General features: G+C 37.1%; 1 protein-coding gene and 2 pseudogenes across 2 annotated transcripts; 1 reads left to right on the plus strand and 2 right to left on the minus strand.

Moving 5' to 3' along the window:
• The first annotated feature begins 10,903 nt into the window (after nucleotides 1-10,903).
• Nucleotides 10,904-102,544, plus strand: HSD17B4 (hydroxysteroid 17-beta dehydrogenase 4). 2 transcript variants are annotated; one of them, XM_060143470.1, is made up of 24 exons: nucleotides 10,904-11,085; nucleotides 15,379-15,432; nucleotides 26,033-26,140; nucleotides 28,047-28,106; nucleotides 29,618-29,639; nucleotides 29,746-29,792; nucleotides 31,247-31,331; nucleotides 32,420-32,607; nucleotides 39,415-39,506; nucleotides 42,103-42,127; nucleotides 43,698-43,826; nucleotides 47,045-47,148; nucleotides 48,573-48,809; nucleotides 51,277-51,328; nucleotides 56,263-56,334; nucleotides 59,252-59,355; nucleotides 63,677-63,742; nucleotides 75,755-75,824; nucleotides 76,522-76,628; nucleotides 78,163-78,249; nucleotides 83,251-83,337; nucleotides 84,344-84,482; nucleotides 93,437-93,564; nucleotides 102,197-102,544. In XM_060143470.1, exons 1-24 carry the CDS (start codon nucleotides 11,028-11,030, stop codon nucleotides 102,284-102,286), a joined length of 2,211 nt encoding a protein of 736 aa, XP_059999453.1. In that variant the 5' UTR covers nucleotides 10,904-11,027; the 3' UTR covers nucleotides 102,287-102,544. The 2 variants fall into 2 exon arrangements, 1 of the variants encoding a protein (XP_059999453.1); XR_009539554.1 differs by lacking the exon at nucleotides 102,197-102,544 and having other exon boundaries at nucleotides 84,349-84,482.
• LOC132518190 (transcription and mRNA export factor ENY2-like) lies at nucleotides 16,480-16,851 on the minus strand (annotated as a pseudogene).
• Nucleotides 78,475-78,956, minus strand: LOC132518191 (large ribosomal subunit protein eL21-like; annotated as a pseudogene).
• Nucleotides 102,545-108,195: the final 5,651 nt, after the last annotated feature.

A 108,195-nucleotide genomic window follows, 5' to 3' on the forward strand; every position in this document is an offset into this window, starting at 1 on the left:
TGTGGGATCATAATTCCCTGACCAGGGATCGAACCTGCGTCCCCTGCATTGGAAGGCAGATTCTTAACCACTGGACCACCAGGGAAGTTCCCCCCCAACTATTATTGTGTTACTGTTGATTTCCGCTTTTATGGCTGTTAGCATTTGCCTTATGTATTGAGGTACTTATATGTTGGCTGCATAAATATTTACGATTATTATATCTTCTTCTTGGATTGATCCCTTGATCATTATGTAGTAATGTCTCTTTATCTCTTATAACAGTTTTTATTTTAAAGTCTATTTTAACTGATATGAGCATTGCTACTCCAGCTTTCTTTTGATTTCCATTCTCATGGAATATCTTTTTCCATCCCCTCACTTTCAGTCTGTATGTGTCTCTGGGTCTGAAGTGGGTCTCTTGTAGACAGCATATATACAGGTCTTGCTTTTGTATCCATTCAGCCAGTCTGTGTCTTTTGTTTGGAGCATTTAATCCATTTGCATTCAAGGTAATTATTGATATATGTGTTCCTATTACCATTTTCTTAATTGTTTTGGGTTTGTTTTTGTGGGGTTTCTTCTTCTCTTGTGTTTCCCACCTAGAGAAGTTCCTTTAGCATTTGTTGTAAAGCTAGTTTGGTTGTGTTGAATTCTCTTAGCTTTTGCTTGTCTGTAAAGCTTTGGATTTCTCCATCGAATCTGAATGAGATCCTTGCTGGGTAGAGTAATCTTGGCTGTAGGCTTTTCCTTTTCATCACTTTAAATGTATCATGCCACTGCCTTCTGGCCTGCAGAGTTTCTGCTGAAAAATCAGCTGATAACCTTATGGGGATTCCCTTGTAGGTTATTTGTTGCTTTCCCTTGCTGCATTTAATATTTTTTCTTTGAATTTAGTTTTTGTTAGTTTGATTAATATATGTCTTCGTGTGTTTCTCCTTGGGTTTCTCCTGTATGGGACTCTCTGTGCTTCCTGGACTTGGGTGGATATTTCCTTTCCCATGTTAGGGAAGTTTTCAACTATAATCTCTTCAAATATTTTCTCAGACCCTTTCTCTTTCTCTTCTTCTTCTGGGACCCCTATAATTTAAATGTTGGTTCATTTAATGTTGTCCCAGAGGTCTCTGAGACAGTCCTCATTTCTTTTCATTCTTTTTTCTTTATTTTGCTCCTCAGCAGTTATTTCCACCATTCTATCTTCCAGCTCACTTATTCGTTCTTCTGCTTCAGTTATTCTGCTATTGATTCCTTCTAGTGTATTTTTCATTTCAGTTATGTGTTGTTCATCACTGTTTGTTCTTTAGTTCTTCTAGGTCCTTGTTAAACATTTCTTGTATTTTCTCAATCCATGCCTCCATTCTATTTCTGAGATTTTGGATCATCTTTACTACCATTACTCTGAATTCTTTTTCAGGTAGGTTGCCTATTTCCTCTTCATTTATTTGATCTTTTAGGTTTTTACCTTGCTCCTTCTTCTGTAACATATTTTTATGTCATATCATTTTTTTTGATGGGTGGGGCTGTGTTCCTGTCTTACTGGTTGTTTGGCCTGAGGCATCCAACACTGGAGTTCGCAGTCCAACACTGACAGTTGTGTAGAGCCAGGTCTTGGTGCCAAAATGAGGACCTCTGGGAGTCCTCACACCAATTAATATTCCCTGGGGTCTGAAGTTCTTTGTTAGTCCAGCTGTTTGGACTCAGCACTCCCACCACAGGATCTCAGGCCTGACCCCTGTCCTGGGAACCAAGATCCTGCAAGCTGCAGGGTGCAGCAAAAAAAAAAAAAAAAAAAAGGGTACCAAACAAAAAGGAGGAGAACAATAACAAAGAATAAAAAATAAAATAAAGTTAGAAAAATAAAAAATATATTAGAAAAAATAATAATATAAATGAAACAACAACAAGAAGGCAAAACAGAACCACACAGCAAAAAAAAAAAAAAAAAAATACCGGAAAAGGCCTTGGGGGGTTAGATGGGGGGGCGGGGCTTAGGCAGGGGCAGCTGGGCCTAGGCTCAGTGCGGCTGGAGGGGGCCCCGGAGGGCGGAGGTTCAGGCCCGGGACCCCAGCAGGCTTGCTGGGGCCCAAGCAGGTCAAGAAAATGCTGGCTGCATTCCCCTCCGATTCCCTGATCCCCCGAAGTTCTCTCCCTGTCCTCACTGATCCCTTCACCATGAGTGGGCCCCTCCGAGCATGGGAACCCCTCCCCTCCCCCAGCTGCCCCTTGGGGTACTGGTTCTCTCTCGCCTCTACTTCTCCTCCCTCCCATGCCCACAGGACATGCGTGACTGGAGGGGGCCCCAGAGGGTGGAGGTTCAGGCCTGGGACCCCAGCAGGCTTGCCCAAGCAAGTGGGGGAAATGCTGGCCACATTCCCCTCTGATCCCCTGAAGGTATCTCCCTGTCCCTGCTGATCCCCTAGTGGTGAGTGGGCCCCTCTGGGTGTTAGAACCCCTCCTCTCCCCCAGCTGCCCCTCAGGAGCACCAGTCCTATCCTGCCTCCACTTTTGCTTCCCTCTTCCCAACCCCCCACGTCCTACCTGGTTGTGCAGGGGTTCCTCCTGTCCCCTTAGGTGTCCAAGGTCCCCCACCAGAGCCTGGTAGGTGCCCTAGTTGTGAGGAGATGTGAACTCTGCATCCCCCTATTCTGCCACCTTGACTTCACCTGCCCCCCATCCTGGGAATAAAGCTCCTTGACATGGGTCTTGGTAGTAATTTCTTGAATGTGATACTTAAAGCACAAGCAACAAAATCAAAAATAAACAAGTGGGACTACATCAAACTAAAAAGCTTCTGTACAGCAAAAGAAACCATCAACAAAGTGAAAAGACGGCCTATGGAATGGGAAAAATATATGAAACCCTATAACTGATTAGAGATTAATATCCAAAATATATATAGAACTTACACAAATCAGCAGCAAAAAAACCCAAACAGTGAAAAAATGGGCAAAGAACCTGCATAGACATTTCTTCAAAGAAGATATAAGAAAGACCAACAGGCACATGGAAAAAATGCTCAACATTACTAGTAACTAAGGAAATGCATTAAAACTGCAATGAGACATCACCTCGCACTTGTTAGAATGGCCATTATAAACAAGACAAGAGATAACAAATGCTGGTATGGATGAGGAGAAAGGGTTTGGTGGGATTGTAAATTGGTACAGCCACTGCAAAACAGTATGGAGGATCCTCAAAAAATTAAAAATAGATTACCATATTACCCAGCAATTCTAATACTTCTGGGAATATATACAAAGAAAATGAAAACTCTAATTCAAAAGATATCTGCCCTCCCATATTCATAGCAGCATTATTTACAATAGCCAAGAGATGGAAACAACCTAAGTGTACATTAGTAGATAAAATGAGTAAAGAAGTTGTGGTATCTATCACAAAATGGAATATTATTCAGTCAGAAAAATGAGGAAATTCTACTATTTCTGACAATGTATGGACCTTAAAGGCATTATGCTAAGTGAAATAAATCACACAGAGAGTGACAAATACTGTGTCATCTCACTTATATGTGGAATCTAAAAAAAAAATGTCAAACTCATAGAAAAAGAGATCAGACTTGTAGTTACCAGAGGCTGAGGGTGGGGGGAAGGGCAATTGGAGGAAGGTGGTTAAAAGGTACAAACTTCTAGTTATTAGATAAATAAATATTAGGGATGTAATGTACAACATGATGACTATAGCTAGCACTGCTGTGTGTTGTATAGGAAAGTTGTTAAGAGAGTAAACCCTGAGAGTTCTCGTAACAAGGAGAAACAGTTTTTTCCTTTTTGCTTATTTTTTCTTTTTATTGTATCTATATGTGAGCTGAGCCTATTGTGGTAGTTGCTTCACAGTATACGCAAATCAAAAAATCAAACCATCCTGCTGTAGACCATAAAGTTATATTATGATGTATGTCAATTATTTCTCAATAATTGGAAAACTGGAAAAAATAAAGAAATAAAAAACCAAACTAAATTAAACTTTTGTTCATTTGAATATTTTCTTTCTGGCTACCTAGAAGATTTCATCTTTTCTTCAATATTCTGTAATTTTACCATTATGTAGTCAGGTTTAGTTTTGTTTGTATTTATCTTGCTTGAATATTCTAAAATTAGATGGTTTATATATTTTTCATCAGTTTTGGTTAATTGTCAGTCATTATTTACTCAAATATTGCTTTTTCTTCATGTTCTCTGTTCTCTACTTTGGAATTCTTACATATCTCTTTGACCTTTAAGTTTTTTCCAGTATTTCATGATTTTATTTTTTCCATGTGCTTATTTCACATATTTTATTTGACCTATCTCAGATCACTAATTCTATCATGTGTAATTTGATAGTAAATACATTTTTGAAATTCTTAGTCATTATATTTTTATTATTTAAAAAAATCCATTAGATCATTTAAAATTTTCCATTCATGGCTTAAATTTTCAATCATTTTTTATTACCTTGAACCAAATAAGAATAATTATTTTGAAATCTATGGTCAGTAACTCTTATCTGGAAGCCCTTGGTGTCTGTTTTATAACCTTTGATTTCTCATGGATTTTGTTCACATTGTCTTGTTTCTTCAAATGCCTGGCCATTTAAAGCTATATGCTGGAATGTATATGTGTACATATATACACACGCACACACACACATGCACACATATGAATGTATATATATACATATTAATATGTATATATATAATATATTCTAGAGTATATTTAAATATGTATATTCCAGCATATGTTAAATATATATGTATATGTGAAAGATAATTTAAAGTTTTTAATATAGTATAATATGCATAATATTCATATTATCTAGCATAATATATAATATGCTAGACTTTATATAACACCAGCTGACATTTTTTAAACAATTTTTAAAAATTGAAGTATAGTTAATTTACAATGTTGTGTTAGTTTCAGATGTATAGCAAAGTGATTCAGTTATACATATGTAGATATATCTATTCTTTTTCAGATTCTTTTCCATTATAGGTTGTTACAAGATATTGAATATAGTTCCCTGTGCTATACAGTAGGTCCTCATTGTGTATCTATTTATATATAGTATTGTGTATATGTTAATCCCAACCTCCTAATTTATCTTCCCCCCACGCCCCCTGCTATCCCATTTGGTAACCGTAAGTTTGCTTTCTATGTCTGTGAGTCTATTTCTGTTTTGTAAATAAGTTCATTTGTATCATTTTTTTAGATTCCACATATAAGTCATATCATATGATAATTGTCTTTCTCTGACTGACTTACTTCACTTAATATGATATTCTCTAGGTCCATCCATGTTGCTGCAAATGGCATTATTTCATTCCTTTTTTGGTTGAGTAATATTCCATTGTGTATATATATATATATATATATATATATATACACACACACACCATACCTTCTTTATCCAGTCATCCGTTGATGGACATATGGGTTGTTTCCATGTCTTAGCTATTGTAAATAGTCCTGCTGTGAACATTGGGGTACATGTATATCTTTGAATTAGAGTTTTCTTCAGATATATGCCCAGAAGTAGGATTGCAGGATCATACGGTAACTCGACTTTTATTTTTTTAAGGAATCTCTATACTGTTTTCCACAGTGGCTGCACCAGTTTACATTCCCACCAACAGTGTAGGAGGGTTCCTTTTTCTCCACACCCACTCCAGTATTTATTATTTGTAGACTTTTTAATGATGGCCATTCTGACTGGTGTAAGGGGATACCTCATTGTAGTTTTGATTTGCATTTCCCTAATAATTATCAATATTGAGCATCTTTTCATGTGCCTGTTGGCCATCTGTATGTCATCTTTGGAGAAACATCTATTTGGGTCTTCTTCCCATTTTTTGTTTGGGTTGTTTGTTTTTTTGATAATGAGCTGTATGAGCTGCTTATATATTTTGGAAATGAATCCTGTGTCAGTAGCATCCTTTGCTACTGACAGTCTGTAGGCTGTCTTTTCATTTTGTTTATGGTTTCCTTTGTTGTGCAAAAACTTTTAAGTTTAATTTGTTTAGTTCTGTTTTTGTTTCCATTACTCTAGGAGACAGATCCAAAAAAGTATTGCTGCAATTTATGTCAAAGAGTGTTCTGCCTATGTTTTCCTCTTAAGAGTTTTATAGTATCCAGTTTTTCATTTAGGTCTTTGATCCATTTTGAGTTTACTTTTGTATATGGTGTCAGAGAATGTTCTAATTTCATTCTTTTACATGACCAGTTTTCCCAGTACCACTTACTGAAGAGACTGTCTTTTCTCCAATGTGTATTCTTGCCTCCTTTGTCATAGATTAATTGACCATAAATGCATGGGTTTATTTCTGGGCTTTCTATCCTATTCCACTGATCTGTTTGTCTGTTTTTGTGCCAGTACCTTATTGTTTTGATTACTGTAGTTTTGTAGTGTGGTCTGAGGTCAGGGAGGATGATTCCTTCAAGCTCCATTCTTTCTCAGGATTGTTTTGGCTATTAGGGGTCTTTTGTGTCTCCGTACAAATTGTGAAATCTTTTGTTCCAGTTCTGTGAAAAAATGCCATTGGTAATTTGATAGGGATTGCATTGAACCTATAGATTGTCTTGGGTAGTATGGTCATTTTAACAATATTGATTCTTCCAATCCAAGAACAGGGTATATCTTTCCATCTGTTTGTGGGGTCTTTAATTTCTTTCATCAGCATCTTATAGTTTTCAGAGTACAGGTCTTTTGTCTCCTTAGGTTTATTCCTCTGTATTTCTTTTTGATGTGATGGTAAATGGGATTGTTTCCTTAATTTCTTTTTCTGATATTTTGTTGTCAGTAGAAATGCAACAGATTTCAGTGTATTTGTTTTGTGTCCAGCAACTTTACCAGATTCATTGATGAGCTCTAGTAGTTTTCTGGCAGTGTCTTTAGGATGTTCTACGTATAGCAACATCCCATTTACAAACAGTGACAGTTTTACTTCTTCTTTTCCAATTTGGATTCCTTTTATTTCTTTTTCTTCTCTGATTGCTGTGGCTAGGACTTCCAAAACTATGCTCAGTAAAAGTGGTGAGAATGATCATACTTGTCTTCTTCCTGATCTTAGAGGAAATGCTTTAAGCTTTTCACCATTGAGTATGATGTTAGCTGTGGGTTTGTCATATATGACCTTTATTATGTTGAGGTATGTTCCCTTTTTCTCCCTTTCTGAAGTGTTTTTATCATGAATGGCTGTTGAATTTTATCACAAGATTTTTCTGCTTTTCTGAGATGATCATATGGTTTTTATTCTCCAATTTGTTAATGTGTTGTATCACATTGATTGATTTGAGGATATTGAAAAATCCTCGCATCCCTGGAATAAATCCTACTTGATCATAGTTTATGATTGACAGTTTCATATCCAACTGAATTATCATTTAATACTGAGGGTGAAATGAAGATATTTTCAAGTAAAATAGTAAGAGTTTATCAACAGTAATCCCTGTTGGTGCTGCATTGTGTTCCCTCAAAATTCTTCTGTTGAAACCCTGACCCCTAGGACCAGAAAATGTGAGTGTATTTAGAGACAGGGCCTTTAAAATGAAGATTAATTTAAAATGAGGCTGTTAGAGTGGGCCCTAATCCAATCTAACTGGTGTCATGTAAGAAGAGGAAATTTGGACATACAAAGGAACACCGGGGTATCTGCTGCAAGAAAAGACCATGTGAAGACACAGTGAAAGGCAGCCATCTGCAGCCATTAGGAGAGGCCTCAAAAGAAACCAAACAAATCGACACCTTGATCTTAAGCTTCCAACCTCTCCAACTGTGAGAAAATAAATTTCGGTTTTTTAAGCCACTAGTCTGTGGTATTTGTTATGGCAGCCCTAGCAAGCTAATGAAGATTCTTATAAGAAGTACTAATACTTTAACTCCTAAATATTTTCAAATTGCAGCACACATATAAAATATTCCTGCAGTATTCTGACAAAAGTACACAGGGGTTGGGGCGCTGAACAACACAGGGGTTGAACAACCCCTTGAACAGCACAGGGGTTGGGGCGCTGACCCTCTGTGCAGTTGAAAGTCCTCATATAATTTATAGTTGGTCCTTCATATCCATGGTGCCACACCATGGATTCAACTAACCTCAGATCTTGTAGTACTGTAGCATTTACTATTGAAAAAAAATTCACCCATAAGTGGTCCTGCACAATTCAAACTCATGTTGTTCAAGGGTCAACTCTAGATAAGAATGGTCACAGGTCAGAGATCAGCCAGGGCGTTCTAGCCATTCTGTTCTCCACAGCCGCACTAAGGGTTGAGGATATCAAAATTTCATGCACATCTGTAACCCATTCATGACACCTCATCTGGCAAGCTCTTTTCTAAAGGATAAAATTCAGGAAGAAGTAACATGATCTCATAAGGAATGTCCGACATTCACGGAGGAAGTTTCTTTCTATGTATCAACTGAACCCCAGGCAGAGTTTCAGGATGGCTATTAAAAAAAATTTTTTTTTAAACAGAAGGACACTAGCTGATGACTTCTCAGAGAGCTGAGCCCCAATCTCCTTTATCACCTTTACCTTCCAGGTATATTTTCCTGCTTCTGCACTTGGATTCCAGTAAGTTGTGAGGATAGATCTGTGAGTATAGCCCCATTCTCTGCTTTGGGTTTCTATCTGGAAATACAAAGATTTTTGTTTGATCCTAGCTTTATAATTCTCTTTTTGTATTTTATTTATCATCACTATGTCTTTTTTAAATTTTTTAAAATTTATTTTATTTTTGGCTGCGTTGGGTCTTCGTTGCTGCACGTGGGCTTTCTCTAGTTGCGGCGAGTGGGGGCTACTCTTTGTTGCAATGCATGGGCTTCTCATTGTGGTGGCTTCTCTTGTTGTGGAACACAGGCTCTAGGTGCCGGGGCTTCAGTAGTTGCAGCACGTGGGCTCAGTAGTTGTGGCTCGTGGGGTCTAGAGCACAGGACCAGTAGTTGTGGCGCACGGGCCTAGTTGCTCCACATCCTGTGGGATCTTCCCGGACCAGGGCTTGAACCCGTGTCCCCTGCATTGGCATGCAGATTCTTAACCACTGTGCCACTAGGGAAGCCCATATCATCACTATGTCTTTTGGACAGAGATAGTATATTGAGAGTGTGAACAAATGGAGACTTAATCAGAAACCAAACATAACCATTATTCAAAAAGTTTCAGATTCCTCTTTGCCTAAGATATTGATTTATGAGACACCACATGAGGATTCATATGTTCAATTCAGTTGTGTTAAAATGCATGACAATATCCAAAATGAAATTTCACGCTTGAAAATTGGACACCACTGAAACTATTTAGTAACTATTTAGAAAGCATTATTTTCACCTTGGAAAATAAACATTAAAGTTTATTTTTTCTAGTAAAATTATGTTTCCAAAAATGTTACTTCTGAGGCTTAGTTTATCTTAGTATAAACTAGTTGTTCTCATTCAGGGGTTATCCCCACCCCACCCCAACTGAGGACATTTGGCAATGTCTGGAGGCAATTTTGATTTTTGTGACTTGGGGGGGTGCTACTGGCATCTAGTGGGTAGAGGTCAGGGATGTTTCTAGACATCTTACAGTGCACTGAACAACCCCACATAACAAAAAAATTATTGACCCCAAATTTCAATAGTGTCAAAATTGAGAAAACCTACATCATTTGACTGTACTCACCATCCAAAAGCAAAAATCATTTAGGAGCACCTGTTGACATTTTTTTGTCCCCTGAGATTCTGTTACAAAGGCTGTTGCCCCAGAATCATATCCCTGCCCCTCCCTCGAATGGAAACCAATTGTTCTTATCTAAGTTCAGGAGGAAGCTGCAAAGAGAAAAGCAAGGACTGGTTAGAACAACTAGACCCAAGATGACAGAAGATTTGACTTCCAGTAGACCTTGATCCTCATTGTATGCTTATTGTAATACGTTAGCATGCTAAAGGGCCCATCCACCAGCACCATGACAGGTGACGATCGTCTTGACAACATCTGGAAAAGCCCATACAAGGACTGAAAAAGAGTGTTGCATCAGTTCTGTGTCCAAACCACAACGCTGTTCTCAGATAAGACGTGAGTATGCCTCCCACTCTTTCCAAATCCCTCCCTTTTACCTCGACCCTCCTAAACATATGGTGTCTCTGTCCCAATTGGGTTGTGAAGTTGATTTGCGAACTAAATTTGTGCTTCTCCATTCTTTGGCCATTAATTAAAGCTTCTGCTGTTCCAGTCTCAGCATAGGTTTCATGATTGGCTGTGCGAATCTGAGCGGAACCTCCCTGGGTGTCGGCGCCTGGCTAGGACTTTAGTGAGGGTCCATTGGTAACAGTTCCATTTGGGAGGTCAGCCTGGGGGCCCAGGACTCTGCGTCTTTCCAGATGGTTTCCAAGAGGTCCAAGGATTACGTTCTAAGAAATCCTTTTTACCCCTTGCTATATATATATATATATTTTTCCTGCGGTACGCGGGCCTCTCACTGTTGCGGCCTCTCGCGTTGTGGAGCACAGGCTCCGGACGCGCAGGCTCAGGGGCCATGGCTCACGGGCCCAGCCTTTCCGCAGCATGTGGGATCTTTCCGGACCGGGGCACGAACCCGTGTTCCCTGAATCGGCAGGCGGACTCTCAACCACCGCGCCACCAGGGAAGCCCACCCCTTGCTATTTCTGAAAGCTACTTAAGAATAGGGGCTGCATCCTCGCCTAAATCCAGAAAACTCTTGTTGAGTGAATGACAAAACGATGGATGAAAGTATGAATGAAGTTAGGGGAGTCAATCATTTTACTACACAGGTCCCAGCAGCTCCCATTACTTCCGGCCGCAGAACTGGCCCTTTCAAGCCAAGCCTCTTGGGCAGGCTCTCGCCGCGACTGGAGGCATGCTGGACTACATTTCCCAGAGTTCCAAGGGATCGCTGCGCAGGCGCACTTGTAAAACTACGGCGTTTCTCTCCTCCGCAGAAACTGGCAGGTCATTGCCGTCCTGACCCAGCCTTTCCTCCTGTCCTCCTTGTCCCGCAGTCTGAACTCCAGTAGTTCTGCTAGTGTATGTGTGTCGCTGCAGGCTGGACTTATGGCCGTGCCGTTGAGGTTCGACGGGCGGGTGGTACTGGTCACCGGCGCGGGGGGAGGTGAGTACGCGAAGGCTAGAGGGCCGGCGTCCTCCAGCTCGCTCTCGTGCTGGGAGTCCCCCTTTTTTGGTCTGGAATCCGCACGCAGCCGTAGTTGCGATCTCAGCATCTGGGCTGCGGGCAGCGGTGGCGGGGCGGCTTGGGGAGCGAGCGACTGGACTCGGTGGGGTTGAGGGTGGGAGGACGGACAACGATTGTTCTCCGGGCGCCTAATCGGCTGAGGATGGAGAGGAGGGGCTGGCCAGCCTTGAGTGGGGAGCCAGAAACTCCTGGTGCAGCCCACTTCTCCACCCCCCCCCAACCCTGTGGGAGCTTCTCAAGGCTTCAGGTCTTGAGAGGAGAGAGGCCGGGCTCGGCTGCGGGTTGCAAAACTAGGTAAAATTCATCCCGACGCCCGTCTGTGCGTATCGATTGCGACTCTTCCTGTTAATAGACTCCCTAGGCCTCTGTCAGGTGTTTTAAACGTGGCTGAAAAGCCGTCTGGGGGCTGGAATCACCCCCGCAGGAGTAGAAATGTCAGCCCCTTGCCTTTGAAAAGTCAGTCATCTTTCCCTCTGTCGGATGATTTTAAGTTCTTGAGAGGGCCTTCTTTAAAAAAAGGCATCTGATAAGAGTCCTCCGTTTTGGACTTCGTGTGTTTATCAAGCGGATTGCAAACTCCAATGCCTGCAGGACTCAGGCAGGTGATAGAGGAATAAAATAAGAGTGGGGTGGGGGCAGTAGGAACTGGAGAGCAGAGGCCTTTCTGAAGTGGACCAGATCTTCCTGTATTTCAGAAGCCAAGTGGAGATTGGTTATGTGAAATAACCCTATTTTTATTTCTATTTATTTATTTGTTTATGGCTGCATCAGGTCCTTGTTGCGGTGCGCGGACCTCTCTTTGCGGTGGCTTCTCTTGTCGCAGAGCCGGGCTCTAGGCGCTTAGGCTTAGTTGCTCCACGGCATGTGGGATCTTCCCGGACCAGGGCTTGAACCCGTGTCCCCTGCATTGGCAGGTGGATTCTTAACCACTGCACCACCAGGGAAGTCCCAAAGTAACCCTATTTTTAAAGGACAAAATTTAAGACAAACCACTCATACCCACACGGATGCTTTGCAGTGAGGTTTTACACTATTTCCCACCTGTCCATGATCTCTGTAATCTCCAAGTGCAGGGACCTTGACCTTATGGGCCTTTGATTACCCACTGGTAGTGCCTTATACCTAAAATGGACTTAATGCAGAATTAATTTGAATTATATATTAAAAGTCACAAACAGTGGAATTCTGACAGTTAATTCATACGTATTTTCATGTCTCCATTTATAAAATGGATTCGCATGCTTCCTTTCAGAAAATATCTTTAGTATTAATTGGTGGCCAAATGTTTTATATCCATAGCTATATTTATTCTAAAATGATTATGTTTTGGGGAAAACATTTTGTTTACACTTTGCTTTTGATGGAAATAATTAAGTAATGCACTCATGTTTTAAACCTCTTTTGACAGTGAGTGATTCACAGTATGAAATACATTTTATACCAAGACCTGGTATACACACACACACACACACACTATATTTGAAACAAGCTCATGACACGGTACATAGTAAATGCAGTGCACTTTGAACTTTTCTATTCTTTTTCATTAAGTAAATGCAGATTACAACCCACTAAGTTGATTTTGTGAAGTATTAATGGGTTGTGACTAGACAGTTCTGAATTTAGCACCTCCTGTTCACGAACTGATTCATATTTTAAAGAGCCTGGATTATGATACAATTACTAGCCATTAGATTTGAATACTGATCTGGGGCAGATATAATTTTGTGGTAAAGTTGAGACTGTCATTAGGTCTACAGTGGGCCATCATTATGAAAGAGAGATTGAGATCTAATTCCAGTCCTATCATGAAGACTGTTGTCCTTGAGGTCTTGGGGTTCTCATTTAAGGATACATATCTGTAGAATTGAGGCACTGCTAAACATCCCAGGAGGGTGTCCGTGAATGCCTGCCAGGCCTGTGTCTGGGAATTAGTCTGACTCCAACCCATGCATGTTCTAGAGATGAATAGAAATATCTTTGCACTATTCAGGTGCTGTTGTTTAGCTTGGAATATTGAATAGTTTAATGGGAGACCTGGAAGGAGAGGTTTAGAATTGTCTAGGATTAAGGTAAACAATTTTGCCATGATGGGTGGGATAATGGGAATTCGTATTTATTAGCTGATTGTAGTAGTTGCTGGGGATGTAGTTGTGAGAGTGGTGGAGGTGGGCCATGGAAGAAGGGAGTCTGGCCATTGTGAATTTGAGATGGTTATAAAATAGCAAGCTGTAGATCTGGAGATGGTGAAGTGAGAAGTGTGTGAGTAGTTGGAGATTCTGGAGTCAGGAGAGGTTTCGAAGTCATTTGACTTCCTTTGATTGGTAAAGCTAGAAGGTGAAATAGTCCAGGAAGCTAATCTCAGAGGCTCTGTCAACTTGAAGCAGAGAAAAGTCTAACCCACTGAAGAGAGCACTGAACAAGCACTGTGAGAAAAGAATCAACTGATATTAGACAATGCTAAAGAAGTTAAGGTCTGAAGAGAAATGGGGAAGAGAGGACAGTTGACAATGAACTTAGGTGTGGGAGAAAGTTAAGACAGGGTTTAAAAGAGGATTAAGAGAAAATAGAGGCTCTTGGCTTTAACTTTTTGTGCGTTTTGACTGTAAAGATGTGCTGGGCATTGTGGGACATGTAAAAGAATGACATAATCTCAACCTACAAGGACTTTCTAGTTTACTTGGGGAGACAGACTAAGACACATAAAGTATTTAAATAATGTTTATGTAAGCACAGATACAAAAACATGGGAGGACACTTAGCGAACCTGTTAATGGACGAGTGGTGTTACAGGGAAACAGGGAGGAGAATGTCACTTTTAACTTTATATACAGATTTGTGTACAGTTTGCATGGGCCTTTATGGTAAAAGTAGATTACTTACATATCTTTTCAGAGTATTGTATAGCTTGGTTTTGAGATAATTCTCTGATTAACTTAGATCAATCTGTACTAGAGACATACCCCATTTCTTTCATCTGATGATTTTCCACTTTGTTACCATTTTTTTTTTTTTTTGCGTTCTGGTTATGAGTATTTGATTTCTCTGAAAACCTCATGTTTAGAGCAAGTGCTTTAGCCTAGATCTGATAAAATATGAGGAGACTGGAGTTATTATATTGAGTGGGTTCTCTCTCATCCATTCAGAGTGGATTACATTTTAAAATAAATTATTTGGTGATCTTTTAGTTTTGGAAAACTTTATAGTTTGGGTTCTTTTTAGAAGAGCCTGATAATTTAGCCATCTCAATATTTGTTTACTTGTTTATCAATTCAAATTAAATTTACCAATTAAATTTATCAATTACATTTTAAAAAACGTGTGCATGTTAAAATGATTTAAACAATACAGAAGTAAGCTTTCCACCCCTTGTTGCTAGTTACACAATTCTGTTCCCCAGAGGTAACCACTAATTGCCAGTCTCTTATTATAGACTTCCTGAGATATTCTCTGCCTATAAAATTTATATAGGCATGTATCCATTTTTGGATGTATAAATTTACACCTCATACCTTTGAGTCTGAATTAAATATTTCCTGTGTTTGGTGATTATGTAGTCAAGGTTCAGAGCAGGATATAGAAACCACTAGATAATTTGAAACAGGAAAGGACTTAATTTAGGCAGTTGGGTTTTAGGCAATTCCTCTTGGAATTCCTTGTGGAACAGTATAAAACTGGTCCATTAGTGGAGCCACTACCTCTGAGGCTACCATTGGAACTGCCACAGCCCAAATAGCCACTGGCCCCAGGGATCTACAGAATGGAAGCTGCCATCCAGAAATTAGCGAGCTAGATCTAGAAGCTGCCACTATATCTGCTTAATACCTAGGAAGCCTCAAGAAATCAGCTTCTTAACCAACAGTAACATCCAAAAGTCACAGTAAGGTGGCTTCTGCCTCATTTCCTCCTCCCACATTTCATGCAAATGCGTTTAATGGTGGAACCCAATTCACATCTAGCATCCATCCTAGAAGCTAGGTAGAATGATAGGAAATGGTAGGTAGAATAGGTGGAAAATACAGTGTTAAGCTTTCCAACCCCTGAAAGTAGAAGTAGGTGAAGTAGAGGCTGAGAGTACCAATGAAGGCTCTACCCTTGTAATGTAATTAATTGTTCACCAGTTACTTTGCAATAGGGATTGAGTTGAGTGGACCAGAAAAATTATGCTAACATTTGCTCAACCTTCTGATTTTTTTCTTTTGTTTTCAATAGGATTGGGCCGAGCCTATGCCCTGGCTTTTGCAGAAAGAGGTGCATCAGTTGTTGGTAAGTTGATATATTTTTCTTTTCATTCAGTAGCTAGGAACTAAAATACACAGGTCACAGGTTCGAGCCCATGTCTTCACAAGCCAGAGGCCTTTGTATTCACATCAAATAATTTGTCAAGGTCAAATTTCATCACTAATATTTTCTTCTGCCAACAAAATTTTTTTCCCTGTTGCGGCTAACTTTGTAACTTAGTTTTTAAAGTAAACTAGTTTCATAGAATTTGCAACTTAATAGAACTGAGAGAGATGAGCCGACATTCATTATATAAAAGGAAATTCTTGAATTTGGTATATTGTGGGCTGTAATTTTTCGATGTAGAAGACTGGTGCAAGATGAATCCTTGTAAGTGTAAATATATTGATAAGGTAAGAAATAAGTGCATTTTCATAACTAAATGTTTGGAATCGGGGAATCCAAAGTATTTTTTTTTTAATCTCTTTCATAAAAATTTTTTAAATGGAAGCTTTTATAACAGTTAAAAATTTTTTTAATTAAAGGGGCACTTGCATGAGTTTTATTGTGGGGGGATCAGTTGGAAGATGGTGTATTGAGGAATACACCAAAAGTGGGAGGTTTTAGTAATCTCAGTGGTTTGCCTGATGTACTTGGCAGTTGGTATGGACATAGGAGTGGATTTGTGTACAGCCAAGTCTTAGTGAGGAATATCTAAATGAGTGCCGGGTAGGTACGTAGGGCAGATGTATGGCCCAATACTTATTAATATCTTTCCTGGGCTAAAATTGTTGGCCCACATTGACCTCCCAATCCCAGTTTTCCTACATCTTATCAGGGAATACAGAGAGACAAATTTCTCCCAATTTGTTTACAGAGATGTGTAATAAAATACTGAACAAGCAGCCAGGTTTTCTAAACAAAGAAGACCTAAGCAGGATATTGGATATACTTTTCTTCCTCAGCATGTATCTTTTTTTTTTTTTTCATTCATGAGATATTTATTAAAATAACACATTTAGGGAAAAAAATCAATACAATTGTATACATCATTACTGAAAACTGTATACCATCATACAAAAAAGGATTTTATTTTGGGAAATCAATTCCTAATTTATGGCAGATTTTACTTTCAGAAATAAAACCACAAAACAACACAATCTAATTCAGTCTTAAAGGCTGGCATGCTGAGCAAGGAATGTTCTTATTCTTTGTAGGAGCTCTTTCTTTACACCGTCAGGTACGAGGGCCCTGCCTTTTGGTGTGATTTCAGCCACCAAGTCATCAACAGCAACGTGTTTTAGTCCTTTTTCTTTAATTACCTTTACAGTGTGCCTTCAACTGATCCTTCCAGCCACGTTCAATTAATTTAGCTCTCAGCAACTCCTTGAGGCGTTCTCGTTCTCCAGTTTCTATCAACTTTTGGTTAGTTGCTGCTCTCTGCGCATCTTTGTTCATCTTGCTAACCACACTCTTCGGCTGTTCAGACCTAGCATATATCTTTATGGAAGGGACACAGAGACTTTGGATATTCCTTGTTTAAGGTCATAGCCATTCTCTGTTAATCCAATCTACTTCTTGGGGCAAGGACAAATTTTGATATTGTGGTATTTGGTCAGGGGGTGTATAGTTCAGGCCTTTTTTGCCAGATTTTCCCCAAAATATTTCATGTCAGGACCTAAAGGCACATGTTGTAACTTTTTTTTTCTTTAAAAAAATATATTGCTATTTATTTATTAATACTTACAACTTTTTATTTATTTACATCTTTTCCACTCAGTTCCGTAAGTGCAAGTATCTCATTTTATCTTTTGTATCTCCTAAGGGACCTAGAATATTGCCTTTTGTAAAGAAGGGACTTTGTTCATTCGTTCCTTTATTGTTTGATGTAGCCCTTTTTGGGGGGTGGGGTGGGCTGGGGAGTGGTTGGTGTGTCTTTGAGATTGGTTGAATAAATTCCTGCTGTTTTTGTTGTGACTAACTTATAATCTTAGTTTATAAACTTGTTTTGTAAAACCTTTTGCAGCAATATGTGTTTATGTGGATCAGTTTTCCTGTATTTATTTATTACCTTTGAATTTGTTGAACTCAGATTGGAGTTTTTCAGTTCTAAAAGGTAAACAGGGACAGTGTATCTGTTTATTTTGTCATTGCCTCAGGGATGGTATTGCAGCAAGTGCTTGTGAAAGTCCCAAAAGGCAGAAAATTAGTGTTTTGGGAAAAATATTTGCCAAACTTGGCTGGAGAGCCAGATTTAGTTTAGTTTAGTTTATGTGAAAATGTAGAACTTTTCACTGATATTTTCTACCACTTTTTAGCCTGTGACCTAGCTGTGAACTTTCTAGGCTACCAATGGGTTTTGTTCTTCCCTAACCACCACTACCCTCTGCTTTAACTTTTTTAAAACACAGATGCCCCGAGTCCAGGTTTTATCATGTGCACTAACATTTCTCCTGTGTTAATTTTGTTCTGCTCAGCATATTTTTACCTGAGTAAGCAAAAAATAGTAAAGAGGAGTAAGCAAACCTAGGATTTATAACATCGGAGTATCTTGTTTGTGGAAAAATTACTAATCAGTTAATCCTATGACTAGCTCAGAGGCCAGTAAGAAGCAAGACCTTAAGAAATGGAGTACCTTGTTTCTCATATAAGTCAACTTTTGCTAGGTTATGCTGAGTTAACAGACAAATCTCAATGGTTTATAATAATAAAGGATAATTTCAGGACTTTCCTGGTGGTGCAGAGGTTAAGAATCCACCTGCCAATGCAGGGGTCACAGGTTCGAGCCCTGGTCCGGGAAGATCCCACATGCCGCGGAGCAACTGAGCCTGTGTGCCACAACTACTGAGCCTACGCTCTAGAGCCCATGAGCCGCAACTACTGAGCCCGTGTGCCGCAACTACTGAAGCCCACATGCCTAGAGCCCATGCTCCGCAACAAGAGAAGCCACTGCAATGAGAAGCCCACGCACCGCAACGAAGAGTAGCCCCCGCTCGCCACAACTAGAGAAAGCCCACTCACAGGAGGGAAGACCCAACACAGCCAAAAATAAGAATAAATAAATAAAATAAATTTATTAAAAAAAAAAAGGGTAATTTCATACCTACCTGACCTTTCAGCTTCTGGGCAGCTGTGTCTCTGCTTTATGTGTCTTACTAATTTCAGGATCCCAGCTGAAGGAGCAACTTTCATCATGGCTGTTCTTCCGGCAGAGGGAAAATAAAAATGGATCCCCTTGGTGTCTCATAAAGCTTCTGTTTAGTAGTGGCATGTCACTTCTACTCACCTTTCATTGGCCAAAGGAAATCACCTGGCCAAGCGCAAAGTTAAGGGTATCACTTAAGATACTCTCTTCATGTAAATATGATTGCTGTGTTTTATATTTCATAATATAAAGCATTATGGGAGATTTAAATCTGGATATAAGAACTGCTAAGCCTTTGGCTGATAATTACAACAAGGGACATTTGGTTTCGTACACATTACATCTTTCAAGAAATGTTTGCACATATCTGAAGGAAATGTTGGGAATGGAATAGGTTTGAGGTTTCCTCAGTAGGTAAGCTGTATCGAGTTCTCTGAATATTAAGTTTTGTCTTGAGGGCGTGAACACAAAGAATATCGAAGTGTTCCAGCAAGGAGAACCTCTTTTTTGGACAGTAAGAAAGGCAGAATGCTTTCTATTCTTGAACTGGAGGAGTAGCACTTTTGGGTAATTGAAACTGCAATCTTTTGAAGTAAGATTGACATGATTTCTTTTCTGTACTGCAGTTGCATAATAACTGGTAAAGATGAGTTACAAGTTCCTGTGGTCTGATGCCAGAGCCTGTGTTTTTAACGGCTGTGTGATCCTGACAGCCAGAAGGTGAACTGTAGTGGGGAAAGTGAATTGTCTTTGAAGTTAGGTCAGGCTATAAATCCTGTTTCTGCTGTCTAATTACATGACCTCTCTGAATATTAGTAGCCACCTTACCTAATAACTTCCAGGATTATGATGGGGATTAAATGACATCAAGAATTAAAACCTTTTGTAAAGGGGGTAAAAAGCCAATAATAGTGACTGTGTGCTGGGCACTGTGCTCAAGATTATGTCAAAGTGAGCTTAGGGGGCATCCCAGGCTGGAGTGAAGTTATCTAGGGGAACAGAGTGAGAGATGAGAGATCACAGGAGGTCAGGTCATATAGGACCATTTAGTTCAGAGTAAGGACTGGCTTTTACCCTGATTGAGATGGGAAGCCTTTGGAGAGTGTGGAGGAGCAACATGACCTCATTTAAGGTTTAAATGGCTCATTCTGAGTGCTGTGTGAGGAGTAGGTTCTAGGGGAGCAAGAGTGGAAGTGGAGAAGTATGTTGGGCATATTAGAGTTTATTATCCTATTAAGTCTTCTTGTCCACACTTGTAATTTTTCATTAAAAAAAAGAAGTGGAAGCAGAGAGATCTGTCAAGTTATCGCAATAATCTGCATCAGAGATGGGGGTGATTCAGACAGGTGGTAGGGATGGAGGTGGTGCAAAGAAGTTAAATTCTGGAAATATTTTGAAGGTCGGTATGGCAGGATTTGCTTATTTGCCGATGTGGGTTGAAAGGGAGAGAGAAGGATAAAGCGGTGGTTTACTGAGATAGGAAAGACTGGAGGAGGGCCGGATTCGCAGAGAGGGGACATTCCCAGTAGACTTTCAGATGGGGATAGTAGGTAGGCAGTGGGACATAGGACTCTGTAGTAGGGGGGACAGGTTGAAGCTATATAGATGTATTTTCAGTTTCTAGGTGGTATTCAAAGCCAGGAGACTGGATTAGATTACCCGGGTGGTGAGTGCAGATAAACAGGAGATGGGGTCCCAGGACTGAACTCTGGAGGGGACTCAGTCTTTCATTTTCAGCTTCTTCTCCCTTTAAGGAGACCTTTGATGCCTTCTTGTTGTTGAGACAGATTAAGTCCCTTAAATTAAAGGGACCTAATTTAAGACGTTGCTTTCTAAACTATCACAACATTTTGGAGGCCTTCAAATATTTAGATACATTTATGGCCATTCTGGAAAAGACTCTGATGAACTAGGGTGATTGTGTCTTTCTACCAAACAGTGAAAATAGTATGGCAGCTCTGTGTTTTCCACCTTTTCTTTGGCTGTCAAGAAGCTTAAGGGTAAACCTGGCACTGTCCGCAAATAGAGTAACTACCATTAGCATATGCTTTGAGTAGGCTTCTCTTTCTCTGATGTAACGTTTTCTTAATTTTTCCATTTTTTAATAGTCCTTGCACATTTTTAAGGGCACCTTAAATACTTTTTGGTAGCAGTCAGGACATGAACAGAATACAGGAAGAAATCCCCATTGGGCCCACAGCTCTAAAATCAATGAAATGATTCTTAATGCTATTGTTTGCTCTTGGAAACTTTATCAAAATAAGAGGAAAGGCATCAAGCATAGAAAACAGAAATGTCTGGAAGAACATCCAAGAGATGGTTAATAGCAGTTACCTCTGGGATAAGACAAGGATTAAAAAGACTTTTTGAATCTGCGGGGTTTGAATTTCTTGAAAGCATTAAAAAAAAAAAGTAAATAACCTCTCCAAAAAATAAGTACACTTGTAGTACAATATTGCCCGTGTCATATATATATATATATATATATATTTTTTTTTTGCGGTATGTGGGCCTCTCACTGTTGTGGCCTCTCCCGTTGCGGAGCACAGGCTCCGGATGCGCAGGCTCAGCGGCCGTGGCTCACGGGTCCAGCCACTCCGCGGCATGTGGGATCTTCCTGGACCGGGGCACGAACCTGTGTCCCCTGCATGGGCAGGCGGACTTTCAACCACTGCGCCACCGGGGAAGTCCCCGTGTCATCTTTTTATATGTTTCTCAGATTACTCATTGTAAAGGATGTCACAGAATCAATACATATGAAAGCTATTTTGATTTTGTAGCTTTGGAAGCACGATTTTACTTTGGAAATAAAAGTCTTTTATAGATATGTCATTGGTAGTGGATATGACTCCGCTGGTGTCAAACCCTTGGATTGAATAAATATATGAATGTGAATATGTGTAAGCACAGTTATAAAGCACTCTTTAAATACAAAGCATTATAACATTATTACTCTTGATAATTAAGTGGCAAGTTAGAAACTGCTATATAAGCAATTTCCCTCACTGAGCTACAGCAAAAAGGACGAACTACTTGTAGTAAAGTGAAGCAGTAAAGTGAGGGCAGACTTTAAGGGATCTTGAAAGTTAGGCAGTGTTCCACTGCAGATTTTGAGCAAGGGGATGACTTAGTATAAAGGCTGCCTTTGGGCCATTACCCAGCAACAGTCTGCTGATTGCCTGGAAAGATTAAGATTGGAGGCAGAAGACCACCGGGAAGGCAACTGTAGTAATCTGGGCATGAAATTATAGAATAGGAAAGAAATGGCAGTAAACGATTCTTCGAAAAAACTGGTAACTCCTCAGTGCACAAACTACCTTGCGAGCTCAAAGCACCTAGCACAGTGCTGGATACAGAGTGGGAACAGAGTGAACATTTGAAGAATCATAATGAAATTGATGTCAAGCCTTGATGGCTAGTGACATGTGCTGTTCAGAAACGGGAGGAAGGAAAGAGTACCTGGGAAATATCTCACCCAGCAAAGTGATGTTGAGAAGGTGGGACAGTTTGAGGAAGATGATAATCAGTTTGATTTGCATTTTTTTTTTTTTCTGTCAAACTAAAAGTGACATTTATTCCCTCAGCTGGTTTAGCAGCCCTGATATCAGGAGACCCAAAGCATGTTTCTTGCTCTAGTTTTTGGAGCCAATAGTCAGGGCTGAAGGATAGCAAGAATGAACAAGAAAACCAACTTCTGAGAGCAAAGTCCTGTACACAAATAGGATTACTAAAGACAAATCCAGATTTCTCAATCTGGTTTATGTAACAAAACACTGAAAAACAATGTACGTAATGCTCATCAAATAATATCAGTGCTCCAGTGTTAACTCTGTTTCTCTTTCAACATTTCAATAAAGGAACTTATGATTTGCAACACATATGATATAGAATTAAAATCTTTTATAAGGGACACGTACACATCTGTAAGAAAGAAAAGCACCCCAAATGAAATGTGATTTAAGCAGGCAAAACAATAAGTATAAATGACCAATAAGCCCATGAAAATAATGTTACCTTACTAGTGCTCAAAGAAATGTAAATTAAAATAATGAGCTACAACTTGTAATCATTTAATTGTTATACTGAAAAGAATGATGTCCAGTGTTGGGAGGATATGGGGAAACAGGCATTGTCACAAACATGGTTCTGTTTTCAGGCTTCGATAGCTGATAACTTGGTACTTTGTATTTAGGTATCCATTTACCTATTAGTAGAGTACTTTTACAGGCTCCAAGTGTGTTTTAGAATTCTCTGGATTCTTATATCCCTGCTCTAGTGGTTAGCATATTGCAGGTATTTAGTAAAATCTTGGGGTGGATTTTTAGTAAAAAACCTTATGTAGTCTTTAATAGACTATCCAAGTCATTGATTTATTTAAAATGACAGAAATAGGAAAAAGATTTTACATCTTAAAAAAACCCAAAACTCTTCAGAGCTATAAACTGGATTTTATATGGAGGATTTACAAATATATCACTTTTGGGGATATTTTGATGGTTTTAGCTGAGAAGACTCTGTCCTTAACTATCATAATCTTAACCATTTTTACTCCCTATTTTAAAGCTATTTGTTTGACTGGGGTGCCTGATTTACTGTTCCTTCTGTATTCTCCCCAAGCACATGTGATTTATTTTATTTTATTTTTTTAGTGGAAATAATTGGGATAAAAGAAACTTGTTTACAGCATTAGAGGAGCAGAATGGTATTGTGGTAGGTCAAGGTTCTAGTCTGAATTTTGCCATTTCATACAGCCTTGGAGCCTGGACAAGCTTTGGAGCCTGGAACAAGTTACATAACCTTTCCTCAACTTTCCTGTTCTGTGAAAATAGGAACAACTGTTTCTGCCAAACTCCTAAAAAGATGTATGGAGATCAAATGAAGCAATGTATATAGATGGGTCTTTGAAAATGCAAAGTATATACGTACCAGTATAAGGCGGTAATGGTATTTTAAAATATTATTGTGATTAGAATTTTAGTGATATATTTAAGCGGAACAGTGTCACATAGTGTGGATACATTTCTCTTTGTATACAATCTGTTAACACTGTTGCTATCCAAGCCCTTCAGTGTGTAACCAGTGCTTTTCTACTTAAGCCTGTAATCCCTGTGATTTAGCTCTGGTGATAGCAGGATAACTGAGTGGGGTCAGTGTTAAGTTTGTACTCTCTAAGGTAGAGACTTGTCTTGAATAAATCTATTCTGAAACTGTTTCACTACACATCATTGATCTCAATAATTATTTATCCAGTCTTCAGTTCTTAACCTTTGACTGCACTTAGTTGCACTTTGAACAGTTTCCACTTGGGGGTAGTGTTTCATTTCACAATTGAACAATTCTTTCTTAAGTATGGCCTTTGCCAGTTTGCTCTTGAACTTTCCCTTGCTTAGTTAAAAAGGGTCTTAAAAGACTGTTAGCAGCATGTTTTAAAATCTTGATTTTTTAAAATTGTTTCCTGTCATTTGAGTAATTGTACAGAAATGAATAATTAAGAGGAATTTAGTCTTGAGAATCTTAACACTTTTTTTTTTAATGTCTGAGGGATAACGTAAGCCTTTTCCCCATTATTTTGTGTCTTTGCGGCATTTTTTATTTACAGTAAGGCTGTTAAGACTATATTGTTAGAAAAAATATATCCCAGTCCACATTTGGAAAAACTCATTTCCTTTAAGCGTAAAAGCACATTAGGCGAGCTTTGCTCGGTATCATCCCTGTATCTCCCTTTACCACGCAACCCCACTTGCAGCCCTCACCCCAGCCCCCCCAAAAGAGAACCATTCTTGAAAAGAAAAATAAAATCTTGTGGGCTTTCTTTTTTCCCCAGTTATGGTAATTATCAATTTGGTAATATTAAGAGACTTTAAAGTTTAGTATATACCTCTATGCCATTTATTAATTAGTAATTTTTAAATTCCGCACAGTATGTGCAATAACCCTACAAAAATGATCACTTTGCAATGCAAATTAATCCTTTGTCCCAGGTATTTGTTTTAAATTCTGTTTTTTCCAAGTTATTTGGCATTGATCTATATATCTTTTCATTTGTTTTTGCATGTTATTTTGTAAATAATTAAATTATTGTATAAATTACCTTTGTTATATTATTTAGTTATGTTGACTTTTATAAACTTTATGATGCAATTAGTGCATTAGTGTAGTTACCACATACTTAACTTTCAGATTATAAACTCTGAGGATAGGCACCATTCTTATACATCTGTAGATTTCCTTGCAAATAGTAAATGTGCAATTAATGTTTGTATCTATATAATTGGATATAGGGAGATGTTATGTGGTAAGCGTGGTCAGTTGTTAAACATATAAATTACATATATGGTATAAATTAGTGACTGAACACATATTAGTTGTATATGTAATTTTTGACCTCTTTTTTTGGTAGACCATGACACACTATGTTTTATAAAAATTCACGTGTGCTTCTCCAAGAGTTTAATACTGTGCTTGTTCTTTATCACCATTCCTGTAAACAAACTCTTTCTTGACATGGAGAAGATATTTCACATTGTGTATTTGACCTTTCTTTGTTTCTTTTTTTTTTTAATTATGGTAAGAACATTTAATATGAACATTTAACAAATTTTTAAGTGTACAATACAGTATTATGAACTACAAGCACTATGTTGTATGACAGATAAGATCTCTAGAACTTATTCATCTTGCATTATTGAAACTTTATGCCCACCGATTAGCAACTCCCCATTTTCTCCTCCCCCTAACCTCTGCAGCCACCATTCTATTCTCTGATTCTATGAGTTTGACTATTTTACGTACTTTGATGTAAGTGGAATCATGCAGCATTTGGCCTTCTGTGACTGGGTTACCATATTATCTGCAAGGCTCATCCATGTCGTTACATATTGCAAAATTTCCTTCTTTTTTTAAAGGCTGAATAATAGTACATTGTATTTATGTACCACATTTTCATTATCCATTTTTATCTGTCAGTTGATATTTAGATTATTTCTACATCTTGGCTGTTGTGAATAGTGCTGCATTGAACATTTGGAGTACTGTTATCTCTTTGGTTCCTGATTTCAATTCTTTTTGAATAAATACCTGGAAGTGGGATTGCTGGATCGTGTGGCAGTTCTATTTTTACTCTTTTGAAGAATGTCCATACTGTTTTCCTGTGTATTTAATCTTAAAAGTGATCTTTAGGTTTTTTTCTTTTCTTTCTTTTTGCTAAAAGTGGGTTGAATCATGGTCTTTTTCTTTCCAAAAAAGGAGAAGCATTGCACAGTTAAAAATTTCATGACATGAACCTGTGTTTAAATATTTTTGCTGCTTCATATCTGTATTTAAAAACAAAGAGGCATGTTTTGAAAGTACGTATCTCACGGTGTGTTCAGTAAGATGGGAATATGGTAATAGGGAATTAGGAAGATGACTGAAGAAATATACTAATAATATAATTTCAGTTCCAACTCATATTTTTAAGGTCTAGAACTGAATTCTTATTTGTTTATTTTTCCATTGCAGTGAATGATCTAGGAGGGGACTTCAAGGGAGTTGGTAAAGGCTCCTTAGCTGCTGATAAGGTTGTTGAAGAAATAAGAAGGAAAGGTGGAAAAGCAGTGGCCAACTATGGTACAGTATTTGAGAGAACTATACCGCTTCTTTTTTATTTCCTCAACTAATGCTGTTTCTCATGTTAATAATTATTGAGCAAATATCTTGGCATTCTAGTATAATTATGAGATTAGATTTTATCTAAGTCTGCCAAAGATGTTTAGTGATGTATTTTTTAAACTTTTGATGTAGATTATTTTATGAGTCTAACTTTTATTCAGTTGTTTATTTAATATTTTTAATAATGAGCACATGATATAATCAGTACATTACTGTAGATGTGAATATGAATATGCTCTCTTCTTAAAAGACCTGTCTTAGCTAAAAGGTCTTATGTATTTCTTCAGAGTTCTTCTTTTTAAAATTGCTTTAAAAAAAAATTTCTTTAAGTAATATAGTGTAAGAAGTGAAGTGGCCCCCTTCTGTACCCAGCCTTCATATTCCATTCTGCACAGGTAATCATTGCTGTATGTAACTTTCTTATCTTTATGAAAATGTAAGAGTCAAAGTTAGGCATTAAAAATAAAGAAAAAATAACAACAGCAAATACAACCTTTATGTTTGATGTATTGATTCTAATAGTATTTGTAAGGAATCTTCTTGAGTAGATTTACTTTAAAAAGATAGTGCTTACTGACTTTTCTGAAAATTAGATTGTTTTTATGGGCCAGGGAGAAAATTAGATTGCCAATGACTTTATTCTGAAATTTTAGAGGAAAGGAAATAGGATATGATTTGTTTTGAGAGTTCAAGGGAATAATGAGACAGACATTTAAGTTTTCAACTTAAAAAAAATTTCTGGGGTTTTAAAACCTATTTTGTAAAGATAAAGATTTCGGATTCTCTTCCCTGCCCCTCACTTTTGATATTCAACCTGTATCAATCAGGATTCAGTCAAGAAAACAGAAGCCCCTCTCGGTTTTCCAAGTGTGAAGGGTTTTATACAATGAATTAGAGACTTGCCATTGGAAGGTCTGGGCAGGTGCATGTCAGGGAAACTGTCGATGACCGTCTCAGCCTGTGGCAGGTGGCTTTCAAGAGTTCACCTAGATGTGCTGTCAGTCTCACATCTGCAGCCTGCTCACAAGATTGCCTGAATTTACAGTCTCCTCCTACTTTTTCTCCCTTTAAGCGAGTATCTCTTTTTGGCAGATCTAACTCAGGACATTATGGGTTCCAGGGAAGGGACTTGGCTCCCCCTGTGATTGCAGAGGAAGTAGAAAGAGGCAGTGGTGATGTTGAGTTGACAGCGGACCATTTGACACACAGCTCTGGGGATACGAGCCCTTCTCCTGGGCTGATTAGCAGAAAATAACAAATCCATAATATTTCATTGAGCTTTACTTTTTGTAGTTAGTATTACAAAAACAGTAGGTTTGTTTTCCAAATGTAGTGATGCAGAATTGAACATGCTTTTTCAAATTAAACACGCTCCTCCTTCCCTCTCTCTCAAAGTCTCATTTGCATCCTTAAGGGGAAGTGCTTATGTGGCTATTTAAAATTCAATAGAAATGAAATAAAATAGAATATTCCATTTGTCATACTAGCCACATTCCAGGCCACATTTCAGTAGCCACATGTGGTTCGTGGTTACCGTATTAGTGCAGAAATAGGGCATTTCCATCTTCACAGAAAGTTCTATTGGACCGTGGTATCTTGTATATTATTTGTCAAATACTTCTCATTTACCCTCTCTCCTTTTTTTTTTTTTGTAGGTTAAAGGATTGTCTTAGGGACTAAATTTCTTTTGTAACATGTATCATTTATATTTTAGTTTGTCACGTGCCTGCAATATGTATGTATTTTCCTTGGAAACAGGTTCTGTTGAATGAATAGTATCTGTCATGTGCTGTGAGCCACAGAATTTAGAAGTCATTTGTAAGGGATATTACTGAAGTTTTGTCCTAATTTCCCTTTCCCTCAGATTCAGTGGAAGCAGGAGAGAAGGTTGTGAAGACAGCACTGGATGCTTTTGGAAGAATAGGTAATGTTTCTTTGCATTTATGGTACTAACAGATCAGCTTCTACCTTTCTAATGAAATATTTTTTATTTCCCTTTTGTTTATTAAAAACCCGTTTATGGTAATCAAATTTTTAGATTTGTTTTAAATTTTAATTTTTTTTTTTTTTTTTTTTTTTGCGGTACGCGGGCCTCTCACTGTTGTGGCCTCTCCCATTGTGGAGCACAGGCTCCGGACGCGCAGGCTCAGCGGCCATGGCTCACGGGCCCAGCCGCTCCACGGCATGTGGGATCTTCCCAGACCGGGGCATGAACCTGTGTCCCCTGCATCGGCAGGCGGACTCTCAACCACTGTGCCACCAGGGAAGCCCCCAATTTTTTTTTTTTACATACCCTAATCTTATTCCACAAAGGGCTTGAGGTGACAGTTTTTATGCATGTATGTGTTGAGTTTGTTTTATATTTTTTTTGTACTTTAAGAACCTTTAAAAAAACTTGTAAAAAAAAAAACTTGTAAGTATTTTCTAAGTTTCCTTTTTATAATAATTTAATCATACCCCAAATATATTTAGAAAATAAAAAATAAATCAGTATTTTGGCAATAGAGGACCCAGTGGAATATTTTAGATAATTATAATGATTCAGATTAAAATGATTCAGTATCTTGCAAATTAATTAAGATGAATTATATAAAATAAAAATCTTCATCTTTAAGAAGCATTTCAAATATATTGTTTAATTTTCCTGACTTAGTCCCATACATTGTTAGTAAAAGTTTATTGAATTACTAGAGGGAAACTATTGCAGATAAGCCCAACATGTTTATAATCTGAAAAATGTTAATTTTTGTAGTTTGAATGTGTCCCCCCCCCTTTTTTTTGGTCTAGCGTATATATGTTTCTAGCTATATTTGGTTGAGCTTATGAGAGACGTGTTCACATAGTGTCTGACACAGGGATAGCGACCACAAAGTTTTGAAGTCATAAGGTGAAAATAGCCGCAAGATAGTGGTTGAACCTTAAGAAGTAATCCCTTTTTTTTTATAGTGAGAATGCAATTATGTATTAAGATAAGCCATCAGTTTCTAACTCTAATGGTTTCCTTTCTGGGCTTTTGACTTTTGAGTGGCAAGGAAAAATCTTTTAAACTTTTAATTTTCCCAGTGAATTTTGAAGTTAATTGAGGGATGCCTTACGATTACCACTGAGTTCTAAGAACCTAAGAGTTGTGTGACTGCTAATTCTGTAAATAAGCTCACAGAATTTTGGCAGAAGGTAGAGGTGGAAACATTTAGGTATGTAGACTTGAGAGGAAAGCACTGATATAATGGGGTATTTATTGTACTTTTGTGAACCAGATTTTGTTTTGCTATAGGTATAAAATTTTGTTCTGCTAGCACTTGTTACCTATTATATCTACTTTTCCATTAGCGGGGGGGAGGCAGGGAACACTTTTGAAAGAAATGTGAGTTGTAAGCAAAGGCAAATTAATATGCTTGCTTTTATATTTGTGACTTGAATATTTTTATATTGTAGATGTTGTGATCAACAATGCTGGGTGAGTATTTCTTTTTAAATTTCCAATAAAGTTATGTACATGCAAACTTTTTTTTTTTTTAAGTTTTGACTTTCTCTTCTCAACATATGTAATATCAATTTTTTAGAATTTTGAGGGACCGTTCCTTTGGTAGAATAAGTGATGAAGACTGGGGTAAGTTATTTTAAATATATGTTCTCTGGAACATACTTATCCATTTAGCCTTCTAATATTTGATACATTTATACACTTAAGGAAAAACTTGCTTCTACCTATTTTTGCTTCTGCTAATATAAGTGATGAATAAGCTTTAAAACTGAAAATGAACAGTTGGCAGAAAAGGCTTTTGTGACTTTCGTCCGTTTCCCTTTTTCTCTTTGAGAGATTGTCAGCATTTTCTTGCAGTATTAGCTGTTTCTAACAGCCTTTTGCATGCTTGTCTGGCTGTATGATTCTTATTTCAAGAGCAAGAGCAGGCTATGGAAGAGAGTCTGAGGCACTAAAAATGATGGAGATCGGAGAAGTGGGTGGGAAAAACCTAGACATAATTTTGAAACTTCTAATAAGTAGGAAAAATTTCCATTAGGAATGTCATGTTGGAAAGATTGAGTTTAGATGATGAACAATCACAGTTATAAAATTTTTTTATCCTGTTTGCTCTTTTTTGCCCTTACTTTCACTGGCTATCAGAACTAAAACAAGCATTGGTGGCTGAGATGGTGGCAGGCATGGTAACTGAGATGAATTACATCATTGTTTATAGAGTGTGTTTCTGGGAAATATTGCCAGAAGTTCTTTTGGAAGAAGCAAGATATCTTTCTGACTTAGAAGTAAGCAAAGACAGGCTTTTAGTTTCCAATTCCCTTATAATAACTGAAGAAAAAAAGGAGCTGAGAAAGATAGAATTTGTTGGCAGAGGAGACTTAAGCTGGTGCTTTGCTTTGAGCTCTCATGGGGCTGGGGTGTGTCCTCTTCTGGTTTCATCAGAGTAAGATTAAATCTAGAGTTGTTTGTTTATCTGAATCATCCTCCAAGTTGTCTGTTCATCAGATTGACATTTCAGAAAGCAGGCTTCTCTGTCTCTCTTTTTCCGTCTTCCTCTCCCCCTCTTTCCTACACCTCCACGCCCCGACCCCCAGCTCTCTCTAACTCATTTGCAAATCCTGTTAAAAATAGGGATTTAGAGATATACTGAACATTTTATAAACATTTCTTGATGAAGAACTGAGTGGTTTTGATTATGCTTTAACTAATGTTTGTGTTGAGTCCCAATTATATATGTAAAATTCTTGGTTATTTGTATTAATGAATTTTTATATAAAATAGGCAAAAATTAAAGATGGCATTGTACTTAGATGTGCATAGGCATCGTATTTAGGTGGCATTGTATTTATGATAAAGTTAGCTATATTAGATAATAATCTAATCATAAATTATAGGCAAAATGGGTATGAATTATTGATTGGTTATGTAACTGGAACTAAAGCTAAAATGATTACTCTGAGTGCAATGTGACAATAGTTGATTTTGAATGCTAGGTATAAAATGAACATCTTTGTATAAGTAAGTCATTGCTTATGTTGATGTCTAGATTTGACAATATTCATGATAAAAATTTCTTGTTTTAGATATCATCCAGAGAGTTCATTTGCGGGGCTCATTCCTGGTGACCCGGGCAGCGTGGGATCACATGAAGAAACAGAAATTTGGAAGGTAGAGTTGTATGTGGCTGTCAAGGGGGATTGGAGATGGCGTGTGTGGGTTCTTATGTACAGAGGAAAAGAATTGCTTTGACGTTGAAAAATACACCTTCAGATATGCACAGGCTTTTTAAATGTAGTTTTGGCAGATGCCTCCCCGTTACACTGGTGTCAGTCATAGATTAACGAGCTGGACAACTTAGTATTTCTTTTCACCTCCTACTTTTCATTATTAATGATTCTCCTGCTATTCTCTGATATTTTAGCAGTACAAACATTGAGGATTCAGCAGTACTTTATTCTCTAACCAAAATATCATTTTTTGTGTCCAGTGACCAACTGGGGAGAGATGAGTGGATGTTTTCTACTAGCTGGCACTGGTCAGACATGAGTTAGTCTTTGTAAACTAGGAACGGTAAGACTCTTATAGTTGCATCTGTGTGACTCAGATGTGGCAGACCTAGTAAGTGGACCCATGCGCTCTAATGTAAAAGTTATTCCTGTTAACTTAGTGTTCACACACATCTACTAGAAGTAAATTGCATGTGATATCTGTTCTTATTGGAGAGTTCTAGTATATCCTGATACTAGCAGTTTCTGAAAGTAAATGATAGGATTTACTTGTTCTACTAAGTAGAGTAAGTGCGATTAGGTCAGATTATGAGATGGTATTGTTTTAATATGAGGCATTTAATATTATCCAGAAAGGGAAAGGAGCAAAGTGATGAGGACTAAATTAGAACTTCATGATCTAATATTTCTTACTAAAATTTTAACTTGTAAATTGGCCATTTATTTTATGTTTATAAATACTTATTGTTTTCAGTAGATAATGAATATACATTCTTACACTTGAATTCGTTTGATACTGACCAGGGATTCTTTCTAAAACAATAAAATCTTGCAGTTGAATTTTGAGAGATTACTTTTATTATTTATATTAATTTAAATATATGAATCATGACTCTAAGGACCTAATGGCAGTATACAGAGTTGCTTTTGACAGATATAATAGTAATGAAAAAGAAAAAAAATTGCTTAGAGTTGCAACATTATCAAAATATAGAAAAGATGATGTTGAGAGATTGATTTTCCTTTTAGAATCATCATGACTTCATCGGCTTCAGGAATATATGGCAACTTTGGCCAGGCAAATTATTGTGCTGCAAAGCTGGGTCTTCTGGGCCTTTCAAATTGTCTTGCAATTGAAGGCGAGAAAAGCAACATTCATTGTAACACTATCGCCCCTACTGCTGGATCACGGTTGACCCAGAACATTTTGCCTGATGGTAAGTAGTTTAGATTTTTTTAATGCTGTTCCTCACATACCTGTGTGGTGTGAGCTTTGTAAAAGTATTTAATTTTTTGAGTAGCTAAAAAAATTTCCTTACAATTTAAAAAAACATTATATGTAGTTTATGTTCATTATAGAAAATTTAGGACAGCACAAACAAACAAAATCTGACCCATAATTCTACCGCACTGAGATAAACTTTCTCTTTGTGTAGGTAGACGTACATACATTTTTTCTTTACAGAATGAGGTAATAGCATTCTTACTGTTTTATAATAATAATTATTTTAAACAATTAATAGATTATGTTTTTTAGGGCAGTTTTAGGTTTATAGAAGAATTGAGCAGGTAGTAAAGAGAGTGCCCATATACTCCTCCTCCCACACAGTTTTACATCAGTGTGCTACATTTATTACAATTGATGAACCAGTATTGATCAATTTTTATTTATTTATTTACTTATTTGGCTGCATCGGGTCGTTGAGGCATGTGGCGTCTTTCGTTGTGGTGTGCGGGCTTTTCTCAAGTTGTGGCATGTGGATTTTCTCTCTCTAGTTGCGGCACATGGGCTCCAGGGTGTGTGGGCTCTATATTTTATGGCACACTGTCTCTCTTGTTGAGGCATGTGAGCTCGGTAGTTGTGGCACCCGGGCTTAGTTGACCCTCAGCATGTGGGATCGTAGTTCCCTGACCAGGGATCGAACCTGCATCCCTGCATTGGAAGGCAGATTCTTTACCACTGGACCACCAGAGAAGTCCCTGATTGATTATTATTAACTATAGTTAATAGTTTACTTTAGGGCTTGCTCTTTAGGTTGTATGATTATATGCGTTTTCACAAATGCATGATGTTATGTACCCATGATTATAGATCATACAGAATGGTTTCATTCTAAAAATCCCCTGTGTTCCATCTCTTCATCCTCTCCTCTTTTTCACAAATGTCTGGGAGGATTGAAGCTCATTTCTTTTTATCACTACATAATATTACATGGTATGTAGGTGCCACAATTTTTTTTTCATTCACCTATTGTGGGACATTTTGATTGTTTCCAGTTTTTGACAATTGTGAGTGAAGCTGCTATAAACATTCATGTGCAGGTTTTTGTGTGGACGTAAGTTTTCAACTCATTTGGGTAAATATTAAAGAGGATAATTGCTGGATTGTATGGTAAGGCTATCTTTAGCTTTGTAAAAATTTCCAAACTGTCTTCCAAAATGGCTGTATCGTTTTTCATTCCCACTAGCAGTGAGTGAGAGTTCTTGTTGCTCCACATCTTTGCCAGCATTTATTATTGTTAGTCTTTCGCATTTTAGTTCTTTTAATAGGTGTATAGGGTATTTCATTGTTTTAATTTGCAGTTCCCTAATGACTTATGATGTTGTGCATTTTTTTCCTGTGCTTATTTGCCATTTATTTGTCTTCCTTGATGTTTCTGTTCTTATTTTTTGCTCATTTTTAAATTGGATTCTTTGTTTTCTTCTTTTTTTGGAGGGGGTTCTTTGTTTTCTTGTTGTTGAGTTTTAAGAGTTCCATGAATATTTTGGAAACAAGTTCTTTATCAGATATGTGTTTTGCAAATATTTTTTCCCAGTCTTTAGCTTGTTTTTTTATTCTCTTTAGTCTCTTTCACTTTTTTTTTCACCCCCCCACCCAGGTTTATTGAGATATAATTTAATCTCTTTCACTTTTGAAGGATAATTTCACTGGGTACAGAATTCTGGGTTGGTAATTTTTTTCTTTCAGCACCTGAAATCTTTCACTCCACTCTTCTTTTGCTTACATGGTTTCTGAAGGAGAGTCTGATATAATTCTTCCCTTGTTTCTTTATGCATAAGATATTTTTCCCTCTGTGTTCCTCCAAGATTTTTTCCTTGTTTTTTCTGCAGTTTGAATATAGTATGCATAACAATAGGTGTAGATTTTTGGCAGTATTCTACTTGATGTCTTCTGAGCTTCCTGGATCTGTGATTAACTTTGGAAAATTCTCAGCCATCACTACTTAAAATATTTCTTCTGTTGTTTTCTTTTTTTCTTCTACTTCTGGTATTACCATTATGTGCCTGTTCTTTTTATTTTAATTAATTAATCGATTAATTTATTTGGTTGGGCCGGGTCTTAGTTGCAGCAGATGGGCTCCTTTGGTTGCAGCTCGCGGGCTCCTTACTTGTGGCATGCAGACTCTTAGTTGCGAGATCTAGTTCCCTGGCCAGGGATTGAACCTGGGCCCCCTGCGTTGGGAGTGTGGAGTCTTAACTGCTGTGCCACCAAGGAAGTCCCAGTATATCTTTTGTAATTATACCACAGTTCTTAGATATTCTATTCCCTTTTATTTTTTTGTCCTTTTTTCTCTTTGCATTTCATTTCAGTTTGGGAAGTTTCTATTGACATATATTCAAATCAAGCTTACTGATTTTTCTTTTTTCATTTCGAAGTTTTTTATATATATATATATATATATTTTTTTTTTTTTTTCCTGCGGTACGCGGGCCTCTCACTGTTGCGGCCTCTCCCGCTGCGGAGCACAGGCTCTGGACACACAGGCCCAGCAGCCATGGCTCACGGGCCCAGCCACTCCACGGCACGTGGGATCTTCCCGGACCGGGGCATGAACCTGTGTCCCCTGCATCGGCAGGCGGACTCCCCACCACTGCTCCACCAGGGAAGCCCTGTTTTTGTTTTTGAGCATTTCCTTTTGATTTTTTTTAGCATTTACTTCTGTCTGATTACAGTAGTCATCTGTTCTTATAAGTTGTCCACTTTTCTCCATTAGAGCCCTTAGCATGTTAATCACAGTTACTTTAAATTCCTAGTTTGATAATTCCAAAATCTCTGCTATATTTCAAGCTGATTCTGAGGCTTGCTTTGTCTCTTCAGCCTGTACTTTTCTTGCCTTTTAGCATGCCTTGAAATTTTTGTTGAAAACAGAACATGATGTATTGGGGTAGTAGAAAGTGTGGTATTCAGAGCTTTATTATGAGGTTTCATGTTTATCTAGCTAGGAGTTAGATTGCATTTATTGGTTGCTGTAGCTGTTGGTGTCAGAGGCTACATTTTCCTCTTTGTCATTGTTTTTGTGTCCCCTGTTGTCTTTGGGTTTCCCTAGGTACTCTGTGTTTGCAGCTCTCTCAGTTGTAATCCACTGTTGTTATACTGGAGCCCTGTTGAAGTGGCTGTAAATTATGGCGAGGGGAAGTGTTCTATAATCTTATGATTAAATCCCCATGTTTTTTAGCAGGTCAAAGTCTATGGACTCTCACCTTCAGTAGAGTTTTTTAGCCTTTTTTCTTTTTCTCCCCTTATTTGAGACAGGAAGGCTAGAGGGGTTCCACTAGTCTAATTATTCTTCCCTTAAGTCAGATAAGGCTCTGGTAGCTTCCCTTGAGGATAGGCCTTTGTTAAGGAGAACAGAATGCTCTGGGCATATTTCAAAATGATTTTGTTTTATTGATTTATTTATTTTATTACCCTCTCCCTTTTTCTCTGTAACATTTCAAAGCAAATCTTAGATGTTGCATCTCACCTAATAAATACTTGGAAATGTGTCTCTAACAGATATGGACATTGTAACCACAATGTCAATATCACACCAAATAAAATAATTCATTAACATTGTCTAATACCAAATTTATGTGAAAACTTCCTCATTATCTAAAACATATCTTTTTAGAGTTAGTTTATTCCACAGTGATCTAAACAAGGTTCACAGTCGTTTTGTTACTGTATCTCTTAAGTTTTATTTAACATATAATAGCTCATTCTCCTTTTTAAAAAAGTGCCAATTATTTGTGGAAGAAACTGCGAGTTCATTTGTCCTGAAGACTATTCCTCATTCTTGATTTGGATTGCCTTTGCACTTTTGTGGAAAATCAATTGACCATGTATGTATGTGTGGGTCTATTTCTGGATTGTCTGTTCTGTTGTATTGATCTATGGGCCTGTCCTTTTACCAATACCATGATGTTTTAATTACTATAGTTTTACAGTAAGTCTTGAAATCAGGTAATGTGAGTCTTCCAACTTTGTTCTTTGAAAACATGAAATACAAAGTTTTAACTTTAATTGAACTTTAATTTATTTAAATGTATGATTGAGAGCCAGTGCTTATTTATTTAGTTATATAATAAATAGAATACTTGACTGGTGAAAAACTGTGTATGGTTTTTGATACTCCTGGTTTTAACATATTTCTAAAAAGAAAATATCTATAATACTTTAAAAGTAGTTTCTGTGAAACAGTACAAAACAGTTGATGGGTGAAATTACTTTAGAATTAGCTGCTTCATGGCATACAAATGCTTTTTCACAGTACCATTTTACTTTCCACGTTTGAGCTAACGTTCATTTTAGAACTTGGAATTTGTAATACCAAACAAGTATGCACTTGTTAGCTTTTCCTAAGAGCTGTGCCTAACCAGTTTGCTTTAGTGTAGAAGAGCTATTTGTACCTGAGATCTAATTTTTTTTCCTTTTCTTTTGTCAACAGGGCCATTTAAAAAAGTCCCTTATTTTAAAAACTCTTTATACTCTCATATCTTATTGAAGGAATTCTTGTTAAAGAACTGGATTATTTAAGTATAATACTACATATATATGCACAACAGTGTAGGTTACTGGCAAGAAGTAAAGCATCAAAATGTAATGCATAGGGGCTTCCCTGGCGGCGCAGTGGTTGAGAGTCTGCCTGCTGATGCAGGGGACGCGGGTTTGTGCCCTGGTCCGGGAGGATCCCACATGCCGCGGAGCGGCTGGGCCCGTGAGCCATGGCCGCTGAGCCTGTGCATCCAGAGCCTGTGCTCCGCAACGGGAGAGGCCACAGCAGTGAGAGGCCCGTGTACCGCAAAAAAAAAAAAAAAAAAAAAAAAAGTAATGCATAGTCATGAACTCACTGTGCAACCCAAGAATTGGAACATTACTTGCATCTAACTTTATACCTTCTATTCTATTCCTCTGCTTCATGCCAAGAGACAACCACTATTTAGAACTTTATGCTTATCATTTCTGTGCTAGACTCCTACCTAAGTCACTTTTTGCCATGGGCTGTAGACTTTCTTGGGGAAGCAACAAGTTTTCAAGGAAATATTGAAAACTTTAGCTTTTAGGGCTTCCCTGGTGGCGCAGTGGTTGAGAGTCCGCCTGCTGATGCAGGGGACGTGGGTTCGTGCCCCGGTCTGGGAGGATCCCACATGCCGCGGAGCAGCTGGGCCCGTGAGCCATGGCCGCTGAGCCTGCGCGTCCGGAGCCTGTGCTCCGCAACGGGAGAGGCCACAACAGTGAGAGGCCCGCGTATTGCAAAACAAACAAACAAACAAACAAAACTTTAGCTTTTAAATTTGCTTTCCTTTGAGAATGTAGCTTCCATTAATTTTGACCTCTAGAGATGTTAAGTCACTGTTTAATGTAGTATCTTTTATGCCCACCAAACCCTAGTGAAAGATGTTTGGAGAATAAGATGTACTTTAGACAAATAATTTAATCTTTCTGGACCCGCTTTCTCTTCTGTAAAAGAAGAGAGTTGTTACAGATCATTTTTAAAAGCCCTTCAGATTCTGAATTTCTGTTATTTTAAATTTTGGTATTTATTACTTTTTTATAGTTTAGAAAAAGCTGAAAATTTATTTTGCCTCAGCATTTTTCCTCTTTTCCTCTGAAATATTAACTTACAGGCTGTCAAAGGAATTATTTGTTAAAGAACCAGGTGTTAAGAGTAATGTGTGGAGACATTTGCAATTTCTTTTCCCCCTTTGAAATATATTTGAAAAATGGAAAATCATATATGTGACTTACATGTTTCTTACATGAAATGAAACATAATCTTAGGATGAATACTCATGAACTAACTTCCCAAGCTGTATTAGTTATTTACTGTTGTGTAATAAATTACTTCAAATTTTGTGGATTAAAACAACAAGTATATATTATCTCACAGTTTCTGGGGTCAGGAATACTGTAAAGTGAAGGGTTTTTAGAGCTGCTCTTTAATTTACAGGGACTGTAAATGTCATCTTTGTCACTTTAAAATATAAAACTATATTTTGTCCCTTCACAGTTAGAATTTACATTTATTTGATTCTTTAAAGATTATAAGATGTATTTACAAATCTTGTCTCATTTGAGCCTTGCAGCAACTTAGTAGAATAGGCAGGTAACGCATTTTAATTACCATCTAACAGATACAGACACACGTCCAAGAGAGTTGAGTGCTGTGCTCAATGCCCTAAATTGCCTACATGGCAGGACCAGCAGTAAAATCTAGGTGTTCATGCTCCTTGTGTAGTACCTTTCTGCTCTGTTAAGTTGCTCACAGAAGGTATATAACAGGAAAATATTTCTTACACTTTGTGACTCATCAGTAATGGTTGCAAGGTCTATTTTACATCATCTTACTGTCATTACAGTTGTCAAGGCTGTTTTGCAGTGTTCTAGCTTCTGGGAGAGCAAAATAGTTTTGGGAATGAATGGTACCTAAGTTCATTATGCTATGTATGCCTTTGCTCACCAGTCTTTGCCAAGGCAGCTTTAACTTGTCTTCTAAACAGTATGTTACCCATCTTGGAAAGGTATATCTGATGGCTTCTATGTTAGAAGCCTGAATGTCTCCATTGGGATGAAAAGATTCTTCTAAAAGCCTTGGATGTTAATACTAATTAATTATGTATATCTAATTTTTTTCTTGTTTATTTAAAAAGTCTCTGAACCTATAATTTTATAAGTGAGGAATTTTCAGAAAGTAAAATGATTGATTGAATATGTATATATTCTTGTTGATAGTTTTTTTTTTTTTTTTGGCTATTTATTTCAGATCTTCTGGAAGCTCTGAAGCCAGATTACGTGGCACCCCTGGTCCTTTGGCTTTGCCATGAGAGTTGTGAGGAAAATGGTGGCTTGTTTGAGGTATTCTGCACCTTTGCACTTTCTCCCAAAGCAATATTTGTGTAATTAAATATAAAAAAATGATTCAAAAATTAGTATTTTCCAATTGTTCACATTTGTAAAAATCTGCCTCAGTTGGTATCACTTGTATATTTTTTAATATTATGTATATGTTATAATTAAGGAACAAGTATGACTAATGTCCTTTTTTGAGAAAGTAACAGCAACTTTGTAAATTGTTCTTCCCTAGTTCTTCATTTCTGATATTCTTGTCAAATGAAAATGTGACTGACTGGTTTGATGTGTTTAGTCAGATACAGAAAGTCTCATTTGGTTAGAGATGCTGAGTAGTAAGTTAAGTGAAAGGACAGAGGTGATGGTTTAAAGTCAGCCAGGCCAGGTTTTGATTTCTTGCTCTGGTAATTGCTGGCTCGCTGGAATATTGTACAAATTAACCTCCCTGAGTTTTCGTTTTCTTGGGGTTTTGTTGTGAGAACTGGAGATCATATTTTTAAACTCTTAGCGTACAGAGCAGTCACCCCTCAATTTTAACTATTATATCAGTATAGCAGGAATTCAGTCTGGGTATGATAGATCAGTAAACACAACTTATTATTTGTATTAACTTTAAAAATAAACTTTGCTATGTTTCCCTGTTGCAAAGCTTTGCATGTTTGCTATAAAAATAAAAACCACACATAATCCTACCATCCAATGAGGTTCAGTTTTCACTCTATAATCAAAGTCCCTTTAGATCTCCTTATGCTGATTTATATATTTTTTAGTCCTCATTTGAGTTTGATCTCTTTTTTCTTTTCTAGGATGAACTGTTATATTTTAGACCATCCCCCTTTATCTGATTCTCTGTGGTAGTATAATAATAAACCCGTTGCATGTGGAATACATGACATCCAAAGATATTTCTTGTTAGCAAAATTACCTGGCTCAGTTTTAAGTGAATGATATATATTAGCCTGATTTATTTGAATAAAAAGCTGTTTAGTAAATGAAAAACAGTCTACACATGTCTATGCAGAGATAGGTGCCTCTGCTTTCTTAATCACAGTCGTTGATTGTGAATTGTGGAAAATTAGAGGTGGAAAGAACTTTACAACTCTAGATTTACAGAAGAGAAATTTAATAATATCAAGCCATGTGGAGCTCAAAATTTGGTCTGCCTGTCTTTTTATCTCATTAAGGAATTTTTAAAAAATTCTTTGTCTTTTACATTTCTGTTTGTTATTAATTCTGTGAACAAAAATAATATATGCTTTTGTAGAAAACTTCAAATATATAGGGGAGTATATAGAGGAAAATAAAAATCACCCACATTACCACTATCGAGAGATAACTCCTATTAATATTTTTGTGGATATTCTTTTCCAGTCTTTCATTAGATGTGCATTTTACACGAATAGGCTTTTTTTTTTTAGGTATACAGTTTACACACACACCTAAACATACACAGATAACTAGGATAATGCTGTAGATGAAGTTTTGTATGTTGTTCTTTTATTTTACTATATTGTGAACATTTTTAGTAAGGGACATTTGCTGTGTGAGATTGAGTACAAAATACAGTAAGAGAGGTGTGTAATATCCTGACTTAAACCTTGAATGTAAATTGACACTTTGTTTGCCGAGTTTTGATAGATATCTAGAGTGGCAGATAGAGATTTTTTGGATCGACTGGAGCTGTTGTTTCTAGCACCTGTGAGGAGTTTGCAGCTTGTTGCTTCACTCCCCAAGTATGGTAAAAGATGATATTTTTCTTGCCTGTTATCAGTACCACTGCCATTTTAACTACTCTGACAGCATCAAGGCCGATTGTCCTGTTAATATACGTAAAGGAATGAGTGATTAGAGCCACTGAGAAGTGTGCTGTCTGCTGGTACAGTTTCTTCCGTTATATGCATGTGGAACACTGTAGTTGTGGTGTTTGAAGATATGACAAACAGATTTTCTTACATCAGATATTTTCTTCTGAGAATTTCCTTGAATGGCTTCTAGAAAAAATATCATCTTTCTGTACGGTGATTAATGTATTTGGTCATTTGCCTTATTTCTATATAAAGGTGTTTCATTAAAATGAGTATATGTAGTTCATTAAGTCAAATCCTGGCTTTATTTTTCTTTGCTTTTTATTTTTTTTATTCATTAAGTCTTTCCAGAAGGACATGTATTTCAAGTGATGTGCTGGGCAAATTTGGTATTTATATTGTTTAACCTTCATGGTTACTTCATGAAGAGTGTATTATTATCCTGATTTTACATAAGGGGAATCTTGAGTTTAGGGAAGTCAAATTATTTAACCAGGATCAGACAGCTAGTCTGTAGAAGAACTAGTATCACACCAGTTTGGTTTCTGTGCAAAGTCATGCTTTTCTACTACATGCATTTCTGCTATATTGTGTTGCTTTATTTTTCTGCTCTGATAACATGAATAGTGCAAAGTCATGTGGGCCAACAGACTTTTGTAGAGCTGCATTATTTTCATCCATTGTCATCTAGCATTCTGATACTTGTAAAAAGATAGCTGCCTGTTTTGTTAATTTCATAAAAATTTTATTAGTAATTTCACGTTAGATGGTATAACTTCTTCCTCCTCTTTTTGTAGGTCGGAGCAGGATGGATTGGAAAATGTAAGTCTCTTTTGGTTTTTGGTTTGCCATACATTATTTCCATATCTTTAAAACTGCATATCCAGGTAGAGCTGGGTAAAGACCTTGTCAAATGCCGAACCATTGGATTTAGTGCACGCATAATCAAACTCAAACATTGTTATAGCAACAGGTCTTCTAAAACATGGAAATTGCCCTGCAGGCCTGTGGTATTTTCAAGGATCTTTTCAATTTTTTTCCTATTAGCAGTGCTTATTCAATATTTGTCCTGTCCTATTCAGAACTGGCTGTTTCTTCAGACAGCACAGTCTCTCTTTATATTGATGTTTGTATTCCCATGTCTCCGACACCCCACATGCCTGTTCAGCAGAGTAGTGAGTGGGAGGGAGGGCGTTTTTTCAAGATGGGAAGAGCTCTGTCCTAGGCAAGTTCTCCAGTTCTCTCAGTGATTCTTTTCTTCCTTGGAGCATGAGACATCAGAAGGAGACAGTGGGGAATCACACTGGACAGCTTTCTAGAAGAGAAATTGCAGCTGATCTATAGAAATTATTCTCCTTCAGCCCACTAGTAAATTCATCTGGCTTAAATCCTCTCTTCCCCCAGTTCTTAAACCTTGTGAGCTCCAAATTGGATAATTACTGTATGGTGTTTAAAAAAAATTGTGAACATTCCAATATCCCAATTCAAGTTTTCAGTTGGATGCTGGTATCAAAATTAATTGAATTATTTAAAAGGCTGCCATTACTGGATGACATTGTTACAACATATTGTAGTGTATTATTAATGACTATTCTCTAAGTTATGAAGTAACTTATTCAAACATTTTTAAGTGTCTTATGACATCTTTTAAGGAAGGAAGATCAGTTGTTGCAATAAAAGCTGTATATGGGACTTTATCAATAGGAAATCTCTAGAAGCTTCTGTCATTTCCCAGGACAAACCTTCAATTTAGTAATCATCAAAGTCTGACCATTCTGTTTAAATAAGGTTCTATTTATTCCTCAGGCTTTTAAAATGTTAAAAATTATCTTTATGGAACTTATGCAGCAATGATGATTTTTGTGAATCTGGGTGGGCAATCTAGTTGACTTCCCATGGAAAAGGAGGAAGAGCAAAGGGAGGAAAAGGGAGAATTATGTGGGGTTGTGTGATATATTAATTTGATTATCTGGAGTCTTTGACCTGTTATCACCACTAGTTTTCAGTTTGCTATTCAACAGAGCTCTATTCTGTTCTGTTACCTTGAACTGTATTATCTAAGTGATCTGTGGTGATGAAGACAGTCTTTTGGTGTGATTATATATAATTTAACTTTCTGATTTAGCATTTCATCCTACCTTTAGTAGTATCTGGCATAGTCAGAGGAGGGAGAGGTTTTCCCTTCAGCTTCAAATATTAGAAAAAGAAATTTGACATCCTAATGGGTTATTTTTTTTTAAATTTGTAGTAAAAATCTTTAGAAGTTAGAATCTTTTTTCCAAATTCCATTTTTCTTGATGTTAAAAAAAAAATTCAGGGGACTCATGAATTCTACTTTCTGTCTCCCTCTTAAACTGTGTGTTCAGTATCTTGGTTTTATTTCTATAACCAGTACGATGGGAGCGGACCCTTGGAGCCATTGTAAGACAGAGGACTCAGCCAATGACTCCTGAGGTGGTGAAGGCTAACTGGACGAAGATCTGTGACTTTGATAATGCCACCAAGCCTCAGAGAATTCAAGGTAAAGAGTCCCAAGTCAGTTTAGTCCTGGTTGGGTAATCAGAGGCAACAAAGCATTCTCTTCTCTTATGGAATTGTCTTCTTAATTGTGATAACTTAGATGCTCAGATCATCAAGAGCACATTTTCTGCTCCAGTAGGTATTAGAACTCTCCAATTTAAAGTATGTATGTTACTCCCACTGTCAGTTTTTCAGTTTTCTTATGATCCTGATTTTTTGGTATATGTGTGATTGAGGGGACGTAAGGAGGTGTTTACCCATTTGTGCTCAATGCATCTATTCCCCATCTGGTGGTTGGTTTCAAAGTCTTGCCTTATCTAATCACATGCTCCTTATCTGACCTGATTTTTCTTTATTTCCCCAAAAGTTTATTTAAGTCTTATATTATTTAGGCTTAGATCTTTTCTCTCTAGTGAATAGATTTTGCTTTGTTTTAGCACTTTGTCTTTGCTACTGTTTCTCTGCCTTTCTAAGATGCCTCTTATTCCTTTTATCACCTCTGCTAATCTCGGTGCTTCTTTAGAAAAACTCAAGCCCCAGATGTTCAACAAAACCTCCCCAGATATTCTGGGCTTCATATTCTGGGCTTCAGCTCTTTCTTAGCTGAACTCTTACCACTTGAGCGTCTAATCATGACTGCTTTCCACTGCTTTTGTTTCATAAGTGTGTGGTTTCTTAACTGCATAATAAGTTCCTTTGGAGGCAGAGAATATATCTTGTATGTCCTTTTGTATTTGGTGCTAGCATAGTGCTGAACTCATAGAAAGGATTTAGTAAATGCTTGTTACCTTGAATTATTGAATCATCTATGATATGCCACAGGAAGAGACGGCCAATAAAAGTCACATTATTTTTTCTAGTATAACTCACATATGTATATAGTATATGAAATTTAAAGGACCTTTCTGGGAAGGATCATGAATCAGGATTATTTTACAGAAAAATCTTGTTTTTTCCCTTCCTAGTATTATATTTAATGTTTGATAGAAGAATATATCTGAAAAATGACTGTTCTTTTTTTTTTTTTTAATCCCAATGTTACTTTCTTGTCTGCTGGTACACTCACTGAAATTTTCATTATACTTTTCTCAATCAGAGGATAACATGATTGTTATGTCATTAGCGGTAGCATTTTCTGTATTCTTTTTTTTTGATATATGAGGTAAATTTAGTCTACGAATAGCAGTCACCTATCAATGAAAATTAGGAAAAGGATCTTAAAAACTCTTCTCTGAGGTCAGAATTCCATTTTATTGCCTTAAAAGTATTAGACTAATATAAAGAAAAAGCTAATGATGAATTATATAGTTACAAATGAAAAGATAACCCTAGTATTTGAAGTACAGTTAGAAAAAAAATCTTACACTTTCTGTAGAATCACGACTTTCCGAGCACCCATTTCATCATTTTCATTTTACAGATGATGGAACTAAATCCCAGAAAAGCTGAGTAAGTGGCCCAAGCTTTCTTAGTGTTTGAGCCAAGAGTTAACTCAGGTGGTCTGTCTTTGAGTGCAGTACCGCCAGCCTGTACCGAGGTTACTTCAGTTAAATAGCCTCCTATCTAGGCAGCAGCCTAAATGGGATGGTAAGAGGAGGATTGGTAGGCAAGAAACCTATCTAGTGTCACCAGGAATGGAAGAGAGCCCTGGTCATCTCACATTCTGTAGTTTAGTTATAGTTTTTGTCTGAGTTTAGAAGGAGGCCCATATATCTAAGGTTTGTTAGAAAGGTCCCAGAGCTTTTGGAACCTTATGACATATGTGGATACTCTGTGAATCTCCTTTATTAACCTTTTAGACCCCAGAATAGCAGCTTCTGAATTCTGTCCGTAGTCACTGGTCATAACGGTGGTTTTCTCTGGAAGAATTTTTAGTAATGTTTTCTGAGCAGTTACCTGTACAGAGACCTGGGGGGTAATCTTGACATTGTTGCATCCTGGAGGAGGGGTGATGGTGGGGAGAGAAGGAAAATTAGTTGTCCCTCCACCAGATGGAAATTGCACATCTGTGCACAAGGATCCGACTTTACAGTCGGATCAAGTCACTCAAAGACTTTGCAAGCTTAGAGCCTCTTTGGAATCATAATGTGGGGAGAGTATGTTGGAAACACCCAGTTATCTTTGGTCTATTCAGAGTCTTTCACGATTTTTTCCTGCAATAGCCTGACATCACGCAGTCAGTTCATGAATGCCAGTGAAGGTTCTGCAGCAGGCTTGCTGGATGATATAGGAATGATTGTCTAAAGCATTGTAGCTTTTCTTAGTCACGTCTGTAACAAAAGCTTTTTTTTTTTTTTTTTTGGAAATAGCTTACATTTATTTGGATTCCACCAGGGGAATATTAGCTCTTTAGGATATTTGAAAGATGATGCTTTTATGATCTTTATGTAATAGGTTTACCAAAGCACTCTGTCTTATTTAAATTCCAGTGATCCTAAAGAGAAAATTCAATTCGTTCATCCTTATTTATCCTGAAGTTGATTGACTTGAATCATTCATGATTTAAATTTTTTTTCAGTACAAATGAAATATAGTTCAACTATATAGGAAAAATCTGGACGTTTGTCCTGTAGGTCACTATTTAAATAGCACTGTAAAATAACTGGCTAGATATTTCACATATGCAAATTGCTCTTCCCACTCCATAGTGGGACTGATTTTTTTTAAATTAATTTTTATTGGAGTATAGTTGATTTACAATGTTGTGTTAGTTCCTGCTGTATAGCAAAGTGAATCAGTTATACGTATACATATATCCACTGATTTTTAGATTCTTTTCCCATTATAGAGTATTGAGTAGAGTCATTATAGAGTATTGAGTAGAGTTCCCTGTGCTATACAGTAGGTTCTTATTAGTTATCTATTTTATATATAGTAGTATGTATATGTCAATCCCAGTCTCTCAATTTATCCCTCCCTGTCTCCCTCCCCACTTGGTAACCATAAGTTTGTTTTCTACATCTATAACTCTCTTTCTGTTATGTAAATAAGTTCATTTGTACCATTTTTTTAGATTCCACATATAAGTGATATCATAGATATTTGTCTTTCTCCTTCTGACTTAACTTCACTCAGTATGACAATCTCTAGGTCCATCCATGTCACTGCAAATGGCATTCTTTCTTTCTTTTTTTATGGCTGAGTAACATTCACCACATCTTTATCCATTCATCTGTTGATGGAAAAAGCATTATTATTGTTATTTATTCCTTTTTTTAGAATCAATTGGCAGTGTAATTGAAGCTCTAAATAAAATAGATTCAGATGGAGGAGTTTCGGCAAATCATACCAGTAGTGTGACATCAACAGCTACATCAGGATTTGTAAGTGGAAGAGAAAGCCTAACGCTTTGCCTTCTCTGGAGACTTTTTTCTTTTCTTTCCTTTTCTTTTATGCAAAAAATACTTTTCCAAGCTATTAATTTATTGTTAAGTAGGAAAGGTGAGTGACCATAAAACTTTATAGAACATGTACTGAATGTTTATAAAATTTGAATGAACATAAGGCTAAAATATTAAATGTAACTTTTACTTCCTCTTCTTCAGTGTAATAAACAAGTGTCTTTTTTGTTTTTTGGAGCATTTTTGAAAATCGTCCTTCAGTCACTTTCTAACTCTTTAGAAAAGGATATTTAACTTAGTGCCTCTTTTGAGTCATTTCTTTTAAGGAAAAGCATTGATAGATTGTATTTTGGAAATATTTCAACATGGCTGCAAAGTAAAAAGTCTCCCATTGTGTCAGAAATTCTAGTAGAGCTGTGGTTATAGCTCTTGTGAAGTTTGCTGATTACCTATCTCCAGTACGTCTTTTTTAAAAAAAAAATTATAGTGCATAAATAATAAGAAATAAGTCATTTGACACATTCAGTTATGGTGTTTTGTGACTCAGGGGAGACATAGTGATGAAATAAACAATCTAATTGTAACCCTGAGAATATGATCAGTTTATAAATGTGATTTTACTTTAGAGTAGGGGTTGGCAAACTTTTTTGGTAAAGGGCCAGATGGTAAATATTTTAGGCTTTATGGACCACGTACTGTTTCTGACACATAATCTTCTTTTTCTTTTTTTAGACCACTCTTAAAAAAATGTAAAAACCATTTTTAATTCTCAGCTGTTGTTTGCTGACTCTTGCTTTAGAATGAAAGTGATCAAAAACTGGACATGATTCTTTTATAACCTAACATATGCTTCACAAATTAGCTAGGCATGTCATCACTAAATAGAAAAATACAATATCCAATTAGATAAAGGACAGTCCTAGGTAGGAGCTTACGGTAAAATCTAATTATAACCAAAACCATTATGAGGGAGTCTGATTTACAAGCATTAAGCAGTGTTTTGCTCATCTGTTTATACTGACTTTTATAAAATAGATCTTATAGAGCCATTCATTATCCCTGTTTATAATAATTTTTTTATTTTTTGTAATTTTGAGTAGCTAACAGTCACTGTATTAATAGGCTTTTCCATCATCAGAGACAGGAAAGTTGAAAATGAGATATACTATGTGTTAACAAGAAGTGGGCAAGAAAAAAGTACTTATTTGTAAATGAAGTCTTTTTCCATACAATTGATTTTATTAAAAAAATATAGTGAAACAATTATGATACCCTATCAGATTCACTAAAATGACATTCTATTCACAAAGCTAAGTATGTAGCAGTTAATAGTTTTGAAAAGTCAGAAATTTAAAGATTTGACAAGAATATCAGTGAAAAAATAATTTTCTACAATTGTTCCATAGGCTGGAGCTATTGGCCATAAATTTCCTCCATTTTCTTCTTCTTATACGGAACTGGACACTATTATGTATGCCCTTGGAGTGGGAGCATCAATCAAGGAGCCGAAAGATTTGAGGTTTATTTATGAAGGGAGTTCTGATTTCTCCTGTTTGCCTACCTTTGGAGTTATTCTAGCTCAGAAATCTATAATGGGTGGAGGATTAGCAGAGATTCCTGGGCTTTCAGTCAACTTGGCAAAGGTATGCATAATAAGAAACCTTTATTTTGCTCTTCTTCTCTTCCTTTAAATATGATTGGTAAATGTCACATACTGTGTGTGTGTGTGTGTGTGTGTGTGTGTGTGTGTGTGTGTGGTGTCTTAATACAATAGTTTATAGTGGTTGATTCAAGAATAAAGATTTAGCATGTCTTTTAATTTTTCTTAAAAAGAAAAAAGGGTAGAGAGTTCGTTGAAAAGGCAAGCGAAAAGAAGGCAACAGTAATTATGTACAGTCCGTAACCCTGGCATAATGTTATTAATTCTCTCTCTGCCATTACATGCTATTTGACCAAGGGTTAATAACTTCTCTAAGCTTCAGTTTCCTTATCTATAAAATGGGTATGATAATCCTTACCTGACGATAGTGATGAAGGAGCAAGAGAGAAGAATATTTGAAACAGAGAGAACAGGTAGGTGTAAAGGGCCCCGAGGCAGGTGCATACTTACCTTGCTTTTGGTTGATACAGCTATAGAATGAGCAAGGGGGCAGCGGTAGGAGAAGAGGGCCTTGTAGTCATCATAAGCATTTCAACTCATACTCTGATTAACATGGGAGGCCATTTGTAGTGCTTTGAACTGAGGAGTGGTATGATCTGGCTGTGTTCACTCACAGGCTCAGTTTTGCTCCTCTGTGGAGAATAGATTTATGGGAGCCAAGCATGGAAGCAGGGAAACCAGTTTGGATTTTATTATGGTAATTCCAGCACTAGTCTGGATATGCATGGAAAGAAAGAGGAGTCAAGGATGAAGGTTTTTGGTCAGGTTAACTGGGATGATATATATGCATATATACCCATATATTCATAATTATGTACAATGTATTTAATATGTATGGTAGTTACATATGACATATTACTATGTATAATAAAATAGATATATACAATCACTTTAAGGTGGGGATGATCAGGAGTTGGTTTTGGACAGATCTGAGATGCCTGTTATACATTCAAGTGGAGATATAAAGTGGGCAGTTAAATGTGTGAGTTTAGAGTTTGCGGGGGAGGCCCTACTGGGATTTGTAGCATTTAAGTGAGATTTAAAGACATGAGACTGGGTGAAATCACCAATGTGTGAGAATGTAAGTAGAGAAAAAAAGCCTGAGTTTGGTGAGAGTTTGAAGAGATGAGAAGGAGTTAGCAAGAGAGACTGGGAAGGAGTGGCCAGTGAGGTATGAGGCGTATCAGGAGAATGTGGTATTTGAGAAGCAAAGTGAATAAATTGTTCCAAGAAGGAGCAAACAATTGTGAGAAGCCTTTGGGGTTATTTTATTTCTTGAAGTAAGGGTCAGGCCATGAGTCCAGTTGATAACTGTTGAATCGTAGACTTTTGAACTGATTTCTGTGATTTTGACTGATTGGAGAACCCATTTACTGGAGGATCGATTAGCTCATTGCTGCTCTGAATCTATGAGAATCTACGGTTATTTTATTAAAGTATTCGATGAAGTAGGGAAGGACGCAAGAAATAGATGCCAGGCAGTTTGTTGTTTTAGTCACTCTCCCATGGTATTTGTTGCATACAGTTCTTCTGTTTGGGTAATGTCAGTACAAACAATTAAAGTAAATGTTTCAGAATTCTTCCTCAGAGTTGGAAGGAGTTGGAAATCATGAATAGTGTTCAAAATCTGTCCCTGGGAATGATAGCCGTCTTGGGATTTGAATCCCAGTCTTCCTAACCTTGAGCTTCCAGGTCGTATGATAGTGAGGCAGTCCTTCATTTGTCCTCCCATCACTACCCTCACCCCTTTTCTTTTTCCCTTCTGGGTTCTGAGGAAGACTGGGAATTAAACTGTCCCATAGCAGTTGAGTGTGGTCATTCGGATATATGGGTCAGGTTTTGTTTTTACTGTCCTATAGTATTCCTACATATATTTTTATATTCTTGCTTTGATACATTGAGGTTAAGTGGCTATGAAGTTGCACAGAGTCTTTAGTATTTACTCTTACACTAAGAAAATGTTGACATTGCTTTTACTTGAATGTGGTTGTAAGATTTATATTAATGTTTTGGTTGTGTCATTTGTATGTGGCAGGTGTGACCTGAAATTACTTTTCTAGTACTGACCTATTTGTTCATTTTTATTCAGTAGATATTTACTGGATACCTGCTATGTTCCAGGCACAGTGATGAACACTGGAAATACGCCTAGTTTAGTGTCTCCATTAGCAAATAATCCACAGTTATCAGTCAACAAAAATTTATGAATGTCAAGAAAGAACACAAATGTATCTCTTCTATTCTAGAGAGCTGACAGTCTTTAGATTGGGGTACTGTTTATTTCTGAATCATATAATTAAGAAGTGGGAGCCAAATTGAGACAGATAATTTGGGGGAAGTAGTCACATGAACGTGTGGACAGTGAAATGCCACTTGTGATTAGCGGTATCCACAGAAGAAGCTGTGGAAGAAGAAAGTCTACTAATAAAATTTTGCTTACCCTAATGCAGGTTCTTCATGGGGAACAGTACCTGGAGTTATATAAACCACTTCCCAGAGCAGGTGAGTTCTTGATCGTTTTATTTTCTGACTAACCTTCCAAACTGTGTCAATGTGTTAAACTGGCATAGAGCAACCTAAATAAACTAAGTTATTTATGTGCATGTCAGGCGTTAGAGTAGATTGATGTTAACTAGTACCTATTTTGGTTCCCTTAAACTTTGTCCTATTTGAATAGTCTTATTTAAGAAATAACTTCAAAATACTAAACATCTGGTCAGCAATTGAAAGGAGCATTTTCTGTCTGTGTCCTAAACTTAGTGATTGTGTATAATCAGTTATGATTCCCATGAATATGATTCTTCATTCTTTTCTCAGGTATTTGTGTTGGTACTGATTTTCATAAAGCAAACAATGTTAAAAGATACAATGTCTTATAATTAACTTTTTTCTATTTTCTTTTAGAGTAAGTAAAACCAAGGCTGTCTTAATAATCAATTTATTTTTCTCAATAATATCTTACTTGTTCAGTAAATCTTCTCATTATTTTTTCACTTTACTTCGATATATTTATGTTGCTACTCTGATGTCAGAATATTAATTATATACTGACCATGTAAGGTGGTAAAATAAAAAAAAGTCTTTTTCATTTCACATTATATAATGGTAGAGGTCAGCAAATAGCTAGAATTGTACTTTAATTTTTTTTGAGATTTTAATTAAAAAAATTCGTATTGCTTAATGCTGAATAGTTCTGTTTCAGTGTTAGTGTTACTTGTTTCTGGTTGTTTTTGTAGTTCTTCCCTGTTTTTTTCTTCTTCTTTTAGTTTTTTCCTTTGTGGTTTCATGCTTTTCTTTTGCTTATGTTCCTTTCTCTTTTGTTTTTGGGTATCTGTTGTAGATTTTTGATTTGTGGTTACCATGGGGCTCATAGATGTTGATCTATGGCTCTATTTATTTGTTTTAAACCAGGTAGTCCCTTAAGTTCAAACACATTTTAAAAGCTCTATATTTTTTTACTCGCTTCCCCCATCTGTGTTTTTGATGTCATATTTACATCTTCGTGTTTATCCCTTTACTGATTATTGTAGTTATACTTGATTTTACAATTTTTTGTTTTTTAATCTTTGTACTAGCTTATTTAAGTGGTTGAGCCTCAGCCTTCCCTATATATTTGCCTTTACTAATGGGATTTTTCCTTTTCTATAGATACTTAATTCTTGTTATAGCTTTTTCTTTTCCAGTTAGAGAAGACCCTTTAACATTTGTTTTAGGGTTGGTTTAGTATTGATGCTTATCCAAGAAGTTCTTTATCTCCCCTTCAGTTCTGAAGGATAATCTTGCTGGATAGAGTATCCTAAGTTGTAGGGTTTTCCCTTTCAGCCTTTAAATATACCATGCCACTCCCTTCTGGCCTGCAAAGTTTCTGCAGAACAATCAGCTGATAGCCTTATGGGCATTCCCTTGTATATGCTCTTTGTTTTTCTTTTGCTGCCTCTAGAATTCTCTCTTTCAGTTTTGCCATTTTTATTATGCTATGTCTTGGTGCGGGTCTGTTTGGATTCATCTTGTTTGGGACCCTCTGTGTTTCCTGTACCTGGATATCTGTTTTCTTCTTCAGACTTGGGAAATTTTCAGCCATAATTTCATTAAATATATTTTGACCCCCTTTTCCCTTTCTTCTCCTTCTGGGACCCCTATAATGGAATGTTGGTATGCATGATGTTACCCCAAAGATCCCTTAAAATGTTCTCATCTTTTTGCTTTCTGCTGTTCTGATTGGGTGATTTCCATTTTCTATATTCCAGATCACTTATGTGTTCTTCTGTATCACCTAGTGTGCTGTTAATTCCTTTTAGTGTGTTTTTCTTTTCAGTTGTTGTATTCTTCAGTTCTGACTGGTTCTTTTTAGAATTTTCTAGTTCCTTGTTAAAACTCTCACTGTATTCAGCTATTCTTCTCTCTAATTCAGTTAGCATTCTTATTACTAATGCTTTGAATTCTTTATCTGGTAAATTGTTTATTTCTATTTCATTAGTTGTTTTTTTCAGGAGTTTTCTCTTGCTCTTTCAGTGGAAACAGATTCCTCTGTCTTTTCATTTTGCTTATCTATTGAAATTTGGTGAAATAGTTACCTATGGTGGTCTTGAAGGGGCGTTCTTTTGTGGGCGTGTCCCTATACAGTCTGCGTGTTCCCAGTGGCATTGACGGGAGAGCTGGATTTGATGTGAGCACAATTTATGTCTTTTCTCAAGGTGTGCTGGCAGCTGTCATCCTGGTAGGGGGTGGGGCTGGAGATGGAGGAGTAGGGCCAAGCTAGATGTTAGGTAGAGCTTCCCCTCTGCTTAGTGGCTGTTACCCCACTATTTGGTGCGGGGGCAGGTCCCAAGTTGCTGGAGCAGAAGCCCTGAGGGTCGGGTCTGAGCTGGCTAAGTTTCCTTTAAGTGTGTGCTTTCCCCCCTTCCCAGCACTGGCACCCTTACCCTAGAGGGGAGCAGTGGTGGAGCGAGAGGGGCTGGGGTGGGTAGTCAGTAAGGGTCGGAGCATGGATTTTGTTTGGCATGGCCACCATCAGAGATCTGGAGCCCCAGTGCAGTCACCAGTAATGGCTGCCCCCTCGCCACTCAGTGGCCACTTAGGGTTTGAACCTCCTCAGGGTCTCATGGCTGAGCCTTTTCCTCAATCACGGCAGCCCAGAGAGTGAAGCTGCAACATGGTGCTGGCGTGTTCTCTTAGCTCAGGCTGGGGACCAGGGCAGTTGTAGGCAACCAGTCAGCTACCCAAGTGGTTTCAGTCTGCCCTCTCTGCCCTGCGTCGGGAGCACGTAAGTGTTCACATGCTCCTGGAGTCCAGGCTTCCCACAGCCCTCCTGTTAATCCCACTGGCCCTCCAGCCAGCCAAGGGGACTCGTGTTCCCTCTGTTGGACACCAGGGCTGGGGTGCCCAATATGTGGCTTGAAGTGCTCACTCCCCAGGGAAGGTCTCTTCCTGTGTAATCTCCTTTTTCCTCTGAGTCCCCTCTCAGGGGCACAGGTCCTGACCCGCTCGCTTTTCTTCCCTTTCTACCCAGTTACCTGTGGGTCTTTCTTACAGTCTTGGTTGTACAGGTCTTTCTGGTAGTCTCCACTTAATTTTCAGGGAGAATTGTTCCACGTGTAGATGTATTTTTGATGTGTTTGTCGGGGGGGAGGTGAGTTCCGTGTTCTCCTGCTCCACCATCTCAGTTTGAGTCTTCCGTTTAGTGTTACAGCCTAAGTTTTCACGCAGCCCTTTTTTATCTGAGGCAGTGTGCAGTGTGTGGTCAGGTGAAGAAGTTTGGCTTTTATTTTAAAGACAATAGATAACCACCGAAGGACTGAAAGGAGAGAATTATATGATCAAACGTGGATTTTAGAAAGCATCAACTCTGGCTCATGTTTGTAATGCTTGGATTCTAAGGGAATGAGATAGAGAGAAGGAGATTTTGTAAGAGACTGTTGTAATAATCTAGGTTAGAGACCGTGGTTGATTGAATAGGATTGTGGGCATGAGGATGGATATAAGTGGAGAAATTATAGCGATATGTAGGGAGTGGGCTTGGTGTTTCATTGGATGTGGAGTTGATCACCTGAAGAGATCATCAGCAATTTGACAATTATTTATTGATTACTTCCTAACTTCTAGGCTTTCTGCTAGGGTTGTGAATAAATGGAGAATGGAAGCAAATCTGGACTCTGCCCTCATGGAGCATATAACCTAGTTGGTGGGGAGGGCAGTCAATAATCAAAAAGCCACACAAATAAATGTACACTTGCAACTATATGTGCTAAACATTACAGATGAAACATACATGATACCATTAGAACTTAAAATAGAAGGATTTGGCATAATCAGGTTGGTAATCAGGTTGACTTTGGGAAAAAATAACTTCAGACATAATAGGAGAGCAGGTTTTAAAGTTGGTCAGAGTGGACATGCAGGTACCTCGTTATTAGTCTGTTGTGGTAGTTCAAATGAAATGATGGTAGCTTAGGCTAAGGTGGTGGTGGAGAGATGGAGAGAAGTGGGAGAAGCAGAGAGAGATTTAGGAGGTGAAAGTGACAGCAATCTAGTTATCCTTAGCGTTTCTTTTACCATCTTTCACACCCAGGCAGGTACCAAATTCTTTGATTCTCTCCCTTCAATACATTTAGAATCCTGTTTCTGTCCACCTCACTTCGACCACCGTCATCTCTCACTTTCTAAGTGTTCTCTCTGCCTCCATTCTTGCTCCCTTCAGGTCTGCTCTTCTCACTGTAGCCAGAATATTATTTCCAAAATGCAAGTGTATTTGTCACTTCTCTATTAAAAACCCCAGATGGCTGTTCATAGACTTCAGGATGAAATCAGAAACTTTTCATATAATCTAGCTTCTCCCAGTCTCTGCATACTCAAGTCTTGCCACATACTTAGACACTATTTTATGAGGCAGGGGTCATGCTGAAGTTTCTGGCTTGGCAGTTGGGTGGATAGTACCATTCATTCGTATAGGGAACAAAAGAGAAAAACAGCTTGGAGAAAAAGATTATGGGTTCACTCCCAAACAATTGTTAATCCATCAAGATTTAACATTACCAGTTAAATAATGGAACAGTCCCTAAAAGAACAGAGTAGTTAGAAAGAAACACTGTCTAATTGAAGCCTGCAGAGTAGAGATTTGAGAAGGAATGGGGTAGATGGTGTTGGCTGTATGCTTAACAAGTGTTCATTGAATGATTGAAAATTGTTACTTTTTACAACCTAATTTATCAGAATTATTGATGTTTCAAATTTGGTGATTCAGGTATTCTGATTGCTTTTAATGTTTATGATTCAACATTATATTGAAAATTATTCTAAATCATGATTTTTTAGTTTTGCTGAACTTACAGTGGAAGTTATGTTAATTTCTCTCATGTCCTCATATAACTTACCGTCTTTAAAGCAGTCTCCTTATTTATTTATTTACTATTTATTTATTATTTTACTTCCCATTTTAGGAAAAGTAAAATGTGAAGCAGTTGTTGCTGATGTCCTGGATAAAGGATCCGGTTTAATAATTCTTATGGATGGTAACTCATTTCTAGTTCTTATAATAATATTGTTAGATTCATAGACTTTGTAATACAATACTTTATCACAGAAGTTGATGAATAAGTTTCTATTTATCTTCCAATTGTGAGAAAGCAAGATTAGTGTTCTAAAAATTCACAAGCTTTTTTAGAAAATAAGGGAGGAGGGGGTGGTCCAGAGAGTGGGACATTTCAGGGGATTTGTAACAACATAACCAAAGCACAGAGGTGAGAAATGTGGCTGGTATAGCAAGCATAGAGGAGAATTATGCTTCCTAGATTATGTTTTTGGCAGGAATGAATACATAGACTGCCCTCAGTTGATAATTAGGCTATGTTGTAGATACTCTTTTCTATGTTAGCTCTTTGGAACTTGGAACATATTTGACCCCTGAATCATTCTTATAAATTGTAGTTAGGTTCTTAACCTTGCACATTCAAACCTATTGAACTTATAATGTGGTTTAAACACCATAGCCACATTTTATTTGCAGTGGAAAAAAAGATTATAGTAGTTTAATGAATGTTGAAATACTAGTATTTAAACATAAGCTAAAGATACATTGCTTAGAATTTATTTGTTTTAAAGTTTAAGAACAATAGAAATAGATAAGCATTATAAAAAATTTTGGAAATAGCAGTGGAAAGTTTAATATTGTCTGGTATTTGGAATATAGGCTTTATCATTTTTGTTCTAAATATACAGGAGGTTATACTGAATATGTTGTTTTGGAACTTGCCTTATTTTTACTTAATAATATATTGAGAACATTTTTAATGCTCTTAAATATTTTTCTACTACATTGTTTTTGTTAACTCATAGTTTACAAAGTAAACTATGTATTTCATCATAGACACGTAGAACATGTGTCTGTTCTCTCTCTTTCCCTCTTCCTCCTTATCCCTCTTCTTTCTTTTTTAAGATTTTTGTATTTTCTAACCATTTCAAATATTGGCTAACATTTGGCTGCAACTCACCCAGTTTTCTTTTAGTCTTCTCACCATTCTACCAAACGTCTACCACAAAAAAGTTCTGCAGTAACCTTAGCTTTAATTTTTACTCTTCTTTCTTGATCTACTCCATTTATTTAGCTATAGCTTGGTAATGGATAATAATGTATTAGAATTTGTAGATAAAATACAGATGGAATTAGATATCCAATTTTCTGTGTAATAAGGGTAAAAGTCTTATTTTAAATACAAATCACCATGACTTCCATTATTTTTTGTTATAATTATAGTTTTCCTTATTATACAATTCAAAATCATATTCCTAGTTTTATAGTGCTGGTGATTTAGGTGATACTCAAACTGTCACCAGGAAAGTAGTCAGTAGAAAGAGGGACAGCTGTCTTTCATTCATTACTTGCTTACTTATTCACTAACTTGCTCAAACACATCATTTGTTTATTGATTTACTAATTAATTTAATACCTATTTATTAGGTGCCTTTTCTGTCCCAGTTACTGTTCTAATTGCTGGGAATATGATGGTGAGCAAAAAAGCCATGATCCTGCCCTCCTGAAGCTTATACCTTCATTCTCACTTATTTCTTCTTTTACATTCCAGGCTGTATTGAGGACTTCAGCAGAATGTTTGAAAATTTGGGAGTGTGGTTATCTGTATTTTATTTTAATTTTTAAATTTTATTGAATTTTAGTGGATTTACAATGTTGTGTTAAATTCTGCTGTACAGCAAAGTGATTTAGTTATACATATATACATTCTTTTTCATATTCTTTTCCATTATGGCTTATCACAGGATATTGAATATAGTTCCATGTGCAATACAGTAGGACCTTGTTGTTTATCCATCCTATATATAATAGTTTCCATCTGCTAATCCCAAACTCCCAATCCATCCCTCCACCACCTTCCTTTCCCCTAGGCAACCATAAGTCTGTTCTCTATATCTCTGAGTCTATTCCTGTTTTGTAGATATGTTCATTTGTGTCATATTTTAGATTCCACATATAAGTGATATATGGTATTTTTCTCTTTCTGACTTCTCTTGGTATGATAATCTCTAGGTGCATCTGTGTTGCTGCAAATGGCATTATTTCAGTCTTTTTTATGGCTGAGTAATATTCCAGTGTGTGTGTGTGTGTGTGTGTCTGTGTGTGTGTCTGTGTGTGTGTGTGTCTGTGTGTGTGTCTGTGTGTGTGTGCGTGTGTGTGTGTATCACATCTTCTTTATCCATTCATCTGTTGATGGACTTTTAGGTTGTTTCCATGTCTTGGCTATTGTAAATAGTGTTGCTATGAACATAGGGGTGCATGCATCTTTTTGAATTATAGTTTTGTCTGGATATATGCCTAGGAGTGGGATTGCTGGATCATATGGCAATTCTATTTTTAGTTTTTTGAGGAACCTCCATAGTGGCTGTACCGATTTACATTCCTACCAACAGTGTAGGAGAGTTCCCTTTTCTCCACATCCTCTCCAGCATTTGTTATTTGTAGACTTTTTAATGATGGTCATTCTGACCAGTATGAGGTGGTACCTCATTGTAGTTTTGATTTGCATTCCTCTAATAATTAGCGATGATGAGCATCTTTTCATGTGCGTTAGTCTGCATTTCATGTGCGTTAGTGGAATTGTTTGAAAGGTTTGAGAAGGAGAGAATTGAAATATGAAAGGCAGTTGGGGAACTTTAAGAAGAGGTGAGATGAACTGCTGTTTCATAGTCAAGAAAGGATTTGTCAAGATCCTCTTCTCTCTGCCTTCCAGAGACTGGTAGTGAGTGATTAAAATGAGTGCTCTGTATCCCAAACTTGGGTGTCTTTAAATTGCAAAGCTTTTAGTAATTGAATTTTGTTTCTGAAACTTTTCAAAGGATTGTTGATCATATATTGGGTAACTAGTTATGTCTTTTGGTAATAACCTCTTTTCTTTTTTTCTTTCATTTACTTTTCAGTCTACTCTTATTCTGGGGAGGAACTTATATGTTATAATCAGTTCTCCATCTTTGTTGTTGGCTCTGGAGGCTTTGGTGGAAAACGGACGTCAGACAAAGCTAAGGTAGGCTATGACTTCATAAGCGAGATACATGTGTCGTTAAGGATCCTTATCTGTATTTTGAATTTACCATATGTGTAATTTCATAGAGTAGGGCTTCAGTAATCCACACTTCTTTGAATCAGAATGTGTTCCTTGGATTTGAAATGCTGTTTATATTTGTATATTTTAATATATAACATATGTTATATATAGAAAAGTCTGGCTGACGTAAGTGTAATGTAGCTGAGGTAACTATGGGAATACCTTTGCTTTCTTATGCAAACTTTGCCTGCATCCAAAACTCTTTAGAAAAACCTAACACATACAAGTGATCCTTGTATAAATGCAAATCATCATTCATTAAATGACTTGAGCATTTCTCTTGTATAAAACAATTCTAGTTACTCTTTAGTTCTCAAATTCTATCCAAAAACATATTTTTTTTCCTAAAAATATTTTGTAAATTGGATTTTACATCAATTTAACCTAGCTTTTACCTCTGCCCTCAGTTCCCAGAATAGGGCCGCACTGTCTTCCTAGGAGGACCAGCCCACTCATTTTTCCTATTACCTCCACACCAGCTCCCCAGCACCAGCTTGTGTTGCAGAAGCTCAATTCCAGGTAAAAGTGGCTGAGAGTTACGGGGCTGTCTTCCTTCACCCCGCCCCTACTTGTAGGGTGGAGACTGTGTTCCACCGTGGCAGGCTGAGAACACTAGGGCCCTGATAACTCTTGCCCAGCCTGCTCATAGGGTGGTGGTACCCTGCTACTAGAGGCAAGCTGAGAAGACCAGAAGCTCCTCCCTTGCCTAGGACTCTTCTTGTAAAGTGAGGATGTCACTTGGAGAGAAGTGGGCCACGATGCTTGCCCTCATGTCCGTTGCAGTGGTGCAGAGGTTTGGCCTGGGGGGCAAGGCAGGCTGTAATAATATAGAGAGCTCTGAAGCTCTTCCCACGGAAACTGACTCATTTTGGTACCAAGTATTTGGAAGCTCAAAAGTAAGGATGGTTTCAAAAACAGTGTTACTTTAGTGATAATCAAGAGGAGGCTGGTAGCTCCATGAAAGCAGTAAACTAAACTAGTCCAACTAGAAATTTGCCAGAGAGAACCATGGAAAAACAGCTAAGAAGAGTCATCATGGGATCATAACAAACCTCGAAAACTGGCCTCAAAGACTACACCTCCAAAAAGGCCTGACTTTAATTGGATCAGATTGTGGAACAATTTATGCCCCAGGGCACTGTTGAAAATAATAGAACAGTCATCTGTCAATTTGTGAAGCTGAACAGCTGGACAGACAGTTTAACAGAGAGATCAGGGAGAGACAGTCACACAGAGCCCTGCTAAAACCACTGTCATCCATCCCAGGCTGACTGTGCTTGCCCAAGGCTGTACCCTCTGAGGAGCAATATCAGAGTCTGCACACTGTGGGGGAAATGTACTTAAATAGTCTAGCCAAGTCACTAAACAAATAAACAAGTTAACAATAACAACAAGCCCTGGAAGGGGAAAGGGGTCTCAGTATCCAGAGTTGCTGCAATATGTTATCTAAAGTATCCAGTTATCAACAAAAATTACAAGATCTGAAAGAAATAAAAGAGTATGACCCATATATACGAAAAAACAAAACAAAACAGGCAACAGAGATTGCTTTTGAGAAGACTTAATAGGAAAAGACTTTAAAGCATTTATTGTAAATATAGTCAAAGAACTAAAGGAAACCATGCTTAAAGAAGTAAAAGTGTGTAAAGAAGTAAAGTATGATGACAATGTCTCATCAAATAGAGAAAAATTGGGGAATTCTCCAGTGGTCCAGTGGTTAGCACTCCGCACTTCCACTGCAGGGGGCACGGGTTCAGTCCCTGGTCGGGGAACTAAGATCCTGCAAGCTGCGTGTTGTGGCTCAGAAAAAAAAAAAAGAGAGAAATCAATAAATAGAAATTATATAAAAAAATAACCAAATAGAAGTAGTTCTGGAACTGAAAGTACAATAACTGAAATGAAGAATTTACTAGAGGGTCTCAACAGTAGATTTGAAGGGGCAGAATTAAAATCAAAAAGCTTGAAGATCGATCAATCTATCTCTGTCTGAAGAACAGAAAGAAAAAAGGTGAAGAAAAAGAATGAAGAGGCTCAGAGAAATGTGAAATACCATTAAGTACACCAGCTTTTATGTAATGGGCATACCAGAAAGAGAGGAGAGAGAAAGAAGCAGAAAAAATAATTGGAGGAACAATGGCATTGATGAAAAACGTTGATCTACACATCCAAGAAGCTCAACTGCTCCAATTAGGATATAAATGCAAAGAGGAAGATCTAAATAGACATTTCTCCAAAGAAGACATATAGATGGCCAAAAAGCACATGAAAACATGCTCAACATCACTAATTATTAGAGAAATGCAAATCAAAACTATGAGTATCACCTCATACTGGTTAGACTGGCCATCATCAAAAAATCGACAAACAATGAATGCTGGAGAGGGTGTGGAGAAAAGGGAACCCTTTTGCACTGTTGGTGGGAATGTAAATTGATACAGCCACTACGAAGAACAGTATGGAGGTTCCTTAAGAAACTAAAAATAGAGTTAGCATACGATCCAGCAATCCCACTACTGGGCATACATCTGGAGAAAACCATGCACCCCAATGTTCATAGCAGCACTGTTTACAATAGCCAGGACATGGAGGCAACCTAAATGTCCATCAGCAGAGGAATGGGGGCTTCCCTGGTGGTGCAGTGGTTAAGAATCCGCCTGCCAATTCAGGGGACACAGGTTCAAGTCCTGGTCCGGGAAGATCCCACATGCCGTGAAGCAACTAAGCCCATGCGGCACAACTACTGAGTCTGTGCTCTAGCACCCACGAGCCACAACTACTGAAGCCTGCATGCCTAGAGCCTGTGCTCCGCAACAAGAAAAGACACCGCAATGAGAAGCCTGCGCACTGCAATGAAGAGTAGCCCCCACTCACTGCAACTAGAGAAAGCCTGCACACAGCAACAAAGATCCAACACAGCCAAAAAAAATAAATAAAAAAATTTATTAAAAAAAAAGATTTATGCACTTAAAAAAGAAAAGAGGAATGGATAAATAAGATGTGGTACATATATACAATGGAATATTACTCAGCCATAAAGAAGAATGAAATAATGCCATTTGCAGGAACATGGATGGACCTAGAGACTGCCATACTGAGTGAAGTAAGTCAGATAAAGACAAATATCATATGGTATCACTTATATGCAGAATCTGAAAAAAAACGATACAAATGAACTTCTTTACAAAACAGAAATAGAGCCACAGATGTAGAAAACAAACTTATAGTTACCAGGGGGGAAATGGTGGGGGAGTGATAATTTGGGAGATTGGGATTGACATATACATACTACTATAAATAAAACAGATAACTAATAAGGACTTAACTATATAGCACAGGGAACTCTACTCAATACTCTGTAAGGACCTATATGGGAAAAGAATCTAAAAAAGAGTGGAGATATATGTGTGTATATGTATATGTGTATATATATATATATATATATATATATATATAAAAAACTGATTCACTTTGCTGTACACCTGAAATTAACACAACATTGTAAATCAACTATACTGCAATAAAAATTAAAAAGAAAATAAATGCAAAGAGATCCACAATCTTGGTAAAGTGCATTTAAAGATTAAATCGATATAGACGTGAATTGTTTGTCTAATTCTTACAGTTACTGTCATCTTTTGCATTGGGAAAAGAGTCTTTACCTTTTTCTCCTTTGTGGCCTAGAGAATGGATCTGCTTATATAATTCCTTTCATTAAACAAGGTCATTTCAGGGAAATCTTAATGTAGATGAAGCTAGCAGTTATGAAATTTTAAATGTCATTATGTGCTGAAAATAAAATATTGAAATAAACTTTTTATCCAGTTTGCAGATTTTGTTACAGTCAGCCCTCCAAATCTGTGGGTTCTGTATCCACAGGTTTGGCATCTGCAGATTGAATCAACTGTGGATCAAAAATATTCAGAAAAAAAAATTCCAGAAAGTTCCCAAACTATTTACACAGCATTTACATTGTATTAGGTATTATAAGTAATCTGTGCACATCCTCCCAAGTATATGGGAGGATGTGCATAGATTATATGCAAATACTACACCGCTTTTATATAAGGGATTTGAGCATCTGCAGATCTTGGTATCCATGAAGGGGTCCTGGAACCAATCACCCTTGGAAACTGAGGGATGACTGTATATTGAAACATGGTTGTTTATCAAATATCAGTTTGGGTAGAGAGAATAACAATTATTTTGTTCTTATTTAACATGTAATGTTTTTTGATCTCAGGTAGCTGTAGCCATACCTAATAGACCTCCTGATGCTGTACTTACAGATACCACCTCACTTAATCAGGTAAGAATTTTTTTTTTTAACATCTTTATTGGAGTATAATTGCTTTACAATGGTGTGTTAGTTTCTGCTTTACAACAAAATGAATCAGTTATATATATACATATGTTCCCATATCTCTTCCCTCTTACATCTCCCTCCCTCCCACCCTCCCTATCCCACCCCTCCAGGCGGTCACAAAGCACCGAGCTGATCTCCCTGTGCTATGCGGCTGCTTCCCACTAGCTATCTACCTTACGTTTGGTAGTGTATATATGTCCATGCCTCTCTCTCGCTTTGTCACAGCTTACCCTTCCCCCTCCCCACATCCTCAAGTCCATTCTCTAGTAGGTCTGTGTCTTTATTACTGTCTTACCCCTACGTTCTTCATGACATTTCTTTTTTCTTAAATTCCATATATATGTGTTAGCATACAGTATTTGTCTCTCTCTTTCTCACTTACTTCACTCTATATGACAGACTCTAGGTCCATCCACCTCATTACAAATAGCTCAATTTCGTTTCTTTTTATGGCTAATATTCCATTGTATATATGTGCCACATCTTCTTTATCCATTCATCCGATGATGGGCACTTAGGTTGTTTCCATCTCCGGGCTATTGTAAATAGAGCTGCAATGAACATTTTGGTACATGACTCTTTTTGAATTATGGTTTTCTCAGGGTATATGCCCAGTAGTGGGATTGCTGGGTCATATGGTAGTTCTATTTGTAGTTTTTTAAGGAACCTCCATACTGTTCTCCACAGTGGCTGTATCAATTTACATTCCCACCAACAGTGCAAGAGGGTTCCCTTTTCTCCACACCCTCTCCAGCATTTACTGTTTCTAGATTTTTTGGTGATGGCCATTCTGACTGGTGTGAGATGATGTCTCATTGTAGTTTGGATTTGCATTTCTCTTTGGATTTGCATTTCTCCTTGGATTTATCCTGTATGGGACTCTCTGTGCTTCCTGGACTTGATTTACTATTTCCTTTCCCATATTAGGGAAGTTTTCAACTATAATGTCTTCAAATATTTTCTCAGTCCCTTTCTTTTTCTCTTCTTCTGGAACCCCTATAATTCGAATGTTGGTGCGTTTAATGTTGTCCCAGAGGTCTCTGAGACTGTCCTCAGTTCTTTTCATTCTTTTTTCTTTATTCTGCTCTGCAGTAGTTATTTCCACTATTTTATCTTCCAGGTCCCTTATCCATTCTTCTGCCTCAGTTATTCTGCTATTGATCCCATCTAGAGTATTTTTCATTTCATTTATTGTGTTGTACGTCGTCGTTTGTTTCATCTTTAGTTCTTCTAGGTCCTTGTTAAATGTTTCTTGCATTTTGTCTATTCTGTTTCCAAGATTTTGGATCATCTTTACTATCATTATTCTGAATTCTTTTTCAGGTAGACTGCCTATTTCCTCTTCATTTGTTAGGTCTGGTGGGTTTTTATCTTGCTCCTTCATCTGCTGTGTGATTTTCTGTCTTCTCATTTTGCTTATCTTACTGTGTTTGGGGTCTCCTTTTCGCAGGCTGCATGTTTGTAGTTCCCGTTGTTTTTGGTGTCTGTCCCCAGTGGCTAAGGTTGGTTCAGTGGGTTGTGTAGGCTTCCTGGTGGAGGGGACTAGTGCCTGTGTTCTGGTGGATGAGGCTGGATCTTGTCTTCTGGTGGGCAAGTCCACATCTGGTGGTGTGTTTTGGGGTGTCTGTGGACTTACTATGATTTTAGGCAGCCTCTCTGCTAACGGGTGGGGTTGTGTTCCTGTCTTGCTAGTTGTTTGGCATAGGATGCCCAGCACTGTAGCTTGCTGGTCGTTGAGTGAAGCTGGGTGCTGGCGTTGAGATGGAGATCTCTGGTAGATTTTCGCCATTTGATATTATGTGGAGCTGGGAGGTCTCTTGTGGACCAGTGTCCTGAAGTTGGCTCTCCCACCTCAGAGGCACAGCACTGACTCCTGGCTGCAGCACCAAGAGTCTTTCATCCACATGGCTCAGAATAAAAGGGAGAAAAAGTAGAAAGAAAGAATTAGTAGAGGTAGAAAGAAAGAAAGAAAGAAAGAAGGGAGGGAGGGAGGAAGGAAGGAAGGAAGGAGGGAAGGAAGGAAAAAAAGAAAGAAAGAAGATAAAGTAAATAAAATAAAGTAAGATAAAATATAATAAAGTTATTAAAATAAAAATATAATTATTAAGAGAAAAACAAAAAAAAATGGACGGATAGAACCCTAGGACAAATGGTGGAAGCAAAGCTATACAGACAAAATCTCACACAGAAGCATACACATACATACTCACAAAGAGGAAAAGGAAAAAAATCATAAATCTTGCTCTCAAAGTCCACCTTCTCAATTTGGATGATTCATTGTCTAAAGGAGATAAGGAAGGAAAGAAAGAACGAAGATAAAGTAAAATAAAAGAAAGTTATTAAAATAAAAAGTAATTATTAAGAAAAAAAACAAAAAACGGACGGATAGAACCCTCGGACAAATGGTAGAAGCAAAGCTATAAAGACAAAATCTCACACAGAAGCATACACATACACACTCACAAAAAGAGGAAAAGGGGAAAAAATCATAAATCTTGCTCTCAAAGTCCACCTCCTTAATTTGGGATGATTTGTTGTCTATTCATGTATTCCACAAATGCAGGGTACATCAAGTTGATTGTGGAGCTTTAATCTGCTGCTTCTGAAGCTGCTGGGAGAGATTTCCCTTTCTCTTCTTTGTTCTCACAGCTCCCAGGGGTTCAGCTTTGGATTTGGCCCCGCCTCTGCATGTAGGTCGCCGGAGGGCGTCTGTTCTTCGCTCAGACAGGACCGAGTTAAAGGAGCCGCTGATTCGGAGGCTCTGGCTCACTCAGGCCAGGGGGAGGGAGGGGCACGGAGTGCGTGGCGAGCCTGCGGCGGCACAGGCCGGCGTGACGTTGCACCAGCCTGAGGCACGCCGTGCGTTCTTCCGCGGAAGTTGTCCCTGGATCACGGGACCTTGGCAGTGGCGGGCTGCACAGGCTCCCCGGAAGCGGGGTGTGGATAGTGACCTGTGCTCGCACACAGGCTTCTTGGTGGCGGTAGCAGCAGCCTTAGCGTCTCACGCCCGTCTCTGGGGTCCGCGCTTTTAGCCGCGGCTCGTGCCCATCTCTGGAGCTCCTTTAAGTAGCGCTCGTAATCCCCTCTCCTCACGCACCAGGAAGCAAAGAGGGAAGAAAAAGTCTCTTGCCTCTTCGGCAGGTCCAGACTTTTCCCCGGACTCCCTCCCGGCCAGCCGTGGTGCACTAACCCCCTGCAGGCTGTGTTCACGCCGCCAACCCCAGTCCTTTCCCGGCGCTCCGACCGAAGCCCGGGCCTCAGCTCCCAGCCCCGCTCGCCCCGGCGGGTGAGCAGATAAGCCTCTTGGGCTGGTGAGTGCCTGTCGGCCCTGATCCTCTGTGTGGGAATCTCGCCGCTTTGCCCCCCGCACCCCTGTTGCTGTGCTCTCTTCCGCAGCCCCGAAGCTTTCCCCCTCCGCCATCCACAGTCTCCGCCCGCGAAGGGGCTTCCTAATGTGTGGAAAGCTTTCCTCCTTCACAGCTTCCTCCCACTGGTGCAGGTCCCGTCCCTATCCTTTTGTCTCTGTTTATTTTTTCTTTTGCCCTACCCAGGTACGTGGGGGGGGGGGTTTCTTGCCTTTTGGGAGGTCTGAGGTCTTCTGTCAGCGTTCAGTAGGTGTTCTGTAGGAGTTGTTCCACGTGTAGATGTATTTCTGGTGTATCTGTGGTGAGGAAGGTGATTTCCGCATCTTACTCTTCCGCCATCTTCCCGGAAGCCTCAAGAATGTATTTTTGAAAAGTGATAAAGCCACCTGACTCTCTTTGATTTATAACTCTGATACCCTGTAATTTTGTGAGTCCAAAAGTAGTGGCTGTGTTCTACGTAATAAAAATAACGGCATATTTCTGTAGCTGACATTCGTTCTTTCTGAATTTTTACTTGGCAGTTTTTTTATCCACTAGGTATCAAAAAAAATGTAAAATGGCTTTTCATTAGTCAATTGAAAAAGCGTTATGCTTTGTTGCCAGTGGATTGCTTGCCTTAAGGAGACTGCCTAGCTTAGTAGTGAAGAATTTCATTAAAGCCTTAGAGAGCAGGATAAAATAAAAGGCAAATTTCAGTTATCCTTTCTTCTATTGGAAAAGAAAACTGAGCTACATTGCTTCGAGAGAGATTATTTTATGCTAACTTTAGTGGACAGGTACAGTAAAGCATCGGAGAAGGAGTAGATGATTTAATCTCTTTTGTTTGGCATAAATAATATGTTTTCTGATGGAGGAGTTAAAATGCCCTGTCAGTTAACAAATTCTGTAAGCATGCAAAGATTTATCTAAGAAACAAAAGGTGACCATAAAGATGAGAAAAGCAACTTTGTTTTTGAGAGACCTGAAGATTCTTCCCTATGATGGCCAGAATACTAACCATGCAGACATAGAACAGAATATGTAAAGCTCTGAAGTTATGCTGTGAATAAGCAGGTAATGACAGCACATTATTTGTAAAATTCACTTATTTTTTGATACTAATTTTGATATACTTGATATGAGAACTGCAGGATTTATGTGTGCTGGCAAATAGGAATATAATTTCATGAGCCAGAAAGAATTAAGTTTGGAATATATTAATTGTATTTTTTATACACTATATAATTGGGTGATAGAACAATACTTTCTACCTCAGATTAGTTTTTGCCTTTAAATGTTCTTCCTATCCCTATTTCTTATCAGTTTCTTAAGAGAGCACTCATATTTATGTTTAATTAAAGCTTCATAGTGAAATTAATTTTATTAGCACACTAAAGAACAGAAGACTTCATGGTTTCATGGTTCAGAAAACCCAGAAATGCTCCATTATTATTCTTGTGTTACTGAAATAATAAAATGTATCTGCTGTAGATAAGAAAAGCTGAATAGTTTCCATGGCTTGAATTTCTTTATACAGTAAGGAGAAAGATTTTTTTTTTCTTTTTTCAGATGAATAGAACTTTTTGTTAGCTTTTAGCAGACTTGAGTATTTTGCTGTGTGACAAACGACAGTTTATAAGTTAACAAATATTTTTTGTATAAATAATGGATACCCATCATTTGACAGAGGCTCCTGACCATTTGTATCATATGGTCACTTGAGAATATGATAAAAACTACCGACTGTTTCTTCAGAAACATTTTGCATAAAACTTTGCTTAAATTTCAGGGGATTTGTGGGCTGTTTTAAATTGGATCTGTGCTATAGGAGATACAAATCAAGTAGAAGAAGTGTGATCTATTGACAAGGAACTGAAAGGATACTTAGATATAAGGTGTAGATGTCTTAATTTCTGGGGCACCTATTCTAAGCAACGAATGATTAAATACAAGGCTTTGAATTGTAGAGTAAGTGTTGTAGACATTCTGAGATGGGCTGCTTATTAGAGAATGACATACAGAAGAGTTTGGTAGGAAAGATGGGACTTCTGAACTAAAATGGTGTATAGATATTCTCTCTTACCAGGGATATAAGGCTTGCAGTATGGCCTGGAAGGGGATAAGAACTTAGTAATGATAGCAGAAAAGAGCATGATGTATGTACAAGGAGTAAGAATTAGAGCATTCACACCGGAGAGTGGCGGGAGATGATTGTGGACGAACAGACCTTTAAGGAGAAGTGGAAATGGAACAGATTATGTTGTTATAGCATAAACTTTGTGCCAGCTATTTAAATTAAATAAGTAACTTCTCAATCAGTAGGGAAACTAGCAACCATCGCTCTACCAATATCACTTCTGGAATATTTTGTTTTTCATGTCTTTAGGAGAATTTCTTCATCTTCAAACTGGTATGATATTACATGTATACTTCATGGTGTTTCATAATTAATAAAGAGAAAATTCATCCCCAATAATCTAGAAGGACCAAAGAATAAATAGGTAACAGGTGTTAGGCTTTGTATTTGAGGAGAATGAAAACAAGTAGTTTTAGTTTCCCCAGATACATATCTCATACTACTTATTCTAACAATTAGGATTTTAGCTACCATCATTGTTAAATAAAGTTAATCTTTGGAATATTGGTTATACTCTATTAAAATATAATTCTTTATTATATTACCATGTGTATTATAAGTACTTTTAAAATTTTGTTTTGAAACAATGATTTATTATTTTGCATGACTCTGGGTTGCCTGGGCGGTCCTTGTGCTACAAATGGTGTTGGCTGTCACTCATGTAGCTGTTCTGAGATGGCGGCTGGGTGGGGCAGGAAAGTCCAGGATGGCTCTTTCACAAGTGCAGGGTCTTAGTGCTGCCTGTTGGCTGGCGTGCCTCTAATCTCCACCTGGCTTCTTCTTCACGTGGTGTCTCATCTTCCAGGGCCTTTCTCTGTGGCCCTCAAGGGGACTTCTATTTAAATTTCTGGAACTGTTTCCTGTGTAGCTTCCTCCTTTTCAGTACATCTACATTCTAACTGCCCATTCTCCCAGAACTCTGATCTTTATCTCTTTAACTCTTTGAGACTGTTTTGCTATGTTTCTGTTTCCCTTTTTGCACTGCAGTCTAGAAAGTGCTGTCAGGCAGAGCGCTGTGGCCATTGTAGAGTTCATCTTTTTTGTTTCTTTTCTATCAAGAATCATAATCCTGTTCTGCCTCCTGTCCAGTGTCTAAGAACAGTATCCCCCTCACCCACTTAAAAAAAATTTTTTTCCTAATTGTTTACAGTGGAAGAGTAAGTTCATTCCACTTATTCCATCTAGGCCGGAAGTGGAAGTCCTATACCTTTTTATATGCCGATAGTGCCCAATTTTCTCATTTATTACTATTTGTTTTTTCAGTTTTTATTGCTGTGCTTTGTTTCCTACTTGTTTCTAACAATTAAAGAGCCTATTTTATTTTCTTGTTTCTCTTTCCCTTATAGTTCACATTTTGGGGAATGCATTAATTTTACTTTTTCAGAACAGTTTAACATTTATATATTATTCTTCCCTCTTCCCCACCTTTGTTTTAGTCTTAGATTTGCAATTGAATATATATCAATCCTTTTGCCAAAGTTTCTCCCATATCTCCTGGTTGGATAAAGCTCCTCCTGTGGTAGGTTCCCCAAGAAGGCCTCGTGTATAGTATTCCTTTGGTTCCTATGTATTTATTTATCTTATTATTATTTTTAAAATAAATTTATTTATTTATTTTTGGCTGCATTGGGTCTTCTTCTTCATCGCTACGCGCGGGCTTTCTCTAGTTGCAGCGAGCGGGGGCTACTCTTCGTTGTGGTGCGCGGGCTTCTCATTGTGGTGGTTTCTCTTTGTTTCGGAGCATGGGCTCTAGGCGTGTGGGCTTCAGTAGTTGTGGCACATGGGCTAAGTAGTTGTAGCTCGCAGGCTCTAGAGCGCAAGCTCAGTAGTTGTGGCGCCTGGGCTTAGTTGCTCCGTGGCATGTGGGATCTTCCTGGACCAGGGCTTGAACCCATGTCCCCTGCATTGGCAGGCGGATTCTTAACCACTGCGCCACCAGGGAAGTCTGGTTCCTATGTATTTAAAACTATTTTTCTATACCCTGGATACTTGAAGGACAGCTTGGCTGGATATGAAATCTTGAGTTTCTTAAAATGGTGTTCCATTGTTGCCTGGCTTTGTATATTGCTGTTTAGAAGTCTGATGCCAATCATTATCTTCCTCTAAGTTGCTTGATCTTTATCCTTGAGGGCTTTAGGATTTTTTTTTTCCTTTATCTTTAAAAATCTAATAGTTTTACTAGGATAAGTCTCAGTGTTGCTCATTCCAAGTCAGTTTTCCCATGTACCTGGTGGGCCTTTTTAATATGTGTGTTCAGATCTTTTATTTTCAAAAAGTTTTCTAGGGTGATAATTTTAAATATTAGTTCTTATCCATTCTTTTATTTTTATTTCTTCAGGTACTCTTTATGTACATTGGATCTTTTTCTATCTTTCTTCCAACCATTTTCTCTCTGTCCTTTTTTAGTTCTTTATTAATCTCATTTCCGTCCTCTTGGTTTTTTCTTTTTTTTCTTCTATGCGCCTTATTAAAATTTTGTTTGAATATGTTCTCCTTTGAGAACATTATAATTTAGTCTTCAATTTCTAATATGATTTTGATTTTTCTTTTATTTCTTTCCCAAGTTTAATCATCTCTTACTTCATTTCTTCATGTTTGTTGTCCATTTATATTCTTGGTTTTTTTTTTTTATTTTTATTTTATTTTTTTTTATTTTTTTACATCTTTATTGGGGTATAATTGCTTTACAATGGTGTGTTAGTTTCTGCTTTATAACAAAGTGAATCAGTCATACATAAACATATGTTCCCATACGTCTTCCCTGTTGCGTCTCCCTCCCTCCCACCCTCCCCTATATTCTTGGTTTTTGAATTTCAGATTCAAGATGTTTATTTCCTATCCCCAAATGCTTGAGTATTGTGTTATCGTTTTCTTCTGTTTGCTAGTTGTTCTTTTTGGGAAAATTTTATTTATAATAATGTTTTCGTTCTTATTTTCTTTTTTAGTCTTATTGTAGCTTTGCACAGATGGAGATTACTTACCTGTATGCATTTTGTAGGTAAAGTTAGTAGTTTGGGACGGTTTACAAGATTCTTTCTTAAAGAAATTCAAGATTGTCATCTTCTATCAGTATAGCAAAGTGCCTTTTCTTTAATGGATGGCTTTTTGGAGTAGGGCATAGTGGGGAAGTGTTTTATTAAATTTTTTTTTTAGTTCTCTTTATCCTGCAGGATCATAAATTTCCCCTCTTGCTTCTTTTTCTTCACCATTCAGTCTTCAAAGGGGACATCTTTGTTTTATCCTCTTCTCCCTCAGAAGTATTGCCTTTCTAGGACTGCCATTTGGAGGCCCATGCACTTTTAATTCTTTGGTCAGTATTCTAATCTTCCAGGATTTTTCTCAGTATTTTTGTCCTCGAGGTAGACTGTCTGTGTCTTGAAGTGATTTTTCTTTGTTTTCTTTGTTTCCCTTTTTTCTCTTCCATGAGCTTCTGCTATACTCCCCCTCCCTACCCCTACCACTCTCTCTAGTAGTTTTGAGAGGGTGCTCAGAAGACAATGCTGCTGGATATAGGTGTTTATTTTTCTACTTATAGGAATTTGAAGTTTGTGGTTTTTCTCTTCTAGTTACAGTGTAGGCCTGAGATCTGTGTAGTTTTACTTGTTTTTCTTGTTGATCTGTTTGCTTTTTTAGGGGATGTGAGGATTTGGGAAGAACTAATTCCTGACCCTTTTAATTTAGCATTTAGTTTAACTTAATGGTACACTTAAAAAAATTACTTATTTATTTGGCTGCATTGGGTCTTAGTTGTGGCACGCAGGGTCTTCGTTGCAGCATGCGGAATCTTTCACTGCGGCATGTGGGCTCTCTAGTTGTGGCGCGTGGGCTCAGTAGTTGTGGCACGCAGGCTCTCTAGTGGTGCGCAGGCTCCAGAGTGTGTGGGTTCAGTAGTTGTGGCGTGTGGGCTTTCTAGTTGTGGTGCGCGGGCTCTAGAGGGCGTGCACTCAGTAGTTGTGGCACAAGGGCCTAGTTGCCCCTTGGCATGTGGGGTGTTAGTTCCCTGACCAGGGATCAAACCCATGTCCCCTGCACTGGAAGGTGGATTCTTAACCACTGGACGACTAGGGAAGTCCCTACTGGTACACTTTAAATAAATAAAACTAAGAACTAATTTACTCATATATGGAAGATCCTCCCACTTACATTTAATACTCAAGTAAGACAATATAGAGCTATTTTTCTTAGTTTGTATGTGTGAATTTTAGTAATTTTTACATCTAGGCAGAAATGAAACACAACAAAACACGAAGCTTTTTGCTTTTTTTCTGAAATATGGAAGTCCTTCAAGATATTCAGAAAATAAACCTTGATAGTGTTCTTTATTGTTTGGAGAACGGTTACTTTGCATTATGATTGAATTTAGTTAAATATCCAATCAGTTGACTTTAGTCATTTCTCATGATAGATCTTTTATATCTTTGCTAATTCTGCCTTCTGTTGGAAGCAATGCTGTCATTGAAATAATATGAAAAATTTCATATTCCTTTAATATGATTTCTTTAGAAGAGTTGTTTCTTTTCATTTATAGGAATAATATCTGTGGGATAAGAACACTAGCACTAATCTTAAAAACTTGATTGTCTTATACTGTTGCTGAAATCTTTTAAAATAATCATAATAGTTCACATTTATTGAGGTATTAATATTTATCAAGGATAATGCTCTGTAAGAGTTTGATTAGCCTCTCAGTTTTTTAAATGAGAAGATTGAGGCTTAGGGTGATAAAGAAAATTGCCCACTAATGGCAGAGCTGGATTTGAACCTAGGTCTGTCTGGTGCCAAAGCCCATGATCTATTATGTGTTTGACACCTTCCCCTTTGGACCCTGAAATTCGTCATTTTTTTTTCCATTTGTATGCAACGTGATGATGTATATTTGCCTAGTGTTTTATTTTTTTTAAAGTGCTTTCTAAAATTTATCATTTAATCCTCTACCATCTTATACAGAATCTTAAGTCACATCTATTTGATAATTGTTGATTTCATTTAATTATTTTTAGAAGCCATATAAAGGGAAAAAATACTGAGTCATTAAAAAAGTGAATAATTTAGAAAACTATCATGTAGAGTGATGGGAAAGAGAAAGAGCTTATTAAAATTGTACAAAACATTAAAAAGTAAACAACATTTTCCTATGAATTAGAGGAGATGTTATTTTCTGTAAATAAAATTTGTTAAAAAAGAATAATCAATAATTAAAAACAACAAAAACTCATTAAGAAAGTCAGGTATGCTGACATGGCTAGTCTCTACACAACATTTTAATAGTCTTGGAAAGCTTGGCCTAGCAGTTGATAAGAAAGAGAAGTCTGGAGGCAGCCCCATAGTTAATACACAGGTACGTTAAATACTTACTGTTAGCTCTTTTATGAATTTCTTCCCTTCAGTACTGAAAAGTACTCTCTCATTTGACCAATGCACAATTTAAATGCTGGGAAGTGTGGTGACTTTTTTCCTATTGTTATCTATATCTTTCAGCTAATTCTGCCTTGTCTAAGTACAGAAGTGATGTGAGGATCTGGAGTAAGCAGGAATATAATCTTAATGGCAAGTTATTAGTCTGTTTTTTTGCAGGATGAGCTGATCTCAGGATTTAGTGTACCCAGTAGAATGGAAGTTTGTGAGGAGTGTGTGATGTTTATATGTCTAGTATTGGGTTACAGGCTTCAATTTAAAACACCCCATTAAGAAAGTTGGCATAAATTTTGCTTGGTTAGAAGAGGCTATAAACATTTACACCTTATCTTCACTGTGTGTGTTTTTTTTAATGTTTCTTTCTTTTCTTTTTTTAAAAATTAATTAATTTATTTTTGGCTGCATTGGGTCTTCGTTGCTGTGCGCGGGCTTTCTCTAGTTGTGGCGAGCGGGGGCTACTCTTCGTTGTGGTGCACGGGCTTCTCATTGTGGTGGCTTCTCTTTGTTGCGGAGCGCGGGCTCTAGGGCATGCGGGCTTCAGTAGTTGGGGTGCTTGGGCTTCAGTAGTTGTGGCTCGCAGGCTCTAGAGCGCAGGCTCAGTAGTTGTGGCACACGGGCTTAGTTGCTCTGTGGCATGTGGGATCTTCCCAGACCAGGGATCAAATCCGTGTCCCCTGCATTGGCAGGTGGATTCTTAACCAGTGCACCACTAGGGAAGCCCTTCATTGTGTTTTAATGAGAGTAGATTGATGGATTCCTTTTTGTGAATTTCTCCTTAGGCAGTGGTAACCAGTGTTGTTCCCAGATGTAGTTCTTGGTTCCCCTTCCTATTATTTGACAGTCCTCACCCCTTCTGATTTCAGTGGCAGGTGTTACAAAAAGCATTTGATTTACACTTAATCTTTTTTTGTTAGAAATAGTTATTTTTTAATCAGAGCTACTATTAGGTATATTATAATGCATTTCTTATGCAATAACGAGCCATATTTCCTGTTTTTAGTTTAATGTATTCTAAGAAGGCACTGGGTGCTAGTTTATTTTATAATTCTTTCTCCACAGGCTGCTTTGTACCGCCTCAGTGGAGACTGGAATCCCTTACACATTGATCCTGACTTTGCTAACTTAGCGGGTGAGTTGCTAATAATGTGAGCCAATGAAAATATTAGCTCAGTTATCTAAATAATACTTAAAGATGTCGCTACTTATGACTGGAAGTTTGAGTAACATTTAAAAAATAGCCCTCTCCTAATATGTTTATGCAAAGGACATGGAAAGGTGGGAATTAGTGTTCAGAAATTGGTGTACGTGAAATTCAGATTATGGTGGAAGGTAGCTCCTGCTAGTGCAAGGTCTAGGATAGGACCATGGGGATGGGTGTCTGAGTTATCATGAAGGTCGAGGCCGTTGGAGGGGAGAGCAAAGAACTGAAAGGTTGAAGAAGGATCATCTACATACATGCATATTGAAATCACTGTGGATGATTTCATGGTTACAACCAAAGCTAAACAAAATAATTATTTGTGTCCCCAGATCTCTGACATTCCTTTCTTTTTTTTTCCTTTTTTTGTTTATTTCATAATTTTTTGCCCAGGAAGTATTATTTATAAAATATTTTCCATGTTTCTTAACACATTATTGACCGGAGACATATTAACGCCATAGGCGTTAGTTTCTGCAAAAATCCCCCCAGTCAATAATGTGTTAAAATAGATGGTATGATTCAGGCTAATGCAGTTTAAAAATGTATTTTTCAAGTCCTGAATGAACTGTTCTTGGTTTTTAAACATGAAATGTGCCTTTATCTAACTAAATTCTCTCATTTTTAGGCTTTGACAAGCCCATATTACATGGATTATGTACATTTGGATTTTCTGCCAGGCATGTTTTACAGCAGTTTGCAGATAATGACGTGTCAAGATTCAAAGCAATTAAGGTGTGTGTAATTTATTAATAATTTAACTACTTGTTCCTTTTTAGTTTTAGAGGAGTCTTAGTGACTTCACTTAAAATCACTTAGAGGAGTCTTAGTGACTTCACTTAAAAATAGGTACTATACTGAAGTTATTATTTTTATTATTTCATTGACTTGGCAATCAGCAGGTTTTCTTTTTGTAGCTATAAATGCCTCTATTACACATGCATCATGAAGGATATTATATACAGTTATACTTTTAACAGATTAATTTGATTGTTTTATAAATAGTTAGGGACATACATATAGCAGCTTATATGCCTTAACAAAAACTCGAGATTTACCTTTAAAAATTTATTTATTCATTTTTTACTGTTTTATAATTTGCCTTAATTTAATTGAAAATGTTAAGTGGCTGCATTTGAACGCTAATGAACATGCACCTATATCAGTATGTTGGCTGCATATTGATTTTAGTTTTGCACTTTTTTTTTGTGGTCACTTTAAGTTTATTTATTTTTGGCTGCATTGGGTCTTCCTTGCTGTGTGCGGGCTTTCTCTAGTTGCGGTGAGCAGGGGCTACTCTTCATTGCAGTGCATGGGCTTCTCATTGCGGTGGCTTCTCTTGCTGCGGAGCACAGGCTCTAGGTGTGCGGGCTTCAGTAGTTATAGCACGTGGGCTCAATAGTTGTGGCTCGCGGGCTCTAGAGCACAGGCTCAGTAGTTGTGGCGCACGGGCTTAGTTGCTCTGCGGCATGTGGGATCTTCCTGGACCAGGGCTTGAACCCATGTCCCCTGCATTGGCAGGCGGATTCTTAACCACTGTACCACCAGGGAAGCCCTAGTTTTGCACTTTTAAGTTGGCTTCAAGTTTTCATCCATTATAAATTACAAAGAAAACTGACTCTGCACAATTTTGCATAAATCAAAAGACATATACTTAAAAAAAAAAAGAAACAAAATTTTAAGGCAGTGTCAAATAGCTCCAAAAGCTTTTATCAGTTTGTGATCCATGCAGCGGTGGAAATTTATTTTCTGATGTCTTGCCTTTGGTAACACTGATTATTCTCATTATTATAACTATTTTATAGTTATTATTATAATTATTAAAAAAATCAGCCAATAATATGTATACAGAGCAAATAAAATTGTATAGAAAATTAGGAAATAAAAATTGTAATTATTCTGTCCTATACAACAACCCCAGGTCTTATTCCTCAGACTTAATTAGTGCCACTTTTAACTGCTTCTGTTAAGTTGTTCTGGTGGTTACCTATATAACTCTACTTAATATGATTATTCTTCTGTGTTTTGATTTGTCAAGATTAAACTATTTATTGATTCTATACTTTGAAAGACAAAGAATTAACTTTTACTAACTATATCCTTTCTATACTAATTGTATCATATTACTATTTTTATGAATTTAAGTATAGTCCAGTCTCTGTTTCTTCCTTTTATGCTCTCCAACCTCCCCCTCAAATTCCACCCCCCCTGCAAAGTGGAAAAGTTTCATATTAAAACATTTTTAACCCTAAAACACATTTTTTTAAAGGTTCGTTTTGCAAAACCAGTATATCCAGGACAAACTCTACAAACTGAGATGTGGAAGGAAGGAAGTAGAATCCATTTCCAAACCAAGGTATGAATAATGTAGTTAGAGGTACATTGTTTTGTTACCCTCTTCACTGTATCCTATAATTATGTTCCATCCTAGCATACTTTTGGTTATTACTGTGGATATGATATAAAACTTAGAAAGTTTTTTAAAAAAAAATCAGTGGTAACTTTTAATTGAAAATAAGATGCCTCTGTACCTTGTTTTTTATTTTCTGTTTTTTTTTTTTTACAGTCCAGGTTTTTTATTTTCTTTACCCCCATCATGCCCTGAATTCATAGGGAATGGGCTCCAGCAGTTCAGGCTCTTTTCCATTGGTTCTCATGAAGTGTGCTTCCCTGGGTGGAGCAGGCTGGCGCTTCAGCTGAACCCAAGTACCTTTCTCTTTGGCTTCCTTCTTTTTCTGATCATTTTCCTTCACTCGTTTCAGGAAGCTATCTTGGCTCTTAGAGTGCTTAACATGCTCGATATGCACATTAATTCTCTTGGCAAGAATCTTGCCCTTAACTTGTTTGTTTACAATGATGCCAACAGCATGCTGGGTAACATTGTAGACTCTCCCAGTTTTGCCATGGTAACATTTGTGGGGCATTCCGTTTTGAACAGTGCCCGTTCCCTTGATATCTACAATATCACCTTTCTTGTAGATTCGCATGTATGTGGCCAAAGGAGCAGCTCCATGTTTTCTAAATGTAGCGGGTGCCCCTCCTCTTTTCCTTTGTGTTGGTCATTTTGGTGAATTACTGGAAGATGGCTGTTCTGGCCGAAAAGAAGCTATTTTCTGTTTTTTATTCTCAGCTAAATTGGTGCCTGTCTACATAGCATTTCTGAAAACCCAACCAACCATATCTTTTTGGCTCAACCCATCATTCAAGTTGTTGTCAGAATATAATCTTCAGAAAATTAAAGGCATGACTCTCAGACAGATATAAAATGAAAATGTGATGAAAATTTATTTAATTCCTTAACGAGGGAGCTAGCAAGATGATAAAACTGGTTCAAAGGAGAACTAGAACAACAGGGTTTATGTGGTCCAACAGGGAAAGCATTCTAAAATAATTTTGCTGAGTTAGAGACAAAACTAGTCAATTGTCCTATAAAACAGTAAAACCATATCTGTTATGGTTATATTTCCTACTGGACAGAAATCGTGTGCATTTTGATCACACAAAAACCCACAAATTAACATCTTGGGTCACAGAGTCTGGGCTTAATTAATAGTAAGTAACAAGACAGTATATCTCCCTATAGAGTTAAGTAATTTTGGGGTGAGGCTGTTAGCAGTGCTCCAGTAAAATACTAAAAGGACGTGCAATCAGCCTTTTATAAGTTTTTTACAGATTATTTTTGTTAATACAATTGACCAGGGTGATACTTTTTGGCCTGATCATTTGTACTACATTGATGGTTTGTGTCGAGCAGTTTAAATACCACCACCAACAATAATAACAGTTTATATTCCATTGTATATATGTGGCACATCTTCTTTATCCATTTATCTGTCGGTGGACACTTAGGTTGCTTCCATGTCCTGGCTATTGTAAATAGAGCTGCAATGAACATTTTGGTACATGACTCTTTTTGAATTATGGTTTTCTCAGGGTATATGCTCAGTAGTGGGATCGCTAGGTTGTATGGTAGTTCTGTTTTTAGTTTGTTAAGGCACCTCCATACTGTTCTCCATAGTGGCTGTACCAATTCACATTCCCACCAGCAGTGCAAGAGGGTTCCCTTTTCTCCACACCCTCTCCAGCATTTATTGTTTCTAGATTTTTTGATGATAGCCATTCTGAGAAGTGTGAGGGGATACCTCATTGTAGTTTTGATTTGCATCTCTCTAATAATTAGTGATGTTGAGCATCCTTTCATGTGTTTGTTGGAAATTTGTATATCTTCTTTGGAGAAATGTCTATTTAGGTCTTCTGCCCATTCTTGGATTGGGTTGTTTGTTTTTTTGGTATTGAGCTGCATGAGCTGCCTGTGTATTTTGGAGATTAATCCTTTGTCAGTTGCTTCATTTGCAAATATTTTCTCCCATTCTTAGGGTTGTCTTTTCATCCTGTTTATGGTTTCCTTTGCTGTGCAAAAGCTTTTAAGTTTCATTAGGTCCCATTTATTTTTGTTTTTATTTCCATAACTCTAGGAGGTGGGTCAAAAAGGACTTTGCTGTGATTTATGTCATAGAGTGTTCTGCCTGTGTTTTCCTCTTAAGAGTTTTATAGTGTCTGGCCTTACCTTTAGGTCTTTAATCCATTTTGAGTTTATTTTTGTGTATGGTGTTAGGGAGTGTTCTAATTTCATTCTTTTACATGTAACTGTCCAGTTTTCCCAGCACCACTTACTGAAGAGGCTGTCTTTTCTCCATTGTATACTCTTGCCTCCTTTATCAAAGATAAGGTGACCATATGTGTGTGGGCTTGTCTCTGGGCTTTCTATCCTGTTCCATTGATCTATCTTTCTGTTTTTGTGTCAGTACCATACTGTCTTGATTACTGTAGCTTTGTAGTATAGTCTGAAGTCAGGGAGCCTGATTCCTCCAGCTCCGTTTTTCTTTCTCAAGATTGCTTTGGCTATTCGGGGTCTTTTGTGTTTCCATATAAATTGTGAAATATTTTGTTCTAGTTATGTGAAAAATGCCATTGGCAGTTTGATAGTGATTGCATTGAATCTGTAGATTGCTTTGGGTAGTATAGTCATTTTCACAATATTGATTCTTCCAATCCAAGAACATGTTATATCTCTCCATCTGTTTATATTATCTTTAATTTCTTTCATCAGTCTCCTATAGTTTTCTGCATACAGGTCTTTTGTCTCCTTAGGTAGGTTTATTCCTAGGTATTCTATTCTTTTTGATGCAGTGGTAAATGGGAGTGTTTCCTTAATTTCTCTTTCAGATTTTTCATCATTCGTGTATAGGAATGCAAGAGATTTCTGTGCATTAATTTTGTATCCTGCTATTTTATGAAATCCATTGATTAGCTCTAGTAGTTTTCTGGTAGCATCTTTTCTGTGTATAGTATCGTGTCATCTGCAAACAGTGACAGTTTTACTTCTTTTTTTCTGATTTGTATTCTTTTTATTTCTTTTTCTTCTCTGATTGCTGTGGCTAAAACTTCCAAAACTATGTTGAATAAGAGTGGTGAGAGTGGGCAGCCTTGTCTTGTTCCTGATCTTAGTGGAAATGGTTTCAGTTTTTCACCATTGAGGATGATGTTGGCTGTGGGTTTGTCATATATGGCCTTTATTATGTTGAAGTAAGTTCTCTCTATGCCTTGTTTCTGGAGAGCTTTTTTCATAAATCGGTGTTGAATTTTGTCGAAAGCTTTTTCTGCATCTATTTAGATGATCATATGGTTTTTCTCCTTCAACTTGTTAATATGGTTTATCACATTGATTGATTTGTGTATATTGAAAAATCCTTGCATTACTGGGATAAACCCCACTTGATCATGGTGTATTATCCTTTTAATGTGCTGTTGGGTTCTGTTTGCTAGTATTTTGTTGAGGATTTTTGCATCTGTGTTCATCAGTGATATTGGCCTGTAGTTTTCTTTCTTTGTGACATCTTTGTCTGGTTTTGGTATCAGGGTGATGGTGGCCTCATTGAATGAGTTTGGGAATGTCCCTACCTCTGCTATATTTTGGAAGAGTTTGTGAAGGATAGGTATTAGGTCTTCTCTAAATGTTTGATAGAATTCGCCTGTGAATCCATCTGGTCCTGGACTTTTGTTTGTTGGAAGATTTTTAGTCACAGTTTCAATTTCAGTGCTTTTGAATGGTCTGTTTATATTTTCTATTCCTTCCTGGTTCAGTCTCAGGAGGTTGTGCTTTTCTAAGAATTTGTCCATTTCTTCCAGGTTGTCCATTTTATTGGCAAATAGCTGCTTGTAGTAATCTCTCATGATTCTTTGTATTTCTGCAGTGTCAGTTGTTACTTCTCCTTTTTTATTTCTAATTCTATTGATTTGAGTCTTCTCCCTTTTTTTCTTGATGAGTCTGGCTAGTGATTTATCAATTTTGTTTCTCTTGTCAAAGAACCGGCTTTTAGTTTTATTGATCTTTGCTATTGTTTCCTTCATTTCTTTTTCATTTATTTATGATCTGATCTTTATGATTTCTTTCCTTCTGCTAACTTGGGGTTTTTTTTGTTCTTCTTTTTCTAAGTGCTTTAGGTGTAATGTTAGCCTGTTTATATGAGATCTTTCTTGTTTCTTGAGGTACGATTGTTTGAAAGATCTTTTTTTCTGAAGTATAATGGGGAGTAGTCAAGGGAAAATGATCTTCCTGATTGTTAAAAGTCAGTTTTAATAAATGCTGCCTTAAGTTTTAGACATTGTCCTATACATTTGTAGCAATACCATACTTTTATGAAAGAATACCACTGGAATAATTTTAGGTGATATATTAGGAATTAGAATTAGAGTTCCTTTAATATTTTATAAAAAGGCTATTTAAGTATTACTTTATACTGTGTACACTTCCTTTTTGAAATAAGAGCTAGAATTATTTCTTTAAAAAGACTGTGGTCTGTTCCTACCCAATTTCATTCTGTGTTAACCGAACAAATACACTTTACGTACCCCTACCTCATGTGGATTTTGTGCCATGCCTTTTACTATTTATAAGAATTAAGCAATTCTCACCCTGGCTCCCCGTTACACATACTTACTTCGGAAAAAAAAAAAAAATCCCCCAAATACCAATGCTCAGGGTTCACCCCAGACCATTTAAATTGGAATATTTGGAGATGGGACCTGGTCATAAATATTTTTTGAAAGGGCTCCAGTTGATTCTACAGTTAGGGTTAATTAACACTTGTATTAAATCAGTAAGTTTTCATGTTTATTTCTCTTGATATTTAAGTTATGAACTGTTTATTTAATTTGGATTATTTTCTTTTTCATATGAAGAAAAATGTAAATTTCTTTTAAAAGATTTTATACTGTTTCACAATGAAATTGTATTTTCTTTGGAATCATCGGAGTGAACTGGTTGTTTTTCTTTTTCCTCTTGTACCTTTATAAGATCCAAGGAACTGGAGACATCGTCATTTCAAATGCATATGTGGATCTTGTGCCAACAGCTGATGTTTTAGCTAAGACACCATCTGAGGTGGGTTATAACCACTGACATCCAAGTCATACCCTGACTTATGAATTTCAATTAAGATCACTTTAAGAATATTCAGTCTACTTTAGTAAATTAAGAGCTGTGAAAGATTCTTAACTCTTGAACTGGAGAACATTAATTTAAAACTGCTTGGAGAAAAAGGAATATTTTGACAACTTATGAATTTTTAAAAAAACTTTTTTGTGTGGATACTAGGGTATCTTTCAAGAAAATATAAGTAATTTTCTAGTTTTAGAATAAGTAAATCAGTTGTTTAATGAGAAATCTTAAACAGTATTTGGGAGAAAAATATATTAAAAATTTAAATATCCTGTACCTTTTTCTTGATTTAAAGATTTGTATAATGCTTTGAGTGCAGATATAAAAACAGTAGCATGTATTATTTATTAAAACATTTGTGTTATTCTGTATTAACATGCTGAGACTTTTAATAAAAATATTTATATTTTCTGTCTCCAAAATATTAACTTTGTAATGTCGAGGTTTTCAAACCCATGATCTTTGTCTTTCATTCGCCATATTATCATATAACTGAATGAAAATTAAAATCTCTTTAAAGAGAATCTAAGATCAAAAACTTAAGAAATTTTAGAGCTAGACAGAAATTCAGGCTTCGTGTAATCTAGTCTTATTTTACAAACAGAGAAATGAGACCACAGTAGTTGACTGATTTGTGCAGTATCTTCCTGCTGAAGTTAGTTAGGATATAAGTTATCCAGTTAGTTCCTAGTCTACTTGTAAAATATTATTTCTGAACTTTGATAAAAGCAAAATTCTTTTATTAAGAGGAGTGAGGTTCTGGATGACATAAATTAATATAAGGAAAGGTGTGAAAGAAACCGGGTGAGAAAAAACTAGTTTCCCTTATTTATGTGCAGGTTTTTCAAAAAAAATCACGTTGTTGTACTTTTATTTTGTAATAGTTTTATCCCCTTGAGTCATTTTTACAGAACTTCTAAAATTAAATTAACTTTTCTCTTTTTGCTAGGGTAGGGAGCTTCAGAGTACCCTTGTGTTTGAGGAAATAGGTCGCCGCCTTCAGCATATGGGGGGAGAGGTGGTGAAGAAAGTAAATGCTGTGTTTGAGTGGCATATCACTAAAGGTGAAAATACTGCAGCTAAGTGGAGTAAGTCATGTCCCTGGCTCTATATTTTAAGATAACTCTTAGTCAATAGAGATAAAGTATCCTTGTTATAACTAAAGCCCGTCTCTTTGAAGGTAGGTAAATCTTAACCTTCTTCGGTAAGTTGTTTTTTTATGGGAAATAACGGGTTTCGTGGCACCCAAAGCCATGCATGTTTTTTAGAGATGAAGGGAATCAATTAAAATGAAAATATCTGTTTTAAAGATTTCATTGTAACACCTGAAATTAGTACTTTAAACAGTCACCTTAGCCGTATGCTTCTTTAACTAATCTTCAAATTCCTCTTAAATGTGAAGAAAGTACATCGGATTAAATGAAATATTTTAAAGTTTTGAGTAATTCTCATTATATTTTAACAGCTTTAAAAATATTTTCTTCATTCCCCCCAAATTAACATTTTGGATTATCACCTTAACTATCAGTATATAATCATAATTATTTTCTTCGTCTATACAGATGGCAATCAAAGGTACTAATTTTATCTAATCTAGGGAAGTTATCTACTAGAGTGCCATGTTAGCAACCTGGCAAGGCATCCAATATAAGCCAAGTTGCTGCAGAGAGAAAGCAGTCACATTTCCATTCACTTCTGTGGAGCTCCAAAAGGACTCTGGTACCATTTTAAGAAGAAAGAGAAGATAAAAAGGGAAAGGGGTAAAAAAAATTCTACCATGTCTTTTGTATCTGTTGTGTAACTACATTCTTAATCATGGCACAAACTTTTCTGTGCTGTGGTCTCTTAAAAGATTGCAGTGTCCAGTTTTAGTTTAATTCTTAAAGTGAAATTGGGGAAGGTAAGATGAAATTACTGAAGATGAGTAAAAAAAATTTTCTAGATCAGAGAATTTTCTTCTTTTTCTGTCTGCATAATAAAAGCACTAGCACTTTTGTGGGCTCACTTTGCTAATCAGCCAGATCTGTTAGCAAGTTTTTCAGTATCCAGTGTCTATATGTCATGACAGAAAAATATGTGGCTTTATCCGATTTCACTGTGCTGTTTCTATATAGGTTAAGGGAAGCGAGTATATATCCATTCTCTTTCTTCAGCATCAGTCAATTATAGATTGCGAGGCCACTGCTTCTAACAATGAGAGTGTCTTTGTTCAGTTTGCTATAACAAATATACTATAGACTGGGTAGGTTCAACAACAGAAATTTATTTTCTCATAGTGTGGAGGCTGGAAGGTGCAGTGTGAGGGTGTCAACATGTTTGGGCTCTAGTGAGAACCCTCTTTCTGGTTTGCAGATGGCCGCCTCCTTACTGTTTCCCCACAAGGCAGAGAGAAAGATCATCTCTCTCATGTCTGTTCTTCTAAGGACACTAACCCCATTATGGAGGCTCTACTCTCATGATCTCACCTAAACCTAATTACCTCCCAAAGGCTCCATTTCCAAATACCATCATTATTTGAAGATTAGGGCTTCAACATATGGATTTTGGAGAAACACAAACATTTATTCCATAGCTGACCGCTATTCATATTTTGAATCATGAAGCATGCTATTAATGAACGCTGACCATCATTTCTTTACCTTTATATTATAAAGTGTTCTAGCCTTACTTTGATTGGTAGAATATTTTTTCTTTATAGAGTATTCTAGGCTTAGGTTTATGTTATAGAGTATTCCGATCTCTAGAGTTGTTGGAGAAAAATGGTGTATCAGTGAATGTTTACTGAAACTTCTTGATTTCTCGTGTTTTTTGTCTTGAGGTCCCAAGGGACAGGATCCTTTCATTTGTAGTCAAGCAGCTGTGGTCCCTTGAATCTGTCTACTGATGTGGTACAAGGAGCATCCAGAATACTTTTTAGCTCAAGGATTTTCCCCATCCTTCATAACTGTGAAGTACAATGGGATCCTGTGTAGTTAAGGTTGGCCAAGAGCCCCTGGAATGCTGAGGGACTCCTGGAAGTGACCTGTGATTGGCTTACACTCCAGGACCATGTTAACTTTCAGGCCCATCTCAAACCTGGTTGTAATCCTTCTCTGGGGACTGTAGGCTAGTGTATGAGATGTAGTATACTATGGTGGTACCTGAAAGCAAGGATTATAGGCTGTGCTTCTGCAAGTCCCACAACTGATGGTATGAACCATCTTCCTTCATTATTTGTATACCACATATCATGCAGATAATCTGTCTATACAGACTTTTTTTTAAAGGAAAGAATCTTTAGGTTTGGGATTTTACTTGCACAGTAGAAACTACTGTTTTGTAGATTTTCATTATTTTTATTCTGAGATGACTATTTTAGAGTGCCTAAATACCTTGTAAATCAGACTGTTTTATTTCTCATTACAATTAAAGATCACTGTAAATGCTCACTGAGACCAAAAAAATTAAAATGTATTTCTAAATCAACTAAAACTTTTTGAGACCATCTTCTATTACATATTCCTAGGAAACATTTTGAAGTTTTGTTCAATTGATTTTGGTTTAATGTAAGTTTCTTTTTAACATAACAATTGCTATTCCTTTTAGGGAGTATATTTTCATTATATAAAATTTGGTATATAAAAGTATAGAGCAGAAAATAATGATGCATAATCCCACTACCTACAGTTAACATTTTGATGTTTGTCCTTCTGGAGGACATTTTTGCTTATAGGAGGTTAATTCAGAAGGGGGTAAAGGAAGCCAAAACATGAAATATGTATTTAGTTACCCAAAGTTCAAAGTGTCAATTTTTTTTCCAGAAAACTTCATAGATAACAGTGATATGTAGGTATCATCACTTTCTTTCTATTTTCTGTCCTTCCTTCTTTCTATTTATTCATGATGGAATAAAACCTTTTCCCCTATAGATGAAACTATATTAGAAGTTGAGTTATAAATATAAAACACAGGATTTTTGAGGACACCAGTGAAGGAAAGGAATGCGATCTATAAGAGAGAAAACGTGCTGGAATTATGTATCTCACAGTTGGCAGAAAAGAACTCTGTAGAGATTTGTAAGGTATACAAGTGATTCACTCTGGCAAATAGCGTAATTTCTTTCAATATAGTGTCAATAACCAACTAAGATTTTCTCCTTATCTTAGTATCACTTTCCTTGTAGAAAGTATTAGAAAATGTGCTTACATTTAATAATTACCTTTAATTAACCTAGGCAAAAGGTTGTTTCTTGTATTTTCACCAGAAAAATGGGAATATTAGAAACCTGTTAATAACTACTTGTAATTGATGCTTGTGGCTTTTGTTTGTTTTATCATCTCTTCTTCAGGTCCAAATTTATCAAAGCTAACAATCAAATTAGATCTTGAAGCTTTCTCTGAAAGGGTTCATCATTATCTTTGGTTATCTGCCTGTCTTTTATTTGATCTGATTCTCAGCTGTGTAACTTTTTTCAGTTCTGGTTGTTTTCTCACCATCTTTGTGTCACTGAGCTAAATCAGAGTAGCTGGCAGCAGTAGAAGTTATCTAGGTGTTTTGGCTTATGATATTTTAGAAGATGATTCCATGTTGGTATCTCTCTTTTGCATCTTGGTGCTTAATGACATAAAATAGATGATTGAATGCTCTGACTTAGGGAATACCTAATTTTTTTTTTTTTTTTACAAGCAGTTTTAAAAATGTTTTGCTAAACAGTTAATCACCAAATTCTTGGTATTTTAAATTGCTGTTAGTTGTCCCAGTCATGTTTGCATTATGGCAGATCCAAACCTGTTTACAGAGAACGGGCTCAGCTCCTTAGTTCACCTGTGGAACTGGAGTTACACAAGTGACAGGCCTTGAGCAAGTCTAGGAACCAAGGGGTTTGGGCTCAATGGCCTGGAAGATGCATGTCAAACCCAAAGATCCTGGACCGTGCCCATCTTCCCTGCTCCTTCCCCTATCTTGCCATCCAAACAACACCAACAATGAATCTCTGGGCAGAATGTGTGTCTGTGTCGGGATTTTTAAAAACCAAATTAGTGTGAGTCTAGAGAGAATGGAGAGAGTTCTGGTGTCAGTGTTGGTTTTGGCTGTGGAGGAGGAGTCTTAGCTGTGTCTTTCGAGGTTAGGCCTCTCTGAGGCCTGTCGTGCTTGATCATCTAGGAGCAGGAGGGCTGCCTGGGCGAGGACCCTTCCTCTTTTCTGGGGAACAAGAGTGTGTAATGGAGAGATGTAGCCCCTTGACATGCATAAGAAACCAGAGGGTGGGCCTCAGTGAGGTGCTTTTGGGAAGGAGGCCCAGATCTTGGAATGCTCACTTGTACCTTCTTATCCATACTGATGTGCAAAATATTAATGAAATAAAAAAGAATCAGAAAGAGAGACATTGTAGACTTCTTCAGCTGTTTTGGGAGCTGAAATCAGAACATTGTAGCAAGGTCGTCCTGTTGAGTAAAATCTGTAACACTATCTATTATTTATCATAAAATAAATTTTTTTTATTGAGGTATAGTTGATATACAATATTGTATAAATTTCAGGTATACCACATAGTGATTCACAATTTTTAAAGGTTATATTTCATTTATACTTATTATAAACTATATTTCCTGTGTTGTACAATGTATACAATAGATATAAAGCTTATCTATCTATCTATTTATTTATTTAATACATGACATCGCTGGGTTAGTTTGTTTACTGGATCTATACTTTTTTTTTTAATTGACATACAGTTAATTTACAATGTTGTGTTAGTTTCTGGTGTACAGCAAAGTGTTTCAGTTATATATATATACACATATACATATGTATATACATATATATATATTCTTTTCATATTCTTTTTCATTATAGCTTATTACAAGATACAGAATACAGTTCCCTGTGAGAAAGAGTAGGACTTGTTGTTTACGTATTTTTTATATATTAGTTTGTATCTGGTAATCCCAAGCTCCTAATTTATCCCCTCCCCTCTTCCTCCTTTGGTAACTGTAAGTTTGTTTTCTGTCTGTGAGTCTGTTTTTGTTTTGTAAATAAGTTCATATTTTGGATTCCACATATAAATGATATCATATGATATTTGTCTTTCTCTGTTTGACTTACTTCAATTAGTATGATATTCTCTAGGTCCATCTATGTTGCTGCAAATGGCATTATTTCATTCTTATGGCTGAGTAGTAGTCTATTGTGTGTGTGTATACACACACCACATCTTCTTTATCCATTCATCTGTTGATGGACATCTAGGTTGCTTCCATGTCTTGGCTATTGTAAATAGTGCTGCTATGAATATTGGGGTGCATGTATCTTTTCCAGTTAGAATTTTCTCCGGAATTATGCCCAGGAGTGGGATTGCTGGATCATATGGCAACTCTATTTTTGGTTTTTAAGGAGCCTCCATACTGTTCTCCGTAGTGGCTGCACCATTTTACATTCCCACCAACAATATAGAAGGGTTCCTTTTTCTCCACACCCTTTCCAGCATTTATTATTTGTAGACTTTTTGATGATTGCCATTCTGACTGGTGTGAGGTGATACCTCACTGTAGTTTTGATTTGCATTTCTCTAATAATTAGCAGTGTTGAGCAACTTTTCATGTGCTTATTGGCCATCTGTATGTCTTCTTTGGAGAAATTTCTATTTGGGTTTTATGCCCATTTTTTGGATTTTTTTTTTGATATTGAATTGTATGAGCTGTTTGTATATTTTGGAAATTAAGCCCTGTCTATCACATTGTTTGCAAATATTTTCTCCCAGTGTGGAGGTTATCTTTTCATTTTGTTTATGGTTTTCTTTGCTGTACAAAAGCTTATAAGTTTGATTAGGTTCCATTTATTTATTTTTCCTTTTATTTCTTTTGATTTGGAAAACTGACCTAAGAAAACATTGGTACAATTTATGTCAGATAAATGTTTTGCCTATGCTCTTTTCTAAGAGTTTTCTGGTGTCATGTCATATACTTAAGTCTTTAAGCCATTTTGAGTTGATTTTTGTGTATGGTGTGAGGGTGTGTTCTAACTTCATTAATTTACATGCAGCTGTCCAGCTTTCCCAACACCACTTGCTGAAGAGACTGTCTTTTCTCCATTGTATATTTTTGCCTCCTTTGTCAAAGATTAATTGACCATAGATGTGTGGGTTTATTTCTGGTCTCTCTTCTGTTCCACTGATCCATATATCTGTTTTCGTACCAGTACCATGCCATTTTGATTACTGTAGCTTTTTAGTATTGTCTGAAGTCTGGGAGGGTTATGCCTCCTGCTTTGTTCTTTTTCCTCAGGATTGCTTTGGCAATTCTGGGTCTTCTGTGGTTCCATATAAATTTTAGAATTATTTGTTCTAGTTCTGTGAAAAATGTCATGGGTAATTTGATAGGGATTGTATTAAATCTGTAAATTGCTTTGGGTAGTATGGCCATTTTAACAATATTAATTCTTCCAAGAGCATGGGATATCTTTCCATTTCTTTAAATCATCTTCCATTTCCTTTCAGTGTTTTACAGTTCTCAGCATATGAGCCTTTCACCTCCTTGGTCAGGTTTATTCCTAAGTTTTGTATTTTTTTGATATGATTTTAAAAAGGATTGTTTTTTTTTTTTTACTTTCCCTTTCTGATATTTCATTGTTAGTGTAAAGAAATGCAACTGTATGTTAATCTTGTATCCTGCTACCTTGCTGAATTTGTTTATCAGTTCTAGTAGTTTTTGTGTGGAATTTTTAGGGTTTTCTGTATTTAGTATCATGTCATCTGCATATAATGACAATTTTACCTCTTTCCTTCTAATGTGGATACCTTTTATTTCTTTTTCTTGTCTGAATGCTGAATAGACTTCCAGTACTATGTTGAATAGGAGTGGTCATCCTTGTCTTGTTCCAGATTTTAGCAGGAAGGTTTTCAGCTTTTCACCATTGAATATTATGTTGGCTGTGGGTTTGTCATAAATAGCTTTTATTAAGTTGAGGTATGTTCCTTGTACACCCACTTTGGTAAGAGTGTTGTAATTGGTAAGGTATATATTCTAAAACCTTCAAAGGTCTCTAAGTCCAAATATATGTTCTCATCTAACACCTTTCCCTCCCCCATTAAATTCTGTAAAGTATAACTGAAATTTTTTGGACTTTTTCAGTGCATTAATGATTATATAAATACTGAGCTAAAATAATTCATAAAGCTTTTAAAATACATTCTGACACAAAAAGAAAATACATATAGCTTGTTCTTCATTTCAGTTAGATTACCCATGACCTGACAGGTATCTGTAAACCTAAGGTGATGGTGGTAGATGACGATCCTCCCGCAGGAGCCATTTGTAACCATGACTTGAGCCACTGTGGAATGGGCAGTTTCACTCCTTTACCCCAAGTTTCTGTATTCTTGCTAAGAACTTCCCCCTTTTTAGCCCTCTTTTCTTTTACCAGCACTAGTTATTAGCTTTCCACAGAAAAAAATATTTTATTGCTTCATAAGAGTCATGGCTGTGAAGCAGCACGTAAAACCAAGTGAGTGAGAGGGCACGTAGACAGCCCTTCATTAGAAGGGCCTTCATTAGCTAACAGACTTATTCCACACTGAAGTATTAAGATGCGTGAGTCCAGTTTTATTCCTGAGCAAGACTAGTACATACAGTGGTCCTTACACTTACTTGTGAAGAATTAAAATCATGTCTGTTGAATGCCAGAGGTTTGCTTTTCTTTAGTCTTTCCTTTCTGCCCTCTGACCCCTGCCCATTATTCTCTCCCTGCTCCCTCCCTGCCTGCCTTCCTCCCTCTCTTTTTCTACCTTTCTTTTTAACTATACAAATAATACATAAAAACACATTTGTAATATGTGTGTACCAATAAGAACAGAGCCTTTGTTCTTCATGCCTTACTTTTAGTACCTTGTACATTGTCTGACACCCATAGAAGAAACTTAACAATGAAGTGAGTGAATGAAGCATAAAAAGCAAAAAGGTCTCCTTCTCACTCTTACTCCTTCCCAGGTAACCGTCATAGTCATGTTATTATTTTTTAGTTTAGTTGGCAAGATTCTCTTCTGTTGACAATGGGAGTGACTTAATTTTCTCTTTGGAGTAGGGCTTGGCTAAGCAGAATGCATGGTTTTGCTTACGTGTGTGTAGCTTTTCCTTGATCCTAAATTGGGAGTTTCCTGACACTCTTAGGGAGAGTGATGCAATCATAGCTTTCGCAGTAGCAGAGAAAGCACATTCAAGAGGCTGAAGCTGGATGAGTGGAATTACCTTCCTGGATGACTGGTCTCAGTCATATATGAGACAATTAAAACTTTCTAAAATGTAACTTTAACATAAAGCTCTGTAAATGTTGTATAGAGAGCAATGAAGGCAAATCTAATAGTTTTTCCAGTTACCCAGCCTGTTTCTGGGAGACTTAATCCTTCTGTCAAAAACATTTAAGGGAAAAGATTTTAATTTTAACGTTTCTTCACAACAATTAGGGCAATAAACATTTTATAAATAAATTATAGCAAACTAATTAGAATACTTTTAAAAATTTAATTTGTCGTTTAATTCATATGACAGAACCTTTGATGAATTCAGGTTTTTGAAAGGTAATTAGAGTGTGCGTTCCCTTCCCCCACCCCAACCAATATGCCATTGTTTTAAAATTCAGTTTTCTTCCTTTGTTGACTACAGAGTCTTTATTTTAATCTAAAGGCCTTAATCATATAACTTCCAACCACTTAACTTCCTTATATTATTCTACATTGATTCACATTTCAAATATCTGTTGTGTAAACTTCCTCAATGAAGAAAAACTATTATTGATTTGACTATTTTGAAGATCATATTCTTTATAAAGAGGACATCTCAAAAAATCAAGGATTTAAAAATTTTTTCTAAGTGATAGGTAATATATAATGTATTGGGTTGGCCAAGAAGTTCGTTCGGGTCTTCCATATCTTACAGAAAAACCCAAACGAGGTTTTGGCCAACCCAATAGAATAAGTACCACAGTAACTTGGAAACTATAAAAATGTCTGCATTTATTTGGTTTGTGAAGAAAAAAATGACAGACATTTGTTTCTTCCTATTTTTCCCAGCTATTGACCTAAAAAATGGTTCTGGAAAAGTGTATCAAGGCCCTGCAAAAGATTCTGCTGATGTAACCATCACGCTTTCAGATGAAGATTTCATGAAAGTAGTCTTGGGCAAGCTTGATCCTCAGAAGGTAAAGTTCTTAAAATGTTCATTTATTTGTCATTATTGCTTCCTATTTGACAATTGCAGTTTTTTGGCTGACTCCAAAATTCTGATTTATAAGACAGATATCTTGCAACTCTGAGGAAAGACAGAGTGATAGCGGTATTCAAATTGACAGCTCATATATTTTTCTAATGGAGTTTTCAACTGATACTTTTTAAAATTAAATTTTTGGATGGAATTCTTTAGCAGATAAACAATGTAAAACCCACATCTAGACCTTTTAATATATTGTTAGTTCAGAGTTGAAAAACCATATGATATTTCATAAAATTAGACATTCTTTCCTGATATATAAAATTAAGAACTTGTCTTAATCGTCATTGAAAACTGGAAATAGAAGGATGGAACATAATAGCCAGTGTCTTACTGAAGGTAAAACATTTAGAGACATTTCAGTGGAAAATCATGATTGAAACAAGAGTGCCTTTGCTGGCCATTATGAGGTAATATTGTTCTGAAACCTATGGCTAGTCCACAAACACACAAAATTAGATGTAGCAATTAGAATGGAGTAGAAAATATGAATGATTATGTAGCTAGAAATCCCACGAGAATCAACTGATTGATTCTTAGACCAGAAGAGTTCAAACAAGTGGTTGAATGCACAATAATTATTTAAAAATAGCTTTCACATAGCAGCAAAACCAACTAGAGGATATAATTTAAAAATTTTGTTTGTAATCACTACCCAAACTACAAAGTACCAATGAGTACCCTAACAAGAAAAAGCACAGGGCTTATTTGCAGAAAACTATGCAATTTTACAAGGAATGGAGCAATTTGAATAAGGGAGAAAATGTTCAATTTTCCTGGATAAAAAGGCTAATTTTAAAAGAATTGTAAAGTAGTATAGTGGTTAAAAATACGTTCTTTGGCATCAGATAAATCTAAGTTTGAATCTTAGCTCTGCCACCTACTCTCTAAGCCTTAATTTTCTCATTGTAAAATGAATTGTGATAATCTCATAGGATTGATATGATAACTAAATCCAATAATATACATGAAGAGCTTAGAATAATGCGTGGTACTGAGTGAGCCCTCAGTTAATTCCTTCCCAGGAATTTATTTAGTACCTCCTTTTATTCAGGTGCTAGATGTGGCTGAACAAGACAGTGCCCCTTCTGGGTAGAGCTTAGTTCTAGAGGGAAATGGAAAAGAAGTATAATTTCAGGTATGAAGAAAAATAAGAGTAATGGGTTATAGCAGTGGTTGGCAAACTTGTTCTGTACAGGGTCCCCTAGTAAATGTATTCTAAGCTTTGCAGGTCAGATGGTCTCTGTTGCACCTACTCAGTTCTGCCATTGTAGAGTTAAAGTAGCCATGGATAATATGTAAACAAATGGATGTGGCTGAGTTCCAGTAAAACTTTGTTTACAAAAACTGGCAGCAGACTGGTTTTGGCCCGTAGGCTGTAGTTTGCCAACCCCTGGATTAGAGTGTGACAGGATAGAGGAACTATTTTAGATCGGATTGTCTAAAAAGGCTTGATAGAGACCTGAACAAAGTGAGGGAAGGAGCCATAAGGCTAAAGAAACAACTAGCACCAAGGCTGGAGGCACCGGTAGCTCAGCTTATTGGATACTATAACTGTGAGGAGGCCAGTGGGGAGAGAGGCAGGAGGCGAACAGGGAGAGGTAGGCATGGCGTAGGTCACACAGGACCTTGTAGATGTTGGCAAGACAGTTTAGATCTTGTGTGATAGGAAGCTATTGAGCTGTGGAGTGACATCTGAATTTTAAAGGTCATTGTGGCTGCTGAGTGGCTAATTAAGAGTTCTTTTTAAAGATATATTTGAGGTGCTTATACATAAAGATTAAATGTAGGATTTACAGAAACATTTATATAATTGCTAGGAATATCAGACCTTTAGGGGGGAATGAATTATTCAGTGAATGGTACTGGGCAGTTGCATAGGAAATGGTAGTGCTTTATGTCATTCCATATACCTTAGTCAGTACCACACAGGATGGAATTAAATGTAAAAAAATTAAAGCAGAAGCAAAACTTGATGAAAACCTAGGTGTTCATTATTCTTGGTGACAGTCCTTAGAGTCTAATTTAATATTAGGGGTTTTCTAAACTCATTTGGCTCAATTACGTTCTGCCTCACCTCAGTGCTATCTGTCATCACTATTCTTCAGTTATCAAAGACCTTATATCCCAGTGTACAGTCTCTGTCTCTCTCTCTCTCTGTCTCTCTCTCTGTCTCTCTCTCTGCATCAACTCTTGTCAACCTTGATGGCTTCCTTCAGGATTTGTAAAAGTGACTTCTCTAACAGATGACTCTTAGTTTATTGATATTATTTCTAATTTTACTCCATTCTACATCAGCTTTTGTCTTTATTGGGAACATAATATGTACAACTTCCAGTATCTGTTACAAAACATCACCATTTTCCAACACCATCACCTACAGTTTCATTAACTTGTTTTGTTATTCCTGCTACTGCTGTTGAGCTTCACAGAGACCTCCGGTTTGTTGACAATACCACTTTCTATCCATCAGCTCCCTTCTGTCTTCTCTTCTTGTTCAGCTTAGATCCCATGGTCCATCGGAGTATCTCCCTTGAAAATACCCTGATCTCCCTTGTACCTCTCTCATCTTATTTGCCTGGAAAACTCCACTCTGTTTTAACCCTACTCTCTGCCATCTTTGCATCTGTACCTGAATAGATGAAGACGCCAGGAGAAAAGCCATACAACTAGACAAATCGGCTTCCCTTTAAAATTTTGATTAGAAGTCTCAAATAGTCTCTACACACTGTCTAGCAGTCTTACTGTGATTTTCCACTAAGTCTCCATTCCTGTTGTCTGAGATGAGTATTTCATACCTGTCTTCTCAAAACACCCCCATGCCTACCTCTCTTTCATTTTCAGTGGATGATCTTTCTCATGTTCTTTGGGAGAAAAAAAAGACTTTCAAATGAAAATATTCACTTTCCCATCACCAGATCTATTTCGTCAGCATCTGCACCTGTCTTCTTCTCTTCCTATACATTACACTGAAGGAAGTCTCCCTCTTCCTGTCAAAGACTTCTTCACTTCTCATCCAAGTATCTACTCAAAGTCATTGCTTCTTCTCCTTTCCACTTTTTTCTGCATCATTCTCTCCCATTCTACTACATAATTGTCCTACAGCATAGAGGCAAGCTAACATCTTGATTTTAAAGCAAACACTCTGTCTTGATATCAGATCCCCATCCAGCATACCATATCATTTCTCTCTTCCTTTTCACAAAAGAATTGTCTAAACCAGCACTGTTGAATAGACATAGAATGTGAGCCACATAAGTAATTAAAAATTTTCTAGTAGCCACATTAAAAAAAAGGTTAAGAATAAACTCAAAATGGCTTAAAGACTTGAACATAAGATGTGACACCATAAAACTCCTAGAAGAGATCATGGGCAAAACATTCTCAGACATAAATTGTTCCAATGTTTTCTTAGGTCAGTCTCCCAAGACAATAGAAATAAAAACAAATGGGACCTAATCAAACTTACAACTTTTGCACAGCAAAGGAAACCATAAACAAAACGAAAAGACAACCTACAGAATGGGAGAAAATATTTGCAAATGGTGCAAACGACAAGGACTTAATTTCCAAAATATGTAAACAGCTCATACAACTCAACAACAAAAAAACAAACAACCCAATGGAAAAATGAGCAGAGACCTAAATAGACAGTTCTTCAAAGAAGAAATACAGATGTCCAACAGGCACATGAAAAGGTGCTCCACATTGCTAACTATTAGAGAAATGTAAATCAAAACTACAGTGAGGTATCACCTCACCCTGGTCAGAATGGTCATCATTAAAAAGTCTATAAATAACAAATGCTGGAGAGGGTGTGGAGAAAATGGAACCCTCCTACACTGTTGGTGGGAATGTAAGTTGGTGCAGCCACGTGGAAAACAGTATGGAAGTTCCTTATAAAACTAAAAATAGAATTACCATATGATCCAGCAATCGTGCTGCTGGGCATATATCCTAACAAAACTATAATTCAAAAAGATTCATGCACCCTTATGTTCATAGCAGCACTGTTTACAATAGCCAAGACATGGAAACAACCTAAATGTCCATTGACAAATGAATGGATAAAGAAGATGTGGTGTATACAATGCAATACTACTCAGCCATAAAAAAGAATGAAATAATGCATTTGCAGCAACATGGATGCAACTAGAGATTATCATACTAAGTGAAGTAAGTCAGAAAGAGAAAGAAAAATACCATATGATGTCACTTATATATGGAATCTAAAATATGACACAAATGAACCTACCTATGAAATAGAAACAGAACCATGGACATAGAGAACAGACTGATGGTTGCCAAGGGGGAGGGGGTTGGGGGAGGGATGGAGTGGGAGGTTGGGGTGAGCAGATGTAAGCTATTATATATAGAATGTATAAACAACAAGGTCCTACTATATAGCACAGAGAACTCTATTCAATATCCTATGATAAACCATAATGGAAAAGAATATATAAAAAAAAGAATGTATATATATGTATAACTGAATCACTTTGCTGTACAGCAGAAATTAACACAACACAGTAAATCAACTTTACTTTAATAAAAAAATCAAAATAAATTAAAAAAGCTTAAAAAGAAACAGGTAAAATTAATTTTAATATATTTTATTTAACCCAATACATTCAAATATTTTAACGTGTAATCAATATTAAATATTAATGGGATATTTTATATCCTTCTTTAAAAAAAAATCTTTAAAATCCAGTGTGTATTTTATACTTACAATACATCTCAGCCAGGGCTAATCATATTTCAAGCACTCAATAGCCGCATGGGCTAGTGGCTACTTTAGTGGGCAGCAAAGGTTTAAAAATTCTGTCTTGACTGCTCTTCTGCCTTCTACATCTGTTACTCCACTGATAATGTTTTTGTGAAGTTCTTGTGATGACCTATATTGCTAAATCCAGTAAATATTTCTCTATCTACATCTTTCTCAGCCTTTCAGTAGCATTCAACTCAGTTAACCACCAACTTCTTGAAATAATCTTATCCCTTGGCTTTCATGATACCTTATTCTCCTGTTTTGCTTTCTGCACCTTTGGCTCTTCCTAATCTCCTTTGGTGTCTTCCTCTTTTACCCCCAACTGTTGAGTTTTGGTGTTTCTCAGGGCTCATTTCAGGGCTCTTCTCTAACTAACACTCTTCTTAAATGAGTCCATCCATCCTGTGGTATTTAGAGCCATCTACATGTTGACAACTTGCGGATTTAAATGTCTCACTCAGCATCTTCTCTGAGTTCCATAGTGGTGTAACCAGCTCTTCACTTGTGTCTCTGATGGCACATCTTACTATGTCCAACTTAGAACTTGTGATTTAGTTTTTTCCCCCATTCTTTTTGTTTTCAGGAAATGGCACCATGATCTATCTACCCAAGTTAGTATGCTCAGTAATGTAAGAATTGTCTTGGCTTCCTTCTTCACCTCTGTATCCTTTCTATCCTTAATCCTGCTTGTTCTTTCTCCAGAACGTATCTTGAGTTCATTTTCTTCTCTTCATCACTAGGGTTATCATCCTGATCCAAGCCTCCATCATCTCTCACCTGGCTTCCTGACTGGTCTTAGTGCTTTTATTCTTGCTTTTCCACCAATCTGTTCTCCATACGGGAGCTGGAGTAATCTTTTAAAACTGTGAATCAGATTATGGGTCATTCCACCTGATAAAAACCTCCAAGATTTACTTTTGCACTTGGATAAAATCCAGGCTACATATTATTATATTGTATGTGAAGTTTCCCTTGCTTATCTTCCCAGCTTCATCCTGCACTGCTTGCCTCATCACTTACAATACTAATTCAGTTTACGTTGCCTCTCCTCTTAGTTCCTTCCCATCAATTTTTACCCCTTCAATGTCTATTTATTTGCCTTTTCTGGAATTTCTATTCCCATCTTTTTGCATGGCTGGCTTTGTTTCATCCAAAGTAGTTCCCTCCTATTATATTATCTAAGTAGCCTCCTTCGTAGCATTTATAACAGGCTTTAATTACTTGTTTGCATTTTACTTTTTGACTCCCCTACTGTAATGTTAGCTCCATGAGAACAGGGAGAGATGTCTCTTTCCTAGCATAGAATATTGCCTAGTGTAATGTAGATGCTCAATTAATACTTGAGTAGATTAAAGCAAGGATAGAAATAAGGAACATAAGCTCAATAGCAGTAGTTTAGGCTATGTAGAAATTAAAAACTTCTGCATGTCAGACTCCATAAGATATGCCATAAACCTGGGGAAAAATAAAATGATGATATATAGTATATTGGTGTTAATAACCTATAAAAATTCTGGACAACACAAAGACCTCAATATAAAAAATGGGCAAACGACATGAACCAGTAATTAATGAAAGAAATAGGTATGACTAACATACATGAGAAAAACTATTAATTTTTCCCAGTATCTAAAACATGCAAATTAAAGCATGTCATTTTTGCCTCAGATTTTCAAAGATTAAGAAAGCAGTATTATTAAGGTTGGGATAAGGGGATTCACACGTAGCTAGAAGGAATATTAATTTAACAGTCTTTCTGGACAGCACTATGGCAGAGTTTCACTGACTTTCTTCCTTTATGGCCACTTACTGTCTCAGCACTTTTTGCGTGGCACTCCTAGGCCAAAAGAAATACCTAATGGTTCAGTTTATTAAGTAGTTAGATCCAAACAAGGGTAGTTTTCATGTTGTGTTTGACCAATGTCACTGTATTTCCTTCAAAAATTTAAAATATTTTGTAGTGTCTGTTGGAGTTTGGTGTGGTGCCCCAGTGCACTGAGGTGCACAGTTTGAAAACTGTGTTGATATGGAAGCATGGTCAAGAAACTTATTTAAGAAATGCCATGATTTAGTAATTCTTCTTCTAGGAATCTATCCTAAGAAAACAGTTAGATAGGAACAAAGATTTATGTACAAAATTCTTCCACTCAAATATCAACCATCAAATATTGGTATATTTACTTCAAGGAAATTGGTGTTTTGTTTTGTTTTGCTGTACGCGGGCCTCTCACTGTTGTGGCCTCTCCCGTTGCGGAGCATAGGCTCCGGATGCACAGGCTCAGCGGCCATGGCTCACGGGCCCAGCCACTCCGTGGCATGTGGGATCCTCCCGGACCGGGGCATGAACCCGTGTCCCCTGCATCGGCAGGCGGACTCTCAACCACTGCGCCACCAGGGAAGCCCGGAAGTTGGTGTTTTTATTTTAGGTTGTAAGTCCCTCTCAGACTGTAGCACCTGGCAAGCCCGTCTACGAACTGACTCTGCAGGAGTCGCAGACCATCATTTCTGTAACTGCACAGTGAAAGCTGTCTTAGTTTTAAAATTCCAGTCTCTAGTTTGAGTGCTTAGCACTTGAACCTGATTGAATGAAATTCTCCTGCAGTATTTTTGGGATAAAAAGTTTAAGCAGTTTTTGCTTTTCCTCCAGTTGGTAAGGATTCGCTTCTGAAATTAAATTGTTGCTAGTTAATAAGCAGGAGATATTATTAAGCAGAGAACACCCGTGTTTAGTCCTGGCCCACTTTTTGTTGGCTCTGTGGCCTTGAGTAGGTTTTTAAGCTTTTGAATTTCTTTTTTGCTGATATGCCCACTTCAGGTTGATGGCTGTGCTTCTCAAGTGATATTTTATTTGTGAGGCTGCTTTGTAATGTTACATGTACATGTAGATGTACATGTACATCTAGCTAAAAATCTAGAGACTTCTTTTTCACTTCATATTCTGTATGTTATTTTCTCAATAAGCTATATTGTGTTTTATCATTTTAATCTTACTGATAGGGAACTTGACACCGGGGGGAGAACTTGCACAAGTTTCTATTGTCAGGTCAGAAAAAAAGTGGTACAGGAGCTCTTAGTGTTTTGACATTATAGTCTTTTGCTTGGTAATAATGAGCTTAATAGCTCCTTCCACATGTCGAATGCTAAGCTAAGCACTTTTCACACTGTTTCATTTAACTCATACAACAAAGCTGCTATTTAGGTGCTGTTGTCATGCCCTTTATAGATAAGGAGGCCAGAGCTCAGAGAGGTTAAGTAATTTGTCCAAGCTCACCTTGCATTTAGTGGCAGAGCCTAGATTTAAACCCAGGCATTCTGATGCTACAGCCCAGGATCTATTCACTACTTTGTTACACTATCTTATTTTGCCATTATATGGCCTTCTGTTTCATGAAGATATAATAAATATTTTAAATCTACTTTTGAAAGTTCTGAACTCAGTGTTTTTATTGTTAGTAATACAGTAAAGCCTTTTATTCATATGGTCTTAAATTCACATTTAAGAATATAGGCTAAAGCCATAAGCATAGGTTGAAGCAGAATTCCCAGATCTGTCAATTCAGATAAATTATTCTATGGTTTTCTAAAATACACAAGGAGTCTTTATTTTTTCTTAGATATCTAAAAATATGGGTGTTATCTATAATCATTGAACTATCATTGCTAGATAAAAGTTGCCTTTGTTGTCCAGAGTTATTAACTCAATTGTATTCAGTCTAAGCAATGATCTTTTTAAAAAAGAAATACAATGTGACATGGTAAAGGTTGGTTCTGTCTTTCCCTCTCTCCTTTCCAGGCATTCTTTAGTGGCAGACTGAAGGCCAGAGGGAACATCATGTTGAGCCAGAAGCTTCAGATGATTCTTAAAGAATATGCCAAGCTCTGAAGGACATACTACGTTACTAATTACAATAGAAAAATTAAATACTGTCTTCAACTAAATATGCAAAAGTGATTCAGCAAAAATGGTCAAAATTAAGATACAGGGGAAATTGCTTAACATTTTCAGATTACAGATAACTTTTCAGATGTTCATTTTCTACTAATTTTTCATGTTATTACCTTTACAAGGAACTGTAAGCTGGCACATGATTATCCTTCTGTTCTTAGACCTATGTCTTCATAATAAAAAACTTTCACTCAAGTCCAGTCTCTTCAGAATTCTGATGGCATTTATAAGTTGTAAGGAAAATGAAATGAGTAGAGGCCACTTTGATGCCTTTTACAGTTTGTTTTGTTATTTTCTCTTCTCTTTATTGATATCCCAATTTTAACATGAATTTTAGTATATTTACTCATTTTCATACTTTGCTATGATAGTGTTCTGCTTTAAGGCAAGATAAAGGTCTTTGTGTTTTCAAATAGTTTTCTTTCTTCTCCCTTCCCTTTTGCTGGAAATTCTTTACTTTCATATAATGCTTGGAAATCTACCAAATATATAACTTTCTGTTTTTCAAAATTTTAACTGTAGTTGAGTAACTACAGTTGAGTAACTACAGTAACTCAACTGTAGTTGAGTTACTCAACTGTAGTTGAGTAACAATATTATGTTAGTTTCAGGCATACAGCTTCAGATTCTTTTCCCTTACAGGTTATTATAAGATATTGAATATAGTTCCCTGTGCTATACAGTAAATCCTTGTTGTTTATCTGTTTCATATATAGTGATATGTATATGTTAACCCTGTGCTCCTAATTTATCCCTCTCTCTCTCCTTTCCCCTTTGGTAACCATAAGTTTATTCTCTATGTCTGTGAGTCTGTTTCTGTTTTATAAATAAGTTGATTTGTATTATTTTTTTAGATTCTGCATATAAGTGATATTATATAATATTGTCTTTCTCTGTCTGACTTCTCTCGGTACGATAATCGCTAGGTCCATCCATGTTGCTGCAAATGGCAATATTTCATTCCTTTTTATGGCTGAGTAGTATTCCATTGTATATATATATTCACATCTTCTTTGTCCATTGATCTGTCAACGGACATTTGGGTTGTTTCCATGTCTTGGTTATTGTGAATAGTGCTGCTATGAACATTGGGGTGCATGTATCTTTTCCAGTTTGAGTTTTTGTCTTTTCTAGATATATACCCAGGAATGGGATTGCTGGATCATATGGTAACTCTATTTTTAGCTTTATAAGGAACCTCCATACTGTTTTCCATAGTGGCTACACCAATTTACATTCCAACCAACAGTTTACAAGGGTTCCCTTTTCTCCACATCCTCTCCAGCATTTATTATTTGTAGACTTTTTGATGATGGCCATTCTGACTCGTGTGAAGTGATACCTCATTGTAGTTTTGATTTGCATTTCTCTAATAACTAGTGATGTTGAGCATCTTTTCATGTGCTTATTGCCCATCTGTATTTCTTCTTTGGAGAGCTGTCTCTTTAGGTCTTCTGCCCATTTTTCGATTGGTTTTTTGTTGTTGTTGTTGTTGAGTTGTATGAGCTGTTTGTATATTTTGGAAATTAAGCCCTTGTCGGTCACATCATTTGCAAATATTTTCTCACAGTCTGTAGGTTGTCTTTTCATTTTGTTTATGGTTTCCTTTGCTGTGCAAAAGCTTGTAAGTTTGATTAGGTCCCATTTGTTTATTTTTGCTTTTATCATAAATGGAGCTTTTATCATAAATGGATGTTGAATTTTGTCAAATGCTTTTCTGCATCTATTGAAATGATCATATGATTTTTATCCATACATTTTGTTAATGTATGGTGAGTCACGTTGACTGATGTGCAGATGTTGAACCATCCTTGAATCCCTGGGATAAATGCCACTCAGTCATGGTTATAATCCTTTTATGTATTGTTGAATTTGGTTTGCTAATGTTTTGTTGAGGATTTTTGCATCTGTGTTCATCAGTGATATTGGCCTGTAATTTTCCTGTGCCATTCTTGTCTAGTTTTGGTATCAGTGTAATACTGGCCTTGTAAAATGAGTTTGGAAAAGTTTTCTCCTCTTCTAATTTTGGAAGAGTTTGAGAAGGATTGGTATTAATTCTTCTTTGAATGTTTGGTAGAATTCACCTGTGAAGCTGTCTGGTCCTAGACTTTTGTTTGTTGGGATATTACTAATTCAGTCTCCTTACCAGTAATTGGTCTGTTCAGGTTTTCTATTTCTTCATTATTCAGTCTTGGGACATTGTGCATTTCTAGGAATTTATTCATTTCTTCTAGGTTATCCTATTTATTGGTGGTATTCATAGTAGTCTCTTGTGATCCTTTTAATTTCTGTGATATCAATTGTAACATTTCCTCTTTCATTTCAGATTTTGTTCGTGTTTTCTCTCTTTTTTTTCTTGGTCAATCTAGGTAAAGGTTTCTCAATTTAGTTTGTCTTTTTAAAGAACCAGCTCTTAGTTTCATTGATCTTTTCTGTAGATTTTTTTAGTCTCTGTTTCCTTTATCTCTGTGCTAACATTTGCTATTTTCTCTCTTCTACTAACTTTGGGCTTCATTTGTTCTTCTTTTTCTAGTTCCTCGAGGTGTGAAATTATGTTGTTTGAGACTTTTCTTGTTTCTTAAGATAGGCATTTATTTCTATGAATGTCCCTTTAAGAACTACTTTTACTGCATCACATAAATTTAATTTAGGGTGATTCATTGTTATGCCAGTTGCATTTAAAAAAACCAAATGGCAGTCTTTTAATGTTTGTCTTTTATAGTTGCGCTTGGAACAGCTTAGTGTCCTTCCAAATAGAAATAGCATAGTAAAGTTAATCAAATGCCACTACATATTAATGAATGAAATTGTTGAATATATACCCTAGATGCTTAAAGCATATTAAGAAAATGACCTTTTAATTACCTTACTAACCCATCTCTGTCAATCTTAATGGTCAGAGAGCTACTGGTATCCAGATTCAGTAGCTTCCTATTAGTCCTCATGCTCCTTAACCTTTTTGTAATATTTAATATTATACCATGTTGTGTACCATCATGTTGAGTGCACCATCTTTTTTTTTTCTTTGCGGTACGCAGGCCTCTCACTGCTGTGGCCTCTCCCGTTGCGGAGCACAGGCTCCGGACGCGCAGGCTCAGCAGCCATGGCTCACGGGCCCAGCCGCTTCGCGGCATGTGGGATCTTCCCGGACCAGGGCATGAACCCGTGTCCCCTGCATCGGCAGACGGACTCTCAACCACTGCGCCACCAGGGAAGCCCGCACCATCCTTTTTAATTCTTTATTTCCCTTTTATTCTCTGGTGGGAAATATTTTACCTTCTTAAATGAACCTATGAGTTAATCTCCCTGACTTCTGCTGGTCTCTTTGGTAATTTCCTCTGTCTACCTGTCTTTACAGAATTTTTGATTGACGTTTCAGCCCTCTCCACTTTTTGGTAGGTGTTTTCTTCCTGAGTGATTTCATTTACTGCCTTATCTTCAACCATCACCTGAGTATTCATAACTCTGAGTCTATTATCTTCAACTCTGATCTTGCCATAATTCCATAGTTCCACCCACAGTGCCAAATGACTACTAGACTGTTGTCATATATAGTTGACCCTTGAACAATGTGGGTTTGAACTGCATGGCTCTACCTATACTCGGGTTTTTTTTCAATAAATGCATACTACAGTACTATTCCATTTGTATAGTTGGTTGAATCCACAGATATGGAACCACAGATATGGCGGGCTGAGGGCCCACTGTAAAGTTATATACGAATTTTCGAATGCATGGAGAGTTGGTGCCCTTAACCCCCTTATTCCCATTGTTCAAGGGTCAAGTGTAGTTACTGCAGATACATGTTCAAAATAAACATTTGATCTTCCTCTCCACTCCTAAATGTGCATCTTTTCTTATTTTGTCTTAGTTAAGAACATCACCTTTTGCTGAGTTAAACTAAGAAACCAGAGTTATCCTTGACTTTTCTCTTCCTCACACCCCATATCCAGTCCTTCACCAACTCTTATCACTTCTATTTCCTGAATGTTTAAGGATTTTACTCTATGCCACTCCTACCCAAGTACTTGTACCCTAGTACCTCGTACTTGATAACTCATTTTAATGGCTTTCCAACTGCTTTCCAGTCTTTCATTACCACCGTCTTGCCACCCACTTCCCTGCAGCCTCCAGAGGTTAACACATCTGAGCATGTGACTTCCCAACTTAGAAGCCTGCGATGATTCCTACTTGGTCATCTTACTGTCAGACTGTTTAGCGTGGTTCAAGTTTGCATCATTTGGGATTCTTTCAGTGGCAAGTAATAAAACCAATTCAAATTGGCATAAAACTTTTTCACATAATGGAAAAAAATCTAGATGGGTAGATTTTTGAAGGGGGATCATTGAATGAGTCAGTGTTATCCAGGCCATCTCTCTGCCCGCTTTATCCACAGGCTCCATGTGGTAACAACTCTGGCAGCTCCAAGTTATTCTCATTGTGGTCACAAGATGGCAGCCAAGAGGTACAGCCTCGTGGTCGCATCTCAAATCAACCAGCGGAAGAGAGACCCCTGGGTTCTACCAAAAGCCCCAGGGAAGACCTTACCTGCTCTCACTAGCTGTCATTGATTATAAGCCAATCCCTGAACTCATCACTGTAGCTAGAGATTGTGGGTATGCTGATTGGCCTGCATCTATCAGGGTCCGTACATGTAGGAAAGGATAGTGTGTTGGGGAGCCCCAAGGCTTTCCCCAGATTTGCTGATTTGTCAGGAGGACCACAGAACTCACCATATAGTCATACTTATGACTTAGGACTTTGATTTATTATATCAGAATATACAAAGCAAAATCAGAAAAGGGAAAAGCGTGCATGAATAAGTCCAGAGGAAATCAGGTAAAAGCTTCCAAGAGTCTTTCCCTGTGGAGTCATCCAGGACATGCTTAATTTTCCTAGCATCAAATCATGACGGCATGTGAACTGTCTACCAAGACTCAGTGTCTGAGGTTTTCATCAGGAGGCTGGTCACATAGGCGTCTTCTGCCAGAGGGCACACCAAAATTCCAGCCTTCTAAAAGGAATGCGGTATTTAGCATCCACCACATCGGCCAGTTTGTGCGCAGGGAACCACTCTCCTCAGTGAGGGAACATCGGGAAACTTCTCAGAATTTTAAGTTCCCACATGCCAGTGAAGGGCCAACCTTGCAGGCGAACCTTTCTAAGGACAGCAGTCTCAGGCCTGACATGGTAACTCTTCTGCACTGATAGGATCAGCCCCAGCCAGACCACAAGGCCTGAGGGTGAATCAGGTATGATACCAGAGGAAATTTAGAGTATGGAGAGCCAGATCTCAACAGTCTACCCTAAGGTTTCTTTGCCTTTTCACCCCATCACCTGGCAAAGTCCTCCGTATCCTTAAGCCTCCCCCGCGTGTTCCCTGTGTGAAGCTCTTTGTAACCCACACTGGTAGAACAGCCTCTGTTTGCTCCTCACAGGACTCTGTGTGTGTATTTTAAAGCAAACCATCTGAGAAAGCTGAATTCTATGTTGGAGAGAAATAGATTTCAGTAATAATCTATTTAATAAGAATACTACCCCAACATTAACTTTATCCTTTAAGTCAACAACTATTGCAGCAAAACTGAACGATAATCCAATGCCATGGAGAAATTCTGAAGTTGAGAAACCTCAAAAGGTGAAAGTTAAGGAAACTGATTTTCTGAAGAGCAGAAGGTTTTAGGTCAGTGTGAAGTAAGCTGTTTAAGTGGGGAGAGGAAAGACAATAACCCACTTAAAAACCCATAGATAGGCAAAATAGAAAAACTGCAAGTGTCGACTGAAAATCTAGATTTATATTACATGTGTCTGCAGTATATTGGCTGAAGTTGCCTAGTAAGTGACAT

Source organism: Lagenorhynchus albirostris, chromosome 3 (assembly GCF_949774975.1).
Source record: "Lagenorhynchus albirostris chromosome 3, mLagAlb1.1, whole genome shotgun sequence".
In the NCBI taxonomy this organism is placed as follows: Eukaryota; Metazoa; Chordata; class Mammalia; order Artiodactyla; family Delphinidae; genus Lagenorhynchus; species Lagenorhynchus albirostris.

Bases quoted from the DNA above. Each gene is read 5' to 3' on its own strand.
- HSD17B4 (XM_060143470.1), top strand. From the start codon at position 11,028: ATGGCCGTGCCGTTGAGGTTCGACGGGCGGGTGGTACTGGTCACCGGC. The intron at 11,086-15,378 runs GTGAGTACGCGA...TGTTTTCAATAG, and splicing joins GGTCACCGGCGCGGGGGGAG to GATTGGGCCGAGCCTATGCC. The intron at 75,825-76,521 runs GTGAGTTGCTAA...TCTCATTTTTAG, and splicing joins TGACTTTGCTAACTTAGCGG to GCTTTGACAAGCCCATATTA.